Source organism: Amblyomma americanum, chromosome 11 (genome assembly GCF_052857255.1).
Source record: "Amblyomma americanum isolate KBUSLIRL-KWMA chromosome 11, ASM5285725v1, whole genome shotgun sequence".
Taxonomy (NCBI): domain Eukaryota; kingdom Metazoa; phylum Arthropoda; class Arachnida; order Ixodida; family Ixodidae; genus Amblyomma; species Amblyomma americanum.
In genome coordinates, this window is record NC_135507.1 from 93,865,337 (window position 1) to 93,983,103 (window position 117,767).

Sequence of the window (117,767 nt, forward strand, 5' to 3'; positions counted from 1 at the left end):
CCGCGAACATTTGCAGTGTTTGTTCATTCTTCAAATCTGCCGCCACACAACTTTATCGCTTTGTTTGCGACGCAAGACGCGACTAGATTTATCTCGATTGATCGCAGCCAGGAAGAGCTGATTCTACGTTGTTCCGGAATGTTCTAGTAACTTTGCACGCTTGATCGCGAAAGTTCGCTATCAGCTTTAAATTGAGCACGGCCGGCAGCGGCGGGCATTCTGTTCGACGACCGCCGAGCACGCTTGTCGCTTCGCCGCCGCCGAGTGATTTAGTCAATTTTGGGTGAAACTCAGCCCAATAAACACTTTTCTTTTAGAAGACCCTTTTGTCCGTCTTCATCGCTGCTTCGAGTGCCGTCACCACTACGTGACAATATATTAACTCTTTCGAACCAGATATCGCCGCGCTTTCGCTACCTATGTCCTGGCCTAACAGATCTAGGTCATTGCCAATTTTTTCTCCTGTACTATCGCAGGTTGACGCTGTTTTTCCTCGCATGCCTCTTCTTAGTTGTCTGACTGCTGCTGCTACCAAGTGTGTAACAATGTCTGTTGATTAAGAATGTCCCGAGTGAGGGTCAGTGGTCGAAGATCAAAATGGTGTGTCTTCCAGCGTATACCACACTGTGTTCCACGTGGGCAAATGTGCTGGCGTGTCTGAAGCGGCACTAAAATCCAAAAATGACTATCGGAAAACCTGGAGATGTTCTAAATGCAGAGGATCAAAATCCAACCCGCCTGAGAAATCAGCAGCAGAACCAAACTTACAAGACAGGTGGCGTAGGTTGCAAGCCATTAACCAAAAACTGGAAGTGTTGATGCCGCTGAAACGTACTGCTGATGATATGGAAACAGCTGTGCAATTTATGGCTGATCAATAGAATGATCGAATGAAATTGAATAATCAACTGAATATTCTACTGTCTGATCAATTGAAAATGAGCAATAAATAAAAGTAATCAGAAAGAGTTGAAAAACTGGAAGGAAGTGAATGGACTGAATGCCTGCCTGGCAACTCAGCTTGACGAATAATAATGGAGGAATAGACGAGCAAACCTACAGTTTCATGGATTACCGTTTTTCCGAAAAAGAAGATTTAATAGAAAAAAATAATGCCATCGCTGCTAAAATTCAGCTGCCGCAACTGTCGTGTGATGCCGTGGATGCCATACATTGACTGCCATCGAGACCAGATAAGATTCCTGGTATTATTTGCCAGTTCACAATACAAAAACCCAGGACCTGTGGTGGAAAAACCGGAAAAATATAGCAAATGCTGATAGTAATGTCCACGTGCTTTACAACCTGACCAAAAAGAAGCGCGAACGGCTGATAAAAACAAAGGAATGGGCGAAGCAACGCGACTTCAAATATGTCTGGCACACAAATGGGAAAGTGTTGGTGAGGAAATCTGATGGCATGCCAGCGATAGTCATTTCAAAGGAAAACATACTTGGTGAAATGCTCTAAAGGCTAGGTGGGCCCTTGCTGGAAAATGCATTTTTCGCACCCATAATGTACTTGCCTCCCCCCATTTTAAGTAGTCTCAGTTCTTCCTGCCATCTGCTCTAAACACTGTGCCTGCTCAGAAAAAGAACAGCATGTCTTTTTTTCACGTGAACGCACAGTCCCTGCGCAACAAAGGGGCCGAGTTCGAATGTTTGCTTTCTGCACTTAACTTCCATTTCAACATAATAACGGTTACTGAACTTCGTAAAAACAGCCGTGAATCCTTACAGTTTCCCAAGTACAACACGTATGTTCAAAATCATATTGATTAACGTGGTGGGGGTGAGATGATAGCGATAGAAAACCAATTTAATTGCAGCCTTCCTGCCGATTTTACTCTAACTCATGACGACTATGAGATACTCTCCTGACAAAGTGGTAGAAACGTCTTTTCTGTGTTCTAACGAGCACCCAAAAGCAACTTCTCGAATTTTGCCTGCTCACTTCACTATACCTCCAGTGATCACAGAGAACAACCGGAACCTTGTTTTAGGGGGTGACGTAAACATAGACTTTCACTTTCAGCTGATAAATTAGAAGTTGAGTCGATATTGCAATGCAATGAATTTATTAACGTTATAAATACCCCCACACGATTAAAAGCAGCGACAACAATTGATGTCTTTTTTTACTAACTCCCCACCAAATTATCTGAATTCTGGAACAATTAATGGCCACATAAATGGCCATCTATCAATATATCTGTTTGATGAAAGAGCTCCCTGCCTAAAATAATGTATTTCCAAGCATTGCTCACCGGTATATTAATGATGACACACTGAATCACTTTCGGGCAGCCCTATCAAATTTGGCTGGAGTGCTGTGCAAAACGAGGAGGACCCAAAGATGCTTACTGTGCCTTTATTACGATATTTAAATCAATATATCAGCAAAGCTTCCCTCATGTAACTTCCAAGAAACCCCGCAAAGCCCGCAAACCATGCATAACCGCCGAATCGCTGAAAATGATAAAAACAAAAACAGACATTTACAACCATTTAATCGGAGCGAGATCACTAGACGACCTTAAACAATTTGAAGCATACCGGAACACAGTTACGTCTTTCCTTCGCCAGGCAAAAAAAAAGAGTGCACGGAAAAGCTGTTCAGCCAAAACATTAAAAAGGAGCGATCTTGTGTGGCAAAATGTTAACAGAATTTTAAATACAGGTAAAAATGTTACTAATGCGCTTAAAATATTAGTCAACAATGAAATACTCAGTGGGAAATGACTAGCAGACGATTTCAATAATAATTTTGTGTCGCAGGCAGATACTAGTTACAATTTTTTTATATTAAGTGTCTTGAATCGCGGGTTGTTCCCTGTGCTACCTTGTCTCCAACTGATGCTAATGAAATCAAAAACAGTCTCCTAGCTTTAGGTAGCAGCAAGTCGCCTGGCATTAATGACCTCGTAATTTCACCAGTAAAACACGTCGCTGCTGTAATTAGACCAGTGTTAGAATGTTTTTAAAATAGCTGTACTGAACACGCAGTGTTCCCTAACAGAATGCAGTTTGTCAAAGTCACAGTTATCCATAAAGGTGGAGACAAGAACAGTTGGGCAAATTATCGTCCGATATCTATTCTACCTGTTTTTTTTTTCGAAGTGTATTGAAAAGATTTTGTTCTAGCAGATATCTAGTTTTTGTGACAAATATAACATAATAACGTCCAGTCAGCATGGCTTTAGGAAGAACTGCTCGACGGAAATAGCGCTGCTAACACAAAAAGCGCTAATTTTAGAGTCCTTCGAGCAGAAACTTCTTACTCTTGGTATATTCATCAATTCTTCAAAAGCGTTTCACCGCATCAACCACAAAGTAAAGTAGACTATTCTCGAGCTCTACGGTTTCCGTGGACAGTTTCTTGGCATAATTCAGTCTTATTTAATTTTCCAATCGCAACAAGTAAAAATAGATAAAGATTTATCTGTTATTAGGCGAATGGTTTCAGGATTTCCGCAAGGTAGTCTTTTGGGGCCATTGGAATTTCTTCTTTATGTTAACGACATCGTCTATGTTAGTAATCTTCCAACATTTGCCATTTACGATGACGACACCACTTTATTGTTTAGAGCTGCACAGCTGCCAAATCATGAGAAACAAGCCACAAAATGTTTAAAGTCACTCCTAGAATGTTCTCAAAATATTTTATTAAACAAACACTGCAAGAACAAAAGCTGGGCTTTTCAGGCCTCGTAAAAAGTTGACAGATCTGCCACCACTCAGTATAAGGATCGGTAAATCACTTATCGAAACGGTCCCAGCAGTTAGAAGTTTCGATGTCATTTTTAATGAGAATTTGAGCTGGAATAATCACGTCGACATGGTGATGAACAAGCTGTCAAAAGTTGTCGGTATTTTGTGTCGATTGAGATACTTCCTGCCGAAGAGTATTAAGGAGATGTTGTACAGTGCCCTGTTTTCTTCTGTTGTAAATTATTGCTTTTTGGTGTGGGGTACTACGTATTTTATAGATAGTAACCGCTTGAATTTCCTCCAAAAGAAAACTATACGAAAAGTTATGTATGCTTCTCGACTAGAACACACTGAACCGATTTTCAATGAACTTCGAATCACCCGCTTACCACAGCTGTATGAAATTTTACTTCTACGGCGTTATAAACCCAGTGCTAATAAAAATGATTGCTCTATGGTAAAGCTGTACGGTTTACAATGCAAAGAGCAAAAGTACTCTACAAGAGCGACAGCAAAATGTATGTACCTAGGATGCGCACAAATTACGGCTATCATGTGTTGAGCAACACCTTCCATCATCAATTAAATTAGGAGTCCGAATATATGTACAGCTAATGCAACAATTTCTTACTTGTTTCTTTTTTTTTGTTCTTTGAAAGTGCTCTAATGTGTACCACTGCAATGGCTCTGTGAGGTGCGCCGGCCCCACCAAGCTTTTCACTGCCTTTTTGTCGACGCCCCCGACATCGTCATGACGTTAAAAAAACATGATTCTGATTTTGATTCTAACATGGCACCTTCATTAGAATGTCACGGGTCGTTCAGGCGAAGCGGGTGGAAGGGACAGTGGAGAAGCAGGCGCTAAAGGTAGGGCAAGCGCTCGCCGCCGACCTCACGAGCAATTTCAACCGAGCCTCTTCCTCTTTTCCGTCGATCGGCAACCCCGCTGGTTTACGATGATGTTAAGTAAGTGGATAACAAGGATAACCATACTACTACCGAAATATTATCTTTGCCAGACATTCAAACGACCCAGCAAAGGAAAACAATGAGCCTGCAGAAAATAAGAGCACTAGGGTGTCGCCACACCCGGTCATGCGAGGCGTAAAACTGCAGCGCACTCTCACACAGTGGATTTCACACCATCGTCTTCATCAACTAACACTACTATCAAACTTATATTGGAAGCCAAATATACCAACAACACAGCAAATACTTAACCAAAGTGCCTCGGTTCCTTCAACTGCATATTATATGTTGACGATACCACAATTTATAACAGATGCAAGCGTTACTGATCCCGTATCAAAATTTAATCATGACCTGGACACCTTCTATCTTGGTGCAATCAACACAGTTTGACCATCAATTCCAGTAAAACAAAGTTTGTTGTTTTCAGCTCGCATCAACGCCAGTCACTTTACACTCCTCCTGTCTCAATTGGTCTACGTCTCATAGAGGCTACCGATTTTGCATTATTTTTGTGGTGTATTTGGACAGTAATATAAAGCTTCATAAACACATAACCAATATAAAGAAAAAAATGGCATACGGCTTGAGAATCCTTATTAAAGTCCGTCCATACTTTTCTAACCGCACATCAATAGCCTTTTATTACGCATTTATACACCCACACTTCAGTTACTATATGGCATGCTGGGGAACCACATAAGCTACTCATCTTAAATCATTGCAGATAATTCAAAATCAAGCCATTCGCATACCTACCTATAGTTCTTATTACAACAATGCAGCATTATTCCTCATGATCATAACATCCTCTCCGTATCACAGCTGTTTAGATACTGTCTTAGCATTTCAAGTAAAAACTTGTCAACAATATAATTTCTCTTCCTCTCATACCACAGTGTTATCTTGCAAACGACAAAACCACAACATTACCCGGTTTGCACTCAATAACAATATTGTCCTGCCTAAAGTACGCACCAATTACGGGAAACCGGCAATTCATTTCTCATCGGTTGCTGTCTAGAACACTATACCATAATAACAAAAAGATGCTCATTCGATCTTAAACATTAAACCACACTTTAAACGACCAATTCTTCGCAAAGAGCCCTCATTGTGATGAATTTGATTCCTTTTCTTCTTACGTGCATTTTGCACTGCCTCCTCACCTTCGTTACAGTTCAGTATGATATATAAGTCAGTATATTTCGCTGGTCTTTTCTAGTAGCTTTTTAATATTTATTTCTCTCCCATCTACCTCCTTTATGTTGTACCCCATATGTAAATATTTTAAATTCTCATATTCATCTGATCCTTCACAGCAGTAAAATGTTTTACACGATGTACTTGACTAGGAGGTCCCAGTACAGTCTTTGAATTCGGGACCTCCTTCTGTATGATATACTGTACGTATGCAAAATATTAACAAAAATGACTGATTCTGATTCTGCAAGCAAAATAATGAAGATAGAGAGACTGAGAGCAATAGGCCATCGCTGCACCGAGCCTTCACCGCAGGCTTTCACCGCAGCTGGTCGTGCCACCTGTAACACAGCTGCGCACTCTCGCGCTGTGGATTGCACATCATCGTCTTCATCAACTAATAATTCTATAGAACTAATATCTTTGTCAGACATGCCAACCATCTAGCAAAGCTAAACAATGAACCTACAGAGACTGAGAGTACTAGGCTATCGCAGCAGTCGGTCCTGCATTGCGTAAAATATCAGCCCACTCTCGCGCGGTGAATTGCACACTGTCATCAACATCAACTAACATTACTATCGAAATAATATATTTCAAAGACACGCCAACGGCCAAGCAATGGAAAAAAGCAGCACAAAGAGAACAAGAGCCCTAGGCTATTGCCACACCCGGCCACGCCAGGTGCCAAACTGCAGCGCACTCTCGCGCATTGGATTTCACATCGTCGTTTTCAACAACTAACACTACTGTCGAACTAATATTGGAAGAAAAATTAGCCTTCAACCATGCAAAGCAAACTAATGAGCCTAGAGAAACTTAGAGCACTAGGCAATCACCTCTTAGGGTTATGGCTGGTGGAAAACTGCAGCGCTCCCTCGCGCTATGGATTGGACGACGTCGTCTTCAACAAATACTACTACCGAACTCATGTCCTTGGCAGACATGCCAACGACAAAGCAAGAGAAAACTATGAGCCTACAGAGAATAAGAGCACAAGGTTATCGCCACAGCGGCCATGTCACGTGTAAAACTACCGCGCACGCTCGCGCTGTGGATTTCACAACTTTGTCTTCATCAACTAACGCTGCTATCGAACTAATATTGTCGCGAATCGTGAAAACAACCCAGACAAGCAGAATAATGAGCTTAGAAAGACTGAGAGCACTAGGCAATCGCCGCAGCGGGTCATGCCTGGTGGAAAACTGCAGCGCTCTCTCAAGCTGTGGATTGGACGACGTCGTCTTTAGCTAATACTACTACCGAACTCATGTCATTGCCAGACATGCCAAAGAACTAGCAAGGGAAAACAACGAGCAGAAAGAGAATAAGAGCCCTAGGCTATCGCCACACCCGGTAATGTCTCGTGGAAAATTGCAGCTCACCCTCGCGCTGTGGTTTGGACGACGTCGCCTTCAACTAATACTACTACCGAACTAATGTCTTTGCCAAACATGCCAACGACCTAGCAAGAAAAATAACGAACCTACAGAGAATAAGAGCACAGGGCTATCGCCACACCCGGCCATGCCAGGTGTTAAGCTACCGCACACTCTCGCGCTGTGGATTTCACATCGTTGTCTTCATCACCTAACACTGGTATCGGACTAATAATGTCGCGAAACATGCCAACAACCCAGAAAAGCAAAATAATGAGCCTAGACCGACTGAGAGCACTACGCAGTCGCCGCAGCGGGTCATGCCTGCTGCAAAACTGAAGCGCACTCTCGCGCTGTGGATTGGACGACGTCGTCTTCAACTAATACGACTACCGAACTCATGTCATTGCCAGACATGCCAATGAACTAGCAAGGGAAAACAACGAGCACAAAGAGAATAAGAGCCCAAGGCTATCACCACACCCGGTAATGCCAGGTGAAAGACTGCAGCGCACTCTTACGCTGTGGATTTCACATCGTTGTCTTCATCACCTAACACCGCTATCGAACTAATATTGTCACGAAATATGCCAACAACACAGAAAAGCAGAATAATAAGACTAGAGAGACTAAGAGCGCTAGGCTACTACCGCAGCCGACCGTAACTCGTGTAACACAGCAGCACGCACTCGCACTGTGGATTGCACATCGTCGTTTTCATTAACTAATACTACTATCGAACTAATATCTTTGTCCGGCATGCCTACATCCCAGCAAAGCAAAACAATGACCCTACAGGCACTGGAGCACTACGCTATCACCGCAGCCGGTCATGTCTCGTGTAAAACACCAGTACATTCTCGCACTGTGGATTGCACATCGTCGTTTTCATCACCTGACACTACTATCGAACTAATATCTTTACCAGTCTTGCCAACGACCCAGCAAAGCTAAAAATGAGCCTACAGAGACTGAGAGCACTAGGCTATCACCGCAGCTGGTCGTTCCTCGTGTAAAGCACCAGTACATTCTCGTGCTGTAGATTGCACATCGTCGTCTTCATCAACTAACACTGCTATCGAACTAATATTGTCGCGTAACATGCTAACAAACCAGGAAAGGAAAATAATGAGCCTAGAGAGACTGAGAGCACTAGGCAATCGCCGCAGTGGGTCATACGTAGTGTAAAACTGCAGTGCATTCTCGCGCTGTGGATTGGACGACGTGGTCTTCAACTAATATACTACCGAACTCATGTCTTTGCCAGACATGCCAACGACCTAGCAAGGAAAACAACGAGCCTACAGAGAATAAGAGCCCTAGGCAATCGCCACACCCGGCCATGCGAGGTGCAAAACTACTGCGCACCTTTGCCTAGTGGATTTCACATCGTTGTCTTCATGAACTAAAACTGATATGGAACTAATATTGTCGCGAAACACGCACACAACCCAGAAATGCAAAATAATGAGCCTAGAGAGACTGAGAGCTCTAGGCAATCGCAGCAGCGGGCCATGCCTGGTGGAAAACTGCAGCGCTCTATCGCGCTGTGGATTGCACGACGTCGTCTTCAACTAATACTACTACCGAACTCTTGTCTTTGCCAGACATGCTAACGGCCTAGCAAGGAAAAACAATGAGCCTACAGAGGTTAAGAGCACAAGGCTATCGCCATACAGGGCCTTTCCAGGTGTAAAACTACTGCGCAGTTTTGCCCTGTGAATTTTGTGGGGAGATGTGGGGACCTGCCTTGCAGCCCTCTGTGTTTGCTTTCCCGCGAGGCACCGTGCAGCAGCAGTCTCACCTCGAGGATGAACGCATTTCCTTGTCAGTTACATTAACTGGCAAGAGAGGGGGCCAGCGTCGCTGCGCGGAAGATTGCTGAAGCCCGCGCGCGGGGGCATGGGGCTGTTCGGCTGGGATCGTCGGCGCGAGCGGACGTGTCTCTCGCGGCTCCGCTCTTCGCCGTCGGGCCGAGGAAGCAACGGGGAGACCCGCTCTCGTATATCGTACCGTCCGGCCTTCGGAGGATATATCCCTTGCCCTAGAGCGGGCGAACATTCGCTCGGAACCTTGCTGGTGAGACGGACGACCTCGATTCATTAGCGTACCTTGTTGCTAGCTGGCGTTATTGTTGCTGTAGCAATAAATGCATCTTTGTGTCAGCCAATCTGTCTTTCTTTTGTTCCCTCAGAGCAAGGCCCGCCGTGGCTGGCGTGCGCTCGGTAGTGTACGCGATCACGGTGTGGAGTCCGGGCGGCTTTGTACCGTGTCAGCCGCGAGTAAGCGGGGAGAAACTACTATCTCCCCGAGTCAACCCCACAATTTCACGTCGTTGTCTTCATGAACTAACACTGCTAACGAACTAATATTGTCGCGAAACATGCGAACAACACACAAAAACAAAATAATGAGCCTAGAAAGACTGAGAGCACTAGGCAATCACCGCAGCGGGTCAGCCTGGTGGAAAACTGCAGCGCACTCTCGCGTTGTGGATTGGACGACGTGGTCTTCAACTGATATACTACTGAACTCATGTCTTTGCCAGACATGCCAACGACCTAGATAGGGAAAACAATGAGTCTACAGAGAATAAGAGCGCAATGTGACGCTAAACCTGGCCCGTTCAGGTGTAAAACTAACGCGCACTCTCGCACGGTGGATTTCACATCGTTGTCTTCATCAACTAACACTGCTATCGAACTAATATTGTCGCGAAACATGCGAACAACCCAGAAAAACAAAATAATGAGCCTATAGAGACTGAGAGCACTAGGCAATCGCCGCAGCGGGTCATGCCTGGTGGAAAACTGCAGCGCACTCTCGAGCCGTGGATTGGACGACATCTTCAACTAATACTACTACCGACCTCATGTCTTTGCCAGGCATTCCAAAGACCCAGCAAAGCAAAACAAAGGCCCTAAAGGGACTGAGAGCACTAGGCTATTACCGTAGCCGGTCGTTCCTCGTGTAACACAGCAGCACACTCTCGCGCTGTGGATTGCACATCGTCGTCTTCATCAACTAATACTACTATCGAGCTAATATCTTTGCTAGACATGCCAACGATCCAGCAAAGCAAAACAGACCCTAAAGGGACTGAGAGAACTAGGCTATTACCGTAGCGGGTCGTTCCTCGTGTAACACAGCAGCACTCTCTCGCGCTGTGGATTGCACATCGTCGTCCTCAACTAATACTACTATCGAGCTAATATCTTTGCTAGACATGCCAACGACCCATCAAAGCAAAAACAAAGACCCTGAAGGGACTGAGAGCACTAGGCTATTACCGTAGCCGGTCGTTCCTCGTGTAACACAGCAGCACACTCTCGCGCTGTGGATTGCGCATCGTCGTCTTCATCACCTAATACTACCATCGAGCTAATATCTTTGCCAGACATGCCAACGACCCATCAAAGCAAAACAAAGACCCTACAGGGACTGAGAGCACTAGGCTATCACCGCAGCCGGTCGTTCCTGGTGTAACACAGCAGCACACTCTCGCGCTGTGGATTGCACATCGTCGTCTTCATCAACTAATACTACTATCGAGCTAATATTTTTGCTAGACATGCCAACGACCCATCAAAGCAAAACAAAGACCCTAAAGGGACAGAGCAATAGGCTATTACAGTAGCCGATCGTTCCTCGTGTAACACAGCAGCACACTCTCGCGCTGTGGATTGCACATCGTCGTCTTCATCACCTAATACTACCATCGAGCTAATATCTTTGCCAGACATGCCAACGACCCATCAAAGCAAAACAAAGACCCTACAGGGACTGAGAGCACTAGGCTATCGCCGCAGCCGGTCGTTCCACGTGTAACACAGCAGCACACTCTCGCGCTGTGGATTGCACATCGTCGTCTTCATCAACTAATACTACCATCGAGCTAATATCTTTTCTAGACATGCCAACGACCCATCAAAGCAAAACAAAGACCCTACAGGGACTGAGAGCACTAGACTATCATCGCAGCCGATCGTTACTCGTGTAACACAGCAACACACTCTCGCGCTGTGGATTGCACATCGTCGCCTTCATCAACCAATACTACTATCGAGCTAATATCTTTGCCAGACATGCCAACGACCCATCAAAGCAAAACAAAACCCTACAGGGACTGAGAACACAAGGCTATCACCGCAGCCGTTTCTGCCGCGTGTGAATCTGCAGCACACTCTCGCGCTGTGGATTGCAGATCGTCGCCTTCATCAACCAATACTACTATCGAGCTAATATCTTTGCCAGACATGCCAACGACCCATCAAAGCAAAACAAAGACCCTAAAGGGACTGAGAGCACTAGGCTATCACCGCAGCCGGTCATTCCTGGTGTAACACAGCAGCACACTCTCGCGTTGTGAACTGCACATTGTCGTCATCAACTAACAATTCTATCGAGCTAATATCTGTGCCAGACAGGCCAGCGACCCAGCAAAGCAAAACAAAGACCCTACAGGGACTGAGAGCACAAGGCTATCACCGCAGCCGGTTCTGCAGCGTGTGAATCTGCAGCACACTCTCGCGCAGCTAATTGCACATTTCCGTCTTCATAAACTAACATTACTATTAAAATAATATTGTGCAGACGTGCCAATGGCCCAGCAAAGCAAAACGATTCACCTAGAGAGACGAGAGGACTAGGCTATTGCCGCAGCCGGTCTTGTCTCATGTAAAACTGCCGCACACTATCGCGCTGTGCATTGTGCATCGTCGGCTTCTTTACCAACACTACTGTCGAACTATATACACATTCTCGCGTGCTGTCCAGTGCCCATCGTCTTCATCAGCATATACTATTAGCGTGCTAATATCGATGCCAGACGTGCCGACTACACAGCAAAAAAAAAAGAAACAACGAGCCTTCTGAGCCTGAGACACCTACAGAGCTTCGCTCTGTAGCTGTTCATAGCAGGTGTTCATAGCAGGTTGATTACAACGCTACACCTACAGAGCTTCGCTCTGTATGTGTAGCATTGTAATCATCCTGAGAATTTTTTGCTACAAGATCTTTAAGGGAGCAATTTTTATCGCAGATTGTAACATTGCACCCTACCACTATAAATATCTTGAGATCTCTCCTAGGGGCGCTTGTAGTTTTCTGCTAATTATATCCCAAAACGCACCTGATTTTGTCTGTTACAGTCCTAAATAGTCAGTGCGAGCACGGGACAAAGTTCAGAAGCACGGTTTTGCAAGGCATCGGAAGGTTGGACCATTCCCATCAATATCTCCATAACAGATTCTAAAGAAATGTCGGCTTTATATCGGTCCGACTTACCGTTGCATCAGTGAATGTTTAGGGGAGTATGCCCGAAAGTTAAGCGATTTAAAGGACAGGATATGCACTTTAGTATGTGCAAAAGGTGCGTGGCTCGGTAGGAAGAGACAAAGATTCTTGGCAAGAGTACCGACAAGACCACACGTGTCAGGTGGGAAGCGGGCCATATAAAGAAGTTCAGGAGTAAGTACTTTAGCATGCTGTCTTTATCAATCTTTGCCACAGAGGTGGAATCTTTCGAAGCGGCCAACAATTCACCTTTGTTTTATGTTGTGATTTTTTTGTTGTTTACTTGAGCATGGGTTCTTCGATGCTGTTGTCATCGTGAATCGCGTCGCTGTTATTTTTTTTCCCCATCCGCTTTTTACGCTTATAAGGTGTCCCGCTTCCATGAATAAAATTCACTTTGTACCCAGTATCCAGTATTTCTTTTCTCGTTCGGTGCATGCATGTTTAGTTTGTTTTATGGTGGTCTAATATCCCAAGCGACTCATGCTATGAAAGATGCGGTAGTGGAGGCCTTCGGAAATATCGACCACCTGGGGTTCTTTACCGTGCACTGACATCGCACAATGCGCGGGCCTCTGGAATTTCGCCTCCAATAAAATTTGACCGCCACGGCTGGTATCAAACCCGCGTCTTTCGGGACCGCTGCCGAGCGCATTAACCATTGAGCCACCGCAGCGGCGTTTGTGGATGAATATGTTAGCGCCGTTATTTCTTTACAGTTAAGATATCCCAACTCGTTCAGAACAAATTTTTCATGTTAATAGCAATATCTCGCACTGTTACAGACTGGCCTTACAATTCATTTATATACAGGAAATGAGGCCAAGCAGGAGGGGCAAAAGATACGTAGAAAGAAACACGGAAAATTACACCGCAAAAATTAACAGATGGGTAACAGCGCATAATAATAACAATAAGCAGCCACACAGAAACTCTGAAGCAATTTTGTCAGTGACGCTGATGCTCTTTATTATCTGAGGCGATAGTTCATTCATTAAAAGTTATGTCCAAGAAAACTGAGCTTGAAAGCGTTGCAGACCAAAGCCGGGGTAGACTTCATTGGAGCTGCCAAATATAAGCATAGTCGGCACATGACTGCGGTCGTCGTAGATAAGACGCAAAAAATTCTAACAGGTGCTTCCCTCCACACTCAGAGTGCAGAGGAAGCGGAAAAGGTGGCCGTTGTTCTATCTCTGGCTTCTAAGCAATCTCCTGTGGTTGTTATGGATTCCAGGTCGTCTCAGAGCATGAATGGCAGTTTATCATTATCCCTCAAAGGAAAACTATACAACAGCTGTATCAAGAGGAAGAAATGGGAGCATGGGCAGGGCATATAATGCGAAGGCAAGATAACCGCTAGTGCTTAAGGGTAACGGAGCGGATTCTAAGGTAAGGCAGGCGTAGCATGGGGCGGCAGCAAATTGGGTGGGCGGATGCGATTAGGAAGTTTGCAGGCATAGGGTGGGCGCAGCTAGCAAAGGGCAGGGTTAATTGGAGAGACATGGGAGAAGCCTTTGCCCTGCAGTGGACGTAGTCAGGCTAATGATGATGTCGATACCGAATTTTAAGACAGCAGTAGGTGACACAAATGAGCACAGTTGTTTAGGCTCCGGCTCACGATTCCCCAGCTGGTAATGACAGCACACACGCTTCCGCTCGATGTTAAGCCGACTGAAGTCTTGGTGAGGAACATGGTGGCAAACATGAGCATCTAATAATTTACATAGAATGTATTACAACACTACAGACAAGAACTAATTAATTATCCGGGCGCCGGCAATGCTTTCTGCAAGCATTACGGAAAGTTGCCGGGCCAGAATTGGTACTTGATCTCAAAGAAAACAGCAATGCATGCAGATGGAACAAAACTTTAGTTGTTAGTCGGTGCTTGTTGTGTATGTGCGTGTCTCCTATTTCCGGTCCTGTCTTTATTTATTTTTACATATTTCAGCCCTTATGAGGGCTATTGCAGGAGTGGTGTTGACAATTCGTGTGAAAACGGCAACGTACAACATATACAGAATAAAAGATTGCATCTAACATGTTTGAATACGTAGGGCGCCTTTCTTGAAGAACAGGGCAAAGGCCTGCGGAGTGCGCTAAACGAATACCTTCTCGCACGGGGAAGTGATGAGTAAGATATACCCCCAAGTTGATAATTTCTGTGAAGAAAAGAAAAAGCACCAAAGTCCTGGTTTAGCACCAAAGTCCTGGTTGGAAGCAGCTAAAATTGATTAACTATTAGGAAATTAAAGGCGTGGTTAATGTTCTTTGTGGACGCCTCAACACCACAGTAAAGGAAGGTAGGGAGCTGGAAGTGAACGAAGAGTTCCCGTAGTGGAAGGGGGCTCCGGAATAACTTCGACTACTTGGTGATCTTTAACGTGGACTCGTATCGCGCATCACACAGGCGCATTTTGGGTTTCGCCTTTATCGAAAGCAGCTATAATAAAACACAGCTAAAAAACTCAGAGGAGCACTTAATCACCTTGCTAAAACGAGCTTTTAGGCAATTTGGTTGCTTAGCTTTGACATAACTGCAACGCGAAAAAGACGAACACAGTGAAAGGAAATCCCTCACGTTACGGACAATCGCTGCATTTTGTTTAGACTTGTTTAACACAGAAAGAAGGCCCCACTGTATAAGAAGTATGCTTTATTAAGAAGAGCTTTCGGCCAAGTTGGTTGCTTAGATTCGACATAAATGCAGCGTTAAAGAGATGAACACAATTGAAGGAAAACACTCAAGCAACGAACTATCACTGCTTTTTTTTTACTTAATACAGAAAGAAGGGTCCACTGTACCAGTAATATTGTCATGAAGTGGTGACTGCAATCCAGGGAGAAAAACGACAGGGAAAATGGCGTCTAAACAAAATTCTTTATTTGGGCTGACTTGCGCCAACAATGGCCTGAATCACTCGGCGGCGGCGTAGCAACAAGAGTGTTCGGCGGTTGTCGAGAACAATGCCCGCTGCTCTCGGCCGTGCTCAATTTAAAGCTGACAGCGAACTTTCGAGACAAACCATGCAAATATACTAGAACATTCTGGAACAAGGTAGAATCGGCTCCGCCTGGACGCGAACAATCGAGATAAATCTGGTCGCGTCTTACATCCACAAACAAAGCGATAAAGCGGCTTGGCGCCAGCTTTGAAGAATGAACAAACAGTACACTGATTCGTGGCATTACTCCCCTCTCAGGGAAGCATCACCCGATGCAAATAAGGCGACTAGCAACATACAAAACGGATCGTACGGAAATGAACACAGAGCGTGGAAACACAGCGTCCTTTAGCGCCCATAATATGGCTCTTGACGAACGACATCGACCACTTCTGGTCGTACGTGGCATCGCTGGGATGCAGTCATTGCGGCAGGGACCACTTCATAATCCATTTAACCTACCCGACGAAGAACCTTTTACGGCCCGAATTAGCGGTGCAAAAGCTTTTCACTCAATCCACGGCGGCGAATGGGCGTCCAAACCCAGCCTTGGTCTCCTGGCTTGTATTCCGCGTTGCGTCTTCGTAGGTTGTAGCGTCTGGCGTCGGCCCGCTGCTGGTCTTTGATCTTCAATCGGGATAGTCTTTGGGCTTCTTCTGTGCGCTGAAGGTAGGCGGCGACGTCGACGTTCTCTTCTTCGGTAACGTTGGGCAGCGTGGTCCCCGCCATGGACGAGCCTAAATGGCGTCATCTGGGTGGTCTCCTACACAGGGGTGTTGTAGGCGAAAACGACGTCAGGCAGCATGACGTCCCAGGTCATGTGCTCGGCATCCACATACATGGCGAGCATATCGGCGATTGTTTTGTTCAGGAGCTCGGTCAGCCCGTTGGTCTGCGGATTGTATGCAGTTGTCCACCGGTGGCTGGTTTGGCTGTAACGCAGGATGGCTTTCGTTAGTTCCACCACGAATGCTATTCCTCTGTCCGTGATGAGCACATCGGGGCGCCGTGTCGCAGAAGAATGCATTCCACGAAAAATTTTGCGACTTCTGTTCACGTTCCGTTCGTTAGGGCTTTTGCCTCGGCCTAGCGGGCCAGGTAGTCGGTCGCTATGATGATCAACTTATTTCCAGACGTTGACTTCGGGAAAGTGCCAAGCAAGTCCATGCCGGTCTGCTGACAGGGCCTTGAGGAGGGTTCAATGGGGATCAGAAATCCTGCTGGTCGGGTGTCGGGTGGGAGGGGTCTTTAGTAGCTGATAATCTCGGCAGGTTTTCACATAATGTGCGACATCGGCAGACAGCTGGGGCCAGTAATACTTGTCTTAAATGCGGCGTAGGGTGCGAGTAAACCCGAGATGTCCATCTGTCGGTTCGTCGTGTGAAGCCTGTAGAACTACGCGGAGACTTGCAGGTACAACAAGGAGGTAGGCTGTTTTGTTCGCAGCGCAGTTTCTTTTACGAGGACATCATTCTGTAGAAAGAAGGAAGAGAGTCCTCGCCTGAATGAGGCGGGGAGTGAGAAAACCTTGCCTTACAAGTACTTGAAGAGGCGTTTTAGGTCGAGGTCCGAGCGTTGCTGTTTTGTAAAAGAGGTGGAGCTGATGGATCCCAGAAGGCGTCCTAATCGCCGTCCGGTGGCGATATGTCTACAGGGGCTCATGAGAAGGAATCGGCGTCGGAGTGCTTGCGTCCGGACTTGTAAACGACGCTGACGTCAAACCCCTGGGGGCGCAGACTATACCGAGCGAGGCGGCTGGAGGGATCCTTCATATTGGCAAGTCAGCACAGTGCGTGGTGATCACTGATCGCCTTGAACGGTCGTCGGTACAGGTAGAGACGCAATTTCGACGTAGCCCAGTGATGGCAAGGCACTCCTCAGTTGTCGAATAGTTAGCCACGGCTATGGAAATGGAACGGCTAGCTTATGCGATGACTTCTCCAGCCCGTCGCTTTTCTGAACGAGGACGGCGCCTAGGCCCACGCTGCTTGCGTCAATATGAACTTCAGTATCGTCTGTTTCATCAAAATTCGCGAGGATTGGAGGGGACTGTAAACGACGATGAAGTTCCTTGAAGGCTTCTGCTTGCGCGCTTCTCATTTAAATGGCACGTCTGCCTTTGTTAATTCAGTCAAAGGCTCATCGATCCACGAAAAGTTATTCACAAATCGTCGGTAATATGCGCACAGTCCAAATAATCTGCGCACAGCTTTCTTATCCACCGGCGTTGGTGGCAGTGTCATAGCAGCTGTTTTCTGCGAGTCTGGGCGTACTCCCTCCATACTAACGATGAGGCCTAGAAATAGCAGCTCTTCATAGTCAGAGTGGCACTTCTCTGCTTTCAAAGTTAGGCCGGACGACTTGATTGCCTCTAGTACTCTTAGAAGCCTTTTTAGATGGTCTTCAAAGTTTGAGGCGTAGACAACGACGTCATCTCAATATACTATAGAAATTTTCCACTTCAGGCTGGCCAGCACCGTATCCAATTTTCCGCTGAAACGTCGCTTGTGCGGAACAGAGACCAAATGGCGTCACCTTGAACTCGAAGAGGCCATCCGGAGTGATGAATGCGGTCTCCTCGCGATCTCCTTCGTCGACCTCAATTAGTAAGTAGCCGCTCTTGAGGTCGATCGATGAGAAATATTTGGCGTCGCAGAGGCGGTCCAGTGTGTCGTCGATGAGGGGGGGGGGGGGGGGAAGCGGCGGTAATCGGCGCAAAATCGAAGTGCGCCGTCTTTCTTCTTCACTAGATTAAGCGGTGCCGCCCAGGGACTCTTCGATGGCTGAATGACGTCGTCCCGAGGCATTTCTCCCGCTTGGTCCTTGATGGCTTGTTTTTCTAGCGGCGATACACGCTAAGGGCTTTGACGGAGAGGTTGGACCTGCTGGTCGCTTATAATGCGATGCTTGGCAATTGGCGTTTGTCGGACCTTCGGCGATGAAGGAAAACACTCGCTGTAGCTTCGAAGCAGATTGCGGATCCGGTTTTGTCTGTTCCATGTCAGGGCTGGGTTGACGTCGAAAGTGGGCGAGTTCTCTTGGTCAGGCGAATCTTCTGCGGATGGGTCGGAAAGGGCGAAGGAATATCGTACGTCGGATATTTCGTCCAAGAAAGCAGTCGTCGTTGCTCCGTTAATGTGCCGGTATTCTTCGCTGAAGTTCGTGAGCAACACTTGAGCTTGTCCATTGCGGAATTGTGCAAGGCGTCTTGCGATGCCGATTCCTCGCTCAAGAAGCAACGCCGTGTTCCCCTCAATGATTGTTTCCATGTTTTTGGCATCCGTGGCACCTACGGCGACCATGACGCTTGATCGGGGTGGGACGCTCACTTGTTCTTCCAGGATACTCAGGGCAACATGCTGCTCCATGGTCGTAATTGAAGAGATGGCTTCGTCCGTCGAAAGCGTGATGAGCTTGGAACGTAGGTCGATGATCGCCATATGCTCATTAAGGAAATCGATTCCGGGCATCACGTCGCGGGAGCATTGCTGTAGTACTACGAAGGTCGCACGATGGGTATTTTCCTTGACGGTCACTCGCGCTGTGCATTGCCCCGATGGCGTATGAGGTGGCTTCCGGAGGTGCAAATGGGTGGGCCATTCCATGCGATCATGATTTTCCTAAGCTGCGCGGCGAATGTTCCATTCATCACCGATTAATCGGCTCCCGTTTCGCCTAGAGCGGTAACTTTCCGGCCGTTCATAGTTGTCACAAAATTCGGCGCATATTCGAAAAAACGGCGCTGCGCGTAAGCAATCGCGCCCGCGCGCGGTAAATTAAAAAATAAAGCGAGAAATGATCCCCAGAGAGCGCGAAACTTGGTGTGTGCTGCTGCCCTTTCCACTGAGCGCGCCGGCGCGACGCCAAAGGAACATGGCCACGCGCGGCGGCGATTTCTCTAGAATGTCTCAGTTGTTTCTACTCATCGTCGACGAAGAGGGCGTAACCTTGACTGCGATAACGTGATACCCTCTCCCCTTCGCTCTCGCGCCGGCGAATTCGCATCGCGAGAAAGACCCAGTATCTTCCGGAATGCGGTTTCCGCGCTCGGCCAACGGGGTCGCGCACTCGACGAGAGAAGGAGTTTGTGCAGTTGTTACTGCGTGTACGTGCGCGCCTGCCTTGGCGCGAAGAACAAACAGACGCGGAGCGCGCCTATAAATGAGGGCTTTAACCGTTGCCTGTTAGCCCGAGCCGCCGTTTAAGCTTCCGCGAAGCGCGCCCGCTCGATTCCCGGGATAATACCACTCGACCAGCCACAGACCAGCGAGGCGCCAGTCTGCGGATCGGCCCCGTCGTGTTACTCAGGTCGTCGGACTGTCGCAGTGCCCGGAGAACAAATTGTGTTTTGTTTTGCTTGTCTCTCTGTGTGTTAGTGCACTTTAGGTGCAAAGATTTTGTTGAATTGTTATCTCTCTCGATTGTTACTTTCCACCAGTTCCATTGTATTTGTAAATCACTTTGTATGGGCTCGTACAAGTGATTGTGAAATCCTCTGTATCGTCTCTTCGCTGTATAAACTATGTTTTGTTTGTGAATCTTTGGATCCGACCCATTCTCTGGCTTACGACCGGCGAACGCTCGGCATCAAACGACCAACCCCCTTGTCACTTGGTAGCTGGTCTCCGGCTGAGCTTGCCACACTGAGTCGAGGGCATCTCCTTTGCGACCGAGACCGCTACCCCCAGACGCTCTAAGGGTGTCTGGGAGTGCACTCAAAAGTGCGCGAAGCGGGGACAATAGTCACTTCTAAATCGGATGTCCTGGCTCTTGCATTGCAAGTCTCCCTCGGCGTCGGCTCACGGCTTCGTCGCGTATACGAATCACGGTTGAGGCATGTCGTCGAAGCTTTTCTGTGTGGCGGGGTCGTTTTGAAGGCATTTTGTGCGGCGTCGGTGCAGCGAGTGTAGGTTCTTCATGCAGCGTAGCGGGTGCAAAGTCTTCATGGGGCGTGGTCGGTGGAGGATCTACGGCGTTTCGCTCGTGAGCAACCTCACCTTCAGAGGTTGCTGTCTTTAGATTCCCCTACGGGGGATGGGAGACCTTCCTCGTACCGCTGCTGCGTAGCTGCGGCTTGGCGACGTAAAGCGCGAGGTTGACGGCGATGGTGAGCGCGAAAGGCGGTTCGGCATGTACTCCTCTCGACGCAAGTACTCGTCGATTTCCTGCGAACGTTGGCCGAAGCGTGGTCGTGAGGCGTCAACGGCAGATCCTCGAAAACGCAAAATATGGCCGGCCTCATCGCAATGGAACCACAACGGCCGGTTGACGGAAGTCCTCCAGGCATCGCATTTATTTGGGGGGCTTGAGCGTCCCTCATAGGCTGGGTGGGCGGGGGCAGGGAGGTGGCGTTCGGGAACAAGTTGTTCATGTCGTAGAGGACGTAGGTGTTGTCGCTGGGACTGAGGAGTGCGTACTGCAGCGGCGTAGGTCATAGCCTGGGGTTCTGTTGTCGTCGGGGAGCCAAGTGCCTGTTGCACTTCTCGTACCACATCCATGAGATTTGCTGCTTGCGGCTGCGGGAAGGATGGCAGCAATCGACGTAGCTCCTCTCGGACGATTTCGCGGATGACTTTCAGCAAGTTGTCGCTGCTGGTGGCCGTAGCGTCCGGACGAATTGCACAGACATAAGAAGGGCAGTTGTACTGCCGAGCCCGGACGTTGAGAGTCTTCTTGTTCGTGCAGGCTCCTTGCATGAATTCATCGACTGTTTTTGGCGGCTGTGGGACGAGGCTGGCAAAGAGTCGTTCTTTTACGGCGCGCATTTAAACTGAACTTTCTTTTCCTCGGCCATCTTGGGGTCGGCGCAGCGAAAGAGGCGCGCTTCATCTCTTCAACGTAACCGCGGACGGACTCATTCGGAAGCTGGATTCTGAACTCGTAGAGACGGTCGGCTCTTTGTTTCCTCACGACATTGGTGAATACCTTCATAAGTTTCTTCTTGAATAGCTCCCATGTCGTTAGGGACGACTCGTTGTTTTCGTACCACGTACGTGATGAGCCCTACAGTGAGAAAAATGCGTGTCCAATTTCTGGCGCATCATCCCACCTGTTGAATGATGCCACGCGCTCAAATTGGTCCAATCATTTTTCGGGGTCTTCGCCTATAGGCATCCACTGAAAGTTGGCAGAACCAGCGGCTGTTGCACTATGATCGGGGTCGACATCTTTCAATAAAACGGAGAGTTGAGCGAGTTGGTACATACTGCAGGGAATAACAGCGCGTAGACGAGGGACAAAGAAAGAAGAAGACGACAGGACCGGCGCTGACTAAGAACTGAAAGTTTATTAGAAAAACATGCAAAAATATACTCATTTGACAACCACGGGCGCGTGCGCAACACCAAAAGCCACAGTGATAAATCAATCACTAAAATCCAGATACATTAGTTCACAGTCATGAACTCTTACAGAGGGGGTGCTCACGCATGAGTCAATGTTTTTATGAATATGAAACGCTTCACTGATTTCTCTTGTTAGTTTATCTTTGTGTTTGTACAGGATTCTAGTTTTATTAAAGATGGGTGTACATGATTTTTCAGAAGAATCAGGCTGGTTATTCTGGGGACAGTTCCTATAATGTAAAGCCAGATTTGAGGACGGAGCCCCTTTCAGAGAAGTGTTGTGGTCTCGTAGGCGGGTATTTAAGCACCTTCCTGTTTGACCTATGTAGGTCTTCCCGCACGTGAACGGTACCTCATACACAACCCCTTCAGCACAAGGGACAAACCTCAGGCCATGCTTTATCTGGCACCCTCTTTTTGTTTTTCTTCGTTTCTTTTCCTCTTCCCTGGCCTTCCCTGGCTGTTAGTCAGCGCCGGTCCTGTCGTCTTCTATCTTTGTCCCTCGTCTACGCGCTGTTATTCCCTGCAGTCGACATCTTTGGCGAGGTTGTGGGGCTCGTAGCAGCGTCTTTTCGGTGTCAGGAGCAGTCCGGCAGGATCCCGAACTAAGGTTACTCTCCCTGAAGACGTCTACCGGCTCGGTTAACTGCTGGCTCGTCCTCCGGTGCGATGAGCAGAGGGCTGGTGTCACAGCTTGAAGGTGCGTCCGGAACACGCAAAGCTACCCAGCAACTCCACCAGATGTCACTAAGAGATGACTGTTCTCTGGATATTAAGGGAGCCTACCACAACGTTATTCAAGAGTATCTGTGGGACATACTGTGCACATTGGATGTGGAAGATGGAGTAATTAATCTTTTAAAAGATATTTGTAAAGGTAACAGAGTGCTTATAAAATGGAAAAAAAATGTATCAGAGCCTGTAAAGGCACAGCGGGGGCTTAGGCAAGGATGTCTCCTGTCTCCTTTGTTGTTCATGTTGTACCTGCAAGGGTTGGAGACCAAGCTAGAGAGGAGCGGACTAGGCTTCAACCTTTCTTTTTTCAAGCAAGAAGACTTGATTAAACAGTAATTACCGGGACTAATATGCGCCGACGATATAGTGCTAATGGCTGACAGCAAGGAAGATTTGCAGAAGTTGATAGACATATGTGGTACAGGGTGAGATAGATTAGGCTTCAAGTTTAGTAAAAAAAATCTGGAGTCATAATATTAAATGATGAGAGCAGCGAGCATAGATACCGAAGTTCACGCTAGAAGTAGTGCATGAGTACAAGTATCTTGGGGTGTGGATAAATAACGGTGCTGAGTATCTGACAGAGCATGAAAAATATGTAATGAATAAAGCTAGTAGGAATGCTGCTGTCATAAAAAAATAGGGCACTGTGAAATTACAATAGGTATGAAGTGGTAAGAGGGATCTGGAAAGGGGTGAGGGTTCTTAGCATGACTTTCGGTAATGCGGCCCTGTGCATGAGACCAAATGTTCAAGCAAGGTTAGAAATTAAACAACGTGGCGTAGGCAGGCTAGCTTTTGGAGCACATGGCAATACACCAAATCAGGGGTTGCAAGGTGATATGGGATGGTCGTCGTTCGAGAGCAGAGAAGCTAGCAGTAAGATAGCATTTGAGGGGCGATTGAGAAAGATGGGGGAAAAGCAGTGGGCTAGGAAAGTTTTCAGATACCTGTATGTAAGGAATGTTGACACGAAATGGAGCAGTAGCGGGTGCAAATCAGCAATTATCGGCTAAAAAAAGTTTAAGGAAACAGAGAGGTTTGTGGAAAACAGGGATGCTGACGAAATCAGCACTGGGAACATACAAGATATTTAAGCAGGAAATTGCCAAAGAAAATATCTATGATAATTGTAGGGGAAGCTCTTTGTTGTTTGAGGCCAGGACGGGAGTTTTGTGGACTAAGGCATATAGAATCAGGTACCACGAGATAGACACGTTGTGCGTTGCGTGCGGAGAGGAGGAAACGGCTGAACACTTGATACTTTTCTGTAAAGGGCGTCATCCTACAGTGGAAAGCTGCGGGGCTGATTTATTCAAGGCATTGGGGTTTAAGGGCAGTGAAGGGATAGTACATTTTAAGCGGGCAGAAGTAACCAAGCGATGGTTATCTCATTGGCGGCTAAAATCAAGAGAAGAGTAAAATTTGATAAGTCATGGCTAGGTGGCTGGAGCCACCGCCCGATTTAAAGGGTTCAGCCGTATCCATCCATCTATACATACATAGTTCAGCCTTATTCATCCATCCATCCATCCAAACCGAGGAGCAGAACGACAGCGAAGATGGCGTCTAAACAAAACATTACTCGGGGCTAACTTGCACCCACAATGGACTGAATCACTCGGCGGCCGTGTAGCAACAAAAGTGTTCTGCGGTCGACGAGAAGAATGCCCACTGCTCTCGGCCGTGCTCAATTTCAAGCTGATAGCGAAATTTCTGGATGAAGTGTGCAAAGATACTAGAACATCCTGGAACAAGGTAGAATCGGCTCCGCCTGTATGCGAACAATCGGGATAAATCTGATCGCGTCTTGAATCCATAAACAAAGCGATAAAGCGGCGTTGCGGCAGCTTTGAAGAATGAACAAACAAACATTACGCTGATTCGTGGCAATATGCTATAGTAAGACGAGCTTCTGGACAAGTTGGTTGCTTAGCTTCGACATAACTGCAACGCGAAAAAGGCGAACACAACGAAAGGAAAACACTCATGACATGGACAATCGCTGCATTGCTTTTTTACTTGATTAACACAGAAAAAAGGGCCAACTGTAGAAGAAGTATGCTTTAGTAAGATGAGCTTTTGGGCAAGTTGGTTGCTTAGCTTCGACATAAATGTAGCGCGAAAGAGACGAACACAATAGAAGGAAAACACTCAAGACAAAGAGTATCACTGCCCATCCATGACGCGAGTGTTTTCCTTCCGTTGTGCTTGTCTTTTTCGCGCTGCAGATATGTCGAAGACACCTTACGTCCATCAAGGCGAAAGCCTTTGTGTCGTCTTGTTGAGCTCTCTAGCTCAACACGATCGCCTCACGATTCTCGAAATAGTTTTTCGGTTTCAAGTCACGGCATACGGTACGTTCTTCATATCTTATGTGTTCGCTGTATCCGGTTTGAAGTTACTACATACGCCTTCTAAAATACGCTCGTTCCTTCGGTCTAGGTGGCCGAGTGGCTAAGGCGATGGACTGTTAATCCTCTGGGCTCTACCGCGTGGGCTCAACCTCCATCCTTGACGAAATTTCTTTTTCTTTTATTTGATTGACAGGTGCAGCGGACACTTTCTGAGGACGCAAGGATTTCGCCTTAAATAAACAGCAGTTGGTAACACTGGACCGTGGTCGGCGGCGCTCTCTATAATTCTGATAGCCAACCGCAGCAGTAAACGAAATAAGCTCTCTAATCTTGGAGTAAATTAACAAACCAGGCATCAAAATTCTAGACCTTTGTTATTTTTTCATGTGATACGCATCTTGTTTAAGTAGCTGGAAAAATGGTCAGGCTTAGCTTGGTTAAGCCAAGAATGCGTTGCATATCTCGATGGAGCTCCGTGCTGCTCCGTTGACTCGATAGGCTGTTGACTCGATCGCCATTGAAACTGCCCGTGTAGCAGCGCTCGATCGCCTTTGAGTCGATAGACTATCGGTTCGAGGGCCCTCGAAATGCCCGTGTGACAGGGGTATAAGGCTGTCCCGGCGAAGGAGCGCAGCTCTTTTATACATATGCCGTGACGTCAATCGTAGCGCAGCGCCCCTAGCGGGAGGAGCGGGAGTCAGGTGGTGGCTGTGGCCGCGCGCCCAGCTTTTCCTCCGTGACGTCACGCGCCGGCGCAGCGCCCCTAGCGGGAGGAGCGAGAGTCAGGTGGTGGCTGCGGCCGCGCGCGACCGCGCGAGTTGGGGCCCAGCTTTTCCTCCGGCTGTCGTTACGTCACGTCACGGGGTTTGGTGGCTGCCCGGCCGCGCCCAAGGGCTGAACTGAGTGATTGCAATATGCAACGCATAAAAATTATCAACCACGGACTACTTTTCCGTAGTGACGGAATTCTGTGCGTCGGTCCTGAAGGTGGGCGGAGCTTCCCTGCAGACGCAAGCTGTATCAGGCATGGCCGCAAAATTTATCATGAACATATTCGAGATGCTGTTCAGCTCGGACCCCACCGTAGGGACGACAGCAGTGGACAAAGGCAGCGCTGCAGCAGAAGCCTGCGGGATCCTCCATGACCACACCACGAATAAGGTTCGTAATAAATGTGGTTTCTGTCTATCCCTCTGCGCTTATTACACTTTTAGTTGTACGTGCGCAGTAAGCTTGCATACGCATCGATTACTAAATTGCGTGCGCTGTAGCGTCCCTATGGACCTCCTTCACCCCGCGACGTCACGAAGATGCGGTGGCGCTGATGTTAGCAGCGACTTTCGCATGGTAGGCAAAACAGGTTCCGCTTGCCCGTGCCTACCGCAGCATATATTGACCAGCTGCGTCACTGCTGGATCCGCGTAGTAGCATAAAAAATATTAAATTAGCCTCGATAGGTTTCTCGCGCATAAATGCCGCATTCGGAAACTGGCTAACAGGCATTGGGCCACGGTAGTAAAGCGCGAAGTCTGGGAGTCGATAGGCACTGCCACTCAATGCACTTAATGCATGCAAGTTACTGCGTTCATTCACCTGAACTTCAGGATAGTAGGCTGATAATTGCTCAAGGAAAAAAAAGACATGTGTAGCTGCACACGTACTTATCACCTTGAGCCGGAGTGCACGGGGCGCCGACAGGTTCACTCGTCCCCAAGGAATGCGTTTTTTTGTTAATAGCACACCATGTTTAAATGGCGCGTTTTGTGACATTTAATAGTTACTTGAAACTGTTTCTTGATATGACGACGTAATTATTTCATTCGAGTAGAAAGAAGTCTGGTAAGTTGTGTCAATCTTGCGCGGTCGCGTTGGTGTGCTTAGAATAGCGTACCTTAAGTGTGCTAAACGCCATATGCTTTTTCATTGCATCATGCATGTGTCATGTTTCATGAGGTAATACATGATCGCGAAGCTTGTTTGAAAAGAAGCAGCCGCAGGCGTGCTACTAACAGACACGTGGCGAGATTGAGAGGGGACGCGGCATGAAAAGTGTTTTCGTTGTAACTACACTTGGTGCAAATATGAAATTCCTACGCTAGTTTCAGTCATTCCTTTTATTTATAGCTAAACCTGGCGCAGTTCTGGGTAATTATAATTAACACCGTCAAGTCCCCCCAAGCTAGGTCTCTGAGTAGATAGTGCGCAGTTTTTTTTTTATGCCAGCATGTGCATAAAGCCCTGTTCTGTATGATGACGTACGCGATTAGTTGTTTTTCTATATGATCAGTACTTATGCATGCATAGTTACATGAAAACGTTTCTTACAAAAAATAACTAACACAATACTGCACGTGTAGGGAAAAAAATCGAGAGATTTATTACGCTCCTCAATGTCTCAGGAATAGTTTGCGACAAATGGAATCATTTGATTTTCATGCGAATTACGAAGGTGAGTGATCCAGTCGCAGAAAATGTGAGAGGTCAGAAAACGAACCTTAAAGTTTATTCCCTCGTTTATGGCATCTTCGCTTTCGCTTTGGTCAAAGAAATGCGGCACTGAAATCAAAGAAATTACCTCACAATTTTTGACGACCACACTTCTAAAAAGCGTAATTTATAAATTTGTACTCAATATTTTGCTATAATTTTTCGTCACGAAACTAGACATCAGGGCTAGGAAAGGAAATAATTCTAGAAATCAAAAATTTTCACCAAATCGACCAGCTTAACAAGAGGACAAGTCGGCCTGGCTGGTGCGTGGTCATGCGGCTAAAAACAGCGCTAAGCGAGACAGGAGATCGGGGACATGACTCTGTCCCCACTTTTCGCGCAGCGCGACACGTACGTATGTCAGCAGACGATGAGCGCATGTCTGCTCCGACGAAACAAGGCCAGCACTTCCCCTCACTATTGTCCCGAAGTAAAATCATTCCGGCTAGTGCAGAGTGTCAAAACTTGCTTTATTCAATGCCTAGCGCATAAATAAACGGCAGGAACGCTTTCTACATGTTTACTACTAACCATATATACAATACACAGTGGCAAACTATTTCTCTTTATAGGCCGCACGTGGACAACGCGAGCTCGTGTACTTCGACAAATTACTAAGTTGGAAGCATCGACCATTGCTGTGATTCGCAGAAACTGGAAACGCGCCTACAAGCCTTGAAAACCCGCGCACAACACATATCCGCGACGCCACTACCCGACCTTTTGCCTACCACGAGCTCGCTAGCGACTGCAGCGCCACCTCGTTTGTTTACAAACATGCAGGAGGTTCATAGGGCACGTGTAAACAGTAGCGCCATCTATTGACAAGGCGTAAAAGCACTTCAGTAGAACACTTTTTTGGGCAAGTTGGTTCATAGCTTGAGTAGGTGAAGCGCACAAAAACACAGCACATAGGAAAGGAAGACACGAGACAGGCGCTGTCTCGTGTCTTCCTTTCCTGTGTGCTGTGTTTTTGTGCGCTTCATCTACTCAAACGTAAAAGCACATCAACGCTCGGTTGAAGATCTTTTCATCCGCAATTGCTGGTAACGAAGGGGGTGCATTGTTCCAAGAAAAGCTAGGCATACAGAAGAAGCTCTAACCCCTGAGCCACTGACCCACAACGGCGACGAATGAAGGTTTACATTGCCGCCTAATATTTGAAATCAAAATGCACACAATAAACTATTGCATTCATTAAACTTTATTTTGTTGCGATGCGTGATAATGCGACCAACACATAGCTTCCAGTCAAAAATCAAAAAACAGACATTCGGTAAAAGACACATTTTTGCCATGGCAGGGAATTAGTTAAGTTGTAAAGATCTCAGTAGAAATTAACAATGTACTGCGACTAATGTACATTGGCGATCAATCCATTTCCATCCCATTAAAAACGACAAATGAATTTTGAGACGGAGCTTATGCACAGCACCAACTTAACTGGGGCATTTAATATTGAATTACCGAGACTTGGTAAAATGAACCAATTGCATATTATTCAGTAATTTGAAAAATAAAGCAATAATACAGTAGCCGAAAACTGGAAAGGACACTTAGCCCCCGCCTTAAGGGAATGACGTGGTAAGCGTAGTGGGTTAGGCTTTCTATTCTGAGCCCTTTGACACCTTTGAACGCGTCTTTCATTTTTTACAATGTTTCAGTTAATTAATTTATCAATTGAACACGTCATTGCCTATCATACAGTAATCAGTCATAAATCACTAGAAGCACAAATTATCATGACACGATTTTTTTGCTCAGCCCTCGATTATTTCCGACACGCGGTGCCGACTACGCCGACGGCTTTTCGACCGAACGAGCTGTGTACGCTGTCGTGTAAAACTGGCAATTTTTGGCAAAGCGAACAAATGAACGGTCGGAAAAATTTTGCCTTGCTGGTAAACTAGCGCCCAAAACCCAAAATTTACGGCTCCTGCGCCAGCTGTCGGATCCCACAACAAAATCTGCGCCGCTAGCAGGGATGGCAACTCTATAAAAAAAAACGAAACGTCTGCAGAAGTGAAAGAAACAGAAAAAAAGAGGCTGCAGTAGTGGCGATGTCAGCTCCAGCGAATGCAATGGGGTCTTTATATAACGCCGAATAATGCATACCATCACTCACACTTCTCTTGCATCCTATTCTGCTGCTAAAATGTCATTGTTTATTATTTATTTACTTTATTTAGTCACACTGTAGACCAGTACAGGCTCACAAAGGAACGAGTTGGTAAAAAACTACCAAGGTGCGAGCACAGAAATTGAACAAAAACAACAACCGTTATACAGCGTGAACGAAAACTACGAAAGGAAGCGCAACGTTCCATGTCTGAAATAAAAGTTCAATTTTTTCGATTAATACATCGAAGGACATAGTATTCACTATGTCAGTGTCAAGTGCACACAAATGTCTAACTGCATTACACTTTGAAGCAATGGGCCTAACAGACCTAAGACGTGGCATAATCTGCTGGGTTCAAGAAGGGTGGTTAGCCTCCGACCATGTTGTTTATTATTTGGATGAAAAACAGCGCAGCATACAGGACCAAGAAAAAACACGCAAACACGGGTGCTGTAGTTTGTGTTTGTGCAAGCGCCCATGTTTGCTTTCTTTTCTTAGTCTCGTCTGCTGCGCTCTTTTTCATGTTTTTCATGCAAAGAATGTACCAATTAGCCCGGCTTACTCCTTTGCTGATTATCATAAAGAGGAGCGACCCAACATTTCTTGTATTCGACCTTACCATCCTAACCTTCCCTTCGGAGTCCTACCAGTGTTACCTTATCGGTGAAGTTATCGCAGGTCTTATCAATACTATTTTTTTTCTGAGGCATCTGGAAGGCCCCACAAAGTCAGCTACTTTTCTGCAGCAGCAAGGTGCAGTGTTGAGCAGCTGAAGTAACCTTGCGTATGGGAGACGATTTTTGCGACGCTTTCTACTAATACACTGCAACATTTTCGGTGGCAGGCAGTTGCAAATTTGCATCCTACCAGAGGCATCGCATGCAACCTAAAACAACCGAGCGCAAATGAGTGCCGCAGGCTTACATAGGCTGTTGTTACTTACCTGAAGAAGCTTCAACATCTTTTTCTGGATTTCGACAGTAGCATGTGCTCCTTGAAGGTCAAGGGCCCCAAAGTGTGACACTCCATGGTTCCACATGTGGTCTATCGCATCGAAAAATTTGGGTGTCCCGGCTTCGATGAATACTGTATCATTTCTGTGAAATCGGGGAAAAATAGGAGAAATTCGGGACTCAGGTCAGGTGTCTATATAAACGGCAGAAATGTGTGGTATATGGCTGTAATTATTATGGCAATAGATATATAAACACAGATAGAGTAAAGAAAGCTGTCTCTCGATTGAGCAGCTGTATTTGCGTTATAAATGTGACATTTATCAGCGTGGATACAAAATTTAATTGCTGCTTCTCTTCATTGTACAGTCTAGTTTTTGAATGAAGAGTTTTTGAATGGTTTAGTGGCATCTGGTCTTCTGCAGGTTCTTAAAGCGAACTTTATATCGAACACTTCGCCCTTGAAGTCAAAACTAGGTTAAGGGTATCTATTGAATTCCTGGGAATAGCACGCTATTAGAACTGTAAGGCCGCAATCTAAAATCAATGGACTGCGAACATTTGGCGAACGGTGTCTGGAGTCAAATATGAATTTACGGTGTTCTTGAGGGGAAGTCACTCCTTTTTCCCTCAGTGCTAAAATGTAAATATTTTTACTCACCCACTAGTTACAGCAGCTTTATTTTGTTTTTGGCAATTGGTGCACATCAACGCAACCTTATCAGGAAGCTGGGATACTATCGCGTAAACAGGAGATTCGAAAGTTTCTTTTTTGCTCTTGTATGTTTTTTTCAGCACGTCCCTTTGTTCGAGGTTGTCCCCAGCCTTAAAGAGTAACGGACATCATCTATAATAATGATTGAAGTTGAAAATTTACTTTTTTTTCTTACAAAGGAGCAGTTGGACCGATATCTGTGGCAACAACGTGACAAAAAATCCAGTCTGTTTTAGATATCTGACAGCATAGGAGGGTGGCGGCGGCTACACAGCATTGCATAATTTTCCAAAAGAAGGACTAACATGATCATACCGTGTTTTCTTAAAATTACAAAGATACCTTATCTTCTTTGGCAACAAAGTAACAAAAAAAATCGAATCACAGCAGTAATTCGTGAAATGCAGTTAAATGAGCAACACTCAGTTCACATATGCACATCAAGAAAAATTTTCAGAATAATATACGACAGCAAAAATGTCACAAATAGCCACTGGGAAAACAGAATGCAAATATCGCCGCAAACAATTCACAAAAACGTCGTATCAAATTCTCAGAGACAAACATTTTCCAAACAGTAGTTTTTTCCCTTGCGAGGCGGGGCAGTGCGGACGTGCTTCGCGTGGGCTCCGCAGATTTTGACCAACCCGGACCTTTTCAACCCACTGGACCTCCAAAATTTTGGCTACAGCTTAAAGAGGACCAGAAGCGCACCACTTGGACACCAAATTCAAGACGGTGGGACCATTTTTCGGTTTTTTACCGGACTTTGAATTTGTCTCTTGGTCCGGCGAGCGCTAAGCCTCGTTACGCCTAGCACGACTACGAGCGCTCGCGGGCACCCCGGCCTCGCCCCGAAGGACGAGGCAGCCTGAAACGGACCCCCGCCCCGACAACAGACCAGATTTTACACGGACAATGGACGGACAACCCAGAGGCTTAATAGACGCTCAAGAAATGTAGGAAGATTACCTCGACGCCGCCGAACCCGAGCTTCTAGCGGGCAGGGGCAACGAGGAGGCCGCCCTGCAAGACCCATAACGCGAAGAAAACCAAAACTGGGAATTAGCCATGAGTAGACGCCAGAAGAAACGCCAGAGAGAAAACGAAAGGAACAACCCAGAGAATTTCCCACCGGCCGCTCAAGGTGACCTCGGTGGAAAAAACCCGGCCAGCGCTCCGATAAAAGCTGGCACGCCAGCTGCTGTGAAGCAGTAAGAGAGCGAGACGATGCGGCGGCCGAGACTGAGGCTGCCTCCGCTCCCGAAAGACGACTTCAAGATAATTTTGAGACCCGAAAGACTCATTGTGAGATCGCTGCAAACCCACCAAGTCGCCCGGGCCGTAGTGGCAGCAACCAACTCGAATTGTAAAGGTGAAGACTTGATTATCAGACTTCGCAGCGGCTCGAACATCACTATTGTAAGCACGGATAACGAGGAAGCGGCCCAATACGTGAGACGCATCACCCATCTCACGTTCGGGGAACGCACCCATGTAGTAAACGCTTAGGTAGCAGTCCCCGAGGACACCCAACGAGGGGTAATTCAGGGCGTAGACCCCGGAACATCGCCGGAAGAACTCAAGGCCAACTTACGGGTGCGGACTCAAGAAGTCAAGATCCACAGCGCCCGCATGCTGGGAAAGTCAAAATCCGCCGTCATCACCTTCGATGGCCCCATAACCCCAAAGCAACTCCTATACTACGGAGGAGAGATGTGATGCTACCCGTACCGCCCGACGCGGCAGATTTGCTACATCTGCTGCCAGCAAGGACATCGATCGGACGATTGCCTGAACCCGGAGACCAAGGCCTGCAAACTATGCGGGACGCCGAATCCGGCAGAAGGACACCAATGCACACTCAAGTGCTTGCTTTGCGACGTCGATCACGCAATCGGCAAGAAAGATTGCAAGCTGCGAGGGCGACCCCCCGCAAAAAGGCCAGCGGCAGAGCCGGAGCCGGAGCCGAAGGCGACGCCCCAGATGGTTCAGCTCGGAGTGCGACAGGAGCCGATCCCAGAGCCACAACGGGGCCGGGTACGAGGACCAGTCGCGGAGCCGAAGCAGGGGCCGGAGCCGAGAACGGAGCCGGGGCCGTGGCGGACCCAGGGACGAGTCCTTCCCACCCCTGGGGAAGCAGAACGGCGGCCCGGGGCAGCAGAAGCAGCAACAACAGAAGAAAGGCGGAGTCAAGGTGAGCTGGGGAGCAGGCCCTCCCAAATAATTGTTTCCGCTCTTGGGTCAAAACAACCAAACAAACAACGAAAAGAAACTAGCTGAGGAGAATAGAGCACTCAAAAAATAACTTGAGCTCTACCGAGAAGAAACGCGGCAGCTAAAAAAGAGAACAGACGACCTCATAAGGGGAAATGCAGTTACACAGTCAAGGCAGGAGCTCGCCGGGGCGAACGCCCAGTCCACCAGTAGAGCAGACCACAAATCAGAGGAACAGAGTCGTAGAAACGAGCTAAAAAGCTTCATGCATACAATGCAGAATCAAATGTTACAAATGCAATAGAAAATAGCGTGGCAAGACCACAACTTCCGCAGATACGTCAAAACCCAACACACTCAGAGAACCACTAATGACGCCAGAGACAGGCGCTTTAACGAGAGAAGATACGGACCAGAAAGCCAAAGTAACAACAACAACAATACATCACGGCAGGAGAAAACAAACTAGAAATATGGCTTTGGAACTGTAGGGGATACCTACGAAAGCAGGGGCTCCTACATCCGTACATAAACACTAGAGACACACCACCAGACATTATTATGTTTGTCACATATATTAAGGAGCCTAAATTAAATTTTAAAGGAAAAAGGTGTGAAGAAGACGACGCGAATTAACCGAAGAATAAAGAAGTGGAAGAAGAAGCATTCGTTGAGGTGGAGAGAGATGATTGGTGGAGAAGCATACGGTGACGTGCAGAGAGATGATTGGTGGAGAAGAGAAGAAGACGACGACAAGACTTACGTAGACTAACACCGAGGCTATAAAAGGGCGAGCGAGAGCGAGGCACGGGGGGGAACAGCAGAGAAGCGGAGGCTCCGGCAGGTCAGGGACACATCGGCTGGAAGAGAGTGACGCCGGCTACTGCTCCGGTGAGCTCGCGTTCTACGACTCCGCATCGTGGACTTCCTGCCGTGCCTGAGCCCGTTCCGGAGAGTCAACAGAGGACGCTACCACCTGCTACGTCCAGGGGTGTCTCCAGCGCTGTTGCAACCCATCCGGGTGGTGCCCCCAAGGCCAACAACACCGGCATCATCTCCACGGGCGCTTGGACCTGGAGCTTATACGACGCAGCCAGCGACGCCGCCACCAAAGCCAACACCGGCATCATCTCCACGGGCGCTTGAACCTGGAGCTTGTACGACGCAGCCAGCGACGCCAGCCCAAGCACGGCGAACGCCGCCTCGACGCCGCCTACTGGATCCATACAACGCCGCAGCCACACCGAACCAACCGCGAGCACGAACGCCGACCGCTAATAGTAGAACACTAGTAGTAGACGCTAGCAGTAGTGTGCCCGGGTCGTGTGTATTTATAGTCTGTGTTTCGTGTTAGTTGTGTTAGTTTTGTGTTCTAGTGTGTGTGCCACGTAGAGTGTATTAAATGTGAGTTTGTGTGGGTACACCCGTCGCCTAGTCCATTCTTTCGGTCCGAGTGTTCTACGGAGAGATCCGTGACAAAGATAAGTGGCGAGCCTGTGCCAGGATTCATTTCCTTTTTTTCTTTTTTGCTTTGTCTCGGATTTTTCCGATCTCTCGACGGCAGAAAGTATAGATTTGGCAAAAACGTTAGAACTGGCGCTCAAGCTAGGGTTAAGCAAGGAAGAGGCGATGCGTCTCTATGACGAGGAGGGAAAGAGGAAGAAAGAGGAGGCAAAGAGGCAGAAAGAGCAGGCAGATAGGCAGAGAGGGGAAAGGGCGCAAGCACGCGCAGACGCTCGCGCAGACGATCTCGAGGCAGAAGAGCGAGAAGCTAGAAGAGCTCGCGAGGCAGAAGAACAGGAGAAAAGAAGGATAGAACGGGAGAGGGAGTTTATTTTGTGGAAACAGGCGCATGTCGCGGGAGGATATGAGGAGATCACGGACAATGATCAGCGTTCCTTAGCGGGTACAGAATCTCCTAGACCAGCCATAGTTTGCCCAAGGAAGCTGATGGCTCCTTTTGATGACAAGAGAGATGATTTGGATGCATATCTGCAACGATTCGAGCGGATAGCTTTGGGGCAAGGCTGAGAGCGCAGTGAATGGGCCACGGCATTAAGCATGTGTTTAGTTGGAGAGGCGCTGAATGTGTTTGGAAGGATGCCTGCTGCTTATTCCATGGACTACAAGAGAGTCAAAAAGGCACTCCTCCAAAGATTCAGGCTTACGGCAGAGGGATTTCGTTAGAGATTTCGCACCGCGAAACCTGAGGATTCGGAAACCGCTAAGCACTTTTCCTGCAGGCTATCCAACTATTTTGATAGGTGGCTTGATATGTCAAACACCGAAAAGAGTTTTGAAGGGGTGCGTGACAAGGTGGTCACAGAGCAATTTTTAGCGTGTTGCAGCTCAAAGCTGGCGCTATTACTGAAAGAAAGAAAGTGCTCAAAGGTGGCGCTATTCCTGAAGGAAAGAAAGTTGGATTCATTAGAAGAGTTCGCCGACACTGCAGACCAATTCCTCGAAGGCTCAAGGGCTAAGAAATTTGAGTAAGGCAAAGGAGGAAACCCAAAAGGTCCTAGAGACAGATGCGGCAAAACCAAGAGCTAATGGCGGTGCGTCTAAGGCGCCAGTAAGGTGTTTTCTCTGCGGCAAGGTGGGACACCGTGCAGCTGACTGTCGGACTGGTAGCGCTGCCCAAAAAACACATATTGTCTGTCAAGGTTGTAAGAGGAGGGGTCATACTCTTGATGAAAGCCGATACAGAACGCAGGACCGAGCTGCATGCGTTGTCGACTCAGGGTAGAACTTGTCACGCCATCCGAAGTTCCACAGCTGAAAGGAGAGCAAACGCCGCTGGAAAAGGAGGCAGTGAGGGGAACACCCAAGTCGAAAGCAGCAATACCAGTGGTGGTTGGGAAAATAGGGGACCGTCCTATATTGGTGCTTAGAGACAGTGGAGCTAACACAGTCTTAGTTAGTAGAAGCCTGGTGAAGGACGAGGATCTTACAGGGGAAGCCTCGGCCGTCACTCTTGTAGATAGCACAGTGAGATACCTTCCAGAAGCCAGGATCCTAGTGTCCACGCCATATTATACTGGGCAGGTAGTGGCAAAATGCGTAGATCAACCCATCTACGATCTCATCTTGGGGAACATTACGGGTGCAAGAGGTGTCGAAGACCCCGATCCCGAGTGGAGGATGCTCGACGGTGAAGAACATCCAAAGGAGGAAAGGCCTGTGACAGCTCGGACCGGTGCAGTCAGTTTTTCGTCGGCAGTGGAAACAATGTTACAAGAAACTAATACAACACCCACCCTAAAAGGATACACGTGCCAGAAGAGCGGACGCACCGCAACCCTCATTAGAAACAAGATAGTCGCCATTGCACACAAAAGAATTGAGGACACGAAAATCGAACACACAGTAACAGAGATCACATCCAAAAGGAAGCACAAAGCTATAAGCACATTTATAGTCAATCTATATACAGTCCCCCCAGGCAGAAAGACGGTGACTTCGGCAAACTCTTTGCAGAGCAAACAAGCTAGCCAAATCAAACAACCTAATAATTGCAGGGGATTTCAATGCTAAAATCCCGTGTTGGGGATACCAAAAAATCAAAAAGAAGGGGCAGCAAATATGCATTGCGGCAGAAAACATAAGCTGCGACCTCTTAACGGACGAAAATCAGCCAACGCGCCAGGGTAATACCATTAGTCCAGACACCTGCCCAGATCTAACATTTGTTAAAGGATCAAAGCAGGCCCAGTGGGAGAACCTGCTGGAGAACCTAGGCAGCGATCATTATGTACTGAAAACCACAATCGAAGCGGAGAACGTAAAAACAAAAATCAGCACCACCCATTTCACAGATCGGGACGCCTTCGGTAAGCACAGCGAACAACTAAAAGGGGAAATCACCTCGATAGAAGAATGGAGCCAAAAACTAAAACAGATACAATAACTCTACACAAAGGAAATATATAGAACAGAACAGGCACCGGAGGTGGACCGGCGGCTACTCGGGCTATGGGAGGCAAGACGCGGGCTCACCAAACGCTGGAAGAGACAGAAGCTAAACAGGAAACTCAGGAAGAACATACCAGAGATCACAAAAAAGGCAGAAGAGTACGCAACACAGCTGACCGGGCAAGGGTGGCAGCAGTTCAGCAGCTCACTGAACGGCACGCCCAGCAAAGCCAAGACGTGGCGCATACTAAAGGCCCTCATGGACCCAACTAAAACGAAAACAGAAAACGGCAAAGCAATCAAGAAACTGATCCACCAGCACGAAGCCTCCGACGAGGAACTACTGGAGGTAGTGCGTGTAAAATGCTACGGCCAAGACAATCCCAAAGGCTACGACGGGGAGTATCTGGGGACAGAGAACCCCGACATGGATAGACCGATTACAAGAGAGGAAGTTTACGTGGCAATTAAAGCGACAGCCAAAAACACAGTCGCGGGCGCCGACAAGATCAGAAACTTCCTAATACGCAACCTCAGTGACGAGGCGATATATCAGCTCACAGCATACCTCAATACACTGTTGGCATAGGGCACGATACCAAAGAAATGGAAGCACGCTGTCGTGGTGATGATACCTAAACCGGGCAAAAAGCTTCAGATTGAAAACCTGGGGCCCATCTACCTCAACTCGTGCCTCGGCAAATTCTACGAAATAATAGTCACCAGAAGAATCCAACAACACCTGGAGGACAAGGAGCTATACCCGCACAGCATGTTTGGCTTCCGGGCGAACCTGTCCACACAGGACGTCCTCCTACAGATAAAAGAAGAAATCTTAAACACGTCACCCAGAGCAGGCGAAAACGTTATCATGGCCCTAGATAACAAAGGGGCCTTCGACAACGTTAGCCACGAAGCCATCATGGAAGGACTGAACAACGCCAAATGCTGCAAGAGAATCCAATACTACGTGAGGGCCTTTCTGACCAAACGCACGACAATGGTGGGATTGGGGGATTTGCGAAGTGACGTCTTTACCACCCCACGCAAAGGCACGCCGCAGGGCTCTGTGATCTCCCCAATACTCTTCAACATCGCAATGATCGAACTGGCTCGAAGACTCAGCAAGATTGATGGCATCCAGCAAGCAATGTATGCTGACGATATCACGGTCTGGGTCAATCGAGGCTCCCTTGGACAGAAGCAAGAAAAACTGCAGGAAGCGGCCAAGTGCATGGAAGAATGTCAGAGAAAGGAGCCTGGCCTGCTCCACAGAAAAATCAGAAATCCTGAGAGTGGGAAGAAACCCCACCAAGGAAGACCTAATAGTAAAACTAGAAGGACAAAACATACCTGAAAGGAGCATGATACTCATCCTAGGCATGTGGATTCAAGGAAGCAAGAAATGCAGCCACACAATCAGCTAAAGCAAAAAATCGGCAGAACAAGTAAGTCGAATTATAACGAGGGTATCTCAAAGAAGAAGCGGAATGAGAGGAGACACAATCAATCTGGTCAGAAGCCTAATGGTCAGCAGAGTCCCGTACTTGCTCCCGTACCACAACATGACCAAGAAAGAAAAAGAACAGACAGAAACGCTACTAAGGAAAGCGTATAAGACGGCGCTACATCTGCCAAGAAACACGCCCAACGATAAACGGTTAGAAGTGGGCCTAAGCAACACCTTCGAAGAACTCGTGGAAGCGCAGCTCAATGCACAGATAGCCAGGCTCCAGCAGACTGCCACCGGCCGCTAGCTCATAAAAATAATAGGGCATAACAAAGACGGAATAGAGGATCGGGCAGCTAGCATCCCAGACAGCGTTCGCCAGACACTGGAGATTTGATCCCTACCGAGAAACATGGACACGAATCTCCACGCCGCCAGAAGGCAGGCACGATCAGACTACGTGGAACGACACCTAGCCACACTATAAAAAACAGTATACACAGACGCGGCCCTATACTCCTGGGGCCGCAACACTAGAATGTTTAGAGTTGCGGCAGCAGTGGTAGACCACACGGGAGAACCAATTAGCTGCGCGACCCTGAGAAACTGCACGGTAACGGAGGGGGAAGAAGTCGCCGTAGCTCTAGCGGCGACTGAAGGTTACCGCAGGAACAAATCTCCGATCATTCTAACAGACTCCAAAGCAACATGTAGGAACTACACACAAGGCAGAGTTAGTAAGGAAGCACTGAGAATCCTCCTCGAAACAGGGCCTCCTAACAAAAACATAAAACACAGGATATTCTGGATACCGGCACACGCCGGGATAGAGGGCAACTCAGCGGTGGACAGCCTAGTTCGCGAACTCACGCACCGAGCAGGGCAGTCGGAAACCCTGGAGGCCCCCTTAACGGTGGAGCTGACGTATGCTGAAATACTTAACCACTACAGAGGACGGAGACTTAAATACGCCCCACCCCGCACATCGCTCACACAACACCAGGCAGTCAGCTGGCAAAGACTGCAAGCAGGTACATTTTTCAACCTGCACACACTACACAAAATGTTACCTACCCAGTAGAGGGATACATGTCCGTGGTGCGGGGCAACCCCCACGTTATACCTCATCACACGGGAATGGAAGCGTCATTTCGCATTCCATAAAGTAAATAACCCAACTGCGGAACAATGGGAGGGTCTGCTCAGCAGCAGCGAGCTCGCAGCCCAACGGGCAATTGTGCAGCACGCCAGCGAGGCAGCATGACTCAGCCATGCCCTGGAATGGGGGCGCCGACCTTGTGAAGCGGCCAGGTCTCACGACATGAAGACACCGGCCCACCGTCAATCTCTCTGAGATACAGAGCAATAAAGTTTTTCATTCCATTCCATTCCAAACAGTAAAATTGAATTAGGGGCTTCGATTTGCAGGCTATATCAAGATTGTGCAGTCTTATATTGTTTAACCAAAATGCCCTGTTATAACATAAGGATTGATTCATATAGGAGGTTCTTAGTGCTCAGGCAAAACAAATTTCCTGTGTTTTGTGTTCCGGCAGCTGATGTTTTATTTACGGAGCGCAAAGAAAACGAAGGAATTAAGGGCTTGTTTTAACATAAGTGAAATTTTTAACATAATAGAAGCCTGTCAGAATATAATGTTAATATTGAAAGAATATCAAACCTTATAAATATTTTTGTGTTAGACGTGAGGTAGTTGTATTTTATTTATTTATTGTGCATTGCACGCTAAGAGCCATAGGCCTTGCATAGTATCGCACTCAGAGCACCGAAAGACAAAACAGCAATGAAAAAAATCGAAAAAATTGCAACAAAAAGAGCAATGAACGTGACGAATACGTCAACAAAGACGATGAATGATAGAAACAGTTCCCTGTCATAAGGTGTGACAGCCCCAGTGAGAAGAGCAGGTTTCGCTTGAAAGGTTTAAAATCCTGATGAAATACATCAGGACCGCACGATGCCTTGGCGTTAGATGTACGCATCATTCGCACGATGTGACTCATTTTGAATGGTGACACGTCAAACACACTGCTTGGTCGCACTGACCATTAAGGCACCCGAAGCTTGATCAAAGAAGCTATGCGCATACAGTCAATGTCTCTTGTTTGATGATCTGTTTGCAGATCTGTTTACGCACCCGTGTACGCGCAGCTCTTTTCTGGAGCAAATGTAAGTTATATTTATTATGCCTCTGGTGCCATAAGTTATAGTACAATAATGAATGTTATAAAGTACTATTGCTTTATAAAACATTTTTATTCTTATTACAACAATGTATCTAATCCGCGCAAATATACCTATATCTGACGTGGACTTAGAACGATTGTATTCGACATCAGTATACAAAGTTAATTTCTTCGAAGAGGTAGCTGGAAGTGTTTTAACGAACTACACGAGCTCTATAGGCTCATTATTGAATACGTCTTGATATTTCTTTCCCTTTAGGGCGGTACGTCATAATTTTTGTTCTTACCTAATTTTCTGGGACAAAATTTACTTCTGACCATAGTTGGAGTTGAACAAGTGCATTTTTTTAGTTTTTCAACGCCTGCTTCATAGGTACATTTGACAAAAAATCGAATGTGACATCGGCATGGGACAGACCATGCGCCCCACTCGTGCATGTAAATTAGGCCCAACTGCGCTTTCGTTCTGGACTACGGATTTTATACCGGGGGCAGAAAAAGTTGCCGTATCTCCACCTACCCACCTCTGTGGGACAAGTAAGATTTTAATAAAAGTGGCGCAACGCCACATACAATATTTTATTTGTTTAAAAAGAAAAGCACGATTGACGGGATCAAACACTTAGCAAAGCCGATATTAATGCCGATGGTGAGTTTCTTTTGTTTGAATTCCTCGATCATAATTTCTTGCTGCGTTAGAAGCGCCCTTTCAGTAGGCCCTATGCTTCATAAAGCCATGCTGAAAAACAAGGAATAAGTTAATGCAAGATTATGAGGCTATTTTAATATCTATTATTTTCTCAATCTCCTTAGAAAAACTGGAAGTACGGCAAACAGTAGGTAATCAATGAACAATTTTTTCTCCATGCCTAAATTTCGAGATAGGTCGGGTATTCAACATTTCTTCGAGGAAAACTTCACATGATAAAATCATGTTAAAGTGTACGTGACACAGGGCAAAATATGCCAAAAACGTACTTGACGGGAATTATTTTTGTACTATTCGAGTCCTGCGACTTGCTAGCCTTGATATTTACAGACAAGAACGCCTCAAATAGATCAACTGAGCTAAAAGGAGGGCCTGCGTGCTACCCTTTCCTTGCACATACTGAGCGCAGTTCTGGCAGAGACTCCCTTTGTTTTCATTTTATTCACTAAAACTTGCAGTTTATTTCAAGCTCGTCTGCCAATGAACCACCGGATACCAGTTTTATTGCATGCGTAAAGGCATCAAGAGTTGATGCATGAATGCCAGGTTCCAACAATGAGTTCACCTTCCGCCAAACCACATCTGGACGCTGCACTTGTTCATCATGGAACACGTTTATTAAGTAAGCATATTTAGTCTGCTTGAGTTTAGGCGCAAGTATACGTCGATAGGTCTTAAATTTTGAAAGTTGCTAAATCTTTCGTTATCTGAAATTCGCCAAAGAACGCATTTTTATGCTTAGTCATATTCCATGCCTGTCGCGTTAACCAGTTTTCGCTCCTTTCCTCGGCTTCTTGTACGAATGGAAAGTAGATGGTATATTTCTTTAAATACTTAAATAAATAGTTAACACAGCCCCGTAAAGATCACACCTAAAAAAGACTCAGTGCTCGCTGCTTGGCGCGTGTTTCCGTAGTACAGATGCCCAAATGGGCACTGAGGAAAGACTGGTGTTTTTTATTTATAGACTTCCGCTTTCTAATGATAAATACGCTAATTTTGCTGAAAATAAAGTTTGGAGACTGGATACGTCACGAAACGAAATGCGGGGACTGTCATGTCTTGCTGTTCTCTCAATAGAACTGTGGGGAGTACAAGCACGTTTTATGCGCGAAATCTTCAGGATTGGCTAAACCGCCATTCATGTTCAGACAGGAATCGCGGAGATCTTTTCGTCCCTGGCTGGAGAATTTTAACCAATTGGCGGGAAAACTTAAAAATTCAATTTTTTTCAGGATTGAAATGCATTGCTCCCTGCCGGACTAACAAGAACATTTCCAGGAAAGCCTACAAAATCAATTTTTATCAAGTACAAGAAATGCATGCAGGGACACCTTTAAGTACATCTTCCTCTTAAGTCCTCTAGAGCTATTTCTCTAAACGAGGTTATCCTTTAACTAAGAGCTGGCTCGTGTGATTGTCAGTGAGACTTCACCACTTCCAGGCGTACTCCCACTCTTATGTACCTAGCTACTGCATCTCTTCTTCATCACCTGCATCACTGGTTCCTGTGCTTCATCACGGCCGAATCGTAACATTTTCATCGGTCTGAACCTCTCCGAAGAAGGCTTTGGAACAAAATCAAAGAACTTATCCTCAATTATTTAAAGGCTTGTGAAAGGATTTCGACAGACCTTCTAGGGTGTCTAACGAAGTAAGCAAGCAGTGAGAGTGTTATTACGTAACAATACATATAAGTGTTAAGCGGAACCCCGGCTGCTCGAATCAAAAGCACTCCCACCTCTTAACAAGTATCGATTTCAGACATCGTGCTATAGGTGGACATCGAGGTTTTACTAAATATTTTTAAATGTTGAAATGCCATGGCAGGATGCCTGCACAGGTGCTATGCAATTATTGTTCTGCAGAAAAAGCAATTCTAAGCACAAAGGACTCGCGCTTTCTAAAAATGCTTCCGCGCACGCGTGTACCAGCACTAATATTTTGCCAGGTTTGGCTTCGATTAAGGAGATCAAAGAATTTGTAAGAAAATGTACACAGCAGATCAATGGATGTAATAGAACAGCCCAGCTTTTACGGCATCTCATTTTTATTTTCCTAAAAATTTTCAAACATAGAGCAATGAAATTTTTGTCAACCTTGAAGTTTTTTAGTTGAACGAAAGTAAAATACGAAAGCAAACATCTAACACTGCGTTCTTCAGGCGCTTCTATAAAAACCGACACAAAAGGCACTGCTTTTCTTCACATGATAAGAAAAAACTGTTCACAAGCTTCACTTATCTACAGAACCAGAACATTGACAAGAAATATAAAAAATAATTTTTAAAAGTTTCATGTTGCCGCGAATGTTTGCAGTGTTTCTTCATTCTTCAAATTTTCCACCACGCCGCTTTATCGCTTTATTTGCGACGCAAGACCGACTAGATTTATCTCGATTGATCGCAGCCAGGCAGAGCTGATTCTACGTTGTACCAGAATGTTCTAAACTTTGCACGCTTTATCTAGAAAGTTCGCTATCAGCTTCAAATTGAGCACGGCCGGCAGCGGCGGGCATTCTGTTCGACGACCGCCGAGCACGTTTGTTGGTTGGCCGCCGCCGAGTGATTCAGTCCATTGTGGGCGCAAGTCAGCCAGAATATACAGTTTTGTTTAGACACCATTTGCGCAGCTTTTCTGCTCTCCGGACTGCACTCACCATTTCGTTATTTCGTGACAATATTTTGTCCACAATACAACATGATACAAATATTCATAAGCCCAAAATCATGTTGTGCCGGCGCAGTACGTGGCTCTGTCGCTATGGGGAACTTGCGCTGAAGCTTGCGGTGCCGATTGCAGCGCCATTACACGCTGCCTAGCGAGAGGAGCAAGCAGTATTGGGTAGTACTCTTAGTACTTTTCCGCGCCACCTTCAGGCGCTTATTGGCGTGAGCATCCGCGCTCTGTCGAAGGCGCAAGTGCCGTGCGTCAGCTATCTGGGCTACGCCGAGAGAAGCTAGGAAAATGAATGCTGTCAGCCAAACGCGGGTATCTAATCGCGCAGAATGTGTTTTCGCGCTTCCAGCGGCCCAAGCGGCTGACAAAAGCAGTTTTGAGTCACCGAATGGAGCATTTGCGGTGCCACCTTGGCAGTGCAGTGGGGTGATTTAATTATCAAGATAAGCCTTATCAGCTGGTTGTGACAAGCAAATTTTTAACCGTCCCTATTTTATACCTAATCCTGGTACCTGAGACAGCGGTTGCAAAGGTCTACCCTGTTGGGTTCACACAGTATTAAAAAGCCTTCCACGAATAAACTTTCACCTCGCTGCTTTGGGCCGCATTCTGTGATTATTTTATTATTATATTTATTATGGATTCAATATCTGCCTCAGGTGGTTTCGGTATTTTTAGTAAGGCAATTTTAAGCCGGTTATTTCCTTCCAGGAGAGCGAAAAATTTATGGATTTTGGGCAACGGCACCAGGGAGCAGCTGCGAGGACCAGCCCTGCGTGGCGCCCTGAGCTCCGGCGCCAGTAATGCCACTTCGAAGCATGATGTTTCCAATGGACGCTTGGCTGTTTTCTTCGAAATAAGCATAGTTTTCACGGTTTTGCGTGGCATATTTCACGTATAACGGAGAATAAAAACAAAATAAAACACAAAAAACGATTTAACAAAAAATATCCGTAAGACAAAATAGAAAGCCCGGGAAAAAAAACGAAGCGCGAAAATAGAAAACAGACTTTCCACAAATAATTTTTCCCTGCGAGAACAAAATATATTTAAAAAACAGAAAAGCTCAGAACACAAAAAGAACAAAATAGAAAATTTTAGTCAAAGCAGCTGCCACAAAATTTTTGTATTTTTCGGCAAATGTGTTTTAGTTCATTTCGATATCTTTGCAGTCGTTTGCAGCCAAAGTAGTCAAAAATCCAGTGCACTTAATGGTGGAGAGACATGTGTATGATTATGAATTTTTGTGCTTCAGAATACTTTCCTCAATAAAAACAACTGTCAATCATTTATTTTTGCTTATCAAGGCGCAACACTTTCAGATATGAGGCAAATAAAGATGTAGTTCAAGAGTATACTGCGTGGTCTGATCTCCAATCGGCCCGTTGCATCATGTATCCCTGGTCAGCGTCTGTCTCAGTGGTTAGGGCGCTCGGCTACTAATCCGGAGTTCCCGGGTTCGAACCCGACCGCGGCGGCTGCGTTTTTATGGAGGCAAAACGCAAAGGAGCCCGTCTGCTGCGCGATGTGAGTGCACGTTAAAGATCCCCAGGGGTCTAAATTATTCCGGATGCCTCCACTACGGCACCTGTTTCTTCCTTCCTTCTCTCACTCCCTCCATTATCCCTTCCCTCACGACGCGGTCCAGGTGTCCGCCGATATGTGAGAAAGATAGTGCGCCATTTCCTTTCCCCAAAAACCATTTTTTCTATCATAACTAAGTACCCTCAACAGCTGCGTGTAATGCACCTCTGGCCAAAAATGCAGGGAATGTGTGTGTGTATGCACTTTTTGACTCTTTCTACATGCATACTGTGGCCGACTACATTTACCTTTCTCTGCCGATCCCTACCCCACCGCCAAGTCCTTACCTCTTGCATGCAATATTTAAAGCAAGTTATGTCAAAATTCTGAACTTTCTTTCCAACCATAGCATGCGCGATGTAGTGGATATAGCCCAAATTTATCGTTAACCGTTTTTCCAAGCAGTTTGAGAACTGCAACAGGCATTACTGTGCGTCACTTTGACTTCAATATATTCGGACAATGACACGCGGGTGTCTTTTCTTCCAGTGACACTTCATTTCTGTACAAAGCATTACATAAGTGGAATTTAAAGTACTATGCTCATGGTCTTTAACGCATCTTTCCCGAAAACTTATTCAACTAATCAATTTAACTTACAGTGGTGAGAATGAAATACCCAGTGTGGTTTTCTTCATCTCCAATCCCTGCCTCAGGAAGTGCCTGAACCCCAACTTGTGGGGTGGAGTCACGAAGTTCCTTTCGTCGTCGTAGAGAGACTCGAAGAAGAGAAAGTCGCATGTTCCGTCCTCTGGAACTAGGCTGTGCGCAGTGAACTTGCTGCTCACGGTGCACAGCAGTGGAACAGCGGGCATTGCATCTGAACCTGCGAGTAGAGGAACACCTCGCTCCACACAGTGCACAGCCAAACCACGCAAGAGTATTCTCTGCCGTTTCATGCGCTGTGCTGCGTAGCTGTACTGGAGGACTCAGAAATTAAAGCCGAGCTCCAGCGAGCACAAACAACGGTAGCAAGAAAGATGTGGTATGGTGTTGATTTGTGCGTAGTAAAAGCAGAAAGAAAAAAAATCGGGGGTCTCCGGTCAGGTGTTTCTTGAGGCTCCGTACTAGGCCCCTACTTTTTTATTTATATTAATGAACTACCCAACAACATAGCATCTAACATACGCCTGTTTGCCGACAATTGTGTGATATACCCTTCCATAAATAACCTCTCTGATGTTACCGCCAACCAGAAGGATCTCATCAAAATGCAAGAGTGGTGCGACACCTGGCTCATGAAACTATACGTCAATAAAACCTTTTATAATCTATTTCCACCGGTGATGTAACTACACATCTCCTAATTACCTCCGATGCGGTTCCCCTATAAGTCAAACCGACACTATCAAGTACTTAGGTAGTCATATCTCCAGTGGCCTATCTTGGACCAGCCATATTACTCACAAAGCTAACTCTGCCAATCGCGTCCTGGGCTACTTATGACGCACCATTGCCATAGCACCCCCTTCAGTCAAGCTAATCGCTTATGTATCGCTCGTCAGACCTTAACTAGGGTACGCCCATTCTATATTCGATCCTCACCAAACTAACCTGTCTAATTTACTGGAATCTATTCAGAATCGTGCTTCAGGATTTATTCTCTCGAAATACTCTTATCGCAACACTATAACCCAACCGAAATCCTAACTTGAACTTACTTCATAATCTAGCCTCCTGCCACAAACTTGACTTTCTCTTAATCATAAGTATTTTCACAGCTTGTCACCCTATAGCGCGTTCATTTGTCCAGCCCATCAATTATCCCGTCATTGTCATTCGAAAGCAGTCTACCCCCCGCGCGCCCATACTACAACATTCAAAAAGTAATTTTTTCTCCATACTGTCCTGTACTAGAACGAGTTTCCCGGCGACATCGCTACTTTAACAGACATTCAACAATTCACGGCTGTCATCGAAAACCATTTTTGCCATAACTGCCGTATTTCCCGCCCACCGATCATGTAATGTCCCTGAAATGGGTCCTTTGAGTACCTAATAAATAGATAAATAAATAAAGAACGACACAACCGTTGGAAATGCTTCGTCTGCCGCCGCCGCTAAATTAACTGCCTGAGCAGAGGCTCAGCGCCGCCACCCAGAGGATCCTGCTGTTCGCGCCGCCGAAGGAGGAACAGCTGCACTCAAATTCTGCATTAGGGAGTACCGTAATCATCATTAGAATTTTTTATGTTTTACTATGAACACTGGTGCGCATTTTCTCAGCACAACTAAGCATTCCTTGCATTATCACGTGTCGTCTGTGGGGTTTCTAACAGTGGCTGGGACAGTGCACTTAAGGCGAAGACGCCCTCCCACTACCGCACTTTCGTCTTCGAAAAACGAAACATGAAGAACCAAAGCGCAGCCAGCAGGGATGCATTTTGAGAACAGCAAACCGGTGTCCTTCGGTGGCGCAGGCACAAAGGTAGACAGCGCGCTAGCGCCAGGCAAGGACCGCAAGTCGTGGGCAGGAGTATATATTCACCAAGAAGCATGCCCTGACCTGGCACACGTCCTATTAGGGTTCCTCTACTGTTTTTGCCACCTCCGCTGCGCTTCCCAAATATCGGAGCTGTTTCTTAAGCGGAGCAGGTGTCTTCACCTGCATAAGGCCGATGTAATCTAGAGCGGTGCTGCGCCTGCGTCGCCTGCGCATATATCTACGGCCGGGATACACAGTTGATGTCACCAGGAGGGAATTCAGGAGGAAGGCATGCCTTTTAAGCTTCAAGAAAGGGACCGACTGGACAGCTCTGCTAGTCTCGGACATCCGAAGGTAGGAGTGCATCCGACGCCTTTTACAAATCGGCATGTTATCTGGTCGCGAAGCCGCGTTTTTTTCTTCTTATAATTGGTGTTATCCACCTGGCGCTTTCTGTACGGTGTATAGAAAGTCCATGTCACCGACAAAGAGGGCTTAGCCCAGGTCGGCAGGAACTGCCCGAGTAGCCACCACTATGGTAAGGATGGCGACCGCGAAAGCTGGACCACATTTATACAAGCCGCCGCGGCATCAGCTTGATCTCAAGTTAATGATAGAACTGAAAACCCAACAGCTTTATTAAAAAGCGTGGGTTAGATAACATCATGAAGTAGTTCACTGCCGGAATTTGATGTCACCATCGTCTATAAATCCCGAAGAGAGCACAGTGATGCCGACAGTGTCGGGTGCTCCTATACAGGACAACCGACTTGGCCCCGAAGACGATTCTGTTTTTCTTGGCGCTATCTCGACGTCCACTTTCACAAAACAACAGTGAGATGACAGTGAACTACGGCCCCTCATTGACCATCTGGAAGGCATCGCTCATTCCCCACCCCCACTTCAGGTCTTCTCGCGCGGACTGTCGTCATTCTGTTTACGAGACAGCGTTCTGTATAGCTACTAGGGCCCGACGAGAGCTGTCTATCTGCTAGTCGTACCTACGGCCTTTCGCGACGAAGCCCTGCAGGCGTGCGATGATGACCTATCTTCCGGTCACCGGCGTTTTCCGCACTTCGGAATGGATACACCAAAAGTACTACTCGCCCAGGTTTTGTGCAGTTGTCAAGCGTTACGTCGGAACCTGCCGCGAGTGTCAGAGTAGCAAGACGCCGCCGACTAAGCCCGCCGGCCTACTGCAGCCTATTGATCGGCCACAAGCCCCTTTGCACCACGTCGGCATGGACTTACTCGGCCCATTTTCGGGGTCCTTGCTGTGTAATCGCTACATTATGGTCGGCCCCTACTACCTCAGCCGGTACTGTGAAGCTAAAGCTCTTCCCTGTGGTGCTACTGACAAAATTGCGAACTTTTTACATTCAAACATTCTGCTTCGTCATGTCTCACCCCCCATCACTCTAACTGACAGGGGAACGGCGTTCACCTCGGCCCTTACGCAGCAGGTTGCACGCTTTAGCGGCACAAGTCACCGCAAACAGCCGCTTACCACCTTCAAACGAACGGACTCAGCGAACGGCTCAAGAAGACGATCGCCGACATGATTTTAATGTATGTCGACGCGAACTATCGGAATCGAAACTGGGATACAATACTCACTTACGTCTTCTTTGCATATAACACGGCGATTCATGAAACGACGCGCTTCAGTCCGTTTGGTTTAGGGCATGGTCACGAAGCCGCAATCATGTTGGACGCAATGCTGCTTCCAGATCGTGATAACTTCTCTTTTCCTGGTGCCGAACAATTCGTTAGTGACGCTGAGGCCGCCCGCCAACTAGCTCGGGAGCGAATCCGGCACCAGCAAGCAAACGACGCTCGCCGCTATAACCACCGCCACTAAGATGTGTCAACAGCCCAGCGAACAAGTGTTCGTGTAGATTCTAATCCGCATGCGGGGACGCTCTGAAAAACTTCTCGCCGATACTCTGGCCCGTGCGACGTGTTCCGCAAACTCAGCGAGGCCAACTACAAAGTTCTTCTCCAAGACATATTTCGCTCCTTTCCACGGCCGGCCTTCAAAGTTGACAACCTCGCCAGGATGAATCCATACCACGCCCACTAGCACTTGTCGCCTGTCTACACAAAGCGCCAGACACTTGCAACGTCCCCTCTTGTGTTTCCCATCGCTCGGACTCTAACTGCAGCTCCGAGTTACTGCCCTTTATTGGAGGGGGGGGGGGGGGGGGGGGGGTTGAGTAATCCTACAATATAAAACGCTCAAGTGGCGCCGTCAAGAGGCCGAACCATGTTATCTAGCATTTCGCAAGCCGTGGGCATGCTAGGGGCTAGCAATTCTGTCTTCCTCTCTCGAGCTCCCTGTTGCCTGGCGTTTCCAGAACGTCTATCTCTCTGCGTACGTCAACCATTTGTCAGTGAAAACGTAATATGCGCTGAAGGAGTCGACGCTAATAACTTTTCCTTCAACGAAATGTCGAATGGTCTTCCTGGCTGTAGATATATTGCAATAAGAGATAAGCGCCTTTCGCTGTCTGCAACATCGCACGCGTATTCTGTGTCATTTTGTGGCTGAACATCAACCAAAAAATTGACATTTTATAGCAGCAGTCGGTAATGCGAAAGTTGAGCGCAGCTCGGCACGGCTGGCAGGTGTCATGTAACGCAGCTAGCCACCCTTCAAAATTTTGCCGTGGCCGCCACCTTCCAGGTGGCGTTGCGCTCTGCTACTTGGACAACCGGTCATGGCGATGGCAGCGACTGGCAAGTGGCGTACATGTTACGCTACCAGCCACCGTCCGGGATCTTCACGTGGCAAACATGCTCCTGGAGGCGTTTTTCTCTGCTTCTTGGGCGGCTTGTTACGCCAACAACGCCAAAGAATACGCCGACGTCGACGACGACGCGGAACGGAGGAACGGGCGACTAAGAGTTGCGCTCCAAAGCTGGAATGCCTTAGTGAAAATCTGGTAAACGCTTGACGCCAACTGGTCGATCGGAATGATTAAATTGGCAGCCGCTCAGTCTAAAGTGTTTGTCTACGCACGACTCCGAGATGACCACGCATGAAAATTGGCACACTCGCGCCATCTGGCAGATGTGTGGTAGTTTTCGTCCCCATCCACGACCATTACACTGAAATATTGCGCATGTGCGGATGCCTGTGCGGGTGGACAGCTCGGGTGAGGCGATTGTTGCAGAAGTTAGCTGTACGGTTATTGCTCAGAACAAAAAAAAAAAACTCGCAGCTGTGAAGCGTAAGAGGCTGGCGTCACCATGTCAACATATCTAGTGCAGGACTGCGCCTACTTATGTGGACCTTCTTGAAGAGGGGTTAGCGTGGACAAGGTTAGTTACGATTGCAATAGCGTGGGAATCGGCATGAAAAAAACATCTTGTTCGGTGCTTCCATACTGCTGCCTTTCAAGAGTCCTCCTGTAGCGCTGTTGCGTCTTAGGAGGCGGCTGTGAGAATGGCTTGTTGTCAAGGCTTGCAGAGGTTGTCGGGGGCATTGAAGATATGCTGACGAACACGATGCTTTCTGTCACCTATTCAAAGTGCTGGTGCATAAGTCTTTATAGGGTTTTTTTTCTTTCAGTTACAGATCTTGGTGCGGATCCGGCGCAGACGTGAAAGGCATGTCCTATTTAGGCGGAGGCTCGTGTCGCTTAGGTATTTTAACCATTATTAGCTACGCTGAGATAGCGACTGCGGTGGATTTCTTTTTAAGGCACCCTCCATATAATGCTAGTAGTGAGCTGCTAAATTTTGCACACCTAGATTAAGCTCTTGAGGCCTGTGTTAGCACAAGCTCACATTTGAAAGCGGACAAGCAGTTCAGTGCTATGATACTTTAATAAGCTTCTTGCATTTGTAGCATTGTGTTGGTGACCTCATGTGTCAGTTCCGTTAAAGGCTAACTACTCACCCTGAGGGTACCTCGCTCTAGTAGTGACGAATCCCTTCGGATATCCTAAATAGAACACCTCCGATGAACCTCTCCGACATCGCCTCTGTCAACAGGCAAGATAAGCTCAGATGTCGCCTCGGTCACGTTGGCGCCCTGGGAGGTTTAGAGCGTAGCTATAAATCGCCGACAAAAATGACCCATGTATCCCGGGCTGTATCCATGTAACCATGTAGCCGTTGTCGGCATAGTCGTAGGCGTAATCGTTTGTACCAGCGTATAGTAGAGGGAAACTTCACATGGAAGATGGCTGCCACGGGGAAATCTCAGAGGGCTGCTATGGCGTCGGAGCCTTGTCGACGTAGTCGGTGTAACCGGTTGTCCAAGTAGCAGAGCAAAACGCCACCTGGAAGATGCCGGATGGCGGCTAACAGCGGAACACGCCACCTGCCAGCCGTGGAGAGCAGCGCTCGAACTTCGTATTACCGTCTGTCAGTTTTTATGTTGGAACATGTGACGGCAGATGCTGGACGTTGCCTTAACTGGCATCACATGAGCAGGGCACGCGGGCCTATACAGCCCCACCAGCCAATTAAGTGACTGCAAGCAGACGATTGGTGGCGGGAAGCGTACACATGGCAACCATCAGACAGCAATGTTTTTTTAGGTCGGTGAATGAAATTTTTTCCTAAGCCACTGCTACAACCACTGAAACCACGACATTGGGGTGGGCTGCCCAGAGACCCGTGCTGCCCGTGCGACCCGTGCGAGAGAGGGCTGCCCGTGCACCATAATTTGGCGCTCGTCTCGTTTCAGGGAATGCAGTGCGGGTCTTGAAAGAAGGGCTGCTGCCCTTTTCTGCCGGCAACAGTGTGTATTGCTTTACGGAAATTTTGTCACGGCTGTGACAGGCATCTGCGAACGAGTATTCAATGTTCTAAAGAATATTCTCATGCTCTGTGGCTGCGCTCATATTTGGCAAAGTTTAGTGGCACTTAAATGTAGTTAGGAGGCGCGTCGACTGGGCGTAAAAACATGATGAATCGTTTAAGTAGAGAAATGACGTGTACTGATGTCAAAAGAAAGCGCTTGCGACGAATCGAGCTGCATAGCTTAACTAGGGGTCTCAATCGTGTCATTAGAAGCCACCGAATCCCCGCCATACTACATCGGTCTTATAGCTTTTCTTTCTGGGCGTTACGCTTTTGCCCTTTTTACGCGCATGCTTGCTGTGCGGTTTGTTTTCATTTTTTTTTCTTCTACTGAAATGAAAGCGTCTACCTCATACTTCAGGTATTTTCTTCGAACTTTACTGGCTTTATACTTCACTTATTTTCATTCCTTTATTCATACCGGTGTACTATCCTGTTTCTTCGCTCATTTCTTATCTACAGCTTCGGCATTCAGGCCTAAACTTTATAAGTGGTGATGATTGCGATAACCATTAGGTCCTGTACACTGGTCAGAGCTCGTGTATATACGACGCTTTCACGCTATACCGAAGGTGCTCACGTTCCGGAAGACTTGTAGTCGTCGTCATGGTAGCAGTCAACGTGCTGGAAATTGGCGCCTCTGTGCTGCTTGTCGTGGACGTTGTGGTCGTTGTCTGTGTTGTACGCAGAGGCGTCATCGTCGTGGTTGTCAGAAGAAGTGTCGAAAGTTGAGTCGTGCGCGTAGTGGTCAGCTTTGTTTCAAATGTGCTAGGAGAAGCAACGCTTCCTGTAGTCGGTTGAACAGGATCTACAGGACGATCGCAGTCGACCTTGTTGGGTTCAGAAGTGAAGTGTGTGGTTCTATCCTCGTGATCACGTTCCCCTGTCGAAAAATGAAATAAAGCAGTTCTTGCACTTGAGCAAACACAACAATGCATAAAAGAAAAAGAGAAAAATTGTGAAAGGATTCGCGAATGCGAAATAAGAAGAAGAGCCTTAGCTAAGGTGCTTTCAAATATGCTTTCGACAAATTCTGATACCAACGTGTACTTCACGAAACGACGATTCGTTTGGTACCACCCAAATTCCTTTGCGACCACTGGTTCGCCCGCCACAGCCCTCCGAAGGTCACCGCGATTACGGTTTCGAGGACCAAAGGTCATCGGTACGAATCCGTCACACGCACCAGGCTTCAGCTCGACTAACTACTTTGTGCGCCGAATAGTGCCAATTATTTATCACCACTCCGAACCCTCTGCGCCGAACAGGTGGGTCGCAATTTCGCTACCAATGGAGACCCCAAGCGGCTTCAGTCTCAGCATCCACTGAGACGGTGCATATATATACAGCGGAACGCAAGCGGAAAGCCGGCCTCCGTGCCGCCCCGACTACTATGCGCGCGGTGGCGTGATGAAGGGTCATATTTTGCACAATTTATTTATTTATTTATTTATTTATTTATTTATTTATTTATTTATTGTACTCCTCAGGGCCAGTGGCATTAAAGAGGGGAGTGGAAAAAACAAAAATAAAATAAGAAAACTTTAAGCAGAGAGACAAATTTAAATAACACCTGAGTGTACAATGCTAGCTATGGCTTTGCGGAGTGCCTCGTAATTATTAAGGTCGGCAATATCTGCATGAAGGTGATTCCAGTCGCGTGAGGTACACGGCAAGAATGAGAAAAATATTTGGTATTACAAGAATCAAAACCGACTTTATGAAGACGATCAGTACGATGGGATACATAAAATGGTTTTGGGATAAGGTGACCGGCGCAGTATGGGTAATGGTACAATTTGTGAAACAAAGCGATACGAGACACTCTGCGACGAAGTGACAGCAGTGGAAGAGAAAGACTGGATTTCATTGAAGTTATGCTTGCAGTGCGGTTGTACTTAGAATGAAGCACAGAGTTATTTTGAACAATCTCAAGAGCAGTAATATGACTGTCATAAGTAGGATCCCAGACTAATGTTGTGTACTCCAGTTTGGAGCGAATTAGTGTTTTATATAGCAAAAGCTTCAAAGAAGAAGGAACGTTGAAAAATTTGCGGCGCAAGTAACCTAGCATGCGATTAGCATCGTTGATTACGTGCTCGATAAGAAGAGACCAGCATAGGTTATCAGTGATGTAAATGTCAAGGTATTTATATGATGTTACACACTCTTAAGAAATGATATCAATGTAATACGAAAGTGGGGCGGTAGATTTTGTTGGAACACGCATGACTTTGCATTTGTTAATATTTAGTTGCATTGACCATTCCTTGCACCAGTTGGCTACAGTGGTAAGGTAAGACTGGAGTAGACAGCTGTCTTTAGTATCGGTTATTTCTCTAAAAATAACGCAATCATCCGTAAAAAGGAGGATATGAGAGTTAACAAGAGACACAAGATCATTAATGTAGATTAAGAACAAAAGAGGCCCAAGGACTAAGCCTTGAGGAACGCCTGAATGCACATCATAAAACCGGAATTAAAACTATTAGAGGTAACAAAATGTGAGCGATTAAGCAGAAAACACTCAATTCATTTCAGTATATTAGAGTCAGTATTAAGGTTATTTAGATTCAATAAGAGGAGTCTGTGACGTAGCTTATCGAAAGCTTTAAGAAAATCTAGGAATATACAGTCAGGTAGTGATGATTGGTCAAGGAAACGGTGTAATCCATGTGTAAAACTTATTAGTTGAGTTTTTCAGGAGTAAAATTTTCTAAAACTGTATTTTGCGAATGAGAAGAAAACGTTTGATTCAAGGAAATTAACAAGATTTGTAAACATTATTTGTTCAAACATTTTGCAACGAGTGCTAGTTAGATAGATGGGATGATAGTTGAGGATATATGTTCTGCTACCCGACTTGTAGACTGGAATCACCTTCCTAATTTTCCACTCTTTCGGTAGGATAGATTTTTAGAAAATTTTTGTTAGCATAACGGAAACATAGGCTGAAGTGTTTTTCAACAACTTCGCATTAATAAGATCACAACCTGGAGCGGAATGAAGATTGAGGTTATCAATGTTTAATGACACCAAAATCATCAAATAATATTGACGACATAGTTGCATAGCGGTGATTATGAGTGGTAGGTATGTGTGCGACAGATATGACAGAAAAGTTCTCAGCAAATTAATGGTTAATAATTGTGGCAACAAGGTCTAGAGGAACAGGGTCACCAGAGGAGTCGGTGAGGCCGATATTTACATCAGTCGTGGGATTAATCACGCGCCAAAATTTTCTAACATTTGTTGCGAGCATAGACGCAAAAATCTTCGAGTGAAAGCGTTTCTTAGCGCCTTTAATTGCCTGCACGTATGCCTCGAATGCCGCCGAGTACGAAGCCCACGTCTTTTTTTTATTAGATAAATGCTTGATATGACTACTATACCAAGGAGCATTAGTGTGGTGGATGATGGTGCGTTGAGGAATGAGCCGTTCAGTGAGTTTACTTTGTTTTACTTTAGTTTTGATCACGTTACCGGCCGCCGTCTTGAAATATCGGACGGACAAGAAACGTTCGAATGCGAGTAGTAAGGGCTTACGCTCTTAAAGTCCACCACTCGAAGTCGTACAGCTAATCATTGGACTACCACAAACCGCACTTGAGGTTGTTGACCTGGTCGGCCTCTTATTTTCATCTTCTTGCCCTCTTTCTGAACTTCTAGTTGGCAGAGTGACAGACAAGAGTGAAAATCGGGCAAATCGGTATCGGTGATCAATGGCATGAGGCCTAGTGCAAGCCAAGACGACAGACGAAGAATAGAACTGTTCTTGGTCCATAGTCTTTGTTTGCGCTCCCGTCATTCCATGGCAGAGTGACTCCCCTGGCAAGGCGACGGCCCTAGGTTCAACATGGTTAAAATTTTCTTCAAGTACGAAGTTTGTTTAAAGGGAATGATAATGAATATTTACTGCGTTAATTGCGATCTGGTTCATATTTAAGCACTGCTAAAATATTGAAAACACTTCATGCATTTTGACTGGCTGAATAAGTGCTCTAAACACGTCACATTTTACAAGTGCTACAGAAACTGTGGTTGCAGCGATTGCGTAGAAGTAGAGCATCCGCCTCGCGTGCAAGAGGACCCATGGGTTCGAATCCCGGTGCTGTGCAATTCTCCACCGTTTCAGTGGAATTAATTAACCAGGCTTGAGACTAGGCCTGATCATCTCGGTGACCAGAACCGCCAAAACACTCCCTCACCAGAAGAGGATTTGACCACCCTACTCTGGTGTAGTACTTCGCCACAACCTCCTATAAACGTAAATAAACCAATAAACCCTCGGTCTTCAGTCTCCAACGCTGTAAAGCGTCTGACCAAGGCGGAAATCAGACCTGTGACACAGCAGAGGGTGCTAAGAATATCTGGCTCCGGACAGGCCGCCATTAAAAATGGCAGGGTTAATGAAGAGATATGGGAGAGAAATTTTCTCTGCAGTGGTCACGGTATGGTTTATGATGATCACATAAATTGTAGCGAAAAAAACGTAATAAATTTCACACGTTTCAGGACATTTCTTTAAAGGTGAATAGAAAATTGCGAAATTTCTCTCCCAGCATACACAAAAATGTATTGGAATGGCTTCACTCAAATTATATGCTGAGTATTCTAATTACGTGTTCAGATAATGGTACCGATATGTTTAAGATCGGTAACAGCATGTTGTCAAAACAAGTGATTTAATCCCAAGTGAAAAATTTAATAATGAGCAGAACTAACACCAAAGAAGTTCCATTTCCTCCTTTAAATAAACGTCCAGCTCTCAGTCACTAGTTAAGACTACATATTCATCACCACAATGGCTCGAAAGAGCACAAAATATTATGTATTAGTATCCCAAGTCAGTTTACGAAGATTACATATGTTGAACAAATATCTAAAAACTGTTCTCTGCTGTGGGCGCTCTATTTCGATCCCGGTGTCTTTACCCTATCAGTATTAGGCTGCAAATCTATCCTGCCCTTTTCGCTCGCACCTGGATTGTTGTATCTTGCTTTGGGAGACTGATATTAAACAAAGATTCTGCTGTGCTTCTGCCTTTCAAAAGAAAAAAAAGCTATACGCTGTGTAAAAAGGGTACAGGATATGTATCTTTCAAATGAGCTACCTCATCAGGATCAAAAAATCAATACTCAATCTATTTACAACTACCTTATACTTACCCCTTACACTTCGTTAATGAAAACATTGGGAATTTCAAATGCATCTATCGAGGACAACATCACGATCTAATGTGTGTGTAGCACGTGCCTCTGAAAAGTGGGCGATTCCACGGCAACTACCAAACTGCTTTTTGCAGTCTTTAACCTACTGTCTGCCGGTTCTGTTAAATAAGATGCAGTATTCTAATCTTCGCATTGCTACGTTACCGCGCAATTGCAATAAGGGAGTGAATGCACGATAGCATCCACCTATGTGCCTTCGTACAGTACAAAAGACAGCTTCAAACTCCCATTCAGGTTTCCGCTAAACATTGAAGCAGCAGCGTTCAAACCTAGAGTTATTGTTGGTTCATTCGATGTCGCCCTACCGTATGCTAACCGTCCCGGTCAGCTCAGTTGGTAGAGCGACTTTACCCTGTGAGGCGGTGGTGCCTAGTTTGAACCCCGGACTGGGACGAATTTTTCTCCAACTACGATGTTTACGAGGAAGCTGCATAGCTTTCCTTTGTAGCTGTATGGCTGTGCTTGGATGGATGGTAATGATTAATCACTCCCGTATTACAAGTCAAACTCCGCCTTGTGGGTTTCCCCTAAACCTTAGACCAAGACGATTTTTTCCGAACTAGTTTCTACTCTGAACTTCCTTGTAGTGCAGTTTTCAGCTTAAAGATGTACCATATGCAATTGGCCTAAAAATGATATCGTTTTGAGACAACTATGTGTTCATACTTGGTTTTCTGCATTCTGGCTTGATTTTGAAGGGTAGCTTTCTTCTTTATAATTTATTATGGAATGGCGTCACTGCTGCTTCAGGGCAGTGATTACTGATTGGTATATACTCAAGCGCAGCCATACGGCAACAAAGGAAAGCTGTACGGCTTTCTCGGAAACTTCCCAGTTCCCCTAGATTTCCCCTAAACATTTGTCCAACGCTGTTGCTTCACTTCTTCGTTTATTTTGTACAAAAACATTATTTTCTCTTATTAGCAAAAATGACTGTATAAAATAACAATGGTTTTATAACTTTGTTCTTTTATCAGCAACATATGATTCTATACAGTTACAGTCAGCAAAGGCAGGCAAGGGTTATTGCGCGTAGCGTCCGGGCATGCGCCACAATGCAGGGGTAAATTCGACCCTGTCCCTGATTTCATGGAACGCTGGTGTTCCCAACGTTACTAGACCAGTCTAGTAACGTTGGGTGTTCTCTTAAGCGCTCATTCAGACATCGGCCTGTCTGACCGATGTATACCCTGCCACAGGTGAGGGGAATCTGGTATACGACACCCGTCTGGCACCTGACAAAACGAGTGGCATGACGCTTCTCGCAGTCCGCTTTCCTCTTTCCTCCGGACATGACCTGAGGGCACAATGAGGCCAACTTGCATGGGGCGGTAAAAACTACCGGCACGCCGTAGCGTTTCGCCACGTTCTTCAAGTTGTGGGAAATTCTGTGAATATACGGTAGAACCACTGGCCTCATTTCCTTAGAACGGCCACTATCCCGGCACGTCCTATCTTTCAGTTTGCGCAGAAGCTTCTCTGCCACTGCAACAATGATTGAAGCAGGAAACCCAGCCTCCGTCATTCTAATTACATGATTATTGAGGCTCTCGTGCACCAGGTGAGCGCAAGACTTAGACAAGGCGCCCTGCAAGCAATACGTTCCGATAGCCCGTTTAGCAGTCTTGGAATGTGCTGACCTGGAAGGCAACAGGTCTTTCCGCGCACGTGGTAAGTACATCCAGCAAACGTGATCTGGTGTTAAAGTCAGGTCAATATCTAAAAACTGTAGCTTGTCATGTTCCGGTAACTCGTGAGTAAAGGTCAGACCCTTCCCATGTCGTCTGAAAATCGACAAAAATTCTTCCACAATAACGATCAGGTCCTTGTTCAGCGCAAAGGAATTTGCATTGGTTCCTGTGGGGCACCTGTACTGGCTGACATCTTCTTGTCCAGCATTGACTGTGATCTGGTGCGCTATTTTGACGATGAGACAACTCTGAAAATATTTAGGTACGTTGATGACTATTTAGTGTTTCTTAAAGATCGACCTGGCGCGACGCACACTGTGATTGTGGAAGAATTTTTGTCGATTTTCAGACGACATGGGAAAGGTCTGACCTTTACTCACGAGTTACCGGAACATGACAAGCTACAGTTTTTAGATATTAACCTGACTTTAACACCAGATCACGTTTGCTGGATGTACTTACCAGGTGCACGGAAAGACCTGTTGCCTTTCAGGTCAGCACATTCCAAGACTGCTAAACGGGCTATCGGAACGTATTGCTTGCAGGGCGCCTTGTCTAAGTCTTGCGCTCACCTGGTGCACGAGAGCCTCAATAATCAGGTAATTAGAATGACGAAGGCTGGTTTTCCTGCTTCAATCATTGTTGCAGTGGCAGAGAAGCTTCTGCGCAAACTGAAAGATAGGACGTGCCGGGATAGTGGCCGTTCTAAGGAAATGAGGCCAGTGGTTCTACCGTATATTCACAGAATTTCCCACAACTTGAAGAACGTGGCGAAACGCTACGGCGTGCCGGTAGTTTTTACCGCCCATGCAAGTTGGCCTCATTGTGCCCTCAGGTCATGTCCGGAGGGAAGAGGAAAGCGGACTGCGAGAAGCGTCATGCCACTCGTTTTGTCAGGTGCCAGACGGGTGTCGTATACCAGATTCCCCTCACCTGTGGCAGGGTATACATCGGTCAGACAGGCCGATGTCTGAATGAGCGCTTAAGGGAACACCAGCGTTCCATGAAATCAGAGACAGGGTCGAATTTACCCCTGCACTGTGGCGCAAGCCCGGATGCTACGCGCAATAACCCTTGCCTGCCTTTGCTGACAGATACAAAAGTTTTGAGGAGGAGCCGTGACCAGGTGGCGCGTGAGTTGGCGGAGGCGTTTTGTATCAAACAGAAGGATAAAGATTGCGTAAGTGACCCTTCTATCAAACTGTATCAGAATGAAGACAAGTTTTTGGTTTCGACATGTGTGTGATGTGACAGTTTGGAACTATTAAAGGAGTGTCGTGTTGTCAATAAAGTTAGTCGCGAGTCCGCGCCTGTTGTGTCATCTTCTTGTCCTTGTCTTTTTGTGCGCAGTAACCCCATCCCCTCGTATTTACCAGTACAGTTACTATATCGTTGTAACTGTTGCCTTTCGCCGGTTCCTTAACCTCGTCAAGCTGTCCTCACAAAGAGTGGGGCAAAATTCTGGATGTTGAAAATGAAACTTACACTGGTCAAGCTTAGAGCGGCCTGTGCATACCCCAACAGCGTAGTGTATGTCCCATACACAGCCGCTAAAACGGCAGGACTTATATTCCCCTGTTCAGTAATTAAGGGTAAAGAGAAAGCCCAATCCACCTTTGAGGATACTGAACACTGGATGTGATGACGGCTGGTATTATACCACAACAGAGCACCGATTGTTTGCGATAGATTGCATATGCGTGGACATTATATCTTCATCATCTTCCCCATTTATTGAGTCTTAAAGTCTCATAGGTTTGTTTATTACATAAGGTGGGGAGGGGGGAGGAGATCAGTAACTTATTGCAGTGATCACTAGTATGAAACGATTTAGAGTAAGCAAGCAAGAAGTCAAAAGAAAAAGAGTTCTTTATATTACAATTCTAGCACTCTCAACAGACTAAAAGCATAATGTGCCCTGGGTATCGAGAGAAATTGACTCAAAAGACAGAAAAGAGAACGATGCAGTAAGTCAAGAGCATTCTAAGACACACGCACACACGCACGCACACACAAACACACACAATGGAGAGCTCTCAGAAGAGCGGTACAGTAAGTAATTGGATGCCGACACGGAAGCGTAGTTTTCAGTTCCTGATATTCGCTGTGAGTAGCTGCAAACTTATTCGGATCTCTTCCTGTTGCTGCCGTCACCACTATGTGACAATATGCCACGCTGTAGCAGTATGGTTGGCCCCGCCGCCGCAAGCTGCAGCAGAAACCTTCTGTCTCAGGCTTGCACGAGCAAACGTTAAAAAAATCTAATGTCAGTGTAAAAGTTGTGTCCCCCCAAAAAGCCACGCGTGAACGCGTGTTGTGCACAATCTCAAACCTTAATTTTTATGGTGCGAGTTATATTGAAACGGCTGCAGGAGATTAACAACACGCAGTGTTCTTAGTGGACTTATCTAATAACAGAAAATTTGCGTCTGCATTGCGCATGCAGGCTAGCCATAACATCGTCTTTCGCGCCTAGCAGTATCGAAGGTATGGCGAAAGAACCCAGTGGCAAATTACCTGTGCCCCATGGCAACACGTTTTGAAGTTTACAAATTAATTCGTGCGGATTAAAGTTGTACCCTTCTTTCGAGAATTTCAAGCTGCGACCTGTAATGAATTTGGTGAGGCTGAGAGAAAGCTTGTGTCCTGTGGTAACCCTAGTGCTTTCTTGGGATAAGTAATGAGTACTGAATATTAATTACTATGTGGGCCCTGAAGAGAATCTAAAAATGGTGGCACAAGGCTCTAAACTGTTCGTAGCGGGAGTTGAATACATGCAAGTCCAGCTATTATAAAGGAAATGAGAAGTTTACCCGCCCCACCTGTTGACAGCAGGGAGATTGCGATGATTGCAGATATGAGGAATCCGACAGAGATGGCGCAACAACAGGTGATGGCGCACACCTCCTGCTGTCGAGCTTCACTGCACGTGGAAGATTTGCATACTGGTAAATATCAAGAAGAAAAAAATGTCGGTGGTTTAGCTCTGGTTGAACCTGGAGTGACGCGATAGCTACAACTGGCCGAGTGGAACTTGGTCACGTGGCCAACCACGTGATCAGCCATGGCGCCGCGCCGCCGGCAGCTGCTCCACACCACGTGACCAACCACGTGACAGCGGGCAGCGCCGCCACGCTGAAAGCTCGAAATGCTGCCGCAATGAAGCTATCGCTACAAAAACATAGTCGGTCAGGCCTAATTTACACTTCCCTGCAAGACCCCAGTGGTTATGGTGCTCGACTGTTGACTCGAAAGACGCGGGTTCAATCCCGGCCGTGGCAGTCGCATTCCGATGGAGGAGGAATGCTGGAGTGCCGTTTGCTGCTCGACGTCGGTTTTCGTTAAAGAACCCCAGATGGGGAAAATGATTCGAAGCTCTCCACTACGGCGTCCCTCATGGCCTGAGTCTCTTTGGGACGTTAAACCCCAATAAACCATAAGTCATAAATCACTTCCCTGAAAAATCGTCAAACCAATCATGATCAGATGTGTTCTAATTTCTACAAATAGTAAAATGTCATATCATATTTACTCGCCTATAGGCCGACCTTTTTTTTTTTCCTTGAATTTCGCCTCCTCGAAATCGAAGGCTCACCAAAACGCGAATCCCGACAATGGCGACGCTAAAGCACGGCTACAGAAGCGACGAAGGAAGAAGCAGAGCGCGTCGACGATGCTGCAACGGATAGTTCTGCGCTGCGGCTGACATCGACGTTGGCAGCGAAAAGCCATCGTCAGCATGTCTTCAGATTGTCCAAGTCAAGAATCTCTGGCACAAGAATACTCTCAACTGACTCTAACGACCAATTTTTCAATGTAAAGCCCTAAAACAGCCCTAACGGGGCCAATTATTGGTTTGGTTTACATGGGTTTAACGTCCCAAAGCAACTCAGGCTATGAGAGACGCCGTAGTGAAGGGCTCCGGAAATTTCGACCACCTGGGGTTCTTTAACGTGCACTAACATCGCACAGTATACGGGCCTCTAGAATTTCGCCTTCATCGAAATTCGACCGCCGCGGCCAGGATCGAACCCGCGTCTTTCGGGCCAGCAGCCGAGCGCCATAACCACTCAGACAACGCGGCGGCAAGCTACCAATTATTCAATGTACAGCCCTTAAGCAGTCCTAACTGGCTCACATTTTCAAAGTAGAGCCCTGAAGCAGTGCTAAGTTGAGCAATTTTTTTAATTTACAGCCCTAAAGTAGTCTTAACGGGGCCAATGTTTCAATTTACAGCCCTAAAGCAGTCATAACTGGGCGAATTCTTCAGTATAAAGTCATAAACTAGTCATAGCGTGGCCAATTTTCAAATGTACCGCGTTAATCTGAGAATGTTCACGAGAACAATTTTCAGGGCCATTTCTTCACTGTTCCGGGACAAACTATAACACGTTTTTTTAATGCTTTGAACGAATTTCAAGCAAGACTATGATTCGTGCTGGCTACGACTAATACCAGACTACAAACATTTTTTGTCTGTTTTCTGCAGTCTTGTCGCGTCCAAGTCTCTCATTCCTCAAGTGTATAAATCAACCAGCTCGACAGTATGCTTCTGTCATGCTGAGTTTCTAAATTAAAAAAAAACAAGCAGCGCTCTTAGCGCGAAAATTTTCGTCTAAAGCTGCTTTACTGAGCGCTGTGCTGGGCTGCTTTGCTTTTTATAGTACATAGTATATAATATGGCGATGTGCAGCTACATTAAACAGAGGCGCGCTAGCGTATATAGGCCATATTTTGCATTTCTTCTCTTTCTTTACTGCTTTCGCGGTATAGGCAGTGGCTTGTCTGTGAAGGAATTGCCCTGATCTTTGAATGTATAGGTAGCTGAACAGAGGAATTATACCCATAGGCTTGAAATTCCCATTCAAACCAAGCGTTTCCACGCATTTCTGCATGGAAGCCCTCTTTGAATGTTTTAGAAGTTGCAGAGAAGCGCTAGATCGCATTATGCAATACATCACTCTTTGCTGCAACAATTGAGGCTTTTTGTCGCAACTCATTATTTGGCGTTAAGTGGGACTTAAAATTATTCATTCACAAAGTAAGTATTAATAAATGTCTGAATCCTTACATTAAAGTCTGTTCAGCTGGAAAAAAAATACTGTGAATATCGGTGATAGCTGAAGCGGGAAACGAAATATGCGCTTGTAAATGAGATCATCATCAATTTTCTTACGCCCAGTGCTCCAGTGGTCTTCGGTCTCCTCTGTAGGGTAATTATTCTCTTGAGTCAGCGTCAGCGCTCAGCTGAACGTATACTGATTAGCGTCGAGGGCAGTAGATAGAAATTTCGATCTCTTAACGTAGCCATACATGCCCTGCTAAATGGGCCGTAAAGAGTACGTGGAGACAATACTTTGAGTGAGACACTAAGCCACAACCTTTTGGTTTAGAGAACGTGCTAGCATACTTCCGTCCATAGTCCATATATATATACTTGCAGCTGGGACACTGCTTCACTGCTTGCGGCCTGTGTCTAGCCCTTTTGAGACCTCCAACGCGAAATGTCACAAATAGGTTCCGGAACCAAAAGGGCTAGACACAGGCCACAAGCAGTGAAGCAGTGTCCCAGCTGCAAGAGAACGCGCGTCTCTCGCTTCTTCGTCCTCTAAGCGCCGCCCGGGGACACCTGGCGGCAATATATGGATATTAACCCACTATCGCTATCCAAACAACTGTCATCCGGAAACACTGGATCTGAGAACCAGAGCCGCAGTGAAAGCCGAACTGCTAGTGCTACTAATTCACATTTGGCCTAAATACGCAAATCGATCCTCATTATATCCATTAAAAACCTCACCTAGTTTCGCAACAAGCGTTCGGTACCAAAGTCCCGACCTGGTAGCTCCGGTGGCAGGTGCGGTCTAACTTATGGAGCATTAAAGAACTGATTAAGTTAAAGTCCCGACCTGGTAGCTCCGGTGGCAGGTGCGGTCTAACTTATGGAGCATTAAAGAACTGATTAAGTTATCCTCCACAGAAAACATGTCAAGCTGATCGCAAAACTCACTTTCTCTGTGTTCGGTATGAAATGCCAATCATTTAGTCAATGCAGAGAAGACATTCATCTGGGCCTCATATTGGACGAAAAGACAGCTTTGTAAGAACGGAACACTTTCTTCGTCACAGACAACGAAAGCATAAAGAAAACGAACAAGCCACATGCAGCTATTTCTCTCACTCACCCATGTGGCTCTCTATCTGCATCATAATACAAAAGTTGTAGATGGCTCCAAACCTGCAAAAGATAGTACATATAATAGGCTGCGTTGACGGCACCTGTGTTTGCTGTCTGTCTTTAAAATTAACATATTCCGGTAATATTTCCAAGGTTTTGACTTCAGTGAAACAAACATACAACCTTCCTCAGTAAACTTTCGAGACTGATTTATTTTCTGCTCTATATATGATTCCCAAAAACAAATGTTGGTCCGTATGTGTAGCGCCATCTTTTCGGGCTAACCTCAGTTCTTTTATGTTAGCTGCTGTGGCAGCCGCTAGATGGCACTACACCTAGAAAAAAAAAAGGCTTTGTCAATAGTCGTCTGCGCATTCTACTGTGAGTGAATGTGGAGAGATTGACATCCATCTCGAACAGCGTGTAAACATAAAATTCTGTGTGCAGGTTGGCAAGACAGCCACACAGACGTATGAGCTCCTTCGTGACGCTTACGGCAACGAGACATTATCGCGGACGCGAGTTTTCGAGTGGCACAAGAGGTTCGTTTCGGGGAGAACGTAGGTGGAATACGACACAAGGCAGGAACGCCCTTCAGCGTGAAGGAATGAAACAACATGGCTCGCATCAGAGAAATCGTACAGCAAGACCGCACCATTACAGTCCACATGCTATCAGATTGTCTTGAAATTAGTAAGACAACATGTCACCAAATTTTGCGTGAGAACTTAGGGAAACGAAAGCTGAATGTCAGACTTGTGCCGCACTCCCTCACATAGGACCAGAAGGACACGCGGGCAGTAGTGAGCGCTGATTTGCTCTCCGAAGCAGAGAAGGATGCTGCATTCATCGACAGCTTCATTCCTGAAGACGAAACATAGTGTTTTCAATACGATCCTCAAACAAAGAGGCAGAGCGCCGAATGGCGGTCCACTAACTCTTTGGCGTCGGAAAAGGTTCGGCGACAAAAGACCAAAACGAAGACGATGCTGATAGCTTTTTCGATGCCAGAGGTGTCATACACCACGAGTTCGTCCCACAAGGGCAGACGGTGAATCAAGAGCTTAATATCCGCGTACTCCAGCACATGCGTGATGCATTGCGACGCCGTCGACCTGACTTATTGGCATCTGGGCAATCAAGCCATCTTCACGATAACGCAAGGCCGCACAGAATTTCTCGTGCGACAAAATTTCTCGCCAAGCACAGCATTATTATACTTCCCCATCCGCCATACTAGCCTGGCCTCTCCCCATCTGATTTTTTTCCTGTTTCCTCGTGTGAAGAGTGCCCAGAAGGTTACTGGATGGAAATCGTGGAGGTCATTCAAGACCCCACGACAAAGAACCTGACCGCACTGCCAAAAGAAGCGTTTTCCAACTGTTTCCAAGACCTCAAGAAGCGTTGGAAGCTGTGTATAGACAGCAAGGGAGACTATTTCTAAGGGCTGCTGCACAAATGATGTTGAACGCAATTTTTTTATGCACTCATGCTCGGAACTTTACGGACAAAGGTTGTATTTAGAGATACAACCTATATTTAGAGATTCAACAACGATGAAAACACTAAAAAGAATGTTCGAAACAGGCTTAGGTTTCACAAACGTGTAAAGGTTTATAATATTATTCAACATTCCGGACGATTTTAAATATTTTATTGATCCTAATCAAGTTGTAGGTATAAGGAAAGAAGCAGTAAAACATACATTTTCTTCAGATTCAGATAACAAGAGGCACAGAGCGAAAGAGAGCATTACATGATCACAAATCGTTCAAGACAAATAATTGTTTGAGGTAAAAACGTCCTGTTGGAAACTATTTTCTACCAGGAAACGAACTTTTGCACACAAGCCATCGACCCGCCGCGGTGGCTCAGTGGTTAGTGCACCCGGCTACTGATCCGGAGTACCCGGGTTCGAACCCGACCGCGGCGGTTGCGTTTCGATGGAGGCGAAACGGAAAGGCGCCCGTGTGCTGCGCGATGTCAGTGCAGGTTAATCCCCAGGCGGTCGAAATTATTCCGGAGCACTTCACTACGGCGCCTCTTTCTTCCTTTCTCCTTTCACTTCCTCCTTTATCCCTTCCCTTACAGCGCGATTCACGCGTCCGCCGATATGTGAGACAGATAGTTGCCATTTCGTTTCGCTAAAAAGCAATTTTCATTTTTTTTTGGTACTTGGCTTCAATACTGGCAGACAACGGTATCTATTTCCATGACTTTTTGTTCTTTATTTTTCATTTACGCAATCAGATTCTGTGGTTACGTAACCTGGAACCGCCTTGATGCACACGTCATGCGTACATCACAATTTGAACAAAATGGTGAATTGTCTAGAATAGTGCCCAAGGAGTAAATAGTGAGCAAATCCGACACGAACCACATTCGAATGAAAACGCCAGCCTCCGTACCACAGCGCGACTGCAAAAATACATCAGCGCCAAAATAATGAACATTATTATTTATCTCTTGAGGGATGTGCGATCAACACGCGTCTTGAAAAAGACCAGAAATCGTCGACCAGACAGACGAGTCCTTCCTGTCGAAGCCTTGGCAAGCACCCCGAGGCTTTCGTCTTTCTTGCTCACTTTGTGATCATCAAGAACCATCTGCACGCCCTCAGTCTACCTTCGACCGGAATGGAAGAGTGCACCAAGGGCCAACCGTATAGTGCAATGTAGCACATACAGACTCTAACGCAAATACGCCCAAGTACAGCTCAGTCAAATTAAACTGGTTCTCCCATAAAACGCCCGCTTTACAGCAATTTTTAGATGGCAACTAACCGTGACCCTCAACTGCATCTCACTAATTTGAGTCCATTTTTTTCGCGTAATTTCCCATCGTCACTTACACAGCTGAGAATTTGTTAATCCTATTCCTGCCAAAAGTCTCCAAAGAAAGCATGGGCGGGTGGCATGGGAAACCACGATAACGGACATCAACCAGGGAAAGTTGAAGCCGCCTCGCAAACAAGGAAAAAATAGCTATGCTAACTACAGAAATAACAGAACTTGGGCTGAGGCCGCACTCACAAAACGGTTTCAGCAGGTAGGAAAGATGAAGCAAAGGACAACCTGCAGGCCTTTGATGAGGACTTCAATCTGCCGACAGTGACGACCACACACTTCCTACTGCAAATCACGCTGCTCTTCTTCGTCGTTGCAGTATTCGGCAGGCGGTAAGCGCTGATAGATGGCAACATTGAACGAATCTGCACGAAACGACAGCGCGGGATCCTAAAATGTGATTTCTCCTCTTTTGTATGGAAAATAGAGTAGTGGGCGCAAGCACAGCGCGGCGCGTGTGTTACATGACAGCTAGTGGACTCTCAGAGCTTTGCAATCTATATGGGAGCCTAAATATAATCCAGTCTTTAAAAAACGAACAAAACTTCAAGGCGGTTTCGCAGAACAAAAAATGGGTTTTGAGGAAAGGAAATGGCACACTGTCTCATGTATCTCGGCGGACACCTGAGCCGCGCCGTAATGAAAAGGGAAAAGTAGGGACTGAGAGAAGGTGCGAAGAAAGATGTACCGTAGTGGAGGGCTGCTGAATAATTTCCACCACTTGGGGACCTTTAACGTGCACTGACATAGCAAAGCACACGGGCGCCTTTTGCGTTTGAAAATGAATATGAAAATTGGTTTTGGGGAAATTTTCATTTTCATTTTCAAACGCAAAAGGCGCCCGTGTGCTGTGCTATGTCAGTGCACGTTAAAGGTGCCCAAGTGGTGGAAATTATTCAGCAGCCCTCCACTACGGTACCTCTTTCTTCGCACCTTCTCTCAGCCCCTACTATATCCTTTTCATTACGGCGCGGTTCAAGTGTCCGCCGAGATGCATGAGACACTGCCATTTCCTTTCCTCAAAACCCAGTTTTTTTCTGTGAAGCAGCCTGGAAGTTTTGTTTCTTTTTTTTAAAGACTGGATTATATTTAGGCTCCCATTTAGATTGCAAAAGTATGAGAGTCCACTAGCTGTCATGTAACAAACGCTCCGCGCTGTGCTTGCGCCCACTACTCTATTTTCTGTACAAAACAGTAATAATAATAATAATAATAATAATAATAATAATAATAATAATAATAATAATAATAATAATAATAATGGATTTTGGGGGAAAGGAAATGGCGCAGTATCTGTCTCATATATCGTTGGACACCTGAACCGCGCCGTAAGGGAAGGGATGAAGGAGGGAGTGAAAGGAGAAAGGAAGAGGTGCCGTAGTGGAGGGCTCCGGAATAATTTCGACCTCCTGGGGATCTTTAACGTGCACTGACATCGCACAGCACACGGGCGCCTTAGCGTTTTTCCTCCATAAAAACGCAGCCGCCACGGTCGGGTTCGAACCCGGGAACTCCGGATCAGTAGTCGAGCGCCCTAACCACTGAGCGCGTTTCGGCAAGGCGCCTGGCAGCGCTTCTACGTCGTTTACCGCTCCGCGCGTCTTTCACCGTACGTAGCAGAGCGATTTGTCTAACGGGCAAGGCATCGCGCCGAACGGCCGATGGCGTTCTGTTGACTCCCTGGCAGTGCTGCAACACGCTGTCGCGTTCCACTCTTAAAGGCGAAGCTTAAGCGGCCTCCAATTTTGTAGCGATAGCTACATTGCGGTAGCATTTCGAGCCTTCAGCGTGGCGGCCCGCCACCCTGTGGCTGCGCCGCCACGCTGTCACGTGGTTGGTCACGGGGTGCGGAGCAGCTGCCGGCGGCGCGGAGCCTTGGCTGATCACGTGGTTCCTCACGTGGTTGGTCGCGTGACCAAGTTCCACTCGGCTACCTGAGGGACCTATTGTCCCCCTCGTACCCAATACTGTCTTCTTGACGGCAGCACGATTCCAACGGTTCCAGCGCCACCACTACTTTGAGCAATGAGCCTCTCCTTGATGTAGCGGATTTCCAAAACCTGGCATTTCCTTGGACCCGCCGCGGTGGCTCAGTGGTTAGGGCGCTCGACTATTGACCCGGAGTTCCCGGGTTCGAACCCGGCCGCGGCGGCTGCGTTTTTATGGAGGAAAAACGCTAAGGCGCCCGTGTGCTGTGCGATGTCAGTGCACGTTAAAGATCCCCAGGTGGTCGAAATTATTCCGAAGCCCTCCACTACGGCGCCTATTACTTCCTTTCTTATTTCACTCCCTCCTTTATCCCTTTCCTTACGGTGCGGTTCAGGTGTCCAACGATATATGAGACAGATACTGCGCCATTTCCTTTCCCCCAAAAAAAAAAACAATTATTATTATTATCATTTCCTTGGAGTGTGCGGATGTGCAGTTCGAGGAAATGTGAGGTGCCCATGACCCTCTTGCGTTGCAGAATGCCGCGACTCAATCTCTATGCCGATAAGGGTTATCGCTGACCAACCTTTGGGAGTCTTGTGGCGAAGCAGAGTCAGTAGATCACTTTTCCTCTTTTGCCAGCGGCTCGCTTCTCTCCGTAGAACATACTTGGAGATCCCCCTCGCTCGACTGGGGCTTCCTCTATCTATTCCGATCCTACGCTCCTCTGGGGCAAGCGCCAAGGGATATGCCTTGAAACCTGTGTGCGATTTTATTCACGGGTATATAATTGCATCAGGTCGATTCTTATGCTAAAATGTGTATTCACGGCTTTTTCATTTCCTTTTTTTTTTCACCTTTTTTCTCCAAATTTGCGTCTTCGTCACAAAATTATCCAATTACTCCACTCGTTACCCATGTGTGCTTTTGTATCAACAATGTACCCTGGCCAATCCCCCATCGTGGGTACGTGCCATTCATCCAGAGTCCATCATCATTATCATCAGCTGTAGCTATCGCGTCACTCCAGGTTTAACCAGAGCTAAACCACCGGCAATTTTTTTTCTCCTACTGTTCTCCGGGAGCATTCCTAGTACCCTGATGGTTCAGACTAGTTATTTAGTGACTCTAGTTTGGACTTTGGGTATCAAAGGAATGGGGAGAGGACCTTGTGGGGTACCTGTTCGGAAGCCTAGATGGAAGGTGTTAGGTTTGGTGGAACCGAATTGTATTTGTGCTGTCTTATCCTTCAGGAAGGCTCTGACATAGTTGTATGTCACCTTCCCAACATCCAGATTACTGAAAGCCATCAGTATTGCCGAGTGCTTAACATTATCAAAAACTTTAGATAGGCCTAGAGCAAGAGTCACTCTCGGCCGGTGGGAGAGGTCTGGATCGAGGATTTCTTATTTGAGTTGAAGCATGATGTCCTGCGTGGACAGGTGTTGCCGGTAACCGAGCACGGTGTGCGGATACAGTTGCTGGTCGTCCATGTACCTGCTGACATAGTTTGTATGTTATCTTCCCGACATTCAGAGCATACCGAGGGCCATGAGTATTGCCGAGTGCTTAACATTATCAAAAGCTTTAGATAGGTCTATGAGGTGCACAGCAAATCGTCGGGGGATTTTTGAGTGCGGTGCGTCGACAGTGGTACGTCGACAGCGGAGCGCTGCACGTGCCAGCCCATCGTTGCGCGTGTGCGCGTGCGAATGGTGTTTCCTAGGATGCGATGACGAAGAGAGTGGCGAGCACGAGGAGCGGAGATCTGACGTGTCAGAAAACCGAGGTGTGAAGGGAGACAGCGCAGCGGAGGTCGTGTCATTCAATCGTAGATGTGGCAGCAGTCGGGCGTTGGGTCCGTGCTGCCATGACCTCCCTTGGATCACCGACGCAAGCCTTCTGCGTTCCTATCAAGTTTGGAGGTGGCAGCTGATGGACAGAGGGTCCGTGCTGCCGAAAGGTACTCTTGGATAGCCTGTATTAAGCTTGCGGCGTTTTGGGACGCCGTCGACGGGTCCTGGCAGCACTTCTCCTGTTGCTGCCAAGTTCCTGGAGCAGCTGACGGGAGCCTACCGGCGTCTTCCTGCAGCCCTCTCCGCTCCTACTACCACCTGGACCATTTTCGCCGCTTCCTTCGACGCAACGCCAGCGACGCGTCGCAGTTGATCAACCCGCGTCCGCCGTGCATACAAGGCATCCCCGCTTCACCTGGGACGCACAATATCTGGTGAACTCTTTCCTTTAAACTGTAGTGTTGTACGCGTGTTGAGTGTGTGTATTTCTTTGTGTTTTCGTTTCTTATTGGCTCTTTCACTTTAAATTACAAATACGGCTTCGTTTGTTTTGTTTGATCTCTTTGCCCTCTTGTTCTCTTGTTCGAACATGCACGCGATAGCGTTCCCCTTCGGCAGTTGGGGACGCGTTACCAATTCGCGACAAGGTCTATAGTGCAAGCAGCGCTCTCGGCAAGTGGGAGACGTATGGGTCTAGAATTTTCATTTCTCAGTTGAAGCATGACGTCCTGCGTGGACAGGTGTTGCCGAAAGCCGAGCATGGTGGGCGGATACAGTTGCTTGTCGTCCGTGTACCGGCTCATATTGTTCAGCTCATGTTCCATGATTTTACCGGCACAGGAGGTGAGGGATATAGATCGGAGATTCTTCAGTCGGAGGGGTTTGCCAGGTTTTGGTATAAAAAAAAATGTTGGCGTGTTTTCACTGTTGCGGAATGCGACCCTCTTTCCAGTAGCTGTTTTAATAGATTTCGCATCGAAGTTACGGACTGCTTCATTGGTTATGCCATCTGTCCCTGGGCCTGAGGTGATACATAGCTGCTGCAGGGCTGCCCAGACGTCTGCCTCGGAGATTTCCTCGTCTAGCTGGGGGTTCGTACTCCCTTGTTATTCAGGAGCAGGGGCGGGGAGAGCTTTAGCGATATATTTGTTTTTGAGAAAAGAAATGAGGTAGTCGTCAGTACCCTCGAAGTGGTGTAACAATCTGGTGACTTCCTTCGAGGTGGCAGTTTTTGAGGAGTCCGTCGAAGAAAGGGCCATGTGTTTTTCGACCCGAGATTACCATCAATAGAGTAACAAATTCGCGTCCACTTCGGATAGGCTACAACCTGAGTATGTTGTTCGATATCCTTCGCCAGTTGGGTCATGCGTTGTTTGAGCCTGCGATTATGTTTTTGCTTGCGCCAGCGGTTTTCCAAACTTCGGTGTGGCTGCCGAAGGTGGGGAATACGGCTATCTGTTTGCGGCATGACTTGCACTGCACCTGTTTGCTTCATGGCCGCTTGTAGTTCGTCTTGGTTTCGAGTGAGGGCCCATTGGAATTGAATTTTTTTTTTTTGGGGGGGGGGGGGGAGGAAACGGCGCAGTATCTGTCTCATGTAGGGATGTAAAATTTCCGGAAATTTCGGATGCCAAAAAAAACGTGGAAAAAACAGATTTTTCGTGGACGGACGGACGAACGGACGACGACGAGCCATTAAAGGCTTTCGCCTTAAAAAAGCGCGTGCTTCCCTTAAGACCGGCCATGGAAAGGTGCTCGGGTCCTTTTATGGCACCACCGCCGCCCTTATGCGGCAACCTTGGGACAGGCGGCTTTCAGTTCGTCGATGGGCGCAGCATATTTAGAAACTCTATGGGGCTGCAGGGTCTATCTTGTGCGTCTGAACCAAGTACGTGCCGCTGTCAAACTTGCTACGACTCAAAAGTTATCACAATGCGCAAGCTCTGTGCGCAGTTTTGTCACGAGCCAGCCGTTGAGACAGGAAAATTTTTAGAAGTGTTCATGACAAAAATGCATAATACTGTATGGATTAGCAGAGAAGGTGCATGAAATTTTCTACCCCTACCCAGAAGGCTAGCTGCAGGCCATCTCATAATTCCGAAGGATGTTGTCAAAAATATGGTAGCTGCTTCGTGAATTGCTACAAGCTGCATAAGCAGCTGTTGAAAACTGCAGCCTCTGTCACCAACATTGAGAGAATTCTGATGGAAGTATAGGTGGTTTAAATACCTGTGCAGGTGCAGATGCAAATCTTGATGAACAGGCGGCGAAAAAGTCGAAAAATGCTCATCACAGACAGCTTCCGCGAGGTACAAGAAAGTGAAAGGTCCTGGCACTCAAGGCAGCATTCTGAGAAGTTAGACCAAGGAACTCAAAGAGCACTGGTTGATCTCCTGCCTTTGCAGCGCCTGACAGTTCATGTCATCAGCATGCGGCGTAGCAGTGCACAGCTCGATGCTGGTAGGCTGAAACAGTTTTGTGGTTACAACATATGGTGTTCAGTGCTATAACCGACGAAGAAACGCACTGAGTAACTAAAGTGCTTGGATGGCACGAGGCACACACAAAACGTCAGAGGAGAAGCGCGCCTCGTTTATTATCGCGTCGTTCTTCTCAACATGAATGTGTGTACCTTTGTGCCTTGCAAGTATCGTGTTATTTTCGTCATGTACCAACCCGAGCTAGACCACATTCTCGTTTGTTCACGCCGGAAAAAATGAATCTACTTGCAGGTATGGGCGCGCCCCAGCCTGTCCTTACGGGAGGTGTAGCAGACGACGCGCGACATGCGTTGAAAAGTGCGACTGCAGCGCCTTTAGTTCCAGCGACGTCCATGATAGCTGCGAAACTGAAACAGAAAGCGAACAGTTCGGCCTCTGCCCCGTCGTAGCTGTTTGCCGAGGACAAGATAAACAACGCCGTTTTATTTCTGGTACGAAATTCCTCGACAGGGCGTTCGAGTCGAACTCGACAAGGGTAAGGGCGTGCGCACACCCAACTCGGCCCGAGCATATTGTAGCCTGAGGCTGTTTTTGAAAGTGTTTGTGCCTTTGATTGTGCTAGTGACAACGGTTTTTTACATGTGGCCATTTGTAGCGGACCAAACAAAATGTTGCTGATGACTAATGTATTACTGCACGAAGAAAACATTATAATGCTGCCAAAGTAGCGCTCTCGATGAGAACGTAAACACGTTAACATGACTGTTTCATGGACATGTCTGCTTGAGGCAAACAGGAGTGAGATTTGTTTTCATTATGTTCTTCACTTTCTTTTTGGAAGAAATAGCAACGCAGTTTGACTTTGTATATTGCAATTATTTTACTATGCGGCAACCTTTTGTATTTTTATGGACAAGTGTTGACGGCTGCTTGCTCAGGAGCGGCGCCACCGTCGGCAGCTCGCAGCTGGTGTCATGGCAGCAGCTGAGATGAACTTTCGGGCACACTACTACGACAAAGTCGGATTCCGCGGAATAAACGAGAACAGGTCGCTCGAAATCTTGCTCAGCGAGAAGCCCATAGACCTCAAGAAGCTCTCCAACTTCTGCCGAAAGTTTTGCCTCCCCACCGTACACCGACTGACCGTCTGGAAAGTGTTGCTAGGTGAGCCCTCGCGCAAGAAAAAGAAGACGCATCCATCTTGCTTTGTCGTCTGCTCGCTGTCGCATGCGCTGGTGTCGCGTTGCCCCATTGTCTTCGTCGCTGCGACCGTTCTTGCCGCGTCGCTGGGAGTTAGGTGTGCGCACGCCCTGACCCCTTGCCGAGTTCCTCTCGAACGCCCTGTCGAGGAATTTCGTACCAGAAATAAAACGGCGTTGTTTATCTTGTCCTCGGCAAACAGCTACGACGGGGCAGAGGCCCAGCTGTTCAAGCTTTCTGTCTTCCGGCAGGTCGTTAGTCATGACGTTATTGGTTCTCTCCGACCGGCACGTCCCATGACCCCCGTATGCTGTTTTCAATTAATTTTTTTTTTGCGTCCCTATTTCTGTTTCTCATTTTCGTGTTTTGTTGATCCGGTATACTGTATACATTGCCCATACGCTACCTATGCGGTCTCAGGGGTCGGACAAGCGCAGCTTTAATCGGCACCCCGAAGCAGAATGGTTTGCTTGTTTAGTGATTCTCTCCCGCGAAGAACGTGATACGAGACGCTCTTCCTAGAACTACATCAAGTTGCCGTGCGGCTGAATTTCCAGAACGCATGCGTTTCTATCGCGATAGCGCTGTTTACTTATCGTTCCTTTTCTCGGGATGAATCTTGCGCAACATCGAAATTGTTTCTCGGAAGCTATTGTAGGGTTGCCCGATTTATGTTTTTCAGTGTTTGACACCTGATATTAAGGCCCTGGTCCTGCAAGGCCATAGGAATGCGACCGTTAGGTTTGCAGCAGTCGTCTGCATAACATTCGGCCAACAACTGGACTGGAGCAAACTGATTGTAGATTTTTTTTTTAATGTGAATTCAGATTTGTTTCATTCTTTTAAAGCTGATAGTTCGTGGCTCTAGATACTTGCCGGGGCTGTTTGTAAATAAATCGAAAATTAAAATATCGCTCGACACCAGAGACTGACATAACGAAGTAAGAAGTTACAGCAATTTTTTAAAAGAAAAGCTGGATTTATTCGTAATGACTGATTAAAGTGCACATGGCTATAAAATAATGCCAGTAGCCCTTGCTGAAGATACTCGCAGAATAAGATGCTCATTCTTTGCAGTTTTTTTTTTTTCGATTTCAAGTAGCGTACAGGTTGCAGAAAGCTGTTTCATAACATTTTTTTCTTGGCCTCTCGCAGGTATCCTACCCACGTTTGAAGAGAACATTACAAGTTTCGAGAAGGATGAGGAGGACCAGTACAACGACCTGAGACGTGCTCTGGAAGTTATGCGAGTGGTTGGAAATAACACGCCGCAACCCGATGCAATTGTCCTGATGTATCTTGTTGGAGAAGGAATGCTGAACCTCGACATTGAGCTACAGGTAATGGCACGTTCTTAATTGGTGAACGGCACATGTTATTGCAGTGAATGCACCATGATGTTATTATATGAGAGGAATGTTCATTGTATGTAGGTAGTCTATGTACATAACTGCATATCATGATGGTGTAAGATATATTTTGCAGTGGTCAAAGAAGCTCCTTTCAGGCATAGGAAGCTCATTCTCACTTTAAAAAACTGTATCTTAAAAAAATAGGTCTGTTCATTGCAGACAGCTGTTTACTGCGTTAGAATCATCTTTGAATGAAGACATGAATGTGGTGTGATGAAAACAGTAGTAAATAGAAGTAAGTGTTTAATGTATAATAAGAACAAAAAGGAAGGTAAAAGATTTTTGCTAACCCTGGCATCTACCATCACTACAGCAGCACCTGAGCTGGGGCAGCGAAAATAAAGGATAGCAGGCAGTTCGAAGAAGTGAAATGAAAGAGGTGAGAGGACGGTAAGAAAGGATAGAGGTAGAGGTGATAAATACACTATTTACATAACAATGCATTTGTCCAAGTTGTGTGCGTGCAGAGTTAATAAAAGAAACGGTAAAACACGCGTACAACATTTTGCACACAACAGCTGGGTTGGGGCGCACAGCTGTTAATCGTCCAAGGTAGCACACGCGGAGCGTTTGGTCACTGCGCGACACTACCTGGCGCTAAACTGACGGGACATCAATGAGAACAACGCAAATCGAATAATGAGTATAGAATGCCTAGTCCAGTAGGTTTTCTTCAGTTTGGAATTATGGTACCAACGATGTCAGTTTTTGGGTGGTATGTTTTTTCTAATGGAGTCTACAGGCATGCGCAAAAATCCTAGATATACAAAGCTAATTCATTGTCGTCATCATTATCATGTCCAGTACAGGATGAATCAGTCCCACTGGTCACCAGTTAACCCGGTCCTTTGCCATTTATGATCACTTTGCCCAACAAATTTTTTATATGTCATCTTCCCACATGGCACAATCATTGTAGCCCTACGTTTTTTGCTACCCCTTAAATGGAATCTACTCTGCTACCCCTACAGGTGATTGATTGTCTGTTCTCCTAACTACATATACTGATCCAAGTCCATTTCCTTCTCTTCATTTCAGCAAGCATTTCATTAGCTGACATTTGTGTTTTAATTCACACATCTTTCATTTGGTCTCTTAGCATTACCCGTGCCATTTTCCTTTCCATAGCTTGTTGCATTGTCCTTAGGTTCAATGGCATTGGAGGTCCTGTTCATGAGAAAAACCGGCCTCCATCCATCTGTGTTGCAAAAGAGAGGTGCCCCACCTGCCATGGGGGCAGGTGGCAACCCTGCCCAACATGGCAGGTGGCAGTGAAATTAATTCCAATAAATTCAGTGCAGTTGCCACCTTCCCACCGTGGCACTGCGCATCAGCTCACTGGTCAAGAGATGGACAGCCCCCCGAAGAACTGTTCAAAAATGAGTCCTGGGCCTGCACCTACTCGGGAAGAGCGACCTGGGTCTCACAAGCAACACTGGTGGCTGTGTATGAAACAGCCACCTGCCGGGATAGTGGCGCATTGCTTAACTGCTGCACCACTATGCCAGAAGTTGTATGGGGACTCTTCGCGATCTATGAATCTGTGAAAGAGAAGGAGTACTTGCACGGGAGGGATCTGTAATGCTATTGCAATGTACTCTTAAGGGTAGGTAGTGTCGTCCAGGTTTTTGTTCAACCTCTGAGTTTTGATTGCATAATCCAGAATCATAAGCTTGCTTTTGTTGGTGTCTTTAATAAGAGATGGAATCAGGGTTGCTATCGTGGTGTCCGAAGTCCGTCCACTGATCTGAGCCACTGCGGTGGCTCTGTGCTTATAGTGGTTGGCTATAGGGGTGCTTATAGTGGAGGACGTGGGTTCGATCCCCGCCACAGCGGTCACACTTCGATGGTGGCAAAATTCTAGAGGCCCATGTACTACGCAATGTCAGTGTACGTTAAAGAACCTCAAGTGGTCAAAATTTCCGGAGCCATCCACTACAGCGTCCCTCATAGCCTGAGTCGCTTTAGGACGTTAAACCCCAATAAACCCAACCTTAGTCAGACGAAATGCCGAACATGCATGGTAGCGCTTGACTGGTGCACGTAGTGTTGTCACAGTACGTCATTACCTTCTGTGTTCTAGAACAGATTAGTTGTGCATGCATATTCTAGTTTAAGTGTCTGCTGTTTTTTAAATATGTGGCCTCACAGTGCTACTACACAGCTTGCTCTAGGATTAGGTCCTCCCTCCCATCCCCTGCTGCACAGCTCTCCTTTGTAGTGTATAGCTGCGCTTAAATTACGCTAATGAGTTGTCACTCGTTTATTACAAATTTACTATATACCTTGAGGGATTTCCCCTAAGCACATTAAACTAAATTAACTTTGCTGCAACGTGGCATCCTGCACGCAAGTGTCACCTTGCAAGCACTTGTCATGCTGAACCAAAGGGAAGTGCTGTACGTATTATCATTGTCATTGTTGTTATTGGATGCCTCTAACATATACACTTCTGGCCTGCTAGTGTTATGTGGAATTGTATATGTTTTTTTAGAAGCCCAGCAAGTTGTGCTTTGGTATAGCCTGTGGGCAGCAAGTTGGTGTCTCCTGAGCTTCTCCCGAGTTCAGCTGTGTGTGCTTTTTCATGCCAGATGTGCGACGAGGAGGTGCAGCACATCAGGAGCATTGCGTCTGTGTTCAGCAAGATTTGCAGCCGGGAGGAGGAGGCGTACTGGTTGACGCGCAACTTCTGGCAGCACCTCCAGAAGCTCGCCATTGATGCCACGGCCATGGTCAGCAGGCGGGGCCTTTTCACTTCCTCTCTGCAGACCATATCATTGTACAAATTGTGGGGCCCGTACCCTTGGCCACAATGGGTGCAGCTCAGTAAACTGATGACCATTAAGGGAGGACAAGACTAGTAGAAAAGCCGAATTTACTAAAAAAATGTTTAGTTTGTTTATTAGTGGGTATACCAACACAGCTCAGTACACACACAGTGTAATACTTCATCGGTACACGGAGTTTAACGGTGGCATTGTAGCATCACTTTTCTGAGGCTTCGTGTTTTGTTCACTCAATGCCCCTCATCTCTGTGGTATCCTAGTATGAATAGTGATGAAGTGCCTCCATTGTTTTAAATAGGTCTTGAAACATTGAGGAGTGTAGTAAATCTGCTAAATTTTTCTTTTATTGCTTCAGTATTTTCATACTTCAGTTTCTTCCTTTATTGCAAATAACTATTCAGGGCTCGAAGATAAACTAACAGCTTTATTGCTTACAACAGACCTTTTTGAGTGCACTGACTTCAAAATTCATTGTTTTGTCTAATCTAGTTAAATTTGGGATGACATTGTGAACGTGTTAATTGTTTTTAACTGAGAGAGTATAATACCACTGTCAAGCATGCCAAATGAAGTGCACTTGCGAAGAGTGTCACTTCCTAAAAGTGCACTCTTGCACAACTAAATGGCGTAACATAAGTGTACTTGCTGAAATGTGCACTCAGGTCACAGTGCGTCCACAGAACACACTTTTAGGGCGGAATGCGTGGCCTTGCCAGCAGCGACTTCGAAAGCACAGTGTGTATCTAGTGCATAAAAAGTACTTGCAAGTTTAGTTCACTTTGCTATAGCACTGTTTTCAAAAAATATGTATTTGTTGTCGCTACAAGCGAAGCAACACAACAAAGAAACGAGATCAGATGCAACTCCACTGCACGCACCCATCTTGTTTGTTGTCAGAATTTTGAGTAGTCTTTTACTTGTGCCATGAAGTCAAACAATCAATATATAAGAGTCCGTTTTGTTTTTCATCGACCTCATCAACAATTCCGCTCATTGTCTGTCACCATTTTTTTCACTACGAGTGCACTTTGCTTTCCCATTTAGCACCGCGTAGCCTGAAGTGTCACTCGAGATGGCGAAGAGCATTCCCCATAAGTGCACGTAACTTTCGTGCTTGGCGTGCATACAAAAGGCACTTTCGTATAAAAGTTCATGGAAACATATGCAGAAATAGGCAAGATGTTTCTGCTTGCCACGTCATCAATCCACAGAAAAGTTAGTTGTCTTCTCTATACGGCATGCATGTGAGCATAAGCTGCCAGCATGCTGCAGTAACAGTATAAACATCTGCAGGAATGTAACCAAATAAAATAAATACAGAACCTTGTGAACAGAAATCTGCAGCCAGAGGATGCCTCCAGCAAAGCGTGTTTGCTCATTGGAACTGGATATGAACGAAAGAGCATTCAGAAAGACTAAAGTGCAGAACAAGACGGACACGCTATGGGTCACAAAGTAAACGGCATGAAAACGGCCACTTCCGCCATTTCACGAAAGCGGTGCAAGGCCTCGGCGTCCCCTGCGCGTAGGCAGAAGCAAGTGTAGGCTTTTGACGCAGTCACGCTTGCTGCGTTGTGTTTTGCGGGTGCTGCGCTGTGTGAGACAACATGTTCAAGAAACGCCGGATAAGCATACGCTAGGAATGCGGTCTGTGTTGCTGTTGCATGACAACAGCGATTCCAGCAGCAGCTCAGACGAGGACGACAGTGCTATCCACTAGGCGATGTTCGGAAAATGAGCATCCCGTGGGACGGAAAGCCGGGGTAGCGATCGATACAGGCTAAGCGGCGACCGCGATGCAAACTGTGTGCGGCTAAAGGTAATCAAGGGACATTACATGCGGCTACTGTTGACATCAGCAGTGGTGCCTCGTAGTGGTGGCGGAAGTTACATCCCCCTTCTGCCTCCTGCGCTTCCGATCTAAAAACACGCTGACCATTCGGCTTGACTAGTCTCGCTATGCACTCAGAGCGAGAGCAGCTCCCACTCTGCCAGATCTTAATCGGATAGCGGGAGCGACCAGTCAAAGACACCATTTGTTTCTCTTTTGTCCCCATATTTCATGCCGTTTTCTTTGTGAATCATGAACCAACTAGCCCAAACTAGAGATCTCCTTGAATATATGCTATGGGTGCTCAGCTTTGCTGGGGAGACAGGTAAACAGGCCGCAGGTCAAGCAATGGATTCTGAATCGCATGTGTGGACATTCATTCACATTAGTCATGCAGAACGTGCTCATATACATGATAGCGCAAGACAACAGGGATGACAGACAAGAAGGCAGGACCATGTATATGCGAAACCAACTTGCTCAACTTTCTTTTGTTTTAAGAATGTGCTCTGAGGGACATGCATATGCTGATGCATACGCTGGGAAGCATTTTTGATGAACATGTGAGAATACATTAGCCCAACAACTTCTGGTGCCACGGTGGCTCAGTGGTAATGGGGCTCAGCTGCCGCCCCGAAAGGCACGGGTTCGATCCTGGCCTTGGCGGTCGAATTTCGATGGAGGCGAAATTCTAGAGGCCTGTGTACTGTGCGATGTCGGTGCACATTAAAGAACCCCGGGTGGTCAAAATTTCTGGAGCCCTTCGCTGTGGCGTTCCTTATAGGCTGAGTCGCCATGGGACGTTAAGCCCCAATGAACTATAAACCACATTAGCCCAACTGTCGCCAACATATTCATTGGCAAGCTCATTGCACTGTCGTGGTGGTGGAGGAGAGAAGCAGTTGCAAGATAACTGGTGCTTTCATTTCTTCATTCCAAAACAGGCCTAAAGGCCTGAAAGTTTTTTTTTGTTAGTTATCCTAGTGTACTGGTAACGCCTTGGCTGCTGTTTTCCTGCCAGAATCCTTTCCTTCCTAATCCCCTGCTCTGCCTGCCTTATCTCCTTTTCCATAGAGGTGCCTCAGACTGCTTGGTGCAGGCATAATGCTTCATTGCAGCTGGCTCACGCTCCCGGGTTAACTGGGCAGCTCATTTTTTCATTTTCTTTCTTTATTTTCTCAGAATTATCCTTGAAGGGTCCCTCAGCTAAAGAGGGTTAGAACAGCTTGACATGCTTCAGGAACCCAATCACTGCCAGGCGGCAGTACAGTTTAGTCGGATGTGTGACAGCAAAGAAATAAGCACATGACATCAACTGCAGTTTAACAGTTTGTACAATACAAGCATTAGTACAGAAGAGAGAGGAATATAACACTTCGCTTGCGACTAGGTAGAAAGATTATACAGTTCCAAAGCAAAAAAATATAGTTTACAGTTTTGCGTGGCTCGGTCAAATGCAATTTAGGTGCGCTAGCACTTCGGTTTTCATTTGAGGCTCAGTTTTCAAGGTCACTAAGGCTTCAGACAAAGGTAGGCGAAATCAGACTTGAGCTTGGCCTTAAGAGCATGATGCAGCCGCCACGATGGCTCAGTGTTTATGGCACTCGGCTGCTGGCCCGAAAGACGCGGGTTCGATTCTGGCCGAGGCGGTCGAATTTCGATGGAGGCGAAATTCCAGAAGCCCGTGTGCTGTGCGATGTCAGTGCACGTTAAAGAACCCCAGGTGGTCGAAATTTCCGGAGCCCTTCACTACGGTGTCCCTCATAGCCTGAGTCCCTTTGGGACCTTAGACCCCCATAAACCATGAACCGTATGACGCAGTAGTATTAGTGGGTTACTTCCATACATGTGGAATTGGTCATTCTGTACTTTACATTCATAGATCCCTCGGATCCTCCATAGCATTCCTGCCGCATTGGTGCTGCGGTTAAGGGGTGCACCGCTGCCGTGCGATGACAGGTGCTGCCACCGATGGGGCTAGTGAGACCCAGGTTGCTCTTCCTGAGCAACCTCAGGGTGATGGAGAGAAGCTTTGGATATACGAGAATCAGAGAAATCTGAGATTGGAGGTTTTAGTACGCTCACACTAAGATAAACATTTGTGAAATGTGGCTAAAATGTACAACCTAAAAGGCAAAAAGAAACATGGGCTAGACTATCTAAAACACAATTACCTTAACACACAAAGGGTATTTGTGGAATCTAGTTGCAGCTGTAGATGCAATCTTCTCATCTTACTCTGTATTTGGGAAAAGTAATCAAACATCTTCAGACATCAAACGGGATATCCTGTAAATTATACTACCATGTCTGAGTTTTGCAATTCTTGTGGAACCTTGGAATGATCCATGCGTCGATGGTTTGAGTATGCTTGGTGTTTGGTTCATTCATTTGTTCTGTCAACCCTTATGTTGATTCTCAAAAAATCTTGAGAAGGAAGGGCGACTCAGTGTGTGTTCCAAAAGCTGTTGCATTTTTTAACTTTTTCACTTAGAAGTGGCCTGCGATACAAACTTGATGTGGAGTTGGGGAAATAGATTGGTGTTAGGATGCTAGAAAAGGCCTGTCTTGAGTCTTGTGGGGGTACGACATAATTCTGTTAGGAAGCAATTTCTCAGCAACCACCTGAGTACAGCCTTCTGGTAGTCATACGGCTTCCTTTGTAGCCATATGACTGCACTCTGGTGGATGCTGATGAGTAATTACTCTCTAATTGAAATCTTCTCTACCTTGGGGATTTCCCCTAAATACATTAGACCATATAACACCATCTCACAGGCCTAATTCAGACCACGAGTATTAGCGACAACGCTCTGAAATCACAGCACAAAGTCATGGAGGTCATTTGTGATGGACATCTGCATGAGTTGTTTGTGCCTTCAACACTGCTGAGTGCTTTGTCCTTACTTAAGTTTTCAACTAGGTACCACGCTTGCTTTGCATAAGAACTCTTGCAGTGGTATTGCATTTTTGCTGAGGCCATTGTTGGTGAATTTCCTTTACAGGAAGCCACTTTTGCAACTAGTACAAGAATATAGCGAGCTTACCTATTTTTTATGGTAACGTGTTGGAAAACCGTAATGCGCTCTCAATCTAAACATGGCACACGCCTTTATAAGACAACTGGTGCCTGAATAATCCATGGTGGCTCTCTGGTCTCTGCCTGCAGGGCAGGCAAGTGGAGGACACGCTGGAGAAAGAAGACCATGAGCTGTTCCAGCAGCTGCTCAGAGTGAAGGCATTTCCAGTGCTGCCCCTGGAAACGTGGTTCCAACGTTGCTTTGCCGAGGTCCTCGACGAGGATGCCTTGGTCAGGTGAGGACTACTGGATAGTGACGCCGTTTAACCACCTGGCAATGGGCCTGTAACAGTCACGTGGTTATAGCTAGTCCAGTTTGGCAGGGAGTGATATGAACACATTTTGCTAACCCTTCGAAAGTCAATTTTTTTTTTAAACTTTCCCAGTGCGTCAAACTATTTTGTTGCAGATTTTGAATGTAAAAATGTGTAAAGTCTGGAAGAAATAGTAAAAAAAAAAAAATCGGGAACAGTATTTTGGTGTCAGCATGACTCGGAACTGCAAAATGTTCAATAGTATATCAGAGTGTGGTATTCCTTGAAAGACTGTCTACGCACAGCGCCTTATCGCAGTCTGCACTCATAAAACACGGAAAGGTCATTGCTGATGGTGTCAAGGGAACGAGAAGTGCATTCGACCATATCGCCGCTTTGCCGTGCATCTGAGGAACTCGAAGGAAACTCAGTAAACAAGAAGAGCGAGAATACTTCGTGAGCATCAGCGATAAACAAGCTAAGAGCAGCGGCAATAAAGATGGAAATCAACTTCCAGGGCCCTGCAAGGGAGTGCCAATAAAGATAAAAATTAAGTTTCGCGCACCTCCGTTGCGATCACGCCGCGGAATCGAAACCACGAAAGGACGTTGTCGCAGATCGCGCGACACGCTGAAGCCAGAAGTCAGTTCTGTTTATCTCCGCAAAAAGGTAGCGCAATCAAATTTCAAATGCCTAACATAAATCTTAGAAGGTAGCAGTACCTCCCAGTGAACATGCATCTACATAATGGTTCAAAATTTCAAACGGAGGGTTGAAACCGTTCCCATTTTCCATCCCTTGCAGGATGGGAAACCGCCTCCGTACATATACGGTAAAAACCCTCAAGGGGTAACACACCATGTTATCTTCTTGCGCACCGGGAACCCTACCTCAGTTGTCAGACATGTTTCCTGTGTCACCTAAAAAACGTAAAGAGTATGCATGTGCCAAGCTCCATGGCTCTCTGTGAAACAGTGAAAGAATGAAGTGGTGAATTTCAGCAGGCTCATAAGGTACATAGCCCCAACCCAAATGTTAACATCATGCTCCATATGTAAAAGTGAGTGGGTAATTAAGACTGAATACATATGAGGCCCCTCCGCAATACTGTCCCTGTGAAGTGAACATATGCCCTTTCTTAACAGAGGAAAGATATAGTAGTTTACAGCTGCAGAATGTCGACATAAATGTTGCAGACTTTTGAATACTCATCTTAACTTCCGAAGCATGCTAGCCTGAGTGGGACCCGAACTCCCAGTGCTTCACAGAAATGCCTGGGTATTGTGTGCCAGTGATTCTGTTCTGGTTCCATTCTGCTTCCATACCTTTTTTTTTTCCTTGTCATTCACTCAAGCTTAGTGATAATGAACCCATGGAATCAGTTAAATAAAGCAGGGGTAAAGGACCGAAAACATAACGTGAAAATTTAAAGGGATCGAGTTATTTTGTCATTCCAGCAATTGTTTGCAGCAAGTTCAAGTTCAAGTTCGTCTTTATTTACATCAGGAAGATGTAGGTAGGCCCGGACAGAAAGGTGAAAAAAAATTCACTTGAAGGAGTCCGGGCCCCCTTCTACATGGCAAATTACAACGAAGACAACAGAGCGTGGTTAACAATGACAAGGTAGAAACAAAAAATTAAGAGGCACTGTGAGCATATATTGTTAAAAGACAAAGAAAAGAACAAATACGCCCAAAACATGAACACTAAAGCTTTTGTACACTTTTTATAATAAGACAAACTGATTGATAGAATGAAGTACACATAATTGGAAAAAAAAATGCTTGCGTATGTTAGCACATTTATCAACAGGACTGAAAGTCACCGCTCCAAAGCGACAAGAATGTCGCATGGGCTACTTTTTTCCACAGATATGCCTCTACTCAGCAGCTTATTTAATACATGTGGAACTGCAAAGCGTAACATAGAACGTCCGTATTCTGTACGACAGAAGGGAACGCACCAGAATGACTGATTTCGAAATGCATGTGTTGGAATAGTGGCTTTCAGGCAGGATAGTTCTAGAAACTTATTCTGGTGGTAGCGTATACACTTTTTACATCTCAGTGTTAAATGATATTCATATAGGTCATGAGCTGGTGTAATGTGAAAGCGCATGAAAAATTCTTCTGTGTACGCACGGTAATCCACGTTTGCTATGTGCCGGACTGCTTTCTTTTGGAGCATGAATATTTTATTTATGTTGGCCTGTGTTGTATTGCCCCATACTAGGAAACAGTAATTTAAGTGAGGGTGGAACAGCGTGTTGTAAATTAGTATTTTTATAGACGTCGGAAGAAAATACCGAAATTTTGCTAGCATTCCTACACATTTCGCGAGGCGACATAGAACTATACTAACGTGAGCGTCCCAGACCATGCTCTTGCTGAAACATGCTCCAAGTGTTTTGGCCGTCTCTACAATTTCTATAATAGAATTCCCAATGTTAAACTGAGGCTCTGCCATGATCGCCCTATTTCTCGCGTGGAAAATAACTGCTTTTGTCTTTTTCGCGTTTAGTACCAGGGAGTTTGCTTCGCTCCAGTGTTTGAGGGCATCCAGCACGCTGTTAATGGTTGGGACTAGAAATTCGAGACTATTACCTTTAAAAAACATGCTAGTGTCATCTGCGTAAATTACATATTGAGGCTTATTACTTATATTAACAATGTCATTAATGTAAAGGATAAAAAGTAAAGGTTCCAATATACTACCCTGTGGGACGCCGGTAAAAATTTTCCGAAGAGAGGGGAGCTCATTTCCTATTTGCACACACTGAAAACGATGTTGAAGATATGATTCGATGAGGAGGAGTGGTGTGCCACGTATGCCGTAGAGGTCAAGTTTCTGTAGTAGTTTGTGGTGATTAAGGCGGTCAAAAGCCTTTGAAAAGTCAACAAAAATTCCTATGCATATTTCTTTATCTTCAAATGCTTCGAGAATTATTTCCTTTTGTGTTAGTAAAGCTGTTTCAGTGGATCTGCCTTGAACAAATCCGTATTGGGACGTAGACAGTATGTTGAATTTGCTGCTGAATTTGTATAGTCTCTTACAGATTATTTTTTCCAAACCTTTGGAGAAAACAGGCAATATAGAGATTGGTCTATAATTCGACATGTCATTCTTATCTCCGGTTTTAAAGATTACAATAACTTTTGATACCTGCATCTGTTTGGAGAAGCATCCTGTTGATAACGAGAGGTTATAGATGCAAGTAAGTACTGGAGCTACAATATCTAAAACATATTTAACAGGTGCAACTTGAATGCAATCTATATCAACCGCTTTACTATTAATAAGTGAGGAGAAAATGCTGCTAACTTCCTGTTCACTAGTTGCTTCAAGAAATATACTGTTATAATGTTTTCTAATCCCTTGCGTCTGCACCAGAGTACATGGCGCACTGCTCACAACATCCCTGAAAAATTTGTTGAACCTTTCAGCTAGTTTCAACTAAGTACTACTACCTCAAAGATTCGGCATTCTGGTAGCGAACTGGAATAGAGCACTGGGTGTTTACAGTATGTGGTATGTTAGCAACACAAATTTTATCATTCCTGGCCTTCAGGTACAAAAGTGGATCTCATGCACTTGTAATGTTCTGTTGTCATTCCACACCAGACTGTGTGCCTGTGTTTCTTCTTTGAGTGTTTTGTGCAGAGCTGCTGGTTTGCTCACTCATATTGAGAAAAAAACGAGCTAGACTATAGAACCAACAAATTCGATTCTCTCCAAAGGTCATCATTGCCAAGTGATATAGATCACTGCCAAGTTCTTGTAGGTTCTTTTTGGTTTTGACGATTGCATGTCTCCCTTGTGCAAGAAAGTTGATAACAATAATATAATTTGTTCTGAGGAAAACGAAAGGAACAATAACTGTCTCAGTCATGGTAAACACCTGAACAACGCCTTGAGGTAAGGAATTAGGTGAGAATGAAAGAAGAAAGAAAGAGGTGCCGTAGTGGAGGGCTCCAGAATAATTTCGACGACCTGGGTATCATAGTACACTAACATCTTTTACGTTTGCCTCCATCAATTGTGGCTGCCACAGCCGGGATTTCATCACACATCCTCATGGTTAGCTGCCAAATGCCATAACCACTGTACCACTGTGGCGAGTTAAGAAAGTTCTCTGTTGTGCAGAGCTGCACAACAAGGAATATCATGCACATATGGACTAGTAGGTCAGTACTGTTTCACTGAGCATGAGCTTAGAGCAGGCGCCTTCTCACAAAGTTTAGTTGATACCTCCTGGGCTGTTCGTTTCAGCCAACCTACCATGTAAACTCGTGTATGGGCCACACCTTTTTTTTTTTTTAATTCGGGTGTGAATTTCGAAGGTGAGGCCGATACACGAATGAAAAAAAAAAAGTATACCTATTTTTTTCTCAACTATCGAGTCCAAAACATGGGGTGCAGTCCATACACTGGTTAAGCCCTTACACAAGACTATACGGTAATCCCTGGTCCCTGTCGTTATCTCTCCACATTGTTGCCCAGTAGAGACAAGCAATAGCCTTAGCCCTTCAATGCCCAGTACGTGTGATGAATTCATAACACACTGCCTTCACTCTGTGTGCTCATTGCTGCATGAAGCTTGCACACAAAGTTTGTTATCAGGATGTTCTCAATAGCCAGTGCTTTCCAGTCAGAATGTTTGACATCGCTGTGAGAAAGCCATGTGAAAAGAAGAGGGGGGGGAATGCGGGAATTGCAGCCAGCATCCAACAGTCCCTCATCTCTCATTTTGTGACATTCGCAGAAAAAATAGGGAAGCATTTGTTGGATAAAAATTCATGGGACGATCTGACGTCTGATGCGAGTGCTCTGCAAAAGCAGTTGGGTTTACCCTCAATGATCACTCTGATGCTTTTATACTCTACAGAATGCTCTTACTCTGAGCACAGGTTTCACACACGAGACACAATTTTTGTGGAGGGTTAAGGTGGGTGGAGGTGGGTCAGAGGTAGTGGTGGGTAAGTGGGCAGCCCCCTAGCTGAAGGGGGGGGGGGGGGGGGGGGGGGGTTGATGGGTGGTGCTTCTGGAGATTGGAGGCTTCACATCAGCAGACGTCTTATTTTCAGGGATGTGACTATTAACGCTGCGTTCGCAGTTAAAGTTGTTTGATGTCCCTGGGCCTTCGAGTTGATTCAAGGGTTTAAATTTCGGCTTTCACACAGTCCAGACCAGCTGCAAAAAATGGACCAAATGCTAATTGTTGCTAACTGGTGCATACCAATTCATCAAATTTTAGCATCACTAGCAGAATTTTGTTATTGACTTTTTCATACTATTATCAAGTGATCACACAAATACCATATTTACTCGCATGTAACCCGTCCCTACGTATAACCTAAACCCATAACTTTGAACACCACGAAAAAAAAAAGCTCGCATATAACCCGCACGTTTAGCTGAAAAAAAAAAATGAGCACTAGAAAGATACAACTGCATACGCAGTGTTCATTTCATTTTCAGCACATTTATTCAAACTACCACCACTATTCTATTCTCAATCGTCGCCGCTCTCACTGCTGCCATCCGAGGCTTCATCGCCACTCTCAAAGATGTAGTCTTCCTCGGAACCATCCAAGCTGTTACTGATGTCACATTTTTTAAAGCTTTTACGCACCAAGTCAGCCGGTATCGCTTTCCATGCATCGATGATCCACTGGCACAGCAATGGAATATGGGGCCTTCGCAAGCGTCCCATCGGTGTGAGGGCGTAACTCATGACACCTAAACAAAGCAGGCAAACAGTGCAAACTGGGGTGTAGTACACGAAACAGCACCTGACACTGGGCTCAACAACGCTGACTGGAGAAGGCATGGGCAATTTCGTGGGGAAGTATAAACAGACTATGAATTTGGATTTGGCTATGCCTTTCGTTAGTCCCTCATCAGCTTGACAAGCGTCGATGACGATGGGGATGGCGGACTACACGGGGGAGGCTGCCACGCATTGCCGTGAAGCCGACCCTTCCCCCAAAGAAAAAAATTCGCAGATAACCCGCACCCCCACTTTTTAAACGCGTTTTTTTTTTTTCAAATTTTGGTGCAGGTTATACACGAGTAAATACGGTACTTGATTGGGTTGATTCACTATTTGATGCGTATTCAATTCGGTTGTTCCACTATTTGATTCGTGTTCAATCCAGTTTCGAAGAGGTTCTATTCGCATGCTCTACAAACTGTCAGTTCTCGAGTGCCAGGCTTTTGAGTCAACTGCACTCTAAGCATCAGATATATGAGCAACTTAAACACGCGTAGCCTCCTCACGGGTCTCTAGCCATAATGGGATTAGTGAAAATGTACAGGCCAGTAGTGCAGTAAGCAAAACCACGAAGTTCACACTCTGAGTAGTGTAAGTGCCTCTTCAGAGTTAAATACTAATCTGTATTAAGAAAGCGACTGGGACAACGTCGGCGACAAAAAGCAAGCTGACAGCGATGACAATCCGACTGCCACCTCGAAGTGTCAGAGATCGCAGGGACCTCTACTCATAGCACAGAGTTTCTTACTATTAACTAGAGGGAAAGCTGGCGGTGCTGGACTCGAGCCACCATAGGCGCTCAAAGCATCATGACTACATGGTGCGGGACAGTCGATTTTTTTCAAGAACAGAGAGTGGCGTTACTGAGATGTTCCGTTCTGTCTACTGCGCAGATGACTTTGGCGCAAACATAGTGCCAAAAGCCATAGTAGCGAAAATGCAACAGCACACGACGCCAATTAAATGGTTTTTGGTTTCCGAAGTGCCATTAACAAACCTCTCAAAATGTTGAAGGGACAATTTTTTCCAACAACATGTTTCTTTTTAAAAAAGCGCGTGTTAAGCACAAAATATTGGCTTTTGTTGTCTGCATTACTTGGCCAATAGGAGAGCAAGCCATCGCTTATTTTAGGCAAACTTTATATTTACATGCTTTTCTGCTCGTTTGTTGTAATTTATACACAGGATATTGAATGCTAGGACATTTTTGATCATTGTACAACGTTTGTTCCTTCATTATTTTTTGGCCAAAAGTTGTGGTTCTGCAGTCGGTAGCTCTCCGCCCCATCATGCTTAGAGCGCCCATGGTGGCTCAGGTGGTCCCGAGGAAGCTCCATGCAAACTCCAATAGGCGGACGCCAGCTTTCCCTCTAGTTAATAGTCAGAAATTCTATGTCTCTACTAGCAAAAATGAGGACCGAGAGTATGTCAAGCCAATCCAACTGCAGTGTAGATCCACCTCAATCCAAGATGGCCAATTTTGGCCCGCAGGCGACTGAAATTAGTCGGAGAAACCAAACTTCAGGACTTTTGAAGTCCGAAATATGCGGCGCGAATGTGTATGCGCTTCTATGGGGTGACTGACGGTGCCTCATGGAGGTCCGAAATATCCTACAGGTCCGAATTATCGGAGTCCGAATTACCCGTCGGCTACTGTAAATGGCAGCTACTTTAGAACAGTAAAGAAAATGGTGAACTACACCTTGTACACACCGGTACTCTAAGGGTAAACAACGCCTCGTAAAGTATTCAAACAGGTGCAAATCTGCAGACACAGGGAGCACCCAATGCGATTTGCACAAAATCGCCGCCATGCTGTGGCAGCACCGGGATATACTCCAAGAAGGATTAGCAAGCATGGAACCATACTGTTTGCTCCATGGCTTGAGTTGTCAGCTTGCACATGCAGACATTATCATCAGAGTTTGTCGTTAAAATATGTCCTACGAGCACTATTACACGGATGCTTGCACACTAAGGCGGCAACTCGATGAACACTTCCTTGACGTACGTGCGGAGCATCTGTGCACCCAGCACTGCGCTGTGATGGGTGGCACAGAGGGGCGTGCATCTCCATGCTCCTGGCGCTGGCTCCCTCCCCCTCTAGAGCCGACTGAAAGAATGTCAAGCCGTGAACAAAAGATGGTTAGGGATTCCAAGAAAAGTTGGGGGAACCTGGAAGAGCACCCAGCCATGGAGAAAAGTCCTGCGATTGTTGTAAACCGGACCCTGCTTCCAATGCGCGCAAGCGCCCGTGTGCAGGCGCCGGTGTCTGACGTGCACAGATATCTGTGCCTCGTTTGCGCCTGATCACGCATTGCGCCTCACACATGCGCAAACAGGCTACAGTGTACGCCCATGCACATAGGCCCTCGGCCCGTACACCTAGGATGTATCCGTCGAGTTATAGCTTAGTGACGTAGACGAGCTGCCATGTGTAACTGTGCGAATTTTGCGATACCATTGATACAGAGAGAGCATGAGAAGTGGAAGTTTCCATGCTGGGGTGAAACGCTTGCAGTACCTTGACAGCGCAGCTCTGTCGGGCACGAAGCAGATGATTTGTGTGAACTAGAAGGGCATATGTGAATACAAGGCACTGTTTGTTGAGAAACATCGCTGAGCACACATGGCTAAGGGGCACATTTCAAGCATGAAGAGTTTTGTACGTGTTTGTTTCTGTAATTGCAGCCCTCATTATGGCATGCATTTTTTGTGGTGTGGCACTTTGTTATCAGCGGAGAAGAGGGGAGGTTTGTCCCTGGAATCAGGCAGACAGGTGGGCAAATGGCAAGAGTCAAATGGAATCTGTCGAAAAGAATTCTGTCATAGCGGCCTTACATTGATTACATGCCTTCCGTCCAATGCTTATGAACAAACTGAGAGCATAAGGCGTGGTTAATTTTTAGAGAAGAGTGTGCGTGAAAAAGGCGACCTCGTTGTTCTCGCTTTCCGCCTTGGCACACAATTATAAATCTATATTCATATTTAAAGTAGCATATGGCTATTAAAATTATGAGCACCAAAAAATGCAAATATGCACAGCTTCATAGCTTGTTTTCTGCAATGTACCTTGACGTATTGACAATCACTGGGCCTTGCCTACCTATAATGTTAAAAGCTAAAAATTTTCACTCCTAGTTCTGTCATTCACCTGTGTCATTCAGTGACATTGAATTACACAATGTCATTGATCTTAAATTCGCTCCAAAGATCATGTCAACCATCTGTACCTGACTGCTTTCAGATGCCATACTGTGATTTCTTCCGTGTCTCTCTTTTATTTCTTTCTACTCTTGAGAAAAGTAGGAGTGCTTGGCTCACATGATGTTGCCACCATCAGTGAATAAGTGCAAGTTTACTGTGAAATTTTAAACAAGCACAGTTCTCTCTTGGCTGATCCTGGAAACAGTCCTCTGTAATGATCTCATATTGGATCAGTTGAGCTGCCCCTGTAGGTCATGAGAATCGCTAATACAAGGTCACGCTTAAAGGACTTAGAATTCGCCGTCGGCATCTAATACATGGCCTCTTCCAGAGCACAGACCCATCTGTGTGCAACCAATGGGCAGATGTATTCTTCGTTTCACATATGCTAATTTAATGCCCGTCTCACAACTAGAGACATCACTAACAAGGTTTGCAAAGGCTTACCAACAAGGTTAATAAAGCTTACCTAGTACACATCTTGTTCACTCAACATTTTTACAAGGCCGCCGTGGTGGCTCAGTGGTTATGGCTCTCGGCTGCTCACCCGAAAGACGTGGGTTCGATCCCGGCCGCTGCGGTTGAATTTCGGTGGAGGCAAAGTTCTAGACTCCCGTGTACTGCGTGATGTCAGTGCACATTAAAGAACCCCAGGTAGTCGAAATTTCCAGAGCCCTTCGTTATGGTGTCCCTCATAGCCTGAGTTGCTTTGGGACGTTAAACCCCCATAAATCAATCATTCACAGGAATCAATAGTAGCTGTTAAGTTAAAGTGCCATGAATTGGCCCATTTCAAAAGGCATTAAATCAAAATTTTGAGCTATCCCCCTTTTCAAGGAAGTTTTAAGAGTACAGAATGTGAACGTGGACAGAGGTGGTGTGCTTGTCACGTGTGCCACAATGTCGGAGGTGCTGCTCGTGAGGGTGTTGCTGACACCGCACTCTTTTGTGGCACCCTTGCCTGGTTTCCAGGATATGGGACAAGGTGATTGGTGGCTCGGCCAAGATCCTGCCCCACGTGGCAGCCCTGCTGCTCATGTCCCTGCGTTCCACGCTGCTCAGTGTCACCGCATTGGCCGACGTCCTCACATTGCTCGACAGGGTAAGCCTCTTTTGATCTCTTTCGCAAAGTGCATTGTCACGTATGGAGACCCAGAATGCCAAGTTATGCGCTGAGGGTCTTGGGCATTGTTTTCACATTGAAGTCATAGGAGAGGAGTGTTGGGGGCTGTGCTCATGCTTCGTACCTGGGGATAAAACCCGGGCACGAGATTAGGCTGTTGTTTATAAGCAAAGGCTTATGAAAGCACGCTTAGCCTGGCAAGATAACTCTTCTTTTTCCAAAGGATTCTTCTCCTCTTTGTGTCCTCTTCATGGCCCAATATTTGCAGTAGTGAATGATTTCTCTCTGAAACTAAATGGAATTCTATTCGTATAAATATGTATACATAAATACATGTGTGTAATAATTTTGGCCTCTTCAGTTCGTCAAACAGTTCTTTTCTTGTTATATACACTAAAATATGTTTTCCTTTTTCTTTTAGTGTGAAATCATTATTGGCTACCTAATCTGGAATATTCCGGCATGTGTGAAGCCTTTGAAGTTAGTCACATGATGCGGGAAATGATGGGAAATAAGCGAGACTGAATGTTTGGCAATGGCTATGTTGGTTTGGAGTGGGGTCATTAGTGACAGTGGAAAAGATAAAGGCCTTTAGGTGAACTGCCTTTAGGGTGAGTGCCTTCAGGACAAGTGCCTTCCTGGAAAAGGCCTTTAGGTCAGTGTCCTTTATAGTAAAGGACAATAGGTCAAATGTCTTCAGGCCAAAGGCCTTTAGTTTAAAGGTCTTTAAATCAAAGGATGCTTTCACATTCACAGCATGTAAGGACGTTGAGTGACCACCTTAACTTTTTTTTTTCTCTTACCTGTGTTTACTCAATATAAAAATTTTGTCAGCGTTGTACAATTTAGTTTGTTTTTTTTGTGCCTGTGCACTGATGAAACTCAAGTCCTTGTATTATTATGTATCTGTTATTACACTGCACAACTCTGTTTTAAAACTTGCTCTCGAGCTGCTGCCATGTGAAAGAAGGCTGCGGCTTTGTCAAGCTGTAGCTGACAGCTTTCTGTGCACCCCCTCTTCTGTATCTCTACAGGACAGAAGTAGATGAATTGGAATTTTAATTATCACAATAGCTGTTGACATCACCACAGAGCATTCATGATATGAATCAGTGACACATCATAATGGGATCTAGTCTATGGAAGTAGTATTCAAGATAGGTCTTGAGAGAAACCGTTGACAGTTGCTTGTACAGCTCAGTTGCAGGGCTTGACTGTGAGGTTTTCAAGATATGTTTTGTTATTTTAGTGTTTCTTGAGGTCAATTGTGGCTCTTCACACTTATTTCATCATGTTCAAAATGCAAAACAGCCATGAAAAATAAAAACATGGTCAGTTGTGGAAGGAGATCTTTCATTTACACTCGTAGACTGTTCTCAACAATGTTTGTAATCGGTGAAGTCCTGTAATTCATGGTACCTTCCTGCACAACAATAATTCTTATGATAATGAAATTTTTGAACCTCTGCTGCCATGAAAATTCAGACGACTCAATTTTAATGAAAGATACAGAAGCTGTGAGGTCAGGGAATCGGGAGAACTTTTCATAATGATGGCTATTGTCTATCAACACAGGTAAGACTAAGCATGCTGGCATGCCGCACATTCTGTGAAATGGTGACCTGTTACATTTTTTTTTATTGCTGTATCTACGCTACACTTTTTTTCAGTAATGAAAACTGCTGTTTGGTCATGCAGAAGTATAAAATACAGTCGTTGACCAATTTTTCGGATCTGAAGGGACCCGAAATATGGTCCGGATAATCTAACAATCCGAAAAATCCGTGAAGTACAAAAAAATCACTTTATTGAGATGAAATCGGCTTAAAATGTCACTGATATTACCTTGCGACGAATTTCTCTTGCTGGTGACGATTTGCGCCTGTATTTTCACCAAGGTTGTGCTTTCACTGTAAACGCTAGACAGTAAGCTCACCGCGCCCACGCTTCTTTGACGGACCTGGCGGGGCCATGTTGTCCACAACCCGAGTATGCACCACACCACTCATTAAACGCACGCAAAGACAAGGCACTTTTCATTCAAAGCGGCGGAACCGCCAGACGCAATCACAAAACGGCACACGGATGCAACTTCGTGAAAACTGAGCGCCACTCAGTCAACTCAGTCAGAGAAACCCAAGTGACGAAACGGCGAATGGCGAACGTATGAGACCCGCCGCGGTGGCTCAGTGGTTAGGGCGCTCGGCTACTGATCCGGAGTTCCCGGGTTCGAACCCGACCGCGGCGGCTGCGTTTTTATGGAGGCGAAACGCTAAGGTGCCCGTGTGCTGTGCGATGTGTGTGCACGTTAAAGATCCCCAGGTGGTCGAAATTACTCCAGAGACCTCCACTACGGCACCTCTTTCTTCCATTCTTCTCTCAGTCCCTTCTTTATCCCTTCCCGCCGAAGTGTGAGATAGCTCCTGCACAATTTCCTTCCCCCAACAACCAATTTTCAACGTATGGGACAACCAATAACCGCCCGCGACAACATCAGCGACAAAAGCAAGTTGACTGCGATGACAGTCCGGCTGCCACCTCGAAGTGTCAGAGATCGCAGGGACCTCTACTGGCAACAATGAGGTACCAAAAGTATGTCAAGCCAATTTAACTGCAGTGTAAATCCACCTCAATCCAAGATGGCGTCATTTGTGCCAGCGAAAAGCCGATTTTGGCCCGCAGGCGACTGAAATTAATCCGAAAAATCGAACTTTCGGACTTTTGAAGTCCGAAATATCCGTCACGAATATGTATGTGCTTCTATGGGGTGACTGATGGTGCCTCATCGAGGTCCGAAATATCCTACTAGTCCGAATTATTGGAGTCCGAATTACCCGTCGGCTACTATATATGGGAAATTCTGTTCATCATTGTGCGATTCCATTACAGTCACTTATGCCAGCTTTATTGCCGGAGGCTTTTATTCTGCCGTTCTTGTTATGTTTTGTTTTGGTTTGGTTTGCTTGCTCTGTAGCACTGTCAAAACAGGAACTGATAGTGTCATAAGTCGAAGGCATACTTATTTCACTACCAGGAAGTAAATTTTCATGCGCTTCTTGCAGGTGAAATAGTTGCATACATTAAAAGCATCTCCAATGGAAAACTGGTGCATAGGAATAGCAGAAAAGCATGGCAGTCAACGAGAGAAAGCTGGTGCATTTTTTTGCAACACGCTGTGTGATAATGATGGAATGTAGAACGAAAGATGTTATCCTCATGCAAATAGTTTACAGGTAAGTACATATAGAGAGCTGCACTAGTGGGATACAACTCAAGAATGAAGCTGCATGTGCCCCTCACAGGAGGCCCTCTAGCCAATTGCGTAAACCAACTGTCATGTCCTTGCAACTATTCCAGATAATCCATGGTTAATTCCTTTGCACCTGCCAGCACCCTTCTATGAGTAGCTGTCTTAGAAATATTTCATGAAATACGAATATTGATAATATACCATGTTTTAAGAGAAAAACCTAACTGCAAGCGAGCACTATATTTCGTTCCATAGTTTCTGCTCCATTGCTTGAAAAAGTTGTCGCAGCAGATACCAAGTGCGAGAGGTTCCGAGGTCACGCGAGTCAGTCGAGACACCAAACGGCTGTTTTCCGCTTCGTCCTGACTTGTATCTAACAATAGTCAAACTCAGAGCCAAAGGTTCGTAGGAAACATCATTATAGCTTAGTTGTGCAGGCATCTCTGTAACGTGACTGGTTACCCTGAATGAGGGCCTCTGTGCCTCCAAATGCTGCTGACGCCTCGGCCTGCACTCCCGTCTTGTGATGTTATGTACAGCAGTGCCACACGCAGCTGGGCACAAGCGGTGACACCCTCCCTGTTTGGCACTGCAAACCTTGCTGGAGTTCGAACTGTTCCTTCACAGGGCACCACGTAGAGTGATGGAGCCTTCTGTGCAAGTCATAGAACCATTGGCACCCCATAGATAAACCCACCCGATGGCATATGACTCAATGGCATATTGCGCTAATTGTCATACATGCAGAAGGTCATTCTCTACTTTACATTCCCTGGGAGACCTCTTACCCCTCCTGGCACTGTGGTGCGGCGTTTAACCGATGTGCCACTGCCCTGTGATGGCAGGTGCTCCCAGCGGTGGGCCTTGTGTGGCCCAGGTTGCTCTTTCCGAGCGACAAATCATTAATTTAAGTGCCAGCTGCCATGGTGGGTAGTTGCTCACAATCCTGTAGGCACGTCGTGATGACACCATAAGTTCACGTGACCTAGGTGGCCCACTTGCCTCCTAGGTTGCTATCTGGGAATCACGTGCCAGAGTGATGCTCATGATTCTTCGCTCACAACACCGATGCCGACAACGCTGACACCGGATTTTCTGGACAACGGGGCCTTTAACACTATCGCATTAAAGGCTACATATGTCATAATCACTATCATTATAGGTTTACTCTGAATTCTTTTTTGCATAGTCTGAACGGGACACACTGAACCTCGGCATATTGAAAGATTGAGGTCAATGTGCCAAGAGATGTGCCGAGAGAAACTTCAGGCATGTAAACTTTGGCACAGTGAGTCCACGGCCCGTGGGGACATGCTTTGAGCCACAGGATTGTGAGAGCACATGTACTCCCACTACGGGCCTTAAGAAACTTGTTTGCTTGCCAAGAAGGCCGCAGAAAGTTTGTGTGCAGAAACTTTCATTGCTAAAATTGTATCGCCCACAGATTCTTTTTGTGCCTCACAGCTTCCCGCTTTGAAACCCTGTGCACATGTCCAGCACTTTATGAGGGGCCCTTGCTCAAAGGAGCACTGAGGACAAATTGCGGTTGGCCTGTATGAATGGGGTACCACATTCTGACATAAATTAGAAAGGGCAACAGAAAAAGAAGAAAAGTGCCCTGCCCGTACCGCCATTTGCCATTTTAACACCAGAGACACTACTTTCACTAAAAGCGGAGTTGTTACAAGCTATAAATGGCAAAAAAAAAATACAGGTGTTGCCATCACCGACCAATTTTGCATGCATCAAGACAATTTTTGACGTGGATCCCTGAGTCTAGGCTACATTGCCATTCAATGTATTATACTGATTACTGATCTTAGCAATAGGCAAGTCTTTCACTATGGGAAGAACATCAGCAAATTGGCATGGACCTCCTCTAACCATTTCCAACGTCTACTGCCGGGAATAAATGGATAATTGTCACCGCTGATTACCTAACTTAACTCGCTACGCGGAGACAAAGGCGCTGCCCAGAGGTATCGCCGCCGAAGCAGCTCGGTTCTTCGTTGAGAACGTTGTCCTCAGGCATGGCGCTCATTATAACTGACCGAGGAGCTACCTTTACGACCAAGTTTTTGGAAATTGTTCTCTGCCTCAGCAGTACCAGTCATCGTAAAACAACGGCCTATCACCCTCAAACGAATGGATTGACGGAACGCCTCAATAAGACCATCGCAGACATGCTCTGTATGTACGTCGACGTGGACCACAAGAATTGGGACGAAATTCTTCCCTACGTCACGTTCAGCTACAATACGGCACAACGAGACACCACTCACATGACGCCTTTCAGCCTTCTTCATGGGCGACCAGTGGCAACTATGCTGGATGCCATGTTGCTCCCGAATGCCGACGGCGACGATGTCGATCAGGACGCCGAGGAATTCACACAGCGCGCAGAGGAAGCTCGCCAACTAGCGCGTGTGCGCATCAGAACTCAGCAGGAGTATGATGCACGACGCCACAATCTTCGCCACAGACATGCAATGTATGAACCTGGCGACGAAGTGTAGGTCTGGACACCTATTCGCCGCCGTGGGCTGTCCGAAAAACTATTACGGCGATACTTCGGGCCCTATGTCGTGCTGAGACGTTTAACCAACGTAACGTATTAGGTGGTGCCAGACGGGTTATCGACACCCAAGCAACGCCAGCAACAAGTCGACGTCGTTCATGTTGTAAGTATGAAGCCGTACTACTCGGACCGATCTTGACCTCCTACTTCCTTTTGTGACCATCGAGATGATGCTTCCTGAGGAGGGGGCAAATGCTGCATGCAAGAAGACGCCAGAGATGACAACTGGGTCTAAGAGCGGGAGGCTGGAAGAGAAAGAAGCTGAAACACGCAGGGACTCTTTCTGGTTGACCAGTAAACCGTTTTTATCTCTAAGCTCTCATCAGGGTTCTACCGAGTCGTGACAGTATTCAGAATTAGCCATGGAGTTAACTTTGACTGAGGGCTATAACTGAATAGAGCTTTCCTCACTGTTCCTTTAATATCTGCCAAGTAATGGGGTCAGCCTGAGTAGAGTATGCTAGTGCTTGCTCCAGGCAACTACCCAGAGTGCCCCTGCATTTTCATCCCTGCAGCTTGAATTGCATCTCTTAAAGGGACCCTGAACTGGTTTCATTGAGCACATTCTAGTGTAGCAGATCTGTAGAGGTGGTCTTTGTGGGTATTCAAGTCAAATTTGAAAGCTCTACATAGACCCTATAATGTACAAACAACTTTTGAAAATTGCTGCTCGCAGTAGCTCACAACCGAATAGGGTGGTACCTCACCGCCACGTCCCCCACCCTAATGACATCGGTTTTTACCTGCTATAATTAACAGCGTCACAAAAAATAGTCACATTTGTAATCCCTTGCGCATCTCGTGAAACCAAAACTAGAATTTTCTCAGCTAAATAAAAACAATTTTTTCATTAACAGTTACCATATTTACTTTTGGAGATTTCGCCAACATATCCTAAAGGACTCTACAAAGGTCATAATGCAGAATGTATACGGTACCCCCCCCCCCCCCCCCCCCCTTAAGAAAACGTTACTTTTTAAAAAAAGGTTACGTAAGTCAACGCATCACCCCCTCCCCACGTTCATGCCTGCCCCAGACCCATGTTACATAGTTCCAGCATGATCGCATGACAGCGTATACGCAGCTCGAAGCAAAAAACACAGAGCAATACAGTCGCAAAGCCAGCAGTCGGATGCAAATGAAGATACAGGGCGATAAAACGGTGCCCTCGCGTGCGGCCCGGCTCAGTAGCGGCAAACTGAACAGCCAATGGTTCGGTAGTTTCGGATTCTGGCACGACGAACGCTCCGGAGGCTACCGGAAGTTTGCACTCGCAGCCATTCATACGGGATAGCGACCGCCAGCACAAGCGAGCTGGGTAAACGACGTGCAGTTGACTTTTTCTTACTGGAAGCAATTTACAAACGAATTAGCAACCTTTTTTTGACGCCACTCACTCATCTTTCGCAAACACACGTGGCCACACTGATCTTCCCAAGCCTGCCCTACATGCACCCGTGTGTGTGCTGGTGCACTTGCAAAGCAGGGAGCACAAAATATGCGAGTAATTGTTTTTTTCCAGGTAAAAAGTTGGGGGTGCACAACTTACTTGAGTAAATATTGTACTTCTTCTTGCTCATTTTTGACTTGAGTCCTGTTACTGTTTCCTGCCATCCATGTCTATTTTGTTTGAATTTAATAATCAAAACGCTCTAGAAGCAAGGCAAAGCTACCGTAATAGTGGCCTTCAAACACAGACGCAAACAACTGCTCAGCACTTCGCTTAAAAGCTACACATCCCTTGAAGCTGAGACCACAGGACCCACAGGAAGCATGCAGAGATTTCACGCATGCCCGCACCAACCAGCTAGCCATAAATTTCTGCCACGCCATCCTCCGAGTGACAACAGCTACCACACCATTATATTTCAGTCCCTATACCTGAGGGTTTAGCAGGGAATGAGAAGGCAGACCGGAATGCTAGAGAATACACCGACAAAACCAGTTCGCCCATGCTCACACCTCTCACCTGGGTCTTCAGGGACAGACTGGAAGTTCTACAAAAAAGTGGGGCATATGTATATACTCCCACCACACAGAGCACTAAGGAGGAGCCCGTTGCCTGGACGCGACTGCAAACAGACACCTTTCTTAACTTGCACATACATTCTAAAATTTATCCGGCCACATTTTGAGATTCCTATTCCTTGTGCAACAGGACACCCACTCTATATCATCTCACATGGGAATGCCCTAGAATAAGGCCTATTGACCAAATACGCAACACAAATTAGAACCAATGGGAGGCGCATTTGTCCAGCTCGGACTTGGATGCTCGGCATAAGGTGGTGACCCGAGCCCAGGTGATAGCTCGGGCCACGGGTTCCTGGACTGAGGACTCTTCCCCGATGCTCAGGCATCATCCTCTTGTAGAATTAAAAATTAAAATTTATCCTCTCTCTCTCTCTTGGAACACATTGGCTTGTGTCATTTCAGCAATTGTCGCAGAGGTATGCTAGATGTTTTGAAGCACATGGTATCAAACCTGGTCCACTTACACAGAAAACTTGCCTTGAATGTGATCAACAGCGTATGTGGAAATTTTTCTTTTGGTCTACTGATGCCGCTACAGACACTTGAAAAAAAAAGTGAGCTGCCACACAAGCAAACTGTGTAAAGCATAAAGCTAAGTAGGAGCTGAGCTGTACTTATGGTGGATTTTAACTGTCCTGGATGTTGGCATTTGGTTGGTTGGTTGGCCTCAAACAATGCTGGCACATACCCACTGCGGGGGACTGGCCAAGACACAGGCGGCGAATTGCTGGGAACAGGAGCGTTTAAAGGGAAAAAAGACTAGTAATAGGGTATAGGCTGACAGATTGGGCGACACAACAAGGGTCCTGTGAACGGAGAGATCAAAGACGGCACAATGGCTTTATGTGCAAATTCGAATACAGAGCATGTAGTGTTTCAATTTTGCACTGACTTGAGAGTGGGAAGGAAAAAAAAAACAGAATGGGAGTTGCTGCTTTGCTAGAAGGAAATTTAGCACTGCAGAACGCATACTCCTGTCTCTTCGTCCAAGCAAAGAAGCGCCATTGGAAAGAACTGCAAAGGACAGGGACAGACCCAACTGGTGGAACTGAATTTGCAATAGGCACCTCCTCAGAGAAGAGAAGCAGCGGCAGAACAGCAGGAAGTGATCTATTGTCTCAGGTTTTCCATAAAATAAGCACAGTGAGGAAACCACCAGACCAGGTCTGTGAAGGTAGAAATTTAGCAGAGGAACCTCCACTCTGTGCGAGCACCAGTCTTTGCTCCTCCAAGGATGCAGAAGATGCTGATATTCAGGAAATGATGTAAGAGCCAAGGCAGCAAGCTCCTGAAATATTGTGTAGCTGCGATACCTCACCGCAGCTGTATATGCACACGTTGGCAGGAGAGCAACAATTGGGCCGCAGAGAGAGGCCCTTGCTAAGGAGTCTGCAAACTCATTTAAGTGGGATCCCGTGTGCCCTGGTACCCAAAGCAACCATACCAAACATTGGCATTTGTAGTTATTACTAATCTTCTTTCTCGTTTTTCTCGAAAGTCGCATTTGTGCCATTCCTTCTTACGCTAGAAATCCTAGCTTTAACCCTGTAAAAGATTTTTTATTGAGACTTGGTGAACTAATTTCTTACATATTGTGGCGGGTAGAAACATGTTTACAAAAGGGGATTGCAGATATATATACAATGTAGTATAAGATGTCAACTGGCCTTTAACCAAGAGTTCCTTCAGAAACCAGGAACCCGGTACGGCATGACACAGGAGCGTTTTTTAGCGTTCGGCACGTCGTCGACTTCTTCTTCTTCAACAACACCCACACTGTGTCGTCGTCTTCTTTTGTCACCGGCCGCTGGCGCTTCCCAAGCCTCAGTTCTGTCCAACAATAGCAATAGAAGGTCAAGACGCAACATAATAAGGGCCAGTGCCTGAGTGTGCTGCGTCCTCCTCGTCAATCACACACAGGCACCATACTCCGTCGTCTTCTTTGTCCAAGCCTACGCCCATGACAATAGTGCAATGAACCTCAAGATATAAAATCATCAAATTAGGTTCCTTACTGCTGCATTTTTTTCTCAATAAGTGCCTATGAGAAAACCATTGCTTTTGGTCATTCCACTGTTACGCAATGGCAGTTGATGTTATCATAATTATTGTGGTTCATTGCACAGCTCCTGCCTTTATATGTAATTTGTGCCACTGCAGAGGCTCATTGGTTATGGCGCTCGGCTGCTAACCAAAAGACACGGGTTCGGCCCAGGCCTGGCGGTCACATTTCGATGGAGGCGAAATTCTAGAGGCCCGTGTACTCTGTGATGTCAGTGCACATTGAAGAACCCCAGGCGGTTGAAATTTTCCTGAGCCTTCCACTAGGGCGTCCCTCATAGCCTGAGTCGCTTTGGGACGGTAAATTTCATAAATCAAACCAATAGCAATTTGATTTGCGATGAACTGAATAAAGTTATGACTGCTGGTGTCAGATATATGTTTATGAGATTTTAAAAGTATTCTTTTTTTCATCTGTTTTGACATTTTGATAAGGATAAAACACCCTTTTTAAAACAGACTACTAATTTTTGTTTTTCCAGAAAAGTTGCCTCTTAAGTTAAAATGTTCTCGAAAGTTGCCCTTTAAAGGCCTAGGCGAGGTTAGGCAGGACACCTCATATCAACGCGAGAGCGTTAAGGAGCTCGTGAGGCAGTAAAGCCGGTGCCGGCTTCATCGTGTTGTTAGTGTGGGAAAAATCCAAGAGCACCAGCGGCGGAGGCCTTGCGCAACTGGAGATAATGGCAGCTTTCCTCTTATTGCAGAAGCCACCGGGAGCGCCTTGAGTGAGTGAGTGTGATGTCGTTTGTCATTGAGGAAGCAGAGTCGAAAGTGCCCACTGAGAACGGGGGCCACTGGGAGCAGTGCAGAGTGACGCTGTCATGTGGATGGTATAAAGAGTGGGCACTGTTGCATTTCACTCTTAAAGGTACACTAAAGAGGATTCTGAACTCGTCTTTCTACTTTGGGAACTCTTATCAACACGTTCCAGGCATTCTTAGAATCTTCAAATTATTGCCCTCTGCGGCTGATTGCCCTAATTAAATCGGATTAAACATTCCAGCTCCCGCCTTTTGTTTTTGGAACTCTACGCGGTAGGTAGGAGGAGTCAACCAACGCGTCAGCCAGTCCCGTGGCGGCTTGCCGCTCTGCCGTCGGCGGAGTGATGCGTAGATCAGAGAGTCGACGTGTATTTTTATTTCCGTGGACCTAATTTGCGGCTATATTGTCTGTGACTGAAACTGTTTATTCACAGAAACCTAAACAAAATAAAGAGAAAGCGAAGCCAGCACTGGACCACCTGAAATGCACTCCACGTGTTGGTCGACTCCACCTACCTACTGCATTGAATTAAAAAAAAGCCAGGAGTTGGGACGTTTAATACAATCTAATTAGGGCAATCAGCCACACAGGACAGTATTTCACAGTTTCTAAGAATTTTGGAATGTGTAGATCGGGTACCCGCGGTAAAATGGTGAGTTCAGATTCCTCTTTAGTGCACCTTTAAAGAGGAGCTTAAGCATCTTCCAAGTTTGTTTTTTTCTGCACTTGGCAGTGCATGGCTTTGGTGCTTGTTGCTATGGCCGTAATGGCATGAGTGGTACACACAGTCTCCACATTGGTTGCATGACAATGCGTTATCTTTGCAGCGTCTTGAATAATAGAACGAGGAAATCTCAGTTGAAAGGTCGCTGCCACAAATTTGACACCTTCAAGTGGGAAGGGCTTAACAACACACGCTGAACAGTGGGAAGCACTGCTTACCAATTCCTGATTACCAACACACCGTACCAATATCTCATTGGTGTAATAAGTGCAGATCAGAGTCAGTACTAGTAGTGTCCATTTCTTTATTGCTTCTGCTACTTTTGGGGGCACAGATTTTCCTGTAATAAGCAGCATGATTGCTACTGAGAGCATGCAAAGCATTTTCTTCCGTTTGTTCGTTGCCATATTTCTCAGTTGCAAAGCAATGAGGACAGGCATTGCCCTTCCCACTGCTTCCCAGTTCACAGAAATAATTTTTCTGTTTATCCGTAACGTGACACTTTTTCCCTTTTGTAAACATATGATATTGGAAACAGGGTTTGCTTTTATGTCTGCAGATCAAGTAACTGAACTATAAACGTTGCCACTGCGTCAATAGTCGGCAGCATGTCCGCACGACATTCGTCATTGCTTTTCTACAGCTCGCTCAGTCACGGTACACGCTGAAAGCAAGAGGCGTGTATGCTTTTGTTAGTGTTCAAGCTTGCTGCAGCGTTCAGCCACACTTTAAAAAGCCTGTACTTTTCTTCGTACTGTTCCAGGTTCCCAAGGAGGTGTCAGAAGCCGTGGTCAACAGGGCATTGGAGTGACCCTTCTGTGGCATGCATGGAGTCTAGGACAGCTTTTCAAGCAAACACAGATCTGTGTGGCTAAGGTGCTTCTTAGCAGCCGTGTGGCATCTGCTTGTGTGTGCATTGTTGTGTGTGTGTGTGTGTGTGTGTATGTACATATGTCGAACACTCGGTGTCATGTGGTGTGTAAGAGTGTGAATGTGAAAAGGTTGTGCTCATGATTTTCATTGTGCAAGTTAGGTTTAGTAACGAATTAAAGAAATGATTGAACACGTGCTGGCGGTCTGACGTTTTCCTGGTGTGCCATTGTGTTCAGTTACTGATCACGATGCGTCTGCAGTCACATTTTCAGCTTCTTGCAAGTTGGACGTAGACACCAACACCCATGCAGAGGTTTGGAGCATGTTAAGAAACATCAGGTAACTGAAGCTGACAGTTTTGGTACCCCTCATTGACCATCACCACCAGCTATTAGGATTATGTTAACTATGGGACAAAACATCTCCTCCATGATTTCTAATTGGCCCTGCTCTGAGCCAGTCACACTCGCCTTTTTGCAGGAACCTTCAAAATCCAGGGTTTAACAGAAACCAGTCTGTTTGCGAATGTTCACAGTGGGAAAGTATCCAGCGCCGATCAATCTTGTTACAATAAAAGATGTTTTGGGCCCCGCTACTGGAGCCTTGTTCGCGATGAAGGGATGGAAGCGAGGGTTGATTATATAGGCTTCATGATGCGACGTAAGCAGCAGGCATATATCAGGGGTAGATTGCCTTCATTGTGATTGAGCGCATGTGCCGATGTCTGAATATGAAGGGACTCCAAGTAAAGCCTTGTCGTCCTGTTCTTATCTTTTCTGATTATCTCCCATCCCAGTCGATGCCATAGCCCGATTTAATTTCATTCACCCACCTGACTTTCTGCTGCCCCTGCTGCGCTTGCCCTTTTTGGGAATCCAGCCCATTACCCTTAACTGCCACTGGTTATCTAGCCTCTGCATTACGTGCCCTGCCCAAGCCCATTTCTTCTTGATTTCGACTAGGATGTCATTGACTGCTGTTCCCTGGCCCACTCTGCCCTCTTCCCGACTCTTAATGTTGCCTGTCAAGTTCCTTCCCAGAGCTTGTTGCACTGTTCTCACCTTAATTTCAACCTTTCTGTTAGCGTCCCCATTTTGGCCTCACGGGTGACTACTGGCAAGATTTATTTCCCGCCACGCCAAGTGCCATGCCAGGCTGAACACTTGTGTATGAAAACTTGTGTGCACCATCGTGTGTTAATCATGTCACAAAAACCATCTTGTTGGACATTGGCCCTTGGTTGCCAAGCTGAACTCTGCATTGCTGCAGAATGCTAGACTGAGAGGTTAGAACCACGAAGCAGGAAAACTCGTTTCGTTGATGGATTTTCCCTGTTCTCCATAATCAGTTATTGCAATGTGCAATTACCAAGAGGTAAACCGTGTAAAGGAGGGACTGAGGTTGTAAAGCTATTTTTATTTTTCTGCAAAACATATTGAAACTGTCGTCTTATTCAGTTTTTTTTTGTGCTGAATTAAAATATGTAATCAGTTTTTCACTACACTATATAGTTCTCGAGATATTGTACATTTGCATAACTGCTTGCAAAGACAACAGAAATCAAAGCTCGTCAGGAAATTGTTACTAAAATGCCACTAGCCAGTATAAAATGCGTAGTGCTGGAAGTACTCTTAGAATCAAGCCAATATTAGTTATTTTACAACTCATTGAAGTTCAGTGTAAATAGGACTCTCTAACTATTAGAGTGCACAAAATAATCTAGAAATCTGCTCTCAACATTGCAAGCATTAAAATTTATAGAGGTTAGGTATAAATTGGAATTGACCTTAAAATTTGATCCAACACATGAAAGTAGAAGATTGGCTATAGATTTCGAAAATTCTACTTCCAAAACACCGATCTTTTTCACAACTTCTTGTCCTTTGAAGTTACACCAGTGCAGCATTCCGAGCCTGGCCCGCTGAAGCGTGTCGAGAGCCACACACAATCTTTTCCGACAAATATGAGATTCTGTGGTGAGTATTTGTCAAAGAACAAAGAACCAATTTCGTAACTCAAATGTCCATGACCAATAATTCCACTTTCTCATCTGCATCAAGAACACTACCGTTTATAGGAATGTATAATGTGGCAAGTACTATAGTGAATTTTTGTTCCAGGCCAAGCCACATTATTTACCGCACGAACTGGTGGTGTTGAAAGAGTGCAACATGCTTTATTGGAATGCCCAGAACTGCTCAACTGCCAGTGACATTTACAGCAGCGACAAGCTTCAAGCTTCATTTTCTTTATTTGCAGCATTGACAGCATTACATCTGCTGCCTGACTGAAAAACTTATTTTGTCGTGGTTATATAGCCCCCAGAGGGTGGAGCCCTTTGTCCGGGCCCCGTTAGCTGTTGCAATCCGGCTTGCCCGGTCAATCAGTCTCCGCTCGTCGTCCAAGTCTGTGCTGGAAAGAGCGGCTTCCCATTAGGAGGGGGAGGGATTCGGTATGGGACGCTGGTGGAGGGTTTGGGGCATTCCCACGTGTAATTATTGAAAAAGGTTTGGGTGTCCTCTGCAGGATGGGCATCACTCTGGGTATCTGGTAGGGCAGAAGGTGTTAGTTTGAAGCTGGCACCATTTGGCAGCTTCTACACGGGCTAGCTTTGCGTGTGATGGAGGGAGTGTTTTACAGGATGGCGCTATGGCGCTGTAGCATGTCGACATACATAAGTGAAATACATCTGCTGCCTGGAATGAAAAAGTAGAACGGCGTTTTTGTGCCTTTAGCCCCCAGTGTCCAATCGGGAAACAGTTGCAGTAATAGAACCACCTCACTGCCGTCAGTAAAAAAAAAAAAAAATTATGCAGACAAGCAGCACCATCAAGTAAAGTGCTGGCATTTTCTGTGACCACAACTAGTTAAACCGCTGTTCAGTTTAACAAGGAAAAGGAGGACGTGAATATCATCCTGGGAAAGGAAGTAGAGCACAAGTCACTAGTCGTCATCCTATCCTTGAATCAAAAATTGCGTAATACACTGTGAGCTTTTCCAAGGCAAAACATGCCAGTCACGCCCATATTTCTGCCAACCTCTAGTGTCCGTCTTTAACATTGTTCACTTTGAATGAATGCAATATGCTACATTACACAGTGTCGCCGCGGTGGCTGAGTGGTTATGGCACTCGGCTGCTGGCCCGAAAGACGCGGGTTCGATCCCGGCCGCAGCTGCCGAATTTCGATGGAGGTAAAATTCTAGAGGCCCATGTACTGTGCGATGTCAGTGCACGTTAAAGAACCCCAGGTGGTCGAAATTTCCAGTGCCCTCCACTGCGGCGTCCCTCACAGCCTGAGTTGCTTTGGGACGTTAAATCCTCATAAACTAAACATTACGCAGTGACAAGCAACCTGGGGTTAAAGGGATGGGAGATTGGGGGATGGGCGATGCGGGTATAAGAGGAAGACTGCATAAAAGTTGTAAATGCTTAATTAAGGGGCTAGGAAACTAGTCTGTTTGGAGAAGACACTGATTTTTGGAGACTATGGCTTGTTGGCCACGAGTTCATGCACAGCAGAGCCTTATGCTAGTGGCACAATATTGGCACTGTATAACCCCCCCCCCATTAAGGAATGGCCCCACGGGGGACATTTAAGGTAATAGCCTGACCTGACCTGGCCTGTCTTCAGCAATTTTTAGTGCGCTAGCACTCATATAGTGGCCATTCCCCGCATTTAGCAATTGTGTGTCTGTCTGAAGCCGGTTTTGTGGCAGGCTGCTCACCTGGCTGGTGGGCAACCTGCCCACCATGTCAGGTGGCAGCTCACTTGCAGGCTGGTCGGAAAGAGCAACCTGGATCGCAACCCAAGTCCCACTGATGGCAGCAAATGCCATAGAAGAGCAGCAGCGCATCTTAACTTGACCACTGCACCAGGAATGGTAGGAAGACTTCCAGGGATCTATGAATGGAGAGAATGGCAGATTCCGCATATATGGGCAGTAACCCGTTATCGGTATCCGAGCAACTGCCATCCGGGAACACTGGATATGAACACCAGAACTAAAGGAAAACCGAACTGCTAGCGCTATTAATTCGCATTTGGCTGAACTACTCAAATTGACCATTTATTATTTTTTTTTAGCAAAGCATGAGGCAATAGCGTATTTTAGCAAATGAAGCTATTCAATTCATTTAGAATATACCGTTGGAGTGTTGTGGCAGGGTAATACCATTTTTATTTATTTTTAAACACTCAAAGTAATGAATTTTAGAGCACAGTGATAAAGGCATGCATACACAAGGCTCCCAGAAATTCACCAGTTTCAGTAGTTTGATTTTTTTATGTTCAATATAAATTACGACACATGGCGTTTCTCCTTTTTCAACGCTTATTCTTGCAAACTGCTATCAATGCCTGTCACAGGCTAAAAGGTTGAGAGGGTCAAACAGTGCACCCCCAGCAATTTCCCTGATGATTGCATGCACACGATCACAGGTTCATTGCTGGTGGACAGTCAAAACTAAGTCAGCGGGGGTGTGCTAATGTCCATTCTTCTAAGCTGAGAACAAGTATGTCCATAAAAGCTGCTGCATTCCACCAAAGGAAATGCATCTACTGCGAAGGGATTAACTGTTACTCTTCAGTCGCTCTCAACGGCACCGCTGGCAACACATCGACGTCGAAGTTCTGCACATAGTCCTTGGCGTACTTCGGGTTAGCATAGACTAGAAGGCGCTTGTCCTTGTGCTGCTCCAAACCGAGCTCGAGCCTCAGCAGCTCCCAGGGTACGTCGAGTGCATGCCGTTCGGCCCATAGATAGACCTCACCTCGCTGCTTAGAACCTTTGACAGGAACCTGAGGGTGTAAAAGGTCTCACATTAAAAAGCAATTCCGCCATTCTGACTCAGAGATCCGGTCACAGCCCCCTCCCATCAAAAAATGGAGGACAGCAGTTACTACTAAGCTTCATGCCACAAACATGGTTATCCGATCTTATGGAGGCCAAACTCATCATGCCACTTCCACGTGATCGCAACAGTGACTGGTTAGTGGTCGGCACTTTTCGGACTGGCCACCAGCCAATCACAAGCCCACCGTGAGTAGGATGAAGCACGCATTTTTCAGCATGCATATATTCTCGCTTAAGTTATGAGGTACGCCGCCACCTGAATAAGTTGCTAATCGGCGAGTAATCTCAATTGGTTGTGGCGAGTCTGTTTTAAACACTTTGGTGGACACACAAGGTACCGATCGAATGTAAAAACATTTTGCTGTTATGGTTTTACGATTCAAATTCCAGAGGTAAACTTGCAAGGCAGCTCGCACAAATATACTGAAGTCAAAACGTTTTTTTTGTTATTGGTGTGCACACAATCCACTAAAACGAGCTCACTGCCAATAACAATGCGAGCCAGTTTCAAACATTCGATGATAGGCGTCCTTTTCGCTTCATTCGAGTAGTTAGACATTTTGAGAGCGAAATTGAAGGAAAAGGGAAAAGAAAAATTGGCAGCGGCCTAGCTCGGCTATGCCAGGACGCGTAGCGAAAGCTAAGGCATAGCTTGGTTAGCCTTGGTTAATCTTGATTGCAAGTCCAGACGCGGAGGTGGCGCCGTGGTTGGTCACGTGGTACGGTGGGACTGCGAGTTTGTGGCCAATGTAGCTTTCGCTACAAAAACATCAGTTAACGCGGGAAGTATAGGCTAGGTGGCGCAAGCTGCTGCCCGATGCAAAGGGTAAAGCCATTATCATCCATCCATTTATCCATTCCAGCGCCATGTCGCGCATTTGCAAGCGTACTTTAACAAAATTGCGACTTAATACATCCGCAGTTTACGATAATGCTTTCAAACAAGTCGTGTTTCTGGAGCTACGGCCACAAGGTGATTACTTTCATCCGTGCCCGGTGTGGTCGCGTCGACGTGCTCGCCGAGTCGCCGATGTCGATCCGGAGCTCCTTGACCGGCTCGCCCAAGAGCTGCATGGCAGCGGAGTTGCCACGCAGCGTCTTCATGGCCTTCTTATAATAATCCAGGTCACTCATCTTGTTTCCAAGGTAGTGCTTGAACCAGAAACTGGTGCACACGATCCCAATGCCGGCCACTCCGGCGGCTTGGACCAGACGGTCCAAGCTCGGCATCCGAGGCATGGTGGCAGGAACCGCGCTTTACGGCCCTAACGTGCTAGCATACGCCGAAAAAGTACACAGCGAAGCTATTCCGCTTCAAATAAGCTCGACCCGACTATCCGAGCATGAATATGAAAATTGGTTTTGGGGAAATTTTCATTTTCATTTTCAAACGCAAAAGGCGCCCGTGTGCTGTGCTATGTCAGTGCACGTTAAAGGTGCCCAAGTGGTGGAAATTATTCAGCAGCCCTCCACTACGGTACCTCTTTCTTCGCACCTTCTCTCAGCCCCTACTATATCCTTTTCATTACGGCGCGGTTCAAGTGTCCGCCGAGATGCATGAGACACTGCCATTTCCTTTCCTCAAAACCCAGTTTTTTTCTGTGAAGCAGCCTGGAAGTTTTGTTTCTTTTTTTTAAAGACTGGATTATATTTAGGCTCCCATTTAGATTGCAAAAGTATGAGAGTCCACTAGCTGTCATGTAACAAACGCTCCGCGCTGTGCTTGCGCCCACTACTCTATTTTCTGTACAAAACAGTAATAATAATAATAATAATAATAATAATAATAATAATAATAATAATAATAATAATAATAATAATAATAATAATGGATTTTGGGGGAAAGGAAATGGCGCAGTATCTGTCTCATATATCGTTGGACACCTGAACCGCGCCGTAAGGGAAGGGATGAAGGAGGGAGTGAAAGGAGAAAGGAAGAGGTGCCGTAGTGGAGGGCTCCGGAATAATTTCGACCTCCTGGGGATCTTTAACGTGCACTGACATCGCACAGCACACGGGCGCCTTAGCGTTTTTCCTCCATAAAAACGCAGCCGCCACGGTCGGGTTCGAACCCGGGAACTCCGGATCAGTAGTCGAGCGCCCTAACCACTGAGCGCGTTTCGGCAAGGCGCCTGGCAGCGCTTCTACGTCGTTTACCGCTCCGCGCGTCTTTCACCGTACGTAGCAGAGCGATTTGTCTAACGGGCAAGGCATCGCGCCGAACGGCCGATGGCGTTCTGTTGACTCCCTGGCAGTGCTGCAACACGCTGTCGCGTTCCACTCTTAAAGGCGAAGCTTAAGCGGCCTCCAATTTTGTAGCGATAGCTACATTGCGGTAGCATTTCGAGCCTTCAGCGTGGCGGCCCGCCACCCTGTGGCTGCGCCGCCACGCTGTCACGTGGTTGGTCACGGGGTGCGGAGCAGCTGCCGGCGGCGCGGAGCCTTGGCTGATCACGTGGTTCCTCACGTGGTTGGTCGCGTGACCAAGTTCCACTCGGCTACCTGAGGGACCTATTGTCCCCCTCGTACCCAATACTGTCTTCTTGACGGCAGCACGATTCCAACGGTTCCAGCGCCACCACTACTTTGAGCAATGAGCCTCTCCTTGATGTAGCGGATTTCCAAAACCTGGCATTTCCTTGGACCCGCCGCGGTGGCTCAGTGGTTAGGGCGCTCGACTATTGACCCGGAGTTCCCGGGTTCGAACCCGGCCGCGGCGGCTGCGTTTTTATGGAGGAAAAACGCTAAGGCGCCCGTGTGCTGTGCGATGTCAGTGCACGTTAAAGATCCCCAGGTGGTCGAAATTATTCCGAAGCCCTCCACTACGGCGCCTATTACTTCCTTTCTTATTTCACTCCCTCCTTTATCCCTTTCCTTACGGTGCGGTTCAGGTGTCCAACGATATATGAGACAGATACTGCGCCATTTCCTTTCCCCCAAAAAAAAAAACAATTATTATTATTATCATTTCCTTGGAGTGTGCGGATGTGCAGTTCGAGGAAATGTGAGGTGCCCATGACCCTCTTGCGTTGCAGAATGCCGCGACTCAATCTCTATGCCGATAAGGGTTATCGCTGACCAACCTTTGGGAGTCTTGTGGCGAAGCAGAGTCAGTAGATCACTTTTCCTCTTTTGCCAGCGGCTCGCTTCTCTCCGTAGAACATACTTGGAGATCCCCCTCGCTCGACTGGGGCTTCCTCTATCTATTCCGATCCTACGCTCCTCTGGGGCAAGCGCCAAGGGATATGCCTTGAAACCTGTGTGCGATTTTATTCACGGGTATATAATTGCATCAGGTCGATTCTTATGCTAAAATGTGTATTCACGGCTTTTTCATTTCCTTTTTTTTTTCACCTTTTTTCTCCAAATTTGCGTCTTCGTCACAAAATTATCCAATTACTCCACTCGTTACCCATGTGTGCTTTTGTATCAACAATGTACCCTGGCCAATCCCCCATCGTGGGTACGTGCCATTCATCCAGAGTCCATCATCATTATCATCAGCTGTAGCTATCGCGTCACTCCAGGTTTAACCAGAGCTAAACCACCGGCAATTTTTTTTCTCCTACTGTTCTCCGGGAGCATTCCTAGTACCCTGATGGTTCAGACTAGTTATTTAGTGACTCTAGTTTGGACTTTGGGTATCAAAGGAATGGGGAGAGGACCTTGTGGGGTACCTGTTCGGAAGCCTAGATGGAAGGTGTTAGGTTTGGTGGAACCGAATTGTATTTGTGCTGTCTTATCCTTCAGGAAGGCTCTGACATAGTTGTATGTCACCTTCCCAACATCCAGATTACTGAAAGCCATCAGTATTGCCGAGTGCTTAACATTATCAAAAACTTTAGATAGGCCTAGAGCAAGAGTCACTCTCGGCCGGTGGGAGAGGTCTGGATCGAGGATTTCTTATTTGAGTTGAAGCATGATGTCCTGCGTGGACAGGTGTTGCCGGTAACCGAGCACGGTGTGCGGATACAGTTGCTGGTCGTCCATGTACCTGCTGACATAGTTTGTATGTTATCTTCCCGACATTCAGAGCATACCGAGGGCCATGAGTATTGCCGAGTGCTTAACATTATCAAAAGCTTTAGATAGGTCTATGAGGTGCACAGCAAATCGTCGGGGGATTTTTGAGTGCGGTGCGTCGACAGTGGTACGTCGACAGCGGAGCGCTGCACGTGCCAGCCCATCGTTGCGCGTGTGCGCGTGCGAATGGTGTTTCCTAGGATGCGATGACGAAGAGAGTGGCGAGCACGAGGAGCGGAGATCTGACGTGTCAGAAAACCGAGGTGTGAAGGGAGACAGCGCAGCGGAGGTCGTGTCATTCAATCGTAGATGTGGCAGCAGTCGGGCGTTGGGTCCGTGCTGCCATGACCTCCCTTGGATCACCGACGCAAGCCTTCTGCGTTCCTATCAAGTTTGGAGGTGGCAGCTGATGGACAGAGGGTCCGTGCTGCCGAAAGGTACTCTTGGATAGCCTGTATTAAGCTTGCGGCGTTTTGGGACGCCGTCGACGGGTCCTGGCAGCACTTCTCCTGTTGCTGCCAAGTTCCTGGAGCAGCTGACGGGAGCCTACCGGCGTCTTCCTGCAGCCCTCTCCGCTCCTACTACCACCTGGACCATTTTCGCCGCTTCCTTCGACG

At 46.4% G+C, this 117,767-nt stretch overlaps 2 protein-coding genes across 2 annotated transcripts; one reads left to right on the forward strand and one right to left on the reverse strand.

Annotated features, from left to right (window-relative positions):
* Window positions 1–76,246: 76,246 nt before the first annotated feature.
* LOC144111396 (TBC1 domain family member 7-like) lies at window positions 76,247–108,469 on the forward strand. The gene is made up of 6 exons (XM_077644679.1): window positions 76,247–76,490; window positions 77,682–77,866; window positions 80,530–80,670; window positions 85,725–85,870; window positions 95,841–95,970; window positions 108,164–108,469. The coding sequence occupies exons 1-6, from the start codon at window positions 76,301–76,303 to the stop codon at window positions 108,209–108,211; spliced, it is 840 nt and encodes a 279-aa protein (XP_077500805.1). The 5' UTR covers window positions 76,247–76,300; the 3' UTR covers window positions 108,212–108,469.
* Window positions 108,470–112,320: 3,851 nt separating this feature from the next.
* On the reverse strand, window positions 112,321–114,465 carry LOC144111398 (uncharacterized). The gene is made up of 2 exons (XM_077644680.1): window positions 114,109–114,465; window positions 112,321–113,072 (listed from the first exon to the last, which is right to left on the reverse strand). Exons 1-2 carry the CDS (start codon window positions 114,364–114,366, stop codon window positions 112,851–112,853), a joined length of 480 nt encoding a protein of 159 aa, XP_077500806.1. The 5' UTR covers window positions 114,367–114,465; the 3' UTR covers window positions 112,321–112,850.
* Window positions 114,466–117,767: the final 3,302 nt, after the last annotated feature.

Coding starts and splice junctions, on each gene's coding strand:
- LOC144111398 (XM_077644680.1), bottom strand. CDS start 114,366: ATGCCTCGGATGCCGAGCTTGGACCGTCTGGTCCAAGCCGCCGGAGTG. Junction 113,073..114,108: donor CACACCGGGCACGGATGAAA/GTAATCACCTTG, acceptor TTACACCCTCAG/GTTCCTGTCAAAGGTTCTAA.
- LOC144111396 (XM_077644679.1), top strand. CDS start 76,301: ATGGCAGCAGCTGAGATGAACTTTCGGGCACACTACTACGACAAAGTC. Junction 80,671..85,724: donor CCATTGATGCCACGGCCATG/GTCAGCAGGCGG, acceptor CTCTGCCTGCAG/GGCAGGCAAGTGGAGGACAC. Junction 95,971..108,163: donor TCCTCACATTGCTCGACAGG/GTAAGCCTCTTT, acceptor GTACTGTTCCAG/GTTCCCAAGGAGGTGTCAGA.